Source organism: Parasteatoda tepidariorum, chromosome 11 (assembly GCF_982258835.1).
Source record: "Parasteatoda tepidariorum strain Cologne lab strain chromosome 11, Ptep-v5.0, whole genome shotgun sequence".
Taxonomy (NCBI): domain Eukaryota; kingdom Metazoa; phylum Arthropoda; class Arachnida; order Araneae; family Theridiidae; genus Parasteatoda; species Parasteatoda tepidariorum.
In genome coordinates this window covers 46,019,515-46,163,693 of record NC_141765.1, presented here as the reverse complement: position 1 = coordinate 46,163,693, position 144,179 = coordinate 46,019,515, and the positions used below count along the sequence as shown (strand labels likewise).

The window sequence follows — 144,179 nt, the reverse complement described above, 5'->3', positions numbered from 1 at the left end:
TAAACATGCAAATTTAATCCTTCGAATCATTAAAATTGCATCTTAGTATGTAAAAACCCAATCATTAGATAAAAAGTTATTAAAATGTTCTCCTTTTATTTTGCGCACTGCATTTAAAAACAAAAATTAAAGAAAGCATTAGTTCAGCTGACTCATAAACTGTACTCTCACTTACACACCTGCTCTTTCGTTGACTTAATGACATGATTTGTGATCAGAACAGGAACAGCATGAGGTCAAAAGGCTTCATTTGCAAAACCTCATCCTTTGCTCATCGATCTTTTTGGTAAAAAATGAAACCAAGTTAATTTTTGATTCTAAAAGAAATGCGATTAGCAATTTTCATATAAATTTATAAATCGACTACCGTATATTAATCAGAAAGGTCAATTAAAGAATGCATAGCATGTTCCGAGAGCAGTTGTGGCTCAGGGGACAAGACCGTAGCCAGGATATTTTTTCGGGGGGAGGGGGGATATGGTAGGAAGCAAGGACGGTTTTAGACATGCAAAGTAGGGGGAAAATATTGTAACAAATATTGTTTATTCTGTTGTTTGCAAAAGTTAAACTAGCAATTAAAAAATATTACATAATAATTATTTTTTAGTTAATATTACATAATAATTATAATCAAATTGCAAACAAAGTTTACGAAGACATGCGGCGGGGATTTGAAGAAAATTTTTCGATTACTTTTTTAAGACAAACCGGAATATCCCGAAATATGCTTAATAAAGTTAGTTAATAAAAGGTTTGATTCGACAGTTTTTGTTTTTCTTTTTACTGAGAGGCTCAAAGAAAGACTAAAAAGTTTGATTCTCAGAATTTCGGGGGGGGGGGATTGTCCCGATGGTCCCCCCCCTGGCTACGGGCCTGTCAGGGGATATATAGCGCGTTCGCCTTCCAATAATGTGAACCTGGTTCGAATCCCAGCGATAGCGGGTCGATACAAATTTTGCACCCGGCTCGCACCGACCACAGTGCTGACATAAAATATCCTCGGTGATAGACGGATCGTGAGTTAGATTCCTCTTTCCAATAAGCTAACTATGAGAGGTTTTCATGGTTTTTCTCCCCGAGTAACGCAAATGCAGGTTAGTTCCATCAAAAAGTTCGACGCGAAGGCAAATTTCTCCTATTGTTTGAGCCAGCCAAGTGTTCCCTTGTCTACTGAATTGGGTTCAAAATTATAAGGCTGCGGAGTTGAACCTTAGTAGTCGTAAACCCAAAATTGGGTCGGCTGTACAACGACGATTTTAAAATAAAATAAAATTGCAAAATTCCAAAAAAAAAAAATTGCAAGACATTATTGCGCATTGAATGCTTGCGAAACATCCGCTCATATTTCGAGTTTGAGAAAACACTTTCAAAAAATTGATTTTTTATTCATGCCCACTAAAAATATTAAAAAGACATAATTTTGGTATTTCACATATGTGCAGAGTACAGTGAGTGAAGTGACTAACTATTAAAAATATCTATTATTGTTTATTATCTATTTTAATAATGAGTTAAAAAATTTAATTGATAATTTTAAATGCCAAAATCCAATATTTAAAAGGGTTCTTAGGAAATGAAATTTTAAAATACGACTATGATCTGGAAATACACAACAGTGAAACTAACATTGAGGGGTCCAAACTTTAGACTGTTCTGCCCAAACTATAGGGACTATATTTTTCAGATTGAGGCTATTTTTAGGGTCAAGAATCAGAAACCTTCGAAAAAAAGATTTGTTCAGAGATAGTATCTTTTCTTATCTGATTGCTTAAGTTATGCATTCTCCATAGTTAATTAGCATATTTATGGTTAAGCCCTTGAACTTAGTAGGTGATATAGTCCTATATTGAGACCTAGTATGTGAAAATCTTATCATACGTCATTCTGGCTATACGCAGTGCACGTAAAACTACCAAATTATAAAGAAAAAAACTTTTTTTAAATTTACAGTGATTTACTCTAATAAATCGATTAGGAATCAGCAGGGAAATATAAAAAGGAGGAATAATTTTATTAAGCAGTTATTGTGTATTTTTTATTCGTTAAATAACATGTTGCATTTCAATTGATGTTGTTTTTTACTTCTTTATTTTCAAAGTTAATTACAGTTCATGGTGACTTTATGCCCTCCAAAATGCCTCCTTATTGTATTTCCCTCAGTACAACATCAATAAATGCAATTACTGTCCCCCCACGGATGGGAGGAGTGGGTGTATCCTTCCGGTTCGGACATCTGGCTGAGTTTCATCTGACAATTGTAATTGCATTTACCTTTGATGAATGAGAATAGTCTTATGATAAAGTCAAATACTCACCTTGAATACCTTCTTCCGAGTTTTAGCTTTTTTTCTTAAAGAGGACGCTAAACTTCCAGAAAAACCTTTCATGGCAAATTCTCTTTTCCGTACATAAATAAAATGAAATTTATAATTTAGAGAGACGGTATTTCAAATGAACCTAGTGTAAACCATGAAATTTCAAATTATGATTTATTTTTTTTCGGAAGTATCAAAATGCAAATATATTATGGTAAGGTAACTCGGCAATTTTATATTTTGAAAAAAGTTTTTCAGCATTTGAAACTTTTTGGTTTAAACTAGGTTTACCTAAACTCACTTTTCACTAAACTTTAAATTTTTAGGTTTCTTTCAATGGAGGTGAAACAGCATTTGCAATGAAAAGTTTTTCATGAGCTATAGCGTCCGCTCGATAATACGTGACTTAGCGGTTTACATATTAAGAAAATATATTATAGATAAGGTGACGTGATGTCCATGCAATTATTGCGTCGTTGTGTCCATTATTCTATGTATGTGATTTAAAACTAAGTAATCGCTATTCTTAGATAATAATAAAATTGAAAATCTACTAATTGAGTCAAATCATTTTAAGTTTGAGCAATTAGAAACTTTATTTTCTTTTTAAAAATTAAAAAAAAAAAAAAAAGAAATGTTGAAGCACAATTAACACATTTTCATATTAAACATTATTCTTTAAAAAAATATATCAAAGAAACAGAAAGACTCTTCCCAATTCTCCTGATTCTTTCCTGAAGAGTCTATATTTTTATCAACATTTTAATCCTACAATTTTCTTTAATTTTTATATTTTATAATCTGACAATAAGTTACAGATCTGAAGAAATGTCAGTCTGTAGATCACGAGTCTGTAGATTAATTATTGTTTGGAATTAGTTTCATGCTAAGGGTGTCTTAATAGCTGGTATGATTTCTTCTTTTGTGTTTAAGTTATTTACAAGTTAATAGTAATAACTAACTATAGTAACAATTAACTGAGAAATTCGAAATGCTTTAGAAAGCTACTAAAGTTTTTTGTCTTAAATCTAGTTTTACGTGACTATAAGCATCACAATAGATTTAGGAAAAGTAATGAATTTTTTTCCCTGAAAGAGAAAACAGGTTTTTTTCTTATGTATATTGATAGGATGCTATTTAAATGAGAAGAACGCATAAAAAGTAATACTCGAATTTAACTGAAATATATTATGAACTGAAAAATGAATAAATTTAAGGAAAAAGAATTTGAGAAATTAATAAGGAGTTGAAACTGTATTTTATTCTATGTTTGTTTGTAAAGAAAAGATGTATCAAATTATGAGAGTTTTAAAATGTCAGAGATTCTACTTTTTTAAGCGATATATATGTAGCAGTTTAAGTTTAAGTTTTCCCTAAGTTTAAAGCCAATCGAAGCTCAACAAAAAAAAAACTGTCTGAAACACACACAGTATAAATATAGACAAGCCACTGAATGCGATTTCTTAAAAACTAGTGCATCGTTACAATTATAATTTTGTACGCTTTTTCTAAGTAGAAATAACTAAATGTATAACGAAGGGCTTATCTTAAAAAAACTAACATAACAAAAATCCTATTTTTTATTATTTTTATTTATTTATTTATTTAGTCTCTTCATTATATATTTAGTCAATAATTTCATCCAGGTGAAGTGTGAAAAATGTCGATAACGCCAGCGTATTAGTTTTAGAAAATTCATGATCATGACAAAAATACTTTTTAGTTCAGGTTGTCCAAAAATGAGTTCTCATGAAATAAATTTTGATAATTTTTGATGAAACCTTTTTTGAATATGGTTTTAATGTCATTCTTTCAGTTACTTGAATATTGAATAAAATAATTTTCTTAATACATTAAAATAATAATAACAAACATGTTCTTTTTTTCTGCTCTTTAAAACCCACGTAAGCCTTTGAAGTTTATTACTGCTTTTATGCTATTTATTAACAATTAAAAACAAATAATATAAATTAAAAATAGTTTTGGAATTTTATTTTCCCTTCTTGTATTGGACTTTCATTTTTCCAAGCATCCTATAGTTGAATTAACCAGTTCTAATAAATTTTCAATTTTTGTGGATGAAACCTTTGATGCACCTTTGCTTTCCAGCTTCACACCAACTGCTTTATCACCATCCTCTTCTTTCATCATATTTTACAAATCAGCTAAGCACCTTTATGCGGATAAGCCCACAATACTTTGCTTATGTGTTTAATAAGTAGTTACACAGAGATGCTACTACACATGCACACAAGATGAAATTTTTAAGACAAATCACCCTAACGAATACACTAACGAATTTAGTTGTTTCATTAAGGATAACGAATCTGTTTCCTCGAATTTTCTTTAACACTAACGAATTTATTTGTTTCGTTAAATTAATAAAATTTCGTTATTTTTTTAATAAGCAAAAGCAAGAAATATCCTTAGGTTATTGCTATTGATATTATTATTTAAAAGCCATTTTGATGTAATAAAATGATATACTTGCACAATTTGCATTACTTTCTACTTCAGGGTCTTTAAAGCACAACACATAACGTAATGCAGTTTCTGATAAGAATAACAACTATTCGTGATATTCGTCAAAAGAAAGTAAATAAATACATTTACTCGTCGGATTGATATTAATTATGTATAAATTTAATAATAGTACTTTGGAAATTTAATACGGAGCTTGATTTATTTTTAAAATAATTTAGCATTTTTAGAAATATATATATAACTTGATAACTTAATTTTCTTCATGTAAGTATAATATTTATTCTTAAGTACTGCACTTACAGTAAGTATTTATTATTTCTAAGACTCAACTTTCCCAAACAAAATTTAGCAAAACTTTCTATTCTTCAATCAAATGATCTCTTTTAATATTTAAGCTAATTTTCTATATAATCTTTGCCTTTTCGGAATAGTGTAAGTTTTTAGCAGATGAAATTAAAGTTGAATAAAGTTGAAGTTTAGTTATAGCTATTACACATTTATAATAGACTCTACTTTTAATTATTACTACTTTAAATTATTATAGAATCTATTTTATAGAATGACTTTTTTATACCATTCATTCACATGATAATGGTTTACTGGCAATTCTGGCTTTCAAAATTATAGTTCTTACTACCACATATTTAGTAAAAAATACAAAAATGAAAACTAAATCTAACCGAGTAAATGATTTTTACGTCATGTTCTAAAGTATCATTACAAAATAAATTATAAATAAAGTATTATTTAAAAAATATCTTTCCGAATTTTATCACATATTGTAAAACCATATTTCACAGTTAATTTTACCAAAATCATTACATTCGGTAAAAATTTAGGAGCATTTTGTTGTTCCCATATAAAGCTATGTACACGGTAAATTTTACCATATTCTGGTCATTTCGAACATACACCTGGATTTTTTCAAAATGTATTTTTCTTCTTGCTTTGCAATAAAATGTAATAATATCTGCGAGTAACGAAACAAACACAAGCGCAACAATTCACATTTAATTTTTCAGTACCCAAATTTCACGAACTTGCTTTAAAGCAAGTTTAAACGTATTTATAATTTGTTGTACCTCTTTATGCCTATATAGAACGAAAAGTATACCTAAGGCACATTTAAAGAGTGTTCTCTCCCTTCATCTTCAACTCTGTACAAGTAGTACTCAGAATCGATTAATATTAAGAGCCTCCTTGATATTTGGATGAGCAATCTATATAAACGTGCCTCTGATCGGGAATATTAATAAAAAAAAGCCTCTTTGCTACAAAGCCTCATTTGAATGTGTATGAAGCAGTCCGGTGGGCTGGGCCTCAAAAAGACCCTCCACCAGGTGAGTGAGTATTAAGAAGGCGACAATTATGAAGGGGGGTAGTATTGTTTGGAAATGATGGATAAATCTTGTGAATTGACTTCGCGTGAATAGAGCAGCGTTGGTGAGAGTTCGAAGGGGCTCAAGTTCCCAAAGTGCCTCCATGGGCCTTAGGTGGGCGTGATTCTTTGTCAACTTCTAACCAAACAACCAATAAATGGGCCCCCATATACATTTCAACTTACAATGTTACGCTTTTATCTTTTTTTATGAAAAATTTTAGCTTCTAGAGGCGTACTTTAGATAAGAAGTACGGAATTTTAAGCATGTGCTTCTTATAGTATTTGTACATAATAGCGGATGTTCGACGTTATATAATTCTGAAGAGCTGAATATTGAGAAAGGAAGTAGGAATATATTTGCTTTATCAATATTATTATTATTATTTAATGCGACAGAAGGACAGTCACGAGGGTGAAATTCAATATTAACGTGATACTTCATTTTTCACGTAAATTTGCTTTCAATGTAAAATCTAAAACTATTGGGTGTTCAAAAAATATCATTATTTTTTTATAAAAATGAAAGATAATTGTCGTATAGTGTATAAATATTTCATTGACTTTTGTCCATTCTGGTCCAATACCTTTAGCCAACTTTCTAGCTGTCTTTGTTGGCAAAAAAAAAACTGATCCAGGTGATTTTTTCATCGCCTCATTTGAAAAAGGTTTTATCATCGAAACAATTTTGCAACGGCAATTCAAATCGAAACGATTTTGTCCTAGTGATGCTGCCTTTCAAAAATGGTTTAGTCTCCTTGATGTTTGAGAAAAAAAATCACAGACGTTAATGACACGGCAGAAATTTCGTTCGGTAAGAACATTAAGAAACCTTAAGTTAAACCTAGGGCTTACAAATGATCAGGAACTGAAGAATTACATAAATTTAATCTATGAGCGATCCCGTGAGTTGTTATTATCCGGCTTGCATCAATTAATGCCTTTATTGTGTCTTTATCAGCTTCAACCAGCTTCAACTGGCCTTCTAGAACGTGGAGCATTGTCATCAAAATTGCTGGATCGATATCATACAAACCAGTTTTGGAACTAGCGTACTGTCGATACATCTTCTCCATATATATATCAAATAATATTTTTCTTGCTTGAACGGTCTTTTTACCTTTTCAATAGTAAAAGAAAGAGTATTCCGAAATTGCTGCTTTTCACTTTTCATATTTAAAAAGGCACCAACCAAAAACTACTTCGTAGAATCAATCGAATCAAGCACGATTTGCAAAATAAGCTGTCAAATTATACACTGATTATACAGCTTAAGTGTGAAGCTGGATGTGAAACAATACAATTAAGTTTTCCATTGGGGAAAAAACGAAATTACTTTCTGAAAAACCCAATAGTTTTTAACATAATAGAGTTTTTTATAATTTAGATACTCTAAAGTCACTTAATTAAGGCACGGTCAAAAGGCAAACGTTGTTTACATTACTGAATTAAAAAATGATGCGGGATTTATTGAATCTACAATTGATCCAAAATTGATCTTTGATGAAAACATCAATCAATCATTATTAAAATTAAAAAATTATATAAAAATCATATAAAACTAAAAAATACACTCAAAATTGTATTTTTATTAAATATAATCCTTGCTTTAAGAATAAAGATTACATTTACAAAAAATTCATTGTAGGATATATAGCAAAAGGTTAGAATTTGTTCTGATCTTGAAAAGGATAAATAAAGCTGTAATTTGTCTTAAAAGATAAGGTTAAGTGAAAACTTCGAAAAAAATTTTAATAGTTTCAAAAATTTTCTTCGAAATTTTCTAAACAATCTAAATAAAAGAGTAGTATTAAAATAAACTGCAAACTCTTTTCTAAAGAATGTGCCAACAACGTCTGCATCTCACTCCCTTCATTAATTTTAGGATATGTTCATAAAGATCAATTTTACAAAAAATTCAACTTACGTTTCATATACAATACTATTGAAATACATAACCTTTTATATAAACTATAACTCCCTAATATTATAATTTATACACTTCTGTGTCTATAGTTATATCATTTATACACTTTTGTTTCTCCTGTTTCTATAACCTCTTTATAATCAATATTGCTTTTTTTCTAACAATCTTATACAACAAGGAATAAAACATGTTACCAAGAAATAGTTATATAGTATCCATCAAATTAAGAAATTAATACAAAAAATCATTTTTGTTTCTAAAAACCATGTGTAAATACATATTGTACATATTTTTTTTATTTGAAAACGGAAAAATATGCAAAACAATAAGTTATTAACAATGCATTTTTAAGTATTACACAGATTAAACTTTTAAATATTCCATTTAACTAAAAATTGAATGTAACAAATTTGTTTAAAAATAACGCCTAAATATTCAAATTCGTTCATTACTATAATGAACCATATCAAAAAAGTTCATAGCTTGATAGTTCAAGAAATATGCATTTAACCCTTTATCTACTGACGGTACTTATAAGTACCAATAACTTTAAACTAATAATTACTTTAAACTAACTAATTAAAACTGTACTTTTAAGTACCACCTTAATAAATTAGTTCTAACTAAATTAATTTCGCACCGGGGAGATTTCCTCTCTTGTATATTCTTTAGTTATCAATATGGTAGCTAAAAAAAATATATTTATGAAAAAATTTTCAGTAGTTCATAATATAATGCCGTAGATAAAGGGTTAATTGTATTTGAAATATGCATTTGTGAATGAATGCGTAAATGAATTAGAAATATGCATTTAATTTTTCTACATAGACAAAATGCATATATTATAGTGTTTTTCCATTAATTGAGAAATAAAAAATTTGCAAAAAATAGTAATAATAAGTTACATAACATTAAATTTCTATTTTATTTCACTATTGATCAAAATTATCGACTGAAACTTAACTATTCCAATAGATTACACTTTCCTAATGTAAGTTTATTTTAAATAACCCCTTTTTATTCAGACAGTAAAATCTCACATCATCATGTAGTTAGTGTCTGAATGCTTACTTGAGGGCTTTTTCGAATGTGCATGTTGCAGAAACAGATGATTACATTATAAAAACGTTTCAAATTCCTAATTGAAACTTTTTGTTTTCCTAAATGAAACTCAATTTAAAAAAATAATTTCCTTATAAACAGTTTAATAATTTATTAATGTAATAATTTAACTTGAAAAATACATAGCCAACCGTATTTTCAGGACATCTGAAAAATTTTGGTTATGGACACTTGCAACTACTGTTCACCCATAAACTAGCATGCATATAGAATCTAATGGAGATAGGCGGGAACAATATTTCACTTAGACAAAATCTACGGAACAAATATCTCACACGGAAAAAGTTCCGGTAAGTACCACAAACTGATACTGAACAAAATAGTGTAGTTTCAACTCCTTATACACCTAAATTTTATTACAAGCAATTCCGGACGATCCAGGTTCTATCTATCATTCGGATTCTACCTCCGCAATAATTCATTAACATATTTATTTTTTTGCTCGAGATCTTTCTCGATACGCCATGAAAATTTGATACGGGATATTCTGATCACACAACCACCATATGCATAGCTAATGACTTAATTTGCTTATTTTTCTCCTTTATTTTCCTTTTAATTATTAAAATTATAATTCTAATAAAAAGTAATCTTTTTTTTTATTACTGAGAACAAAATAAGTCAACTGTTTTACACAATTCACTACATTTTTATGTGTGTCGAATAAAACAATATATAAATACAATATTCAATACAGTAATACAATCCAAGTCATTTTTGCCTTTTGTCTCTGTAAACTCTATGAAAGAGGTGCGAATACCTATCACATAGGTAATACCTATTATGTATTTTCAAATAAATTTTAGCTTGAATATTTTTTTTTCACAAAATTTTTCCCAATACATGGCACGAAAGGCCGTGATAACCTGGTAGGTAAGTCACTGAGGCCATGTCGAAGAGATCGTGATTTAGCTCCTCGCCGGTCGAAGACTCCCCGTGTAGTAAATGGTGACTGATGCACGTTGAATCTGTCTGATCACAAAATCCTCCATGTTCCCGTAACAAATCAATACCTCTGGGGCTCCTGATCTATGAGCTCCCTTGTCTTCTGGATTGGGATCAAAATTACAAGGATACGGAGTTGGACATTGGTAGACGTAAGCCCAGAATTGGGTCGCCTGTTCAACTACGGTTATAAAATAAAAGCAAAATACATAGCATGGCTATATTGAAATTTGATCCCACAAAATTCTGATCGCACATTTACCATTCGCATAGTTACAAGCTTAATTTGCTTATTTTCTGTTCCTACAAATTTATTAATTTAATGCTATAAGAATGTTTTTTATTTTTATTTTTTACAAGGTGATAAAAATCAACTGTGAAACAAAATACACCGCATTTTAAAGTGCTTCGCATAAATCACCTACTCCAAATTGACATATGAAGGGGCATTACAAATACAATACAACAATAACAATCGAAGTTTATTTCCCTTTTGTCTCTGTCAACTATCTGAAAGAGGTGCGAACACCTATTATGTAGGTAAGCCAACCTTCAAACAAATTTTTGGCTTGGAGTATTCGGAAGTTGCTTTGGATAAATAAAGGCGAAGTGCTTTGAAAGTCTGAGAGGGGAGTGAGGGCATTCTGTTTACATTTCTAATGTACGCTCAACCCACCCTGTATTCGACACGGATGACACACAACAGCTGCGTCAAGAATGATTTACCCGTCTGCCGCTCCCTTTGCTCAAGTTTTGTACCTTTTAGTGCGGACAGCTGGAAAAAGATTACAATTTTCTGCCAAATTTTTCTTTTCAATGCAGTATTCTCCTGCATAGCTATTCTCTTCTACTGAATAGAATTACACGCAATATTCTGTAATGCAAAGAATGACTTGTTCATAGAGATTAATTTACAGGTCTTTTCTCTATTAGTCAAGTTTCTTGATTTCAAAACAATCTGATTTTGTTTTTGACTTTATTGTCCTACATGATTTTTTTTTCTCCAGGCATGAGGATTTTTGTAGCTGCGATCCACTTTGTTTTCTTATTGGTTTTGGTTTTGCTCAAGTTTTGTACTTTTTAGTGCGGACAGCTGGAAAAAGATTACAATTTTCTGCCAAATTTTTCTTTACAATACAGTATTCTCCTGCATAGCTATTCTCTTCTACTGAATAGAATTACACGCAATATTCTGTAATGCAAAGAATGTCTTGTTCATAGAGATTAATTTACAGGTCTTTTCTCTATTAGTCAAGTTTCTTGATTTCAAAACAATCTGATTTTGTTTTTGACTTTATTGTCCTACATGATTTTTTTTTTCTCTCCAGACATGAGGATTTTTGTAGCTGCGATCCACTTTGTTTTCTTATTGGTTTTGGTTCTGCTCAAGTTTTGTACTTTATAGTGCGGAAAGCTGGAAAAAAATTACAATTTTCTGCCAAATTTTTCTTTTCAATGCAGTATTCTCCTGCATAGCTATTCTCTTCTGCTGAATAGAATTACACGCAATATTCTGTGATGCGAAGAATGACTTGTTCATAGAGATTAATTTACAGGTCTTTTCTCTATTAGTCAAGTTTCTTAATTTCAAAGCAATCTGATTTTGTTTTTGACTTTATTGTCTTACATGATTTTTTTTTCTCTCCAGACATGAGGATTTTTGTAACTGCGATCCACTTTTTTTTCTTATTGGTTTTGGTTTATGCATTTTGGAGGGTGTCTATAAATTTTGTGTATTTTTTTCCAAGAAAAACTATTCTCTATGATTAAAAACAACTATGATTCACTCTTATTTTTAAAAAAAATTTGATTTTAAAAGATATCTTAAATAGTTTGATAATGAAAGTTGAAATGCTCTTTAATAAAAGTTTAAAAATTTTTGTAAGATTTTGTATTGTTTTTAAACATAAAATAGTGAAAACTTTATAATCTATGTATGTAATATAGATATAGATATACATAGATATAGTTATATTTATTCCCATGCATTTCTAAGAACGCTCGATTTTAAAAACTATATAGAATAGCGAAAAACTATTTAAACTTTAGGTCGGAACTTAATTTGAAAAACTTTGCTTCTGCTCCTTACGAAGTTACAGTAATGTTCGGGTATCAAAAGTCTTATTTTGAAATAAAACGATAACACACAGATAATTCCTGAACATCGAAATTTTATACAGTTTTTCTTTCTTCTGTAAAATGTTTGGATGGACCCCGTAGTTCTGTTTCGTAGCGCTTTTAATCCCCCTTCTACAAATACTGAATTTGTTCTAATCGCTTAATGATAGGTTTATTGTTACATTAAAATAAAAAATTAAAATCTATTGTGTCAATAAATTTCTTCTAGTAAATTTTTTAGGCATCAACGGCCTTTTTCAGAATGCACCGTTAAAACTTTGGAGCTAGCTTCCTTACTTTGCCAATTCTCCTTTATAAGAGTTTTCAAACGCAGGAAGCTTGGAGGAACCATAAAGTTTAAAGTTAGGAGGAGGACTCAAGGACGGCCAGGGAACCGTTAGCACGCTTGAATCGGTAAGGAAGTTTGCCACTTCACGAAGAAATCAGAGTAGTAAGGTGCATTGCCAAGGTGTAGTTTTCAATCGTCCGTGAAACCGGACCGGCTCTTTTACATTGCTTTAAGCCAGTTTCATTAAACAAATACTCAAATGATGGCCTAAGTTCAAGAGTTAAGTAACAGTCATCATATTTATTTTCCTCTATGTCGTTGATGACCTTGAACGCCCCATTTTTCATAAGGCCATCAAAAGATGCCTTTTACTTTAGGCTCCAAACGATCAGAGTAATTAAAAAAATGTCCTTTTTTGTCGCAGGAAAAGCCTTCACTGCAGAACTGCCAAATTTTACACAGAACTTGACGGCTATCCATCGAGTGTTGCTTGCTGCTTGGGAATGGTCATAAAAATGTTTGTTTTAACTCTCCAGATGTTCGAATGTGACTTAGTGACTATATTAATGTGTCTCCTTTAGTGATTCCATCAAGCCGAATATGCAGCCACATATTTTCTCTTCACAATAAAGTCTTTAAGAAAACGTAAAACTTCGAAACAAAATTTATTTAAAATTTGGTTCTCTTAATTAAATATACACTACGAAGAGCTACTTACCATGAGAGCTACTTACCATGTATTAAAACTCAGTAAAAGAATTTTTTTTTTTTTTTTTTTTTTTTAAATTTGCGGATTTGAGTAATAAATCAGAAATTGCTTAGATGATTCTTGAGTTGAATAAAAAAAATTTCATGCAACAAAAATAAATAAATAAATAAATAAAATTTTAAAAAAATTCTTAATTTATAAAGAAAAGCTTTTATTTAAATCATAAAATTAATATCTGATGCAAAGATTAATAGGAGGAAATGAAAACAAACCACAGTAATATTGATCATACACAATAATCCGTATTTGAGAGATAACATACTTAGGTTTATCCCTTCTCACTATAGTTAGGTTTATCCCTTCGCACTTTAGTCCTATAAAAAAGCCTCTCTCATCAAAGAGATAAAAGATTACTCTTCGGAAAAAAAGGCTTCTTTTTAAAAGAAGATTATAATAATAAGTGCTTTCATACAAAGGATTAGATTTAAAATTACGATTGAAAATTTGCACTCTTGAGGCTACACTAAATTTAGTTAAAAATTATATCAATAAATCCCTCAAATTAATTTGTTGAAATCAATATTTGTATTCTTTAATTTCAATACGGTAAGAAGCGAAGGTAATATTAATTAAGTCAATTATTCATTTTTTCTTTCTTTTTTTTCTTTTTTTTTCCTTCATTTTATGCACTGAAATCTTTTATTTAGACAAATCAGTTTATTCTTAAGACATTTCATTTTAACTACATTGCAGTTGTTAATATTTATTATAATAGAAATGTTTTTAGACTTTTATTTATAATCCTTTCATCAAACCTTCAAATGCAAGTACAAAAATATGGTGTAAAATTTTTTATTCTTATTTTAAATATATTTCAATAAAGTATATTATACATCTAAGAAAACTTTAGAGTAATATAATGTAAAGGTAATTGAAGAAAAACAATTAATTCGATTAATTTATAATCCTTTCATCAAACCTTCAAATGCAAGTACAAAAATATGGTGTAAAATTTTTTATTCTTATTTTAAATATATTTCAATAAAGGATATTATACATCTAAGAAAACGTTTGAGCAATATAATGTAAATGTAATTGAAGAAAAAAATTAATTCGATTAATTAAGTATTTTTAAATTTTTATTGATTTCCTCATGCTAAATAATTATAAATAAATCGATTTCATACCTGTCATAACTATAATTTTATTTTCAATGCTGCCTATTTAAACATCATTACATACAGAAGAGGAGGAAGAGTGATCCGACTGCCTGCGTTTGTTTTCCATTCATACATACCCCGATGAAACAATTCTGGTAAAATTACCTTACTGTATGCTACTGACATTTCTAGTAAAGAAAACAAACACATAATTCTGGATAATAAAAGCAAAATAATAAACCACTCATTTGGTAATTTTACCGTTCATATAGTAACTGCTTGCCGGAAATTCTTATTATCAGAATTATAGTTCTTTTTACCACACATCTAGTAAAAAATGCAAAACAGAAACGTGTGCCATACTCCAAGAAATCATGATAAAACTACTAAATTTTACATTTACCAATTTTTATCACATTTTAAAAAAAGCCTACTTCATTTTTAATTTCACTAAAATCATTATCAAAGCACTTCGGTTAAAGTTTTTCTGAAATCTTAAGTGTACCCACAGAACCAAAAACACGGAAAATTTTACCATATTCTGGTAATTTGGACCAATCCTTTTCTCTCATTACATTTAATAGCAATTAAAAAGTCAAATGTTTTATTGTAATGAAGAAATCAAATTATTTATTTGTAGTTTAGCTCCTTTAGAGAAGCTGGGCTAGAGTGGACAGTTTTTTACAAATTCGTCAAAACGCCATATTTATTATAATTAAATCATAAAGTGTTTTTTAAACAATAATTTCGACATTTACCTACACTGCGATTTATATCTGGAATTACAAAGTAGTTTGATTCGTTAATATTCATTTTTCTTTAAAAAGGGTAATTTTTGTCCACACTAGCCTTACTAAACGTGACCAGCTATAGGGCTAGATGAAATAAATTTGATAATTTGTTAAGTAGTCCTTTATTACAACTCAGAAAGATATGTCTAAAGCCAAAATGGAATTAATTTCAATCTAAGCCTTATTGGAGAATAAATATTCACATACTTTATTGAAAAAATACTATAATTCACTGTTCTGAAAATGACATTTTGAACAATACATTTTTATTCAACAATACATGAACAATACAATTCATTTCGATTCATTTAGAAGGACAGGGCAAATTTTAGGTTCAGTTACTTTCATTTACCATATTTTTAACTTGATGATGCAATGGACAACACACGGTGTTCATAGCTTAGCGATATTTCCTCACTGTAGCAATGGAAACAAATCGCAAAAGAGAGAACTGGAAGATGTACTGTGCTAGTTTAATAATGGCAAAAGAATAAATGTATGTTAAAAACTTAGTTTCTATTTTATTCTTTAATTTATCCACATTAAATAATATTCCTTTAACAAACTTGATAACACATCTCCTTTAAACTTTCTTAAAACCTTTAAGAAGTGGATTGATATAAAAGCTCCTGGTTAAAATTTTTTGCTTGAGATTGAAAGAACTAAGTGTGAAAGTATAACATTTTACAAAATCATTCTAATTTATAAAATAAAAAAGATTAAATATGTTATATTTGTAAAAAAATTTGCATTTTTTCGATTGGAAGTTGAATAGGGCCAGTTGTCCTTGCGAGCCCCACCACCACATGTCCACTCTAGCCCTACGAAGTTACATGTTTGTTTATGCTTAAAGCTGGTTAATTGAAACTACACAGAGTAAAAGTTAATATCAAAAAAAATCTAAACCGCAAGTTTTATAACTGATTATCACCTTCTGTTGAAATTTTTAAAATAGAATATGTTAATAAAAGACTGAAAAGAAAGTTTAAAGTTACTTTTGCACCTTAAAATTATTATTTTATAAACTAATACTTAAAAATTAATTGTGTTATTATGCAATTGCACGTGAAAGTGTAAATCAGAGCTGTCACTATACAATTTCTCTTGGAAAAAATTGCACCAATAAATAAAAAAGTTATTCAAGATGTCCTCTTTTGCCTCATCTCCTCAATCTAATAGTAAATTACGAGATTTGAAGTCCAAAGACAGTCCTACCGAAAAAAAATAATAATCAAAGTAAAAATGTAGTATAACGCACTCGTAACAAAAAAAATATTGAAAAAAAAATCGGACACAAAAATTATGTATATTAACTGTTAAGAAACCGAAATACCAAACACAATATACATAAAAAGAACCTTAAAAAAATTCTTTTTTATAAAAATATTCTAGACAAAAACGGAAAAATACCAATAGAATTTTTCACTGAATACCTGACAAAATGGATTCTGCTCTCAAATTTTCAGCCAACCTTTTGCCCACTTTTTAACTAGCTTTTATCTAACAGTGTGGTCGACTGAATAAAATAATAGCTTATTTAAAAGTCTGATTTAAATTTATGTATCAATTCGAAAATCCAGAACTTGCAATTAGTATTGTATTCACAGTTACAAAAGAGTAAGTATACCGAAAATCATTTAGATTCTGCCATAGTACATGTTAGTCGGATTATTAAATAAAAAGTAATTCAATATTATAAATTTTTCTTCATTTTTTATGCACTATGCATATTTTAAATTCAGGGATCATATTTAATTCATTAGTTACTTATTCCTATAGAAAACATATCAGAAGAATATGTAAAACATATCGCGAGTACCACTCAAAAATAAATAAATAAGAATAGTAAAAAATTAAAAAAAATTTAAAAATTTAAAAAAGGAACTTTTCGATTGTATGCACATACAATGAAGAACAACGGAGAATGTTTTTTAAGCGTCATTTGCTAACATACAATTTACTTATATAGTAGATATTAGGATTAAATTTCAAAATCCTGAAAGAGTTAGACTTTGAACTGCAATGTATTATTTTTAATGTAATTTATATAAAAGTTAATTGATTTAAAATAACTTTTAAGTCTTTATTAATTTCTCCTAATTCCAATACTTTTAATATTCAAAATCGAAAATTTTAAAATTTTATTTATTAAAATTCAGTTTTACCGTCAATGAAAGTCCTTATTACTATATTTACGATAATGGATTTTGAAAACAAATATATACCCATTTCTTAATATGTTACACGAAAGTTTTGAAAAATATCGTCAATTTAATCTTTTTGATTGCCGTATAGGATTGGCCATATTGAATTAGCCATATTGAATTTCGTAAATTTGATTTCATATTAATAATCAGGTGCTTTCCTGTCCCCTCTATTAAAAAGAAAATTACGAATTGCATAAAACACACATTATCAAAACGGTTCAACTTTTGACCAGCTTCTTTTTTGATTCTGATGACTGAGGCTTTCTTTAAGAGTAAGTTCAACGGTTTTTCAATATTTGTTACCTTTCAAATTTCTGCCATTTCATTTATTTAGAGAAAAGTGTTCTATAACATCTATAGGAGCCGCGATGGCTCAGGGATAGAGCTTTCGCCTTCCAATGCGATGAACCGGGTTCGAATCCCAGTCGATACGAATTCCGCATCTGGCTTGCACCGACCTCAGTGCTGAAGTGAAATATCCTCAGTGGTAGACGGATCATGGGTTAGAGTCCCCTTGCCGTCAGGCTAACCGTGGGAGGTTCTCGTGGTTTTCCTCTCCATGTATCGCAAATGCGGGTTAGTTCCATCAAAAAGTCATCCACGAAGGCAAATTTCTTCCATTACTCAATCCAAGAGTTCCCTTGTCTTTCGGATTGGGTTCAAAATTGCAAGGTTACGGTATTGAACTTTAGTAGTCGTAAACCCAAAAAATTGGGTCGGCTGTTCAACGACGGATATAAAATATATGATCTATAAGAGGCCGGGATAGCCTGGTTAGTAGGGCGCTGGGCCCATGTCCAAGAGTTCGTGGGTTTGATCCCCGCCGGCCGAAGACTCGCCGTGTAGTAAATGGTGACTGATGCACGTTAAATCTGTCGAGTAGCAAAGTCCTCCATGTTCCCATAACAAATCAATACCTATGGGGGTACTGATGCAGGAGCTTCCTTGTCTTCTGGATTGGTTCAAAATTACAAGGCTATGGAGTTGAACATTAGAAGTCGTAAAGCCAAAATTGATCGGCTGTTAAACGACGATTATAAAATAAAATAAAATATAACATCCATAAGAGCCGTGATGGCCCAGAGGATAGAGCGTTCGCCTTCCAATGAGGTGAACTGGATTCGAATCCCAGCTATGGCTGGTCGATACAAATTCCGCATCTGGCTAGCACCGACCACAGTGCTGATATAAAATATCATCAGTGGTAGACAGATCATGGGTTAGAGTCTCCTTGCCGTCAGGCTAACCGTGGGAGGTTTTCGTGGTTTTCTCTTTTTGTAACGCAAATACGGGTTATTCAAAATTTCGAACCTTCAGAATCCATCAATTTCAAAGATTCATGTGAAAGGAAAGTTTTTTTTTTTTTTTTTTTTTTTAACAATTCATATATTTCAAAGTTGCAATATATACATTAAATGTATTTTACCTCCCCAAATATTTTTACATAAGGTTATTTAAAATCATCATGTTTAATTAATTTTTATCACCTATTTATTTACATTATTTTTATTGTTGAATTAACTTTCAGTAGCCGTAGATTATTTATATTATGAATTTTTAAACAAATCTATAAATTATATCCAAGGGAAAAAAAACAAGCTTGCGAAAAATGGCTATTAAATGACCAGGACCCATCGATTTCGATCACCGACTCATTACGTTTGAGGAAAAACTGGCTACTAAATCATTAGAGTCTACAGGCCACTGACTACTATTGAAAATTTAAATTTTTAGGTCCATGGTATAGTAATAGTATGGCGCGATATATTTGTGGTAATTATATGGTATATTTATTACCTGAACTACACTAATTAACCAGATAGGGCAACAAAGAATATTTCAAACTGGATGTAGAATTTTCTCTGAATTTTCAGCTAATAATCAGACATAAAAAGAAAACAACGACTTTAATTTGGTTATTTATAATCCAAACAACTTATAATTTTTGAAGCAGATAAATCCAAAGTATAAAGTTTCGATACATAGAGAAGTTTAACTGTATTTAAATAACATATAGTTGACAACAGAACTAGTATTTGTAGCGTATACAATTTTCCTCACTTACTGTACGTAGCGTTTAGTATTCACTTGGGACCGTAATAGTAAAAAAGAAAACAACGACTTTAATTTGGTTATTTATAATCCAAACAACTTATAATTTTTGAAACAGATAAATCCAAAGTATAAAGTTTCGATGTATAGAAAAGTTTAACTGTATTTAAATAATATATAATTGACAACAAAACTTGTATTTGTAACGTATACAATTTTCCTCACTTACAGTACATAGCGTTTAGTATTCACTTGGGATCGTAATAGTAAAAAAGAAAACAAAGACTTTAATTTGGTTATTTATAATCCAAACAACTTATAATTTTTGAAACAGATAAATCCAAAGTATAAAGTTTCGATGTATAGAAAAGTTTAACTGTATTTAAATAATATATAATTGACAACAAAACTTGTATTTGTAACGTATACAATTTTCCTCACTTACAGTACATAGCGTTTAGTATTCACTTGGGATCGTAATAGTAAAAAAGAAAACAAAGACTTTAATTAGGTTATTTATAATCCAAACAACTTATAATTTTTGAAACAGATAAATCCAAAGTATAAAGTTTCGATGTATAGAAAAGTTTAACTGTATTTAAATAATATATAGTTGACAACAAAACTCGTATTTGTAACGTATACAATTTTCCTCACTTACAGTAGGTAGCGTTTAGTATTCACTTGGGATCATTTTAATACGTTTTTAGTAGCAGATTGGGCAATGAGACTATTGAAATTCAAAGTAGCCTAGGAAACTTTCAACTTCAGTGGAGCGGAACCAAATCATCCAGGTGCCATTTATGCTAATTTTATTTCCCGCAATGTAAGCCCCTGTCAATAGGGCTCATTTCTATTCAAAGCTCTTGTTAGCTGTCATATGTCTATGAGCCTCTCGTCTAAATTACACCAGCTTTTTTTACATTTCGACAAATCGTTTATGGGTTTTTAAAAGCTTTAGAAACTTTTGAGATTTATAAAATTTTGAAAGTAAAAGGAAATAATTCAAATGTCATTTATTAAGAATTGTAAAATAACGAAAAAAATAACAACTTTTGAAAATTGGAAATATCTGCTTCATTTTGCGATGTTGCAAGTTTGCTTTTTTCTTCTTTTTTTGTGGACATTTATTTATTTTTTACTTCCTTTCATTCTTTATTTTTTCCTTTAAGGCCTAAAAAACTTATTAATCTATTTTTACTATCTTTTCTGTTCTGTGGAGCTAAGCTAAGAGTTGAACTAGTAAATAAGTTAAAAGATAATGTACTAAGTAAAAAAATAGTGTAATGAATGTAAAAGTAAATAAGCTAAGACTAGTAAATAAGCCAGAAGCAGAAATAAGCTAAGATATGAGCTATTAAAAAGCAAGTAAAAAATAAGTCGTACTAATATGAAAGTGGCTGAATAGAGTCGGTCCACTGTAGAGTCTTTAAATAAACTGTTGTTGTTGGTTGTAATAAAGCCTTTAAATAAACTATTAAAATTCCATGAGATCACATTGGATTGGACAATAAATATAATTTCAAATATTTACAACCAACATTTAGGAACATTCGTCATGTAAAACTGTGAACATAAATTAATGCTATCTAGAGGATTTTGAGATTTTGCATACGAGTTAGAATTCATAATGTTTTAAGAACTTCCTATTTATGGAACCAAAGAAAATTTCACTAAAATAAAAATTGCCATCAATACAAAATAATTTATTTCATACGTGAGGGAGAAAACGCAACATAAATTTATATGCATTATGCATTTTTACGGGAGGGGGGGGGAGGATAAAAACTATATGGTATGAAAGCTTTTCTCTAAATACAGAATTTATCTTAGAGTTCATAGAATACTTAATAAAAATATTTTTTGTTGGAAGATTTATTTCATTAAGTGGGGTCTGCCTTAATCTTTTTTTTTTTTTTTTTTTAATGATCATCTCCTACATGTTCGTTTTAAATTTTCAAAAAATATTATTAAAAAAATAAGATGTAAGAATGAATCTGCATTTTCCTGAATTTTACAAATTTTAATTAGTTTACTTTAAAGTTTAAAAATTATGTGTAAAGAATTACCCGGTTATATTTGGGGCAAATTTATTTAAATTAAAATATTTCTCTGAACTAAAACACCATTTCCAAATAGGTTAGAAAATTATTTAAAATCATACAACGTTGCCTTATTAAAAATAAAATTCTAAGGGGTAGTCTAAATTTAATCTCTTTTAAATGAAAGCGAATTTGAAAATTGTTATTTCAAGACTCAACCAATTTCTCTTATCTAAACTATATAATTTTTTTCATATAGAGCCCTTTATGTTAAAAAATAAGACACCCAAGAAATCGTGTCATTGTTTTTTACGTAGTTGCTGAGTTTGTTTTAATCATTTCTTTTCTCTTCAGAAATTGCTTATTAAATGAAAGCATTGGGAGAAATATTGAAACTAGTGACGACATTACTAAAATAAATGGGTAAACATTATCCAAACGCTCATAATCTAGAGCACTTATTAAGAATTGCTCTTTGAAGATTTCCTTTTTCTGAATCTATAAGGAATAATGAATGCTAATAGAATTCCAGAGTTACGTTTATAGAAATCTATATCTTATTCTACGACATTGCTTGGATTCTGAAGCATTGAATTTCCAGGTTTTGATAGCGCACTTCATAAATTAAACTAATAATAACCAGTATAACATAAATTAAATTAATAATAAAACACTCAAGAAATTAAGCCACTTTTTTTATGTATTCAGCCGAATTTGTTTAAGAAATCTTTTTTTTTTCTCTTTGAAAATTACCTATTAAATCAATGCGTGCGGGAAAAAAAAACTATTAAAACTAGTGACGGCGTTATTGAAGTAGTTGGGTAAACATTATCGAAACGTTCATAATCTAGAGCACTTATTAAGAATAGCTCTTTGAAGATTTCCTTTTTCTGGATCTATAAAGAATAATAAATGCAAATAGAATTCCAGAGGCACGTTTATGGAAATCTATATCTTATTCTACGACATTGCTTGGAATCTGAAGCATTGAAATTCCAGGTGTTGATAACGCACTTGAGCAATTCAAGAGATGCGAAGGACCTTGGGAAAAATAAGCGCTAGGGATATATGGCATTTAGTTGATACATGGGTGTTCGATACGAAGCGATGAAAAGCAAAGAGGTGTTAGACCCCATTTATACCCCCCTTCTCCATGACTGGATCGGCAGGAGGTGTCAAACCCCCGAACTCAAACATTGGCTTTGTGACGCTTCAATAGGGAAGGCTTTGATAGCTCTTGCTTAAAGGTGGTGTCATTTTCCTATACCTTTGAAATATGCTTTAGATGGAAGCGCGATTTGTAAGTGTTTTGTTGCAAAAATTTCAATCCCAATGGATCCCGATCACAATTTGAGTGATGGCGGTGACGCCCTTCAGGACACTCTTCAGCGCAAGTGTCCAGCCACTTTCTATTAAAGGAAGCTCAAGAGAGTCTCAAAAAAACATTTAGTGGTGAAAGATATCTTGAAGATTCTTTCAGTATTCCTCACTCGAAAAGTCAACAACCGATTCCAGAAGAATCTCACAGTTCGATCTATGGAAGATGTTCTTTTATTAGTTTTAGTGTATTTAGTTCGTACTAAAAAAAAAGTTTATTTTATTACAGGAAAAAAATTTGCTAATATTTGCTGATTACAAGGAGGGAGGAGGGATTTGAGAAATGCTTACGTAAAACACTAAAATGCCCTTTTTCAAAAATTCCTTTTACAAAAAAAAAATAATAATAATAATTTAACAATAGATATGAGAAAAAATTACCAACGGAAAAAAATTTTACATTTGAAATAAAGTTACAATTGGAAAAATAAAAAGTTTGAAAAAAATTTATTTAACTATTTTCAAAATTGTATAAAATGAAATTATAAATTTTGCCTTTTCTTTTTTTTCATAAAAAGTTCTCAACTTACATTTTGTTTTATGCAAAGTAACATCTTTTACTTGAATTGAATCTTGAAATTCTTAAAATTACACTATTGCAGTAAAAGTCGAAACTAACAAGGAGGTTACTAGTTTCTTACTTTGGCAGGAGAAGGGTTTTGTAATTTGATTATTTTTTCAGACAAAAGGTGAACTGAAATCCAAAAAAGCCAAAAGCATGGTAACGTTATATTTGAACAGCCCCTTAAATTTTAGCGACCTATTACTACTGTCAGAAAAATCAGTTCAACTCAACATTGCACCATTATATCAATGTCTTGAACAATGGTAAATTTGCAAATTTAACTTTGCTGCAATCTTATAATCTATGACACTGAGTCATGTTTTCATTCTAGTTGAACCATAGTATTTTCATCAAAATTTGAACCATAGTACTTTCAAAATATTAATTTTTAAAGGCTCTTCTATTAAATTCTTCAAATGGTAATGTAATTCGTGAGAGAATTCGAAGAAACATTTTGCAACTTGTGTTTCGACCGTGCCAAAGCTATTAAGCATATTCGTGGTGTTTAATGCCAATAAGCTAAACTGAAGCAAAATTCTGGATTATATATGTTTAAATCCAGATTTGAGATTAACTACCCTGAGTTTTATATGCAATCAAATTTGAAGAACTTAGAACTTAGTAGAAGAAGGTGCCAAGTGACATTCTTAAAAAGCGCATGAAAACATGTTATCATTAGCTGTAAGTATGGCACTTAATTTTGTTTTTCTGTCTGGTTATTAAATAATACGGTTCTTTTTTTATTTATTTATCTTATTTTTTTATTTTTTGAGAGGAAAATTTATATTGTTACTCCAGATTTCTGTTTTTTCTATATTTCCAAAAACTGATTTCTCAAAATTAATGAGAAAGTCACTTTGGGCTCTTTATCAGCTGAGCACTTTAATTATGTATATCTATCCCAAGTTTGTTTGAATAAACATCTCAATTAATGTAAAACACTACAGGGTCACTACAAAACGAATGCTGCGAGGTTACTACAAATCAATGACCAGATTTTAATGAGTTATTTTTTCGAAACTGTAACACATAATGCAATAAGCGATGCACAAAATTAAAGAAAAATCTGATCTGTGACCCTTTTGTTACACAACTGATTTGTGATTAAGTTCCTTCTACAAATTCTGAATTTTTACACTGAAAATAGCTCATGGCACAAATCGGCTCTTAAGTTCTTGAATTGTTGATTTTTGCTTCGATAGCTCATAGCAAGTGTCAGTTATCTAAATCACATGGGATACTTGGAGTTCAATACGGCATGCGATTTCTTTTTATGCCATTACGCCTTAAGACACTGATCATGAATCATTGATGCTTAAAACCCAGCAGGAACTTAACGAACATATTTGTGCAGCATTAGGAACCATTTATAGGGAAATTGACGGAAGAACTTGATAGTGATATATCACTATCAAGTTATCAATATATTGATAATGTGAATATTGATAGTGAGAATTACAAAATGTGAAGAATGAACTAGATGGCAGATTATACTCTTGTTGAGTAACAATATTGTCACATATCAAACATTTGCATCTAAAATTATAGTATTTTTGTTTTCGTTCATTACTTATTGCTATAGTTTCAAAAATATAGAGCTGTTTAAAACCCGGTCATTAATTTGTGCTAACTCTATATAATGTCCCATAACTATAAAATGAAGCATTAGTTCAGCTCCATAACAGCCATTGATATCCAAAACAAGGACTTCTTTTTTATTCCCAGCTCATTGACCGCAAACGTAAAGGCATGACTTCTTGATCACACGCCCTTTCTCCCATCCCAGTTGTTCTGATTCTACTCTGTATACACAAGGTAACTATAGCCCAAGTACATGCATGGTTGAGTGATTTGGTGGACGAGGAATTGTATGGAGACTGCGTCCCCCTTCCTAAATTGCGGGGATGTGATGTTGACTTATGCCAGATTAGTGCTCCGATCATTCTAAATGATGATTCCCAAATCGTGGTGATATCCCACTTCGAGTTTTAAGTGATGTTGATAAATCGATAAAATGAAATTCACGTGTTCCATTTTTGAGACATTTCGGTAAATTAATTAATTATGAAGGATTATTATTTCTTCTTTTTTTCACTCTTAATGTTTTTTTTTTTTTTTTTTTTTTTTTTGCGACACTATTATTTCTTGTAAAGTTTTAATAGGACATTTCTTTTTGAAAAAAAAAATTAATTATGCTTGTAGAAACTGTGTTTATTATTATTACATATTTTTTGTGGATTTTTCAGAAAAATGACAAGTTAATTTGACTAGTGAAGATTATTAAGTGCTGCTTAGATAAATAAACTTAATTTTAAATTATAATTAATCATGAAATATGCATCGCACTGTTTCTGTAATAAAATATGTCTAACGAAACGAAAACTTTTAAACCTGATCTATCAAAACAGAATTGTTCTATATATATCATAAATTGAAATAAATTAAAAGCTTTTCACTATTTGCGATTGGAATTTTTATAACATTCTATTAATTTATGTAGCTTATAAAACTTTTATTCATGTGGTAAACTAAGTAGGTATGATATGATTTTTTATGAAATATTTTGTAAATATGCATCTGTTCGTGAAGCTTTTAACTTCATAACTTTATTAGTTTTCATGCACTTAAATTTTTTTTATAAAAAAAGGAAAAAAAACTCAATAAGATAACTATATATCTTTGAAAAAATTTTCCCAATCGTTTTCCCTTGTTTACCTCTGAATTCACTAATATAATTTATTTTCTGAAATACTTCTTGGATAATTTTTTAAAAAAAAATAGTTTGGAACTTGGTTATTGACTAAGATTAACACTTGTAGGAAAAATTATGGTGAATCGAAAAGAAATGAATTTCAAATAAAGTTACATTAGTTCTCAACTCTCAGCATTATTTGAGCTCCTAGATATATCCAGAATAAAGAATGGCATAGAAATTATAATCAACAATGGTAACTGATTGACTCTTCCAAATTTCATTAATATCCTACATTCATGAAAAAATAGTATGTAATAAAAGGTAATCAATTTAGTTGAGTTACTTTAAGCTAACTTTTAAAAAGAATATGAAGTAAATTGACCTCTGTAATATTCAGTGGCGTGAAGATATGTGTGGATGCCCGGGGCAAATTTCTTGATTCGATACCTATGAATTGAGGAGTGTAATCACTGGAACAACCTAAAAAATTAAAGGAAAAATTCACTAAAAAATGAAAGAAAGAAAATCGAAACATAGATAATAGAAAAAAATATGAACAAATATTTTATGTAAATGCAAATGAATTATTCCAAGAATGATTTATCTCTAGAATAAATAATGGCATAGTAATTCCAACGAAAATTGGTAACTAGTAAAAATTGATATCAATTCCAAATTTCATTTATATCCTCATTCACAAGACATAGTAAATAAATAAATAAAAAAAATTAAAAAAAACTGCAATTATGTAGTAAAATATAATAAATTTAGTTGAGTTGCTTTAACTAAATTTTAAAAATGAAATTGAAAAGAATATAACAAAGCAAATTTTCAGTGGCATGTGTGCGGTTGCCCGGGGCAAATTTGTTGATTTAATACCCGTGAAATGAGGAGTATAATTACTGAAATAACCCCTTCACTAAAAAAAAATAAGAAGAAGATATATATAATAAAAAAAACATGAACCCATATTTTATGCAAATGTAAGTAAAATTAATGTTCGGTAAAAAATAAATTATTTCCAACAATGTAATATTCCTACTTTTTTCATAAATATAAAGAATATTTAAATTTTATTAGTGGTATTTTTCTTTAGATAACCAAAATTTATAATTTCATTTGTGTTAAAATCATATATTCTACATGAAATATTTTCCATGAACAAATTATTTAGTTGTTAAAAGATTTAATTAGTTGTTAAAGATTTACAGAAACAGATTTAAAGCTTTAGCGTCCTTAGTCAATCTTTAGTTATCTAATTTCTACTGGAAATATTTGTGACATAGAATCAAACTCATGGAACAAACCATTCCATTTTTAAAATTACTGTTGAGTTATTTAAAGATAAGTTATAAAAATAAATTTAAAGAAAGAGAATTTTAACTGAACTCAAAAATATTTGAAATCTGAATAACGCTTCCCTTAACTTCATAAATACATATATCAAAATATTTTAAACGAACAAAATACTTCAGAAGTATACTTTCAAAGTATCAGTTTTCCTCTTCAACCTTGACCATTGTATTCTTCTTCAAGAATTCGATCACATCAATCTTATGCTGCCATTTGCGATCTTTCTTTTGCATTTAGTTGAAGAATGTACAAAATAGGCTAAAAAAATGTGTTTAAAGGAAAAATAAGTGCAATAAAGAGCGCATGACAAAGAAGGAGTGAAACGATAATCACCCTGAAATGCAAGAGGAATGATTTGTACTGAGAATACTGGAGAGCGTATTATTATGTAGAAAAAAGGTGCATTTGAATTTTCTCATTATCTAGAGTTAATGAATAAAAAATTTTCAAAATGAAGTGTAAAGCATTTTATTTTAAATATTTCTTATCAAGACTATTGTACGCTCTTCTATTTTTCAAAAAGAAAAGTTTATAAGATTCCACTTTCTAATCACTTTTCCTTTTTTTTTTCTCTTTTATATGAAAAACAGAAAAATGCTTTATTTACAATTTTTTCTTTTGTTTTAAATCAATCGCCTTCAACCAATATTCCCAACCAGTTTCTATATGAAGTTCTCAAAAATGGTGAGTGCGTGAACCCTAGTGCAAAAGGCAGTTAATCAAAAAGCAGTGTTACTGTGTTAATTTTAAAACAATGAGGGGCATTTTTATGGACTTCATTTTACTTTATGATACACTTAAAAAATCTTAATCGAGTGAAATTTCATACCAGAACAATGATTCTAATACAAATCAGTTTGCTTCAGAAATTTTCTTTAAGAGGCAAGTTTTTTCACAAAGGCAAGTTTTAGAGTGCATAAACTAGAACTCCTATTTTCATAAAGCGAAGCACTTGAAATCAAATTACCAATCAATATAATAAATTATTTGTTTGAAATTCAAGGGAAATTATTTAAAATAGAGTTGCCTCTAAAGATTCTGTGAAATAAGAAAAGAAATTAGGAGTTTTTGATTATTAGAAGTTCAAATTTAGATACAAAACGTATACTCATTGTCACACGTGAAGTGTTGCCTCCGTAATTTCTTAGCAATCTGTTCCATAAAAATTTTTCTCATCGGAATCCTTTTATATTTGTCCCCTTCACAGTTCAACTCTCATTCGCTATTTCCCATGTTCAAGTCACTTCCTTGCTCAACAAGATGATATCTTTAGTTTCTTAGCAGTCTGTTCCATACTTAATTAGTCTCATCGAAAAATCTCTTATATCTGTCTCATTCATATTTCATCTTGTATTCACCATCTTCTTCCATATCTGCATTTTACTCAACAACATGATCAGTATAGTTTTTAAGCAGTCTTGTATAGTTTTTAAGCAGTCTGTCCAATACTTCCTCAGTTTCATCGGAATACTTCTATATGTCATATATGTCCTAGGTCATTTTCCATATACGTCATCATATGTCATCTTCTATGTATGTCATCTTTAATATTTCATCTTAAATTCACTATCATCTTCATCCATATTTTTTTCTTACTCAACAACATGATCCCTTAGCTTCTTAGAAGTATCTTTGACACTTTCTTAGTCTTATCGGAACACTCTTATATCTGTCTCATTCATATTTTATCTTGCATTCATCCTCCTCTTCATTTATCTATGTTTCTTGCTCAACAACATGGTCCCTAGAGTGTCATAGATAGCTATTTGCTCGATAGACTTTTTCCGTATTTTCGGAATCATTTAATATCAGACTCCATCATAGTTCGTCTCGTTTTCACCTTCTTCTTCATCCAAATCTGTTTTTTGCTCAACAACATGATCCCTAGAGTATCATAGATAGCTGTCTGCTTGATAGACTTTTTTCGTCTCTTCGGAATCATTTTATATCTGACTCCGTCACAGTTCGTCTCGCTTTCACCTTCTTCTTTATCCAAATTTGTTTCTTGCTCAACAACATGATCCCTAGAGTGTCATAGATAGCTGTCTGCTCGATAGACTTTTTCCGCCTCTTCGGAATCATTTTATATCTGACTCCATCACAATTCGACTCTCTTTCACCTTCTTCTTTATCCAAATCTGTTACTTGCTCAACAACATGATCCCTAGAGTGTCATAAATAGCTGTCTGGTCGACAGACTTTTTCCGTCTTTTCGGAATCATTTTATATGTGACTCCATCACAGTTCGTCTTGCTTTCTTCTTTATCCAAATCTGTTCGCAGTCTGTTTAAAATACTTCTTCTGCCTCATGACGTGTATATTTATTTTCAAATTTCTGAAATATTTTAATGTCGCTTCAATTTATTGAATACTTTAACCTACCATCGTATTTATGTTATGATAATTTTAGATGAAGCGATTTCTATTCTTTCTACTGTGGTTAATATTCAGTTAGGCAAGGCTGGAACACTTTTTAGACAATAACATATTTTGTCACTGAATATTGGCGGTTATTCTTTCTTCACTAAGCCATAGACATACTTTTATTGCTTGTGCAAATGATGTTAAATTAGAACAAAGTAACTAATATATAAACCAAAAGCTTAGTTTTAAAACTCAGTGCAAGTCAGTACACAATTCTTCATTTTTTGTAAATTTTGTTCTTTTTAGTTTTTGATTTTGAGTGGTTTTGATTGGATATAATTAGTGCTCTGATATCAAATACGTGACTAGTTTTCCTCTATTGTTTCTACTTTTACAACCAATATTACTAATATTAGAATAAGTATAATAATAAATAGTATTAGAACAGAGATAGAATATTTAATAACATAAAAATAACGAATAATATTGGAATAGTAACAATATTATCATAATAAATAGTAATAAAATAATAAATAATATTAAAAAAATATTACTCTATGACAACTTTAAGAAAATTTTTCACTACTTAGCTACTCAAAGTAGTAAAATTCGATTTCGCAGTTTCACCCTCAATTAAGGTTGTTGCATTTTAAACTAGTTTTGATTATAATTCCGTAAAATGATTCCATTTTTCCTGTATAGATATTAAATGAAACTTAGGTATATTTATTCAGCAAGCTGATGAATCTTTCAAGTTTCTAAAGAAAAATTATTTTCATATTAAATTTTGGCATACCAGATATGGATAAAATATTATGGTTAAAATATATATGGATGAAATATTATGGATAAATATTACGGATAAAATATATATCGATAAAATATTATGGATAAATATTATGGGTAAAATATATATGGATAAAATATTATGATAAATATCATGGATAAAATATATATAGATAAAATATATATAGGTATATTAATATTAGTAATAGCGTCAGTTATAAATGTGTATTAGTTATAATATAGATTCAGAATCCCAGCCGATCGGCCTGTGTAGGGGGCAAGGAACTGTCCTTGCATCAGAAAGGTCCTGGGTTCGAATCCCGGGCAAGGCATGGATGTTTCTTTCTCTCTATCTGTTTTCTATGTCCTTTCTCCTATGTTTGTGAATGTGTGAATATGACCCGCCCTATAAAGGGGTTGTGGTAGTGTGACGTGGGCGACGCTGCTCCACCGCCGTGGCATCGCCACAGGTGCCTACTGGGTAACGAAAAGAGAGTTAGCAGTTCTGGCACTTTCTGTGGCCAATGGACAATAGTTCAAAGTGCCCGCCATTAAAAAAAAAAATATTCTGAATCTAAGAAAAGGCTAAAATATCACGAATTTTTTTTTAGCTTTAATAATGTGTTTTATTATTCTATCGGCCTTGTTTAAAAATTTATGAGCTATTTTAGGCAACAAAAAAAGTTTGGTAATTTCAACAAAAAAAAAATTATTAAAAATAATATATGCTTTTTTAAGTGGTTTTTTTTTTCTGTGTTTGTTCGAACGCAATATAAGTCTCTGAAAAAAAAAAAACTTTTCTAATAAAAATTGAATTCCAAAGTTGATTAGTTTTTTTCTTTTTTGACTTATTAACATTATTATTTTTTGCAATTAAAATGATATTAAAGCGTGCATTTTAGAATTATTAATATTTTCTTGCGTCCAAGACTTTCATTTTATTTTTATTCTATATCAAAATATTTGGATTATTTTTTTTTAAAAAAAAGTGAACAATATTACTAGCTTTTAATAATAAATTATTAAATGCCAATTAAGTAGTCCATAAATATATCAAATATTCATTTTTTTTTTTTTTTATCGAAAGGATGGTCCTAAAGGTGCCATAGAGAAATACGCATTTATTTTCGCAATATAACTGACCGAGATTTTCAAACGAGGAGCTGATGTATAGAGAAAAAGTCTTTAAATGCAAAAAATCTCTGCCTTTTATAGTCTGACTCAGATTAAAAACTTCAGATTTAAAACAAGTATGAAAAAAAAAAAAATTTCTTTTCTTGTTCAATCATGTTTGTAGTTTATATATATATATATATATATATTTTTTTTTGATGACTCCACTTGAAAAAAAAGATAGATGTTATCTATTTACTTATTTATTGTTCATAAAGCGTCAAAATGCATTTTTTTATGGTCAAAAATTTAACTTCTTTTACCCGAATTTTTAAGATATTCTCTTTCCTCTAGCAAATAAGAACTTTTGATAAAAGATTCCTTTGCCGAACTTTATAAATTATAGCTGCGTGGTTGAAGAACCTAAGAATTCTTCTCTATATGGAATCCAAGGCAATAAACCAGCACATACATATTAAATAAAATGTCCGCCTATTTCTTTTACGTTTACCTTAACAATATTTTTACTTTTTCACCGCAAGAATTTATTGCAAAAACCACTCAAAATAAAATCCATATTACAAGGGCATTTCAAGTTGTATACAAGTCATTAATATGAATATGTATTGGGAAAACATTAAATATCAAGAACAATAACAATGTTTTTGATAAGATTTTTTTTAATCTGATTCTTTGGGGGAAATATGCGGAGAATTTGATATAAAAAGGCAACAAGGACCGTGGGGTACAGGTGTTGACAAAGCACGTAAATGGGGGGTGGAGGTAACCAAGCAGAACGCAAACATGCCAGCACACCTGCAGACATCGATACGTACCCCTCTTGGATTAAGTGGGGGCTTACCTATCAGACCTCCGACCTTGCACACGTGCAGGCCACAGAGCGAATAATATTTTTGCTTTTCTTCACACCTTTACTTTCAATAGGTGAATAGTTTGGGTTGCGACACAATTAATAAACAGCGGTCATTTTTGTCCTCAATAGCCACCAAAGGAAAGGGTTTCGAAAAAAGGAAAAAAAAGAAATTCTCCTTTTCTTACCTTCTCATCTTCACAGAGCTTCATAGCGGAGATTTTTTTAGAGATATTTATGGCATACATTTACGATTTTCATTTAGTTTACATTAAAATTTTACGAGACATGTTTTAATTTCATTGTTTATTAGCTGATATATTTATTTTTATTTTTCAGTTACTTTCGATAATTTTTCATTTGAAACAACTGAGCTGATATTAAAATTAAATATATGGGTTACTCCAAAAAAATGAGAATTTTCGGCTGGCTCTTACTCTAGCTTTTTGATGTTTATTTATTATTCTTACTGTTAACTTCAGAGAATTGAGGTCAGCTGGTGAAAAAGACAGTTCGAAAAACATTCAGAATGAGACAAATCCTACAAAAATCCTTTATTTGGCTTTTGAAATTTTAAAAAAATTCGCATTTAATTAAGTAATATGAGACAAACCGAGCTTAAATTGGAGCTTTCCTTACTGAGTAATAAGATAATGAATATGTAAAAACCCATACATCAATACGTAGTTCTCGCTGCTTTTTCTCGAAATGGAATTTTTCAATGTTCACAGAACTGCAAAAAAATCCTTGCGCACCAGTTCTTATTTTATTGTTTAAATTTTTTTTTTTTTACAGATACACTTCGAAGTGCCTTGTTCAATTTTAAATGCATTTGATTAACTCAATAGAGTAATATAAATTTTAATAAATGAGCAAACATAATTAAAGCGTGTTTTTCGAAGAAAATGTTTGTTACAAAATAAAAATTTAATGCCTAGGTACGTTATGTTTTCATACGGTTACCATAGGCACTTAAATCTATTTAAGTACCTATAAAAAACTCATTTGGGAAAAATTTGATTAAAAAATATTAAAATTCGTTCTCAAAAAGCTTTTTAATTATTAACAATTAAAATCCATGTTTTTAGCTATAATTTAAAATCTATTTATTATTTTTTTTAAAAAACATTACACACAGTCTTCTATTAATGTTAACAATATTCTGCTAAAATTTGAAAATGATCGGATAAAAATTGTACTTTTTTGCTTTTAACATCGAGTGTTCCCTCAATATTAATACGTTTAATTCGAACTTTTTATTGCATGATTCAACATTGTACTTACCTTAAGGACAACAAGAACTTGTTTTACTCTAATGAATTTTATTCTTTATAAATCATTAACTCTTTCTTTGAAATAATTGCTCTTTTCATAAAAATTTACTTTATTTTAAACAATTTTATACTTCATTAATGCTGTTGGTAAACTATTGTTTAATTTTTTTTAGAAAAGCATACGTTAGATAAAGGATTTAACAAAAGAGAAATTAAATTTCGTAATTAAGAGAATTAAATTTCGAAATTAAGAGAAATTAAATTTCTGAAGAGTAGACCTAACTATAAAAAGTATCTATTAAGCTGCGTGGTTCAAGAGAAACATTCTAAAAAATTTTGAGAGCAGACAATTGAAGATTATTTTTCTCAGATAAAGTTTATACATCTAAATATTAAAACAAAATGTAAAATGTTGTGTGAAAATAATTTGATGACCACAAACAATTGAAATCAGTGATTTCACTGCTAAGCTGAATTATTTTAAGGATTGTAGCTTTCCATCTACAGTTTTACATATTTGTTAAGAATAAGCTTTTAGTTCTTGTTGACACTAATCATTTATAAGAGAGTTTGCAAATATGCATTCTCGTTGCATTTGCTTAAGCCGTTGGAGTAAAAATTACGCCGATTAATATTAAGCTGTACTTTCGAGTTTGATTAGTGCAATGTTTAGTCAAGTTTGGTTTATCAAAATATAAAGAAAATTTTAAATAAAAAAATGCCTGTTTGAGAAAAACTGTTTCTTTCAGTATTTAAACATAGGATATATTGTGGACTTTTTGCTAATTTTTGAGGGTCCCCAGAAAGTGTGGGCCCTACGCCCGTGTCTATTGGGTCTAGGCGATAATCAGGTCCTGATTACGATATGCAAAATCTCTCTACTGTTTTAAATTTTGATTGAATTCCACTGTTAAAATTTAAAGAAAATAAAACTGATATTAGTGAAGTTATGGAAATGCTTATATAAAGGTCAATAAAGGCGCAGAAAAAATCAGAATCAGAAAATAGCAACTTCGTTTTAATTAAGTTAAAAATCTTTCAATAAAATTTTAGCTTTTGTGTGTACTCCATATTTCAGCTTTACTGAAACTTATCACTAACATATTTTTAACTCTTTGACAGGCGAGAAATTAAGCTGCAGACTTTCAACTGGGCTTGTAATTGGTGTTACGGCCATCGCCTGTTCATCGGGGGGGGGGGGAGAATTTGGTATTACCACACCCATTCCTCGGAGCTAGGGGTTTTCTCAACTATTTGCTGACAAATATCTTTTCGAAAATTTTGTTCATAGCCTAATTGTTCCATCATCAGACAACTTCCCATCCTCTCAGAAGCGAAACTCTCACTTGTGACGATTCAATAATCTTTGAGCTACATATCGTTAATTATGAGAATTATTGCGTTACAAAATCACGTGGTACGTGACAAAACGGGAACTCTCAAATATATGACGAAAATGTATCCTCAACTCGAAACCTCATCGTAGTGCATTGCGGAAGATTGTTAACTTGAATAAAATTAGGAGAAGATTAGACGATCGAAAATAATGAAACAAAATAAACTGACCGATAAACTCTTAGTGGCCAAGGAGTTTACCGCATACCAGAATAAAACCCGGGATCGAATCCCGCTTCGGGCATAGGGGAAATTTATCTCACTGTTCTATTTGTCTTTCTTGTATTATTAAGGAGACTTTAACTCAGCTGTGTGTGGCCTACGATAAGTGATTAGTAGAGAAATTAGGCATCACGAGGATTTCTTTATCTTTTTGGGAAAAAATAATAGAATGACGAAATTCGTTTCCTCCAAGAAGTGACAATAGTTATTTCGTCACTTTGACAAATTATTTCCTCGAAGCATATATCAGGAAACGGTTTCGTCACAAACGAAGAAAGTTGAGTATGAAGTTTGAGTATCCTTTTTTACAGTGCAAAAGCAAATCTTATCAGTAGCTTTTTAGCATAAAAGTAGTATCATAAATTGGAACCATATGAGTATTTCCGTAAATAGTGTATATTATAGTGTATAAAAAAGTATATTTTACGAAAGTGATTACCAATGGAAAATACTTACCATTACATTTCAAATTTCGCTGTAGTTTTTAAAAACTGTGTTAATTTATACTGTTAATTTTAAATTTTTGTGTGAAAAAAACAACAACTACAAAGTGGCCTTTGTGCCTAACCAGTTCGGGTAAAGTGATCAGAACTTTTTTAATTTACCCCCAAAAAGTGTATAAACAAATTACATAACATAATAGTGACTAATAAGTCATCAAAAGTTGAAGTAACACTTTGAGATTAAATTTTATGTTTATGAACATTATTTTATGTAATCACTACGGAATGATGAAATAATTTTCTATCACTAGTATATCAATTGGTAGGGAGTTGCTTTGGATAGGAGGCGCTGGCGTTTGTCAGCTTTTGAGGCAGCCAAGGCCTGCACGGGGCTGTTGTGCTGAAAAAGAAGAAGAAGTATATCAATAAAGAATTAGAAGTTAGAGCTATTTTTGAAATTTAACTCCAGATAATCATTTTTTTATCACAACAGCTATACCTCAGATTCAAAATTCTAATTATTTTTTAATAGCAATAGGTTTACATTCGATATAGCTTTTTTGTACTATTTGTCGCTCTCACTTAAATTGAATCCTATGAATCACTTTAAAGTGTTCAAGCATAAGTCATTTTTACATACCGTACACTAACACGAACTTATTAGTACAACAGCAACTACAAGTAAGCAAGGACAAGGAATTTTCGGGGTAAGTATTGCTGTGGAATGTAGCCTCTACATTGTTACTCATCTTTTGCAGTAAATAATCCGGGAAAAAGTAATTTAATGTCAATATAGAGCCACGGTAGCTTATCAACTATGACGTCACGACCGATTTTATAAAATATTTAACACAATTTTGAAACCATCCATACTGTGTGATGGATGGTACAATGGTAAATGCATCAGCTAATTTCGAAGGTTTTCTGAGTGCGAAGTCCCACAGTAGACTAGTTGTAAAGACACGGTTCCCAGTAGAACACCGAAGTCAAGCATCACTGGCTGAGGTCAGTAAGTGGGTGGGTGACTACTTTAATCAGCCTGAATAGGGACTAAGGGTGCGCGGTATCAGTCTTTGTTAAACTGTTCTATTGTAAAGTGCTCGACTTCGCTCGCAGGTCGTCAGGCTACCAAAGCAGAGGATCAAAATTGCGATAGCATCCTCAGGGATGTTTTCCAGACCTTCGCCAATAGCCCATTGTGCAGCTCTAGTGTGACGTAAATAAAATACCTACTTATCCTGTACTCTTCCCAGTATCTCTAACCGTATATTTTTACTGTAAATATTAAACTTGCAGTAAAAAGGTGTTGGAACCTTGAATCACGATATTTTGCCTTAAGTTTTTAGATTTTTTTTTTTTTTTTTTTTTTTGAATTCAGTTATCGAAATGATTATTATTTAGTCTTAATCATTAGTTCGATTTATCTAAAACCAGACATTCGAAAAAAACATAAATTTAGTTTAAAAATATAAAAACTTAGCCTCTCGCTTTAAAATCACATGTAACGTTAAGTCACTTTTTTAAAATTCCTACTTGGCTCGATCAAAATGTGTAATGATCTTGTCAATCCATCTTTAATATGTAAACAAAAAGTTTGCCCATGTTAGAAAAGACAATTTTATCTATTTTTTTGATTTTCGTAAGGATTAGGACTTTTAAAGAAACAAAGTGGTGGCATTACAAAAACATATTCACGATCAGCTTTCAAATTAATTTTTATTCGAAATTTAAAATACGAACAAAAATGATTGAAATTAAGGACAAAAAGTTTTGTGTATCAGAGGATTTGCCTCCCAACGAGTTGACCCAGGTCCAAATCCCAGCTATGGTTGGTCGATATGAAGTCTGTTACCTACTCGCACCGACCACAGCGTTAACGCAAAATATTTTCAATGGTAGATAGATCATGGATTACAATCCCCTTGTAATGGGTTAGAAAGTAAAAAAGAGAAAAAGAAAGAAAAGAAGAAGACGGAATTGCGTGAAAATCAAATAGAAAGTAAAATAATTCAGTTTAAAAAAAAAACGAAAGTATAAAAGAGAAAAAGAAAGAAAAGAAGAAGAAGACGGAAGAGCGAGAAAATCAAATCGTGAAATGAAAATTTCCTTTATATCTAACGCCTTAACCGGGAAATGTTCATAAAAAGAGCTTATTTAAATTCTTATTTTCTCTCCAGACGATCTTCTCTTTAAACATATTATCAGATTCAGTACAATAAAAAAAGAAAGTAAAATAATTCAGTTTAATAAACAAAGAAAGTAGAAAAGAGAAAAAGAAGGAAAAGAAGAAGAAGACTGAAGAGCGTGAAAATCAAATCGTGAAATGAAAATTTAATTCATATCTAACGCCTTAGGCGGAAAATATTCATAAAAGATCTTATTTAAATTCTTATTTTCTCTCCAAATGATCTTCTTTGTATACATATTATCAGATTCAGTATAATAAAAAAGGAAAGTAAAATAATTCAGTCATTAAAAAAAAGAAAGTAAAAAAGAGAAAAAGAAGAAGACGGAAGAGCGTGAAAATCAAATCGTGAAATGAAAATTCCTTCTTATCGAACGCCTTAAGCAAAAATTATTATAGAAGAGTTTATTTAAATTATTATTTTCTCTCAAGACGATCTTCTCTGTAAACATATAATCAGATTCAGTACAATAAAAAAAAAAGTAAAATAGTTCAGTTGAATAAAAAAAGAAAGCAAAAAAGAGAAAAAGAAAGGAAAGAAGAAGACGGAAGAGTGTGAAAATCAAATTGTGAAATAAAAACTTCCTTCAAATCTTATGACTTGAGCGGGAAATATTCATAAAAGAGCTTATTTAAATTCTGATTTTCTCTCCAGAAGATCTTCTCTGTAAACATATTAGCAGATTCAGTACCTGCGTTCTAACATCACTGTCATTCCTACTTTACGGCAATTCGAATCGATAGTTTAAGAACAATGCGCCACAGTGATCCTCTAAAAGTGCACTTTACTGGCGTTGTTGCGGTACTTGTAGTACTTCCAGTTCTCGATTAAACTGATACTACCTCCTAACACAGTAATTAAAATACGAAGTAGGCCGTCACCGTTCCGATATCGCTACGTTATTGTGAGTTGAATGAAGCCACATTCTCTCCCCCTTCCTCAAGAAATCTCTTTTAACAATCCTTTCTAGATTTTAGTAACGGTTTACTATTTTTCTTTTTAGCGTCGGTGTTGTTATGATAGAATTTAGGATATAAAGTATTATTAATCTCAAGCATTAATAAAAAATAAAAAAAATGGGACAGTTCTTAATAAAAAATTTATAAAGATATTATAAAGATTCGAAATTTGAAAAGATTTGAATTCATAAAGATAAAATTTATAAAGATTTGAAATTTATTAAATTAACCATTACAAAAGTTACATTTCCGAATTGCTTTCCTAATTTTTAACAAATATTAAATTCTCATTTGTTATTGATACCTAGTTTGATTGATATCTACTAATAATGCTTTGAGAAAAGCGAGAGAATTCCTGTGACATTCACTTCAAGAAATCTCTTTGTAAAAAATTCCAGGTCAAATTAAGGAAAAAAGTACCGGCTCTCAATTTGCCGGTACTTTTCACCGGAATATGCTACTGAACAAAAAATCAGATGTACCATAATTTTTTCAGTAATATGATTCGGAATTTTTTACAATGTTGTTATAACAATCTTTTCTAGATTTTAGTAACGGCTTTACTGTTTCTTTTTCTAAGAGTTTATGTGTTTTGATAAAATAATGATATAAAACGTAGTTAAACTGGAACACTTTTTTTTTAAAAAATCATATGATACATGTAAACTTTGTAAACAATTTAAAATGTATTAAATTAACATAAGTTAACATTCCGAACTGTTTCATTAATTTTTAAAAATAATAAATCCTCATTTCTCATCGATATCTAGCTCGATTGATATGCAGCATTGTTTATTGATATCTATTAATAATACCAACAAAACAAAAATAAGCAAAAGAATAAAACAAGAAATCAATTATATATTTTTTTCTATCATTGCATGTTTCCTAAAATAATAACCACATTTTTTCTAATAATTTTATTAGTTGTTTTATAATTGTGTTAATATTTTAAGTTACATTTACAGTCTCATTTTTTCGTCACTTATAAATAAAAATTATTATTATAAAAATTAAAATTCTGAGCTGCTTCATTAATATTTATAAAATAATAAATTCTCATTTGTTATTGATACCTAGCTTGATTGATATCTACTAATAATGCTTTGAGAAAAGCAAGAGAATTCTTGTGACATTCATTTCAGGAAATCTCTTTGTAAAAAATTCCAGGTCAAATTAAGGAAAAAAGTACCGACTCTCAATTTGCAGGTACTTTTCACCGGAATATGTTACTGAACAAAAAAATCAGATGTACCATAATTTTTTCAGTTATATTCACCATAAAATCACTGAATCACTCGAATTAAATAAATATTGCTGCGAAAATTGCGATATAATATTTTGGGGTAAAAATGAATTTTAAGGGAAGATGGATTTTACGGATGATGCACCCTAAGAGGACCTTATACGGTAATATGATTCGGAATTTTTTACAATGTTATTATAACCATCTTTTCTAGATTTTATTTACTGTTTCTTTTTCTAAGCGTCTATGTGTTTTGATAAAATAATGACATAAAACATAGTTTAACTCGAACTTTTTTTAAAAAAAAATCCCATGATACATATAAACTTTGCAAACAATTCAAAATTTATTAAATTTAATAATTGCATAAGTTAACATTCCGAACTGTTTCATTAATTTTTAAAAATAATAAATCCTCATTTCACATCGATATCTAGCTCGATTGATATGCAGCATTGTTTATTGATATCTATTAATAATACAAAAAAAAATAAGCAAAAGAATGAAGCAAGAAATCAATTATATATTTTTTTTCTATCATTGCATGTTTTCTTAAATAATAACCAAATCTTTGTTTAATAATTTAATAAGTTGTTTTATAATTGTGTTAATATTTTAAGTTACATTTACAGTCTAATTTTTTCGTCACTTATAAATAAAAATAATTATTATAAAAATTAGAACGCTGAGCTGCTTCATTAATATTTATAAAATAATAAATTCTCAATTGTTATTCATATCTAGCTCAATTAATATCTAGCACTGATTATTGATATTTGAAACTAGAGAGCGATAAAAACAAAGGAATAACAGCAAGAGAACTATTGTATATTTTGTCCCACTTTTGTATGCTTTCTTAAAAGATAACGTACATTTTATTTCTGACAACTTTAATAGTTGCTTTATAATTGTGAAAGTATTCTAAGTTATATTTATACTATCTCATTGATACCTTTTTTAACCATTACTAAAAGTTAAAACACAGAACTGTTTCATTAATTGTGAAAAAGTAATTAGTTCTTATTTGCAATTGATATCTAGCTCAGTAACAAGCTTAAATTCTCGTTTGTTATTCATATTTATCAATATCATATCTCATAACCCAATTGCTGTCACTCTAACAGAAGAAGCAAAATTATATGATGGATAGTAATATAATTTCTAGTGTTAGTAACAGAAGCGTAAGTGAATGAGTACAAAGATTAAAAATGATTGTTTCTAGTGGAATTACTGTTATTCTTCATTGCTACCTTACAGTTATTTCCCAGACTCGTTATTAGTTGTTATACAATTTTATACAACTAGTTATAAATTTTTTTAGCTGTTTTAAAACTGTGTTTGTATTTTAAGTTTCATTTACGGTCTTATATCTTCCTTTTTTAACCATTACTAAAAGTTAAAACACCGATCTGTATCATTAATTTTTAAAAAGTAATTAGTTCTTATTTGCAATTGATATCTAGCTCAGTATCAAGCTTAAATTCTCATTTGTTATTCATATTTATCAGTATCATATCTCATAATCCAATTGCAGTCAGTTTTACAGAAGAGGCAAAATTATATGATGGACAGTAATATAATTTCTAGTGTTTGTAACAGAAACGTAAGTGAATGAGTACAAAGATTAAAAATGATTGTTTCTAGTGGAATTACTGTTATTCTTCATTACTACCTTACAGTTATTTCGCAGACTCGTTATTAGTTGTTATACAATTTTATACAACTAGTTATAAATTTTTTTATTTGTTTTAAAACTGTGTTTGTATTTTAAGTCTCATTTACGGTCTTATATCTTCCTTTTTTAACCATTACTAAAAGTTAAAACACCGAACTGCTTCATTAATTTTGAAAAAGTAATTAGTTCTTATTTGCAATTGATATCTTGATTTGATATCGTAAATTTGACGAATAAAATTTTGTTTTGGCGAAAGTATTTTCGAATGATTTTTTCCACTGGAAAGAAAAATATATATAAACAAATGTTAAGATTTGCATTTGGTGAAGACTTTCAAAAATTGGAGAATACTTTTGATATTTGGCTAATTTACTGGTTAATAATTTGAAATCTTTAGCGCGGCTCTAGTATTGGACCAATCAAAGCTCGAGTTAATTTGCTGCTAGGGATAAGAATCAGTAAAGTTACTCTTGCGTTATCATCTAAAGCAAGAATCATAAATTTAGGTTGCATACGTGGAATATTTATTAAAATAAGATTATTTTGTTGCTCAAACAAACACACACAGACCGAATATCAATATGAATTCGAATAAAACCGAAGTAAACAGAAGTTAAATAGTATAAAATTATTTTATCCAATTGACAGATTATGTATATCTTATGAGAACATAAATATATGCATAACAATTTATATGAGTAGTTTGTCAAATAAAGCCAACAACAAGATTGAAATTACTTGGCAAATAATAGACCACAATCAATATTCTTTATCATTCAGTTAAGAGGATTGAAACTTACTTAATTGATTAAATTGATAATTTGTCTATTGAAACCGATAAGAAGAACTCATATATCTCCAGTACACTTCATATAACTAACCGCCATCTTGGCTATATAACTAACCTCTATCTTGAAACTTCTCAATTGTTCACCTTTAAACTTTTAATAAAGGTCCAAAAGCATTTTTTATACATTTAAAACACGCCCTACCATCATTTTACACAGGAATTTAGTAAAATATTTTAAATACGCAGTAATTATTTGCCAAATTTACGAAGCTCCGAAAAACATAACCTTCTTCACCAACGAGGTGCAGATTGGTGTAGCTTATCAATTATTGGTGTTATGATTTAACTACACACTTTGAACTGGGTATGAACAATCGATTTTGGTATAAACTTGAAATAAAGTATTCCCGCACACAATTTTTAAAGTTTTTCAACTCCAAATTCGGGTAGGTATCGTACAATTGTTTTTATAGTGTAGGATTAAGATTGACAGAAGAAAATGACGTGAAATAATGCTCGTTTCTCAATTTTCCGTATTCATATCAATCATTAATAAATACGTCTTCATTTTAAACTTTTTCGTACAATTTTGTTCTTCTTAAAAAGCAGAAAAATGTATTTGCTTCGAAAACTTTTGTCACTATAGCGAAAAGTTAGTAATTTTTAATTCGTTATAAAAATACTTTTCTATTTTTATTTTTCATGTGAGCAGCTTGACTTGAAACATCGTTATTGCGGACTTCTCGTAATATGTCGTATTTGTTTATCGAGCTTTTGCTGTATATTTATTTTTTTTTCTTCCTTGTTCTTATTTATTTTATTTTATAGCACCTTAATTTTCGTTCTCAATATCTTATTTTTTTAATTAATTTTGTCTTGTTTCAGATAAAGCAAAATTCTCTAAGTTCAATTTAAAAATTATCAATTAATTATTGTCTCTTTTTAAAAAAATTATTATTAGTTTCATTTAGAACTTTGTTTTCTGCATTTTTGTTGAAAAAAATATGACACAGGTAACAGCACTAATTTTAATTCATGTGTGTTCTAAGTTCAGACCTTCTCAAATTAACAAATGAATAAATTTGATAAAAAAGTTCATTCTGCAAAAAGAGTACGATAATTATTTTTACATACTTATGAACACTTAAAGTGTTTGCTTATCTCAAATTAATAACCTTGCTTCAGTAGTGGTGCATATATTTTGTTTCTCCATCAAAAAAGGAATTCTTCGTAGTTCCTTTTAAAGTGTGATAAGTGTTGCGCAGAAAAACACAAAAACAATAAATGTAACACAAAACAGAAGTAATGCAAAAAGTTTTTTTTTTTAAACTTAATTTTTAGATTGTTCAGAAAACACAAAAGAAATGATGCAACTTTGAAATCAAAATAATATGATGCTGCCATCTAGTTTTATTTTTGCAAACAAATTATTAAAATGTAATTGAATACATTAGAGAGATAAGAAATTGGATACATTAAGGAATAAGCAAGACTCTTGCATGCAGACGAAATAAATAAATAAATAGATTACAGAAAATATTAATTAATCGTTCAATAAAATATTTAATATAAATGGCAGAAACTATCAGGGTCATACACTGCGAATACGAATTCAAGCCCTATTCCCAAACTTCAAACAAAAATGATTAGGAATAAAGCATTTCTCATCAAATAAAATAAAGATATATATTTATGATATTAGCATTCATTTTATTTCGAGAAAAAAAAAATTGAACGTAATTATATTTTAATTGATTTCAATCTTAAATGCTAATTTTTTAGTCGCGCTGTATTAGTATTTTCTACACATTCAACTGCATTCTAAAGTAATGATTCCTTAATTAAAATTTTCAGTATACTCTGACCTCCATAAGTCAAAAGTTATGGTACAATCAGCAATCTGTGTAGAATTTAAAAATGAATAAGAAAAACGTAGGTTTAGAGGGGACACAATTGGCCAACTCCCTCCCATAATTTCATAATTTTCTTAAAGTTATTTACTTTTTTAAACCTTGAAAAGACTATTTTGAATTAAAAATCAATAATTAAATTTGTAAGTGTTTTAATAAAAATCAATGAGTGTAGTAAGTCTATATATTATTTACCAAAACGATTCTACAATTACTAATTTTGTGTAAGTGATATTTTAAAAATATTTAATAATTTAAAAAAAAAAAAGGAATATTGTTGCAGTTTTAACTCTAGAATATGGATGAAACAAAATTTAAATACAAATGGGAGTTTATAATTGTAGTTAGTAGTTATATCTAGTTAGTAGTTATATCTAGTTTAAAAAAGCATTTTTGTAGAAAAATTTCTTCAAACTTAGAATGCGCATTAATCTCATGTTTTAACGAAAAGTCATTATAAATTAGAAGTTTTTCCGTAGCTTTTATAATTTTATGAATATAAAATCTTAAAATTGAGACTTTCCATGATTTCACAAAACACTCTGAATAAGTTTGAAGTATCTCTTATGTTTTGAGAAAGCTTTGTTTTTACATATTGACGATATACTGATTATTAACATTTTCGCTAAATTCAGGAAGTAATTCTTAAAGATATTACTAAAAAAAACAGTGTGCCCCTTTCCCCAAACAATGCATTCATAATAATTTTCCATGCTATCAGTTAAATAGTCATTAGTAATCCTTGGAGTCTCTAACAGAATCACTAAGTAATCCTTGTTCCATCTCATTCAATGATCCTTCAAGAAGATTGCATAGGATGATTGAAGCAATAAAGCCAAGGTAATCCCAAACAAGTCTGGAGATCTGGGAGGCCGATTCATACGGCGAATATATTCACATTCCAGAAAATCTTCGACATGACGTGCTCTATGTCGCCGTGAAATGATATTAGAATCAATCAGTGGCGTACGCAGAATTTTTTCAAGGGGGGTGTTCATAATTTTCTGAAACTACTAAAAGAAATTCGAGTGTGTAATAAAGCACTATTATTTCTCTAATTTAGACAGCTAGACAATTTTGACTTTTTATTTAGACAATATTGTTTAGTTAAATTTTAATTTGATTTTTTAAGTTTAGGAACATAATGTTATCTTCTGAAAAAAGTCCAATGTCATATGGGTGGGAAGTAGCACTTTGAGGACCACTTTCACATTCATCAGATTTTGTTACGCTAGAAACGTTTACTTCAACGGAAGTATCACATTTCTGTACAACAGAAAAGCCTACATTGGTACTAGATGCTGTCACCTCACTAATTTCAGGTCGTGATTTTTTCTCAAAATAATTAAAAATTGTGAAATTCTTGCGTTTTGACATCATAAAGATCCAAGAACAGTAAATATATATATATACATATATTGGCACAGAAATATCCGCTATGCTAGGATCTCAAAGTTTCGAGCTGGAATGAATAACTTCAACGAGCACAGTATCTCCAATGGTATTGTTACTGATTTTTTCACTAGTCGAATAAAATAGTCGACGACGGGTTCGGCGATTGAATGAACTTTTTGTTAAGACAAAACAAAACAGATTTAGCGACAAGCTCCGAAAGACAAGCGGCAGAGATTATTCTTAGTCTGACTAACTAACTCCACTGTACTCCGTTCCCCCTTTTATATAATTTTTCACCGCATCTCCAAATTTCTCGAATTGTCTCTAAGACGACAGAACGTCTAGGATTCCAGAATCATCGCGTAAAGACCTCGCGAATGACAGCTAGTCTCGAAAACTATACTGGCAGGACAGAAAGGAACCAGTCCGTAACAGTATCACATGAATTTGGTTTCAAAAGTACAACCCTATTATAGTAAATGTTTTTTCAGTATTCTGAGGAATACCGTGAGAAAAAAAAGTAGGCATAAGGCAAATAAAAATATATAGTCTTAAAATATAATAGCACGCATAATTTCTTGTAAAATTTTTATTTTTGCCATTTTATCTGGGCTCAAGGGGGGTGTTTAAACCCCTAAACCCCTCCCTTGCGTACGCCACTGGAATCAATACCAACTGAAACCCTAGAAAAGGGAATACAAGGCTTCGAAAACACTTCTATATTCTTATCAGTAACAGTGCCTTTTTCAAAGAGATGGGGGAAGGTTTACGCATTTCTCTATCATTGGAGGACAGGTCGATCGTTCCTGGTTAATACTTTCACGAGGAGAGAGTCACGTATCCTTTACCAACCCTTTATCATGTGAAAAATCAACTATTATGGAAATGAAAGTTTGATGGTCTACTAGGATACTAAAATATATGACATAAGGCATAAAATATACAATCAAAGATTAAGCTCCAAATTAAAATGTACTAAAAGTTAATCAACCTATTAACCACAATGCATCTCGCAAAATGATTCTGCTTCAGCTGCTGAAATGTACAAATAAATGGTCTTATATACTAATGAATGGGAATAGAATAATTGTAGTTTTAGTTACATTATTCCCCCACAAGAATTTTATATGTGATATAATTCGATGAACAGATACCATTAGTTGATTCATTGCTGTTTTGCGAGAGACCGGGAGAGCTGTATTAAGATCACTGGGTTTTTAGTGCTGGTTGTGAGAGCTATTTTAAGATCACAGTTGTGGGCGCGGTCATTCCTGTGTTGCAATTAGTAGTTGAGTGTGCACAGGCTCCCGTTGTGTGTGATCGAGACTGAGTATCAACAGGGAGAGAAGGACATTGTCACAGTCACAAATAGCAAGTCAATTGTACACTGTGAACCATCCATCGAACTAGGTCGTTTCAAATCGAAGTTGGCTCTTCAGTCGAGATAAGCGTGTTGGTCGAGACTGTCGTGTTCAGATCACGTCCGCGAGTCATCCATATGTTTAGCTGATTACCGACAATGTCAACCAGCATTTATCTAGAGGAACCTCATGAAGTGAATGGGAATTTAATAATTGTAGTTACTTCTTGTAGTAACGCTACAAAGTATACCCTATCCTTTTTAGATATAATCATATGGTAATAGATTACCTTAACGCATAAGGTCATTTTTTGTTTAACAATTTGAAAAAAATGATTAATAGAAATAATTGTAATTTATGAGAAAAAATTTACATATATACATACATAATATACATTGTAAATGTATTTAAACTAGGGTTTAATCTAAGAGCTTTTCGATTTTATCTTTAAATGTTCTTTCGATGCATAACTTAGCTTTAGAGAAAAATCAAGATACTCAGTTTATATTCAAATAGTTTATTTATAATGTAGCATATTTATTTTAAAAGGAAAATGCGTATAAATCTCAAAAATTAGAAGACAAGTTATATTTGACTTCTTGAAAAGATATACTAATTCTGTATTATTAAAACGGTTAATACATGCATATTTTACTGCCAAAGTATGAAACGCCGGTATTTTATAGAATTCCATGGCATTGTATATAATGCTTCAGCATTGTATTAGTACCACCTAAGCATTCTACGGAATGACTAGGCAAATTATGAAAACAGGTCCTGATCAGGTACTTATATAAATGACGTGCATTAACAAAAATACAAATGTTATTCTGAAGAAATAACGAGAGTGGCATTAAAAATATTTATTCAAAATACATTAAGAAAGCTGAAAGTTATACAAACCAAAATTTGTGCTTTTTTTATATTAAGAAAAGCAAAATTTTCATATAAAAAATAAGAAATTAAAATTAATTTACTTGTTGTGACATGGCAGACTTGTTTTTCATACTTTTTCTGTGATATATTAATCGGTTCATACATTGTCATTGGTTCATACATCGGTTTATGCACTATATACATTACTTGCATTCTGTAGAATGCCGGATTTCAAACTTTGACGATAACATTTACAATAAAAAATTTCACTTTTTCTTGTAGCAAGTCGATAAAACTCTGAGGATGTTTTTGAAAATTGAAGCTTCTTATATATTTTCTAAGTATATTTTCTAATATATTTTCGTATATGTACGATTCTCGAACGATTTAGATATTTTAATACAATTAATACAGTGTTCAACGATAAATATTAGAAGATTCAATATCACGTGAGACATTTTTAAAATTACAATTCATGGACATATAGCATGACTCATAATCGAAAACGCTAGAATTAGGCCCAATCTCAACAGAAATTTTAGCTTAAAATTCTTCTAATGCTTACTCTAAGCTGTTGTAGTTCATCTACGTCTCACTAGAGCTGCACAATGGGCTATTGGCGACGGTCTGGGAAGCATCCCTGAGGATGATCCGAAGACATGCCATCACAATTTTGATCCTCTGCAGAGGTGATGGCACCCCCACTTCGATAGCCCGACGACCTGCACGTGAAGTCGAGCACTTTACGGTAGAACAGTTTAGCGAGGACCAATGCCCCCCACCCTCAGTCCCTACGCAGACTGATCCAAGTGGTCATCCACCTGCACACTGACTGCAACCAGTGATGCTTGACTTCGGTGATCTGCTGGGAACCTTGTCTTAACGATCAGTCCACTGCGGGACCTTACTCTAAAGTAGAATTCTGCATGCAGTTTTGAGTTTCATACAAATTCCAAGCATAAAATTTTTTAATCGGTTTCCAAATCGTAACAACCACTGCCTATTACTAGGTTTAAATCGATAAGCGCCCTCTGTAGCCTTTTTTGATTGACAATTGCGTTGCAAACAGATCACTTAAAGTAACTGGTAATTAAGTTTCAGGAACAGATAATTAAGTTTCTGAAACAGCTACTTTATTATACTGCGTTACTGATATTTAGTAACAGGTTATTTCAAAAACTCCTTAAAATGAGTAACAGCTATAAAATAGCTGTTATTTAATATCCATTACAAAATCACTCTCCGTTATTTGTGGTGACAGTGACAGGTATCTGAATGGCCATTGAAGTCTGAAAGTAAATAAACCGTTTCCTCTCATTATTATTGTTTTTATTTTTTTCTCTCTGTTGAAAATTGTACAACATATTGAAAATTGTGCTGTTATTAAGTAATGGTAGGTTCATCACAATTTCCCGAAACAAGTGAGATTCGTAATTATTACAAATTTCTAAGTTAAATTAATAACGAACATTTGATTCAGGAAACGATTTGTAGTATAAACAAAATTAATAATGAACATTTTAAATTGAATAATATTAAGTGTCAAAATTTCTTAATGTATGTCATATGGTATTTAAAATATTGAAATATTTGTTTGATTCTTGCGTGATTTGTTAACGAACCAAAAATTTTGAGTAAAACTTCACTTCAAAATATCAATCCAAATATGATCTAATATACTACCATGTTTCAAATATTAAAAGTTTTTGAATGTTCAAATTTATTTTTTCTATATTTTGGTAAGGTATCGTGAATTATAGTTTCAGCCATCGCGATTGTAAACATTACTGTTGCGTAAACAGCAAGCTCCCAAATATTATTATCATTTATGTTTCTTACTGTTTTTTTTAAACTTTCATCTCCTATTTTACTAGTTGCAGTAGTTCAAATTATTTTTTAAAATCATATGTTCTTTAATATATTAGAAAATTTGAGAAATTATTTTATGTTTGAGATACCTATTAAGAGTTTTGTTAATATATTCTGCTACATTGGTAATGGCTATCATTCTATAACAATATATTTCTTTAATTGAATAAAGATATCCCTGGGTATAAATTATATCATAAATATGTTCTGTTATATTAGTATGTAATCATCATATGGAGAGATTTCCGTAACCAGATCTGTGGCAGAATAATCACCAAGTCTTGGAAACTTCTGAGCAGTGGCCCACGAGAAACTAAAAAAACATCACTGAAAGGGACCAACTCGAAGTGTATAACTCGTAGCCTCCCTGGGCAAACAGCTACATGTTTTTTTTTTAAAAAAATTTGAAAGTTTAAAATATATTTGGCACCTTGGCGATTGTAGTTGGCGGAACAGATCAGGATACGGAAAAATCCCCGTATGCGTAAGCATGAACAAGTTTTATTAAGTAATCTGATTCACATTTATTGCAAAATGATTTTAATTTCTAGTAAGGATAAATAAAAATAATACTTGAATGGAAACATTTCCAGAACAGTTTTATTTTTGTGTCACAACATACTGTGAATGATAATATAGATGTTTATAATCATGAATGTAAACAATAACAAGTTTCCTAAGACCAGAAAAAATTAAGAAAACTTTCCGTGTATCCCTCTGCATGTGTTATGCTTATGAAGCAATGTGTGAACAGGCTTCTTATTCTAGGAAGTTTTATTATTGTGATTTGTGTTTAAATTTATACATAATTTTATTATTTATAAGAGTTTTCTGTAATTTATTATTTCTAACAGTTTGTGAGGCTAAAACGCATTTTTGGAAAATTAATATCATGACATAAATGAAGTGTAAAGTTTGCCATGAGAGTTTTTTCCCTCGTTTGGCAATATTTGTGTAAATTATCGCAGTTTGTTATTTTTTGATAGGGTCATAGCATGCTTGCAGATATTGTAAATACTGCAAGTATAATAGTATTAGATGGCTCACTTTTTCTAGCTTAAACGTAAAAATCCATCAGAATTAGTAACCTGGAAGTTTTACGTTGTGTTAACCCCCCAGCGCCATCTGTGCTTACCCTTTTATGGCCAACCATCCACAAAGTAAATTTTTTTTTTAGAATATTTTATATTAAGAGTATATCACTAAGTGTATATCCCCTTGTCAGAATCATGGCGATATTGTCGCAGAACATTTCAAGGTTCTCGCAGAAAAATGTTTGTTTTATGAAATAAAAAATTATGGTTTTCTTTTCTTTATAAATTTTTGAAGCATTTTCTTTTGTTGCGGAATTATATTCAAAAGATGCTTTTCTCCCCACACATCAGAGGGGATAAGAAACTCCCATGATTTTTCTACTCTCGTTTGAGAATTAAAAAAAAGTTGATAATAACTGGCTTCAGCTAGAATTTCAAATAAATAATATAAGACGAAAAATCCAAAATTTAAAGGATAGTTCACTCTAGAAATCATGTTCTTTCTTTCATTTTTTTTTGAAAACATCATATTAATAAAATATGACTGTGAGTGTAGATTTAGTTAAAAATTCATATTTGTAGCAAAATAATTAATCAGTGCAACACATTATTATTATCATTTTTTAATTTGGATGAAATAAAATCGATTCAATATTTATATTATGTTGAAAATTCTAAATATATATGAAAATTCTAAATCATGCATTTGAAACTTTACTTTATCATCGCTCACAATTCGCACCGATTACATCATAAATATATGTAGTGTTTTGAACATTTTTTTCAACAATTATTACTAGGAATTTTTATTTATTTATTTTGGAATTTTGTTGTTTTTTTCAGGTCATTTATTGATTTTCTTTCTTTTTTAAAAAATATTGATATTTTTACGGCACATGCAGTTCGAATTGCGGATTCTAGAAATCACTATAAAACACTTGATTTGCGGCGATATCATCGTTAATCCATGCAGTGTTTCCATTGTTTTTTCAATAGTTATTGCTACGAATTTTCAAATATTTTTATTAAAAAAATTTCGATGTCTTTTTATAAAATTTTATTGCACTTATTAGTGTGATTTCCTCATATTTTTTTTTCTTTTCTTTTCGGCAGTTATTGCTAGTAAAGCCCTGGGGCTTTTAAAATTCTGGTTATTTCTCAGTTAATATATCTACACGTAAAATTTGAATAGCCCATTTAAGTAATCACTTTTTTATGCGCTCATTTTATGCAGATAGTATCGTAAATCCGCATAGCGTTTTGATTGTACTGGTATTGATTTTCACATGGTTTTTCAATGCCTCTATATATTTCAGACAATATGAGAAATTCGAATTGCGCACTTGAGTATTTACTTTTTAATGCAATGATTATCGATTTTTTTTTCTGCAGTTATATTTATAGATTTTGACATAGTTTTTGAAATACTTTTGATACGACGCTATTTATTACAGCAACCGAATCTCAAAACGAAACACACACTTGAGTAACCCCGTTGTTGATTTTTATTTCGGTAGTTAATGCTGCGGATTTCAAGTTTTTTTCAATGTGATTATTCACTATATGCGAAAAAGAAAATAATCAGTGCTTTTTTCTCCAAACAAAATGCGAGAATATCACTCATGTATTAATATCTCCCAAATAAAAAATTGCATGTTCAATTAAAAATTAAAAAGTTGTTGTTTTTTTTCACTTTTGAAACACAGTACTTCTTTTACTTTAAAATAATATCATATATATTTATTATTATTAGAAGTATCTTGAAGAGAGATGATATTAGTGCTAGAGAGTCTCAGAAATCCTGAAAAAATTCTACCACAGGGCTGTATATCACTTAGCTTTAAAAACTTTCAATAGAGCTAGGAAAACAATGAGTTATTCTTGTCTATAATTAACATCAAATATTACCTTTAGCTAATTAATACTAATCAATTCTTCTATTGAAAAACATCTTATATATAGTTTGTTATCGTGAAAGATATCAGAACCATTTATTAATATCTATTTCATTACAGTACAGTACATATTCTCATTATAGTACATTCTGAAGATGAGAATTTAATGTTCTTTTAACTGAACTTATATATCCAAATCTTAATTTTAACAATAAACTTTTAATTTATTTAAGAAATCTGTCGAAACCTGCATTTTAAAATCTTAAGTGTTTTTATTTTGCTAATTAAGTTTATTTTTTAAGGTTTTTTATAATTAAAAAAAAAATATTTAGATATATTGAATACCCGGGTAGCAAGGTGATAATTGCAATAAAATGATAAGATAGAGAAATTAATCTCTGGTTTTAGCACTTTAAAATTTTTTTCTTAGATTGCTTGAAGTAACCAGGAATTTTATTTACATATTAGTTAAAATTTTTAAAAATTAATTATTTTCAGGTATTGTTTGTTGTAATCTCATAGAACACTTTTTTTTTCTTCCAGATAATCTTGTACATACTTTAAAGTTTGAATGCGAAAAATGCCTATTGCAGATGAAAATAGTGGTCTTGGTATGTTTTTTCTTTTTAAGAAATTTGTTACGTCCTGTATAGTTATTGATATCATAAGTAGTTAATTTTCTGTTATTTAAATAACTTCAAGTAAGTCACGAACTTAAGTTGATAAAAACTGTGATGTTTGTATACATTAGGATTGCCATTTGAAAGATATCTTTAAAAATAACTACTGAGGGGTTTGAAGAATTTGTAAACATGAAGATGTACTGCTCCATAGGCAATACTACTGGTGCACTAAAAAATTTAAAAATATTTTTATCAACTTAAATGCTCCTTTACTCACATTTATGTATTTATTAAAAGATAGTTAAGCTAACTAATAAACTGTATTTTAAAAATATATATAGTTGAGTATAGCCTTTCTGTAACTAATAACGCCATAAGAACTGCTTTATCTGACATTTTTTATTAATCTATTCAGATTATTATTTCATGTAGCTAATATGTTTAGTTTTTAATAGACTATTTATGACTGTTTTCATTATTTAAAAGTGGCATATTTTAGCTTTTTATGAAGGATAAAATAACCAATTTTGTTGATCATGCAGACCACTAATAAAGTTTGATGATGCAATGGTTAAACGTCTGATTGGTTAGCCTCTTCAGGCTACTCGCACCACTTTTATGTTAGTCCATGCGCTGTTGGGCACTGGCCAATATAACAAGAAGAAAAAAAGCCCTCAATTTGTGATCAAGTGGCTGTCAAAATGATAGCAAAATTAAATTAAAGTTAATAGTATAAATTGGAAAAAAAGTTTTTATTGAAAAATAGAATCGGAAGTTCATCAATTATATAATTTAAAGTTCATATCGCAATGCCTGTTTGGTTAGCCTCTTTTGGCTACTGGCACCACTTTTATGTTAGTGGGGCACCACTTTTATGTTAGTGCATGCTCTGTAGGGCACTGGTCAATGTATCAAGAAGAAAAAAAAGCCCTTGATATGTGATCAATTTCTGTCAAAATGAGAACAAAATTTAAGTCAAAGGTAAAAATGTGAAGGAAAAAAGTTTTTATTGAAAAATAGAATCAGAGGTTTATCAGTTATGTAATTTAAAGTTCATATTGCACCGATGTTTTTTTATTAACTTGTTTAAGGTTAGTGACACTGACTGCAGGGTTGGGTTTTTGACGTCAAAAAGTGGTTTTTGACGTCAAAAAGTGGTTTTTGACATGACAAGGGTATAATACTGGTTTAAACTGTCAAAAACCCGTCAAAAATGTCAAAAACTAAAGTTTGCCAAAAAAATATATAAACTTCAAAACTACCAACAGTTGCCATGCATTATATTGAAATTTAATTATACTATAGGTAATCAGCAGGTTTTAAAATATTTTTTAATTAAAATTAAGGTAAAATAACAGATTTAAAATCTCAGAAATTTATATTCAAATGCATGTGCAGAAAAATTTTGCACAAAATTTTTTTAAATATTTATATTTTGAAAAAAAAAATTTTTTTTTTGATACTTAAGAAAATTAAAAGTTTATTACTATGCATTTTTGACATATAAGGAACATATAACTAATATTTATAAGGAACTTACAAGTTATGTTGTATAAATACAAACTTGATACAAGTGTATGAAAAAAAATTTTTTAATGTTATACCGAATATCTTTATTATCCAGTATGTTACTTTGAATTTAAAAGTAGTTATATTTGTGAATAATGATAAATATAATTCATATTGTTTATTATATTTATTTATAATTATTACACTTATCATTTTAAAACAATTTTTACCTCTTAATTTTTTTCCCCCACTTGTATTAAGAATACAAATAATGCATATCTTGAAAGCAAGAAGTAATTATTCAACAGCTGAATATTTAGATATTCAACAAAACTATGTATATAGTATTCAGCAAAATGAAATTCACAAGTATTTGGATAAACTAAATTTTCAGCATAGTAAATGAATAGGCTGAATATACTGTAAATCAACACTAATTACTCTGTGTATTTAACAGAAAGCACTTAAATTTGTATTGCCTTATGTTAAAAAGATTATTAAGAAGATTTAAAAGAATATTAAAAAGATTTTTCTTTAAAAGATGTCTAATGTGCAAAACTGCTAATGTTTATCTTTAAAAATGTCTAATTTTTAGTATAATCTATATTATCAGGGGTCTGTCTAGGTTTTTCTGAGAGGTACCTATTTTGTGAGAATTTAGACATAATTTGTGAAATATTAAAAATTCAACACAAAAATATGGATTAATCGTTTCTTAAGGGATACAAAAATAACATTTTAAGAAAAAGTATTTTGTGAAACTACCGTTTTTCCTCAAATTGAATTTGTGAAACTACCGTTTTTTCTAAAGTTGAATTTGTGAAGGTACCGCTAAACGGTAGTAAATTCGGCCTGGGCAGACCCCTGAGCAGATTTTCAATAACACATGAAAATGAATACATAATATTACAAAAGATGTGAGCTTTCAAAAGTACAAGATTTTGGTTACTATTCAAAATATAAGTGTTTCTTCAAAATTTTAAATTTATTTTTTCTAGAACATATTTAGAAACACTATCCTTTATAAAAAAATATATAAATTTTATGTATTAATTAAATTTCACACATGAATATAGGTTTTTGACATTTTCGACATTTTTGACAGTGAGGTTTTTGACGTGACGGTTTAAACCATGGTTTAAACTGTCAAAAACTGTCACATGTCAAAAACCTGCCAACCCTGACTGACTGATATACTTTATTACTAATATTCTTTTATGGTTAAGTGCCACTGCTTGACCCCTCTACTATCACTTCTCCGCCTTATATACTGTATAAAAATAACATATCTTTGAGTATAGATGGCAGCAGTACTAACAATCAGTTAAACTTTTTGAATGATAAATCTGATGCATGTGTGACTATGGGGGAAGAGAGTGACTTGTAGAGGATAATGCACTGGTGATGTGATTAATATTGGCTGTTTGATAATCCTATGGACCACTGAAAATTATTTTTTCTGATCCAAATCATGTTTTAGTCACCTCAGATCATTGAACTACCTATGATTTTATTTACTGCTTTTAAAATTTTTATGTTTTTAAATGTTTCTGATATATAATATGTGTTTGCATGTAGTTGGTATTTCCATGGGCTATAGAAGACTTTTTTTGTACTTTATGCCATGTTTTTGTCATCTGTGAGATTACTTCTGATTTTGAATGCTGCATTTAAGTTCTTACTCAAATTAATTACTAGTCAATTTTTAGGCGACTGCTTCTCTATTATCTTAATACATTTTGTGTTTTTGAAATTTTCCATAATGTTTTTTATGTCTTGTGACGAATTTTGTTCTAAACTATTTATTATTGCAGCATTTTTGAATACAAGATCATAATTCTCTTCAGGACTGCAAAAAAAAAAAAAAAAAAACTTTACCCTCTAACAATTTTTATTAATAGACTTTATTTTTTCCCCTTAAGTTCTCTTTTCCATTGTTTTTTTTTTCTTTCTGTTTTACATCTCTCTTTTCCCCTTTACACCAATAAATGTCAGTTTTCTCTACTGATTGATTTTTTTTCCTGTAAAAAAAAAAGATAAATAGGATATTTTATTAAAATCTATATAAAGTTATATTTCAGGTATAATGAAAAGGAAACTTGTTATGAATAACCGAAAAATAATTACTTATTTCCATTTTTAAGAGCTTTTTTATACTGTTTGTTAACAGTGTAAGATGTTACTATAAAAAAGTATTGGAGAGTATTATTTTAATATAGAAATATCAGTCCTTGAAGGTTCTTTTTTTTATTCTAGTTATTCAGTGCAGAATATATATATATATATATATATATATATATATATATATATATATATGTATATATATATGTATATATATATGTATATTTAGATCAAAAAACTGTGTTTTTCACAAAATCAAAATTTTTAAAACTAAATGTTTGCGAAGAACATTCAAGTCAGTTGCACTGAAAGTTCATTAGCATAATGTTTTGAAGTAAATAAGTAAAGATATTGCAAGACACCCTTTAGACAGAAAATATTTCTATCATTGTCATATTGGTCACACTAAAGCTGAAATTATATATATTTATTTTTAAACATAAATTTGTTTCATAGAGTTAGAGGAAAAATATATTTTAAAATGAGTTTTTCACTTACGTTTAAAATGTAATACTGTGCCCGCTACATATTATAATCATGATTTTATAAACTAGATTTTATTTGATTTAATAAACCAGAGTATTAACATTTAGAGAAAAAAATTTTCAAATTTAAACTTTAAAGATGCACAATGAGTTAAATTATTTTATTTTTACTGAATCAACATTTAGTACTTTAATTAAATATGAGCTGCAATTTTTACTTTATAGAAAGGTCCTAATTTTCAATATTTCTTTTTCTTTGCTTTAAAGTTCAGTATAAAATATCAAGATTTTACCTTATTTAATGAGTGATGATCATTAACATTTAATGATGATAGCCATTCCATAACTTTTATTTATTCATAAATAGTTTTCATTTGGATTCCTTTGCACTCCACCTCCATAAATTTTTTAACTCTCACCCTTCAAGTTCCACAAAAATTTCAATTTACATCTGTAACTTTGTTCTTTTTATTTGTAAAATGCAAGATGAAATTTGTTATTTATATAACTCATCTCTTAAAATTACTTGAGAAAATAGAAAATTCTAATTATTTAAACTAGAAAAAGCGGAGTTTTCCAAATTTTAAACAAATGCCTAATAAAAAATTTTATTGTGCAAACCAGTGAAATGCATTTTTTTAAAAGATAATTTTTGCATGTTTTGATATTGTTATGATTCTGTTCTTGCAGATTTAATTTTAAAAAGTGGCTTATTTTATAATCTAGTGATTTTATTTATGGCGGTCACTGTAACTACTTTGTAACTTTTGTTAGAGGAAATTGAGAACATGATACTCTGTATTTGGTATTTTAGGATAAAACAATTTTAATGATTATAAAACTATGACATTTTGCTTTTTCTTGTGTGTGTGTTTCCCCCTCCCCATCACAAAAAACTGTGTGAGATAAAATTTAAACTAAATATTTAAGCTTTGCACGATAAATATCTAAGTGTAATTTCATTTTTCTGAATTTAGTTAAATGTTTCAAATATGCATTTTATCTGAAATACTTAACTTTTTTTTAATTGAGCATTTAATACTAAAGGTTTTACTATTTCTGCTCTCCCATTTATTTTTTCCTTTTCTAATGATATCTGCAGCTTTAGACTCTTCCTAATTTTTTTGTTCCCAACTTACATTTGATACTCTAGATTTTGCTTTGTAATTAATGATGTCCAACTGTCTAAATATAGATAATTCTAAAAACATATATGATTAAAGCTTATCTTATAAGAATTTTAACATCTAAATAACTCTTACTATCACCTCCTTCACTTGAGGTAACAAATAATAAACACTTTTTTTCTTTTCAATTAAATTATATTTAAATATTCAGTACTTCATATCTCAATTCTTGATCGCTCAAACTTTATCCTACTGCTTGAAATGTCTTAAATTGATTGAACTGTGAATGGTTTTTCATTCACAATGATATGCAACACGTATTTGTAATAAGAAATGTAAAACAACATCTCATCCAGCTGAGGTCTTAAAAAATGTTCAATGTGACAGTGTTATACAATCATAAAATAAAGACTTCCTAATGTAAACAATTATTAGTTTTTCACGTTTTCCCCTTTCTTTGAAATTTAGTTCCTTTGCTGGCTTTCAGTATTTTGTCTATAAACATTTGCTTGAAAATCATTTTTATGATACTTTTCTTTTTCTAAATAATAAAAGCTTACCATATTTTGTTAAATATATTATTTGAAGCATATAATTTATTGTTAGATAGATTTTATGTCCTAAATTGGACGTAATGGTAAATTTTGAGTCCTCAGATCCCAAACTTTATTTGTTTGAGCCTTTTATGGAAGAAAATGAAAAACTTTGCAATGAAGGCAACCATTACCTAGATTTATTTCTTTTTTCGTTTCTTTACATATTATTTATTTTTGGATTCTATTGGTTCTTCAAAGTTAAAATTTTTCTCAAGGTGCAACTGTTACTATCAATGTGCGTAAGATTTTTTTACAGCTTCCCTGTTATAATTATCAAGCTAATAATAAAACCATCTGTTAGTACAGGGAGATTGTCTTCAATTGTTTAATTGAATAAAAACTATTTCCTTTTTTCTGTTTCTTGATCCAAAATTATCGTTTGTGTATTTATTATGTGTCTAACAAAATTCATTATTATAAAAATATGTAATAAATTTTGAATTTAAATAATTTTTAAGGACCTTTGGGAATTTTTTTAGAATAAATATTGAACTATCTTAGTGTCATTATCTAGGTGTTTTAAAAACACAGTAATTATGTCTATTGACATAGTGATGACAGTTTCACACTTTGAATTTGAGATATGGGTAAAACTACATCAATGGCAGCTATCTTAAAGCAAAGTATTGCAAAGCCTGCCAAGTATTAATTGCAAGTACATTAACACTGACATAGGTTGTCATCAGACACTATGTGATGGACATACTCGCTAGGCACACAAATTAATTCTAAAAGAAGTATCCTCACAATGCAATTTTTGTTGGTAGTCTCTTACAGTAAAGCATTTTTTGATTCATTCTTTTAAATTTAAAAGACGACAGTACTTTAACTGTGAATTCTATATTAATAAATTTTACTTGGAGACACACCTCATTTAAATTTAATACCCTACCTTAGAGACATAAGATTTTATAATTCCATTAAGTTCTAATTTTAACTTAGTTGATCTGATTAAAATCAGTTGATAAAGGAGTTGACCGTTTTTAACCTAAATATTTTGGATTTAGCCAAATTGCTTCAGTTTTGACCTAGTAGTTTTGATTTTAAACAAGTTACATAAATTTTAAAAAATTACTGTCAAAAACCCGAATTTTGTTGTAGAAAATGTTAAATAATTGTAAATAAAAGTGTGCCAAATTGAAATTCATCCAATCCAATAATTTGTTAAATTAAAAATAAAAATACAAAAGCAATCATCTTGTAAAAAAAATGCTTAATAAGCATCTTTTTAATTATATGTTGTCAGTGTGCAGATGGGTGACCACTTGGATTAGTCTGCGTAGGGACCAAGGGTGTGCGGTATTGGTCTTCGTTAAACTGTTCTACCGTAACGTGCTCGACTTCGCTTACAGGCCGTCGGACTAACGATGGGGGGGGGGTGCCATCCCCTCTGCAGAGGATCAAAATTGTGATGGCATGTCTTCGGATCATCCTCAGGGATGTTTCCTGGACCGTCGCCAATAGCCCATTGTGCAGCTCTATTGCGACGTAAATGAACTACAACAACATTAAATGTAAAATCAATTTTCATTTAATCCTATTTTAACTCCTCTTCTCCCCAAAGCATATGATTAAAAAAATAATGATAAATAGTTTCGAAGCTTTCTGTACTCCAAGCTCATCTTTCAGTTTTGTTTAAATAAGATCAAAATTAGAAACTATTCTTTGAATTGATACTCAGCTGTATAGACTAGAATATAGTCATACTGCAACTGTTATAACATAATAAAATTCAAATAAACAAATATTTATATTTTTTAAAAATTATAATTAGTTTATTTATCAGAGAATATATTATAGTCATGATTTATTGAAAATATTCATGTACATATAAGCAAGAATGCAGAAAATTCTCAGACCCTGATATTTACTCAGAACATTTTTTTTTTTTTTTTTTTTTTTTTGGATCGAAATTTTCCCAAAAATTTTAGTCTTTTTCTTTCTTTTTTTAGTAATATAATTTTTTTTTAGAAATATTTTTGGAAACTAAAGTTTACATAAGCAAAAAAGTTCACTTGATTTTGTACAATTCTTGTGTGAACGAGTATATGTTTTAAAAATAATACTAATCAAAATATATATTGAAATAGTAATGTAGTTTATTACATTAAAGGTCCCACTCATAAATTTAAGGAATTCACGTCATGACATTTAATGTTTTTTTTTTAACATTGAAAAATTTTGTGAAGCGACACATTTTTTTGAAAGAATTTTTTTAACCAAAAATTTCCCTGTGACTGCCTGAATTTCCTTCAAAACTTTGTCTGCATCTTGAGACATATTCTGCTTCCCCGCATATAAGTAGTAATAAATATTAAGAATTAAAAAAAAATTTATATGTTGCAATCAGACAATTATTGCCGACCACTTTAGTCTTACTTAATCAAAAAAAACTGCTTAAATTGTGTCATAAAAGAAATAAAATCAATATTTAGATTGATAATATATAGCTGATAATAATTAGCCAGTCACAGTTAGTATCTGTATTATAAACTGAATAGTTATAAAGCAAATAATATTGATCTTAAAGTTATTAAAAGTAACATGTTTTTTTTTAAAAAAAAAAAACAGTTAATGGTTTTAATAATTTTTGATATATTTTTTTATAAATTATGTATAATATGTATCATAATTATAGTAACATATTTAATTTCTAATTAGTCATGATTTAATATCTAATAAAATATCCCCAAGACAAAAAAGAAACTTGTCCCAGGTTTTTGACACTTTTCAACAGGTTTTAGACGTGTCACGTGCATGTCAAATACCCAACCCTGAATTAAAAAAATAATAGTAAATTTTAAAACATCTAAAGACAGGCAAACTTGCAAAATTAAATTACCTACTCCATATTATTACAAATCTTATAATTTTATTGCATTAAATTTCCGAAAAGATATCTACAACTGTTTTAAAAGAATGTAAGTGCTCTCCCAATTTAATAAAGTAAAGTCCTTTTTTTAAAGGTATAGTGTTGTCGAATAATACTCTATCATTAATAGTTTAAGAACAGAAATAAATTTTCTTTAGTATAATTTAAAAGAGCAAGGGAAGAGGGCTCGTAAGGATGTGCACTGTTTTGAAGCCTTGTCAAAAAGGCTTGCTCCTGTACTGAGTTTGTTTTTATGCTATTCTAGAAAAATATAAGACACTCTATCTTGAGGAAGAAATATGTCTAAGAAAAAGAGTTGCTAAGTTTCTGTCAAAGAAGTTTATCAGTAGCTAAATCCAGATAGACCAATTAATTTACTATGTAAAATACTTGGTCTATTTGGATTTTACTAATCTGGACTAAGTTTTTGAATTATCAGTAAATTAGATTATTGCTATGGAATTATTAGGTTGTAGAATTATAATTAGACATTTATTAATTGTTTGGTATTTGACTAAATTAATCATTTGATACATACTTAAATTAAATTATTAGAATAAAAATTGAATGTTTAAAGTTTTTACATGCTTCTAAAAATATTATCACTTTTTACAAGTTTCTGATTTAAGAAAAAAAAGCACAGATTATAATTATCTTATGTTAATGATAAAATACGCAGTGACCTATATACTATAGTAAGATTCTCAAGAAAAAAAATTTAGTCTTTTGTTTGGTACATTACTATAAAAGTCTCTGTGTACTTTTTTAGCTAACAATTTTTTCTCTTGTATTTAATGAGGGAAATAATTTAAATGAATTTCACGGCCAATAAATTAGGAATAATAGTCCTGGCAATAGAGAAACTATCCTGGAGAAATTGACTGGATTTTTTTTTTTTTTTTTATGTATTTTTTGGGGTGCTGAACATGAATCCGTATTTTGCGACTAAAATTTTTTCTGGAATAAACCTCGTTTTTCGAATATGGATATTTTTTTTTATTTATTTTATGATAGAGAATTTCTGATGGTATATTTAGAAACTAGAGAAAACTTCCTGCTAGATTTATACCTACATATTTACCGAAGGGTATTAAATAAAAGAATTACGAATGTAAGAAAAAGGATTATTGGGAAGATAATTAAATAGCGGTTTAAAATTTTATAAAAATTCTCTTGCCAGGTCTTGTTATTTGTGAAAAAAATATTTCCATCCCCCCTCAAGTAACTATAATTTTTTTTAACCTTCCCCAAAATCATAATTTTAGGTATTTTTTCATTTTAGATTTTTCATTCCACTTCTTAAAGTTGGAATCGCACTTTTGTGAGTATTCCGGTTAATTTACTCCCAGTCACCTGAGGTGATTTTATCCCTTTGTCCTTTGGAATAACTATTATTTTCTTAAAACCTTCCCTAAAACTAGACCTGAAAATCCACTTACCACGTCGCGAGTCAACAATAAAAAGTGGCAACTTAAATTCAATTTACAACCAGTCACTTTTTCCCATCATTTATTTATATTTTGAAAATAGTTTGATGACAAAGTTACATCATAGTAATTTTCATTAAAATGTTAATTGTCTCCATTCAAAATTTTGATCCTTTAGAATCAATCAATTTGTGATGGAAAGACAAATTGATTGACAATTCACATATTTCAAAGTTGTAATGTGTATATTAAATGTATTTCGCTTCCCCAAATATTTTTAAATAAAATTCTTTAAAGTCAGTACGTTTAACTACTTTTTGTCACATTTTTGCTGTTCAATTATTCTTTTATAGTCGTAGATTGTTTCGAATATAATTATTTTTTTTTAAAATGTAAATTAATCTATGCAAAAAAAAAAAAAAAGTTTGGAAAAAAGTGGCAATTAAGTTATTAGAGTCTACCCCTACCGGCAACTGGCAACTAACTGAAAATTTAAATTTTCATTTTTCTATAAATTTATACTTCTACTGAAGAACAATAATAGTCCCTCTCGAGTGCTTCCTTTCTTCAAATTATAATTTTTAAGGAGGCTCCATGTTTGGCCTCAATTTCATGATGTCCTTTTTTTTTTTTTTTTAAATGAAAATAAGTATATTATTATATTGCACTCTACTACTAAGCATTTACTGTAATACATGGTCTCAATTTCAGATGTCCCTTTTTTTTTTTTTTTTTTTTTTTTTAAATGAAAATAAGTATATTATTATATTGCACTCTACTACTAAGCATTTACTGTAATTCACGGTTAAATCATTACTCAGAAAAATTCTAAAAATATAAGAAACCCACCTAGTCTTTCTAGAATTCTTACATGTTTCTTGAATTCGGAATTAGAGCTGTCATTTTCTGAAGCAACTATAATTTCTGGTTCTAATCTAACATTCATTATATGAGAAATTAACGGTCAATTGAAATGTGTGATATTAATTGTATCCCTTTATGTGTGTCTCGTCTTCGTTATGAGCTTTTTACCGGAAATAGAAAAGTAGTATGAAAACAGTAAGAAAGGCTAATGATAAAAGTAATAGATAATAATTTATATAAACTTTGACATGCATTATGCAGTATTTAAGTAATTTATGTATGTATATTGTTTAAACTTTGTTTTCTCTTCTATTTTTTCCCCTTGTAAAATAATTTTTGTTTTGTGTTATCTTTTTATATGTCTCGATATACCAAGGGAAATATTCTAAAGTTTGATAGCTTAGAAATTAAAAAAAAAAAAAATTAAAATTAAGACAGTAAAGATCCTGAAAAGAAGGGATCACACGCGGGGAGGGGACTATTTTTGATCTTTAGTATATAAAATTATAAAGGCGGAAAAAAAAAACTCACTTTCCAAGCTTTATTTGCATAAAAATTGAAAGAGAAAGAGTGCTCGTAAGGATTAGAAATCGTGGTTTTAAGATAAATTTTAAGAAAATAATGGTTATTCCGAAAGGGAATAAAGAGATAAACTTCCCTGAGGGGGCTGGGAGTACAATGATGAGGGGTATAGGTAAACTGGCATAGTTTATTCTTAAGTTAAATTGAGAAACAATTTAAGAAGCAGAATGAATCAGAAATGAAAAAAGAAGATCCTAAAAATTATGATTTTGGAAAGATTTAAGAAAAATTATAGTTACTCGAGTGAGTAGAAATATTTTTATTCTAACGTAAAATGACCTGACCAGAGAATTTTTTTATAAATCTTTCTTCAAACTTCTATTAATTATCCTCCCTAATTTTACTGTTGAGGTATAGAGACATCATTCCTGTGCTACAGACTTTTTTCTCATGCTCGTAATTATTTGATTGAGAAAAAATTTAAAACCTTGCGTTCAAAATATAAGATAAATTTCCTTACGATCAAAACGTATGTATTGATTTTCTTGGAATTTTTTTTTGGTTTTCAAACCTGCCAACAGAAATTTATCTTTAACCAAAAAATGGAAGAAAAAAAATTTTTTTTTTTTGGTCGCAAAATGCAGATTTGTGTTCAGCACCCAGTGACAGGTATACAAAAAAAAAAAAAAATCTCCTGCCAATATTTCCAAATAACGCCCAATTTTGAACTCTCTTGTTTCTATGGTACAGTCTTATCTTGGCATAAGTAACACAAATCATTTTTTTTAAAAATTGATTATAAAAAAACTTAACTGATTATAGGATTTTTTTTACTGATTATAGAATTTATAATCGAAATAAAATAAGTTAGTCTTCTTCAGATATAATAAAATAATTGGATAAATCTTCTTTTCTTTAAATTGGTCTTAATGTATAAATTTAATTAATTTCCTTTTAAGCAATTTAGGTTAATATATGCTTTATTACAATTATTCATCAGAAAAGAAAAATGATTCTTTTGATAATTTTTTTAGACTGTTGACACAAGAAAAAAATTACGAAGAAATTGCTATACTATATTAGGAAAAAGTACAAATATGAAGACCACGGGGCAAGAAAGGTTTAAGCCTGTAAAAGCTCATTCGGGGGAGGGGGGAGAAAAAAACGTGCACGCGGAAAGGAAGGGGTTTTCCATTGTAAAGCCCATTTTCACTGAGTAATAACTCGAAGTATGAACCGATTTTTCACTTAATTGATTTATCAAAACTTAGTAATCCTCCATATGCAACAACAGATGGCGATCCAATCGTCATCTTAGTAAGAAATGAACATAAATCATTCTTCCCCATTTGTCTTCAGATGTCTAAAACAGTTAGGAACCGTCCTAAAAGTTCACAGGTGCCAGAAGAAAGTTGAGAGAGAAATACCTAAGTAATATTCCGGGTAGGCTTGTTCAGATATAAAAATATTTAACAGTTTGGTATAAAAACAAAGGAAAAATTTAGATTTTTCAATTGATAAAAAGATGAACGAAATAATTTGTAGAATTTCCGTATCGAGACTCAACAATTGTTAACTTTCTCCAGATTCTATAATTGTTAACAGCTTTCATTTGTTACATTGCGAAAATTAATATTGTCTGTTTACTTACGGTTTCATCTAACAAAGTTAGTTTTCACAGCTGTTTTAGAAGTAGGTCACCTGAAGCTTGAATTAAAAGGCGCAGGGATAATATAAGTAGAAAATCTAAGAAAGTTAAATTTTCTGTCTTAATCGATTACAGTTCTATTTAATATGATGTTGTTTAATTTTGGTAATTTTAATGTAAGCATACAATATATAAGATTAAAGAAAAATTTGTTAATTAAAAAAGGATAGATTGTGGTTCCTTCTCTTATAGGACAATTTTTTTTAGTTTATTTGATTATTATGTTAAAGCAATTAAACAATTTATCTAAAGTGAAATACCAATTAAAAAAAATATATATAACTGCAATCAATCTAGTCTAAACCACAATATTCTGAGAAATTTTCACTCTTAGAGAAAAATAATCGAAAAATTGACTAATTATTTAAATATTTCAAATTCGCTTTTTAAATGCATAGAAATGGAGACATGTTATTGAAAAAGGTTTAATATAATTTCAAACTTTTAATTTATGAAAAATGTAATTTTTTTTTTCTTTTTAAGAAGAAGTTTGTATAAAAAATGCTTATAACTAAAGCTAAGCACCTAAAACAAATTTCACGTATTTTCTAGTTTGTGAATTTATGCACTAATTTACATTATCTTGTGCGAGAATTGTTTTCGTTATATTTTGTGAATTTACCCTTTTGGTTGCTTTCTCTAGTTTGTGAATCAACCCTTTGGATGCTCCAATTTTTATTCTGACACTAAAGAGTAACACTCTATCTGGAAAATTTATCTGTACATTTTTTTAAATTTAATTTCTCATTCTTTTTTACAAAATAGCCTCTTAAACATAGAATTTTCTCTTATGAATTTCAACAGAGTTTGCTGATAAAACGAGGTAATTCCCAAATTTCCATTTTCAGAAAAATATTTTAAAAAAAAGTAATTGAAGATTTTAAATTACGTAAAATTATTATTTTTTTTCTCATAAAGTTGCATATTTTTTTGCTCAAAATTATCTTATAGTGATTGTTTGAGCTACCTCTTTCTTGAATTGTTACCCAAAAATATGTATTATGTTTTTTTTAAAGAGAAAAAAAAATCTCTGAAACCTACAATTCGTGAGCATTATAAGTAATTCATTAATAAAAAAAAATTCCATTGAAACATAAGATTTTTTTATTTTATTATAGTTAATTAGTATAATATTTACTATATTACTTTTGTGTTTTCATTATTTAAATTACTATTATATTTATATATTTAGTTATATATTATTATAATAAAAAATACTTTTATTTTATTTATTTATTATTATTTTTTTTTTCAATTAACACTCTTAGTTACAACTTTCTGATGTTAAATGAAGCAGATTTATTTTCGTGCATTAAATTACACTGCAAATACATGAACAGTGGAGCTACCTCCTTTTTGAGTTAAACCTTTCAATAATTAAATGATTATTTTTCTACGTTGAATTTGAATTGAGAGTGCTATTTCCCTTCCGGGGAACCAATGTTGCGTTTGTTTATTTAAAATTTTTAAAACCTAATTTCATGTTTCCTCTTCTCTTTTTCATGCAACGTGAGAAAATGATAAACCGTATTCGATTTTTTTTTTTTCATTTTTGTCCGGTTATATCAAAAAGCACTTAGGCAGTGGATCCTTTTTCAGTTTTTTACCTTTTGTTGTGACACAGCAAGTTGTGGCCAAGAGGGAAATTCCTATCGTTTTTGGCGCGTTTTATTTATATTCGTTTACTTATCGCCTTGTTGGCTACAATTGTAGTGTCAATGTAGGTCAATTGATGCGAGGAAGGACGCGGAGTAAATTTTATAAAAAAATGCAGTTTGCGTCAACATTTTCTTTGAGTCGCTCCTTTTAAAGTTGAATTTACAATGAGTGTAAATCGTAAAATGTTGGAATCTGGCCGACATTGGAATTTGTTTTAAAATTTAATTAAGTAAATACGCGTTTACTTGAGTTTACCTTATTAACCTTTTCAACCTGAGTGTATTTATTTATTTTTTAAATAAGAAATTTTTTTGATAGAGCAAAAATGGCCTTTTTTGCGTGCAAATTTTGGAATTTTACTTAGCCTGCGTGTGCAAAAGTTGTGTTTTCATGTTTGGAAAGCAAACAAAAGAAAAAAAAATATATTAGTTCCTTAAAATGAGACTATTTTCCGCCACAAGGACTTTAAAATATCGAATTATGAGCCAGAGTGTATTTATTTATTTTTTAAATAAAATAATTTTTAATAGAGCAAAATTAGCCTTTTTTGTGCAAATTTTGGAATTTTACTTAGCCTGCATGTGCAAAAGTTGTGTTTTCATGTTTGGAAAGCAAACAAAAGAAGAAAAAAATATTAGTGCTTTAAAATCATACCATTTTCCGCAGCAAGGAGTTTAAAATATCGAATTATTCAAAATTGTTTGTTTGCCTTCCATGTGATATGAAAGCACAGCTTATGCAAAGTGAACTTCCAAAATTTGCCAAAGTGCTAATTTCGTTCCGTCCTAATATCTACATACATATCTTACATTTTTTTGGGGTATCTGAAATAACATGAAATATTTTTAATTTAACTAATTTTATTTTGTAATTCCGTTTATCTAAATATAGCCCAACACAGGGTATCGGCTCTAATATAGCGGTTATTTTGTTTTAAAGACTGAAAATCAAAGTTTGCTGGCTGTTAAAAGTAAATAAAAACTTCTGGATATATATATTCATATATTCTGATTTTCAGTCGTTCAATCAGACGCAACAAAAATTAGAAAGTTGCTCTCTTCTTCATATATCACTAATATTGGTATTATTTAAAAGTTCGCCTTCAATTGTAAACTGGGATACAAAGCTATCTCTAAACTTTAAAATTGTATTTTTCTTTCTTTCTCTTCCTTTTTTTTATCGAACTTTCAAGTTGACGCTATTTTAAAGAATCATTCGGAGTCGAAGACCGAGAAAGCACGATTTTCTCAGTAGTTTGTTTGGTTTTCATTTGGCAATATCCTCCCAGCTTTTTACGAAGTTCATCCGTTTCCGACAATCACGCAATTACAACTTTCGCCTCAAGCAATTCCGTGATTTTTCTTTAAAAATAATAACGGAAATTATAAAGTTCAGCACGAAATTGGTACTGTGTAAATCCTAATAAAGGATTAGGTCAGTTAAATTCCGTTTTCAAATCTAGCAACTTCAGATTGTTTATTAGGGGATTCAAATTTGCAATGTCTTGTATCATTGCGGTCAAAGGAGCGTTTTGAATTAATATTCTTTTTTGATAACATTAAAGTTTTAAGTCGCATTTTTACAGTATTTTTATCACAGATAACGAATACAAATCAAAATTAAATATATTTTATTTTATAACCGACAGTGAACAACCAACACAATTTTGAGTTTACGACTATCTATGTTGAACTCCGTAGCCTTGTAATTTTGAACCTAATTCAGAAAACGAGAGCTCTTGGATCTAGCATTGGGACAAACTCTTTTTGATGAAACTAACCCGCATTTGCTTTTCATTAAGAAAAAAAAATGAAAACCTCTCACGGTTAGCAAGACGGCAAGGGGAATCTAACCCATAATCCGTCTACCACTGAGGATATTTTACGTTAGCTCTGTGATCAGTGTGAGATAGGAGCAAAGTTCGTATCAACCTGGGATTCGAACCTTAAGCCACCTGATTGGAAGGCATGCGCTATATAGCTAATCTGATCAATATTATATTACTATATTTACTGAGATAATATTACTATATTTAATCTAAGCCACCACGGCTCAAGTTTAATTATAGTATATATATTATGATTAGAAAGGTAGAAAAATGTATCTTGCACTTTTGAAAATTAAAATTAAATTTTTATTTGAAGATATTTTAGCCTTAGTCTCTGGCGTTTTATTTCGCAGCAAAAAATTTCTACAATAAGCTTTAGCGTTTTATTGTTAAGATGTCGTGATGATATTCAGTTTAAAAGTTATTGTAAATTCATGCTTAGTCTGTTACGTGCGTGCCAGAGAATATCCCGGATTTATATTACTAAATGACTGCAAACATTTCTGAGTTATTTTCTGAAATCCCTTTCTAGTAAAATATGCTATTGTATATTTTCAATATCTTTGCATGTTAAATCATAAATTCATTTTATTTACATTTTTATGCGGAATAAATTTAGTATTATCTAAAGTTATTGTTACGAATTGTCCACACATCGTTATTTATTTACAGTTATCTATTTCAGATCAATGAAGAGAAGGGAAGTTGGGTTCTTAATATCAGTATCAATTTTACATTTTTTTAGTTAATTATCATATTTATTTTTTTATAGAGAAATAGAAATTTTTGTTATTTAACGTTGTTATCCTTTACTTTTGAGTATAATGAATAGTTGAGTGAGTTTAACACTCTAAAAGGACTTTTTCCAATTAGGTAATTAAATCATTAGGTATTAGTTTATATTAATATTTAGGTATAATGTAAAAATTAGTTATAAGTTTTCACTCTTGGTAACAGTAGTTTTAAGGTTTATTCAATAAAAATGAATTTCATACTTATTGAGTATATTAGAATATTGAGTATATTAGAATATATTTATACTTAATAAATCATTATACTGTATGAATAATTTTTTAAAGAAGATCCATGGGTGTAAATAATTTGAAAATTAAATTGTTTATATCTCAAAATTAAATTTTGCTTTGCAGATTAAATAATTTGAACTGTTTCAATAAAGAAGGAAATTTAAGTATAACATTTCTTGCGGTTATAAAATTCTTCCTTGTGAGGTTTAGAAGTATGAAAGATTTAAGTTGCTAGTACTTTCTTTTACGGTTTTTACACTTCGTACTTTTGTTTACACCTTGTTTAGGTAAACGAAGATCTCTAACCTTTTTTTTTTTTCAGATATAGTTTAGTGCACCTCGTAATCAGCTTCCTAGATTATGTAGGTTGACACAGAAATTACTATTTCCAGCTTTTTTTTTTTGCCGTAAATTCTACTTTAATGGTCTGATATAAAATAGGACATTAGAATAGTGTTTTAGGTAGGAGTTAAACATTAAAGGTCTAATAGAAATTTCGAACATGAATGAATATGAATCGAATAGAAATAATTTTTTTTTTTGAAGCATAAAATTGGAAGTACGTCTTATTAATTTGCATTAGTTTGATTAATTAACGATTTCAAATAAGCTTAAATGATTCGTGAATTTTTAAATTCTTAATTTTAATTTTTGGTATTTACTTGTGATTTATTTCTACGTAATGATTGTTAATTTTTTTAAAAAATAATCTGAAGATATAAGATAGTTCAGTAATTCAAAAATTTCTGTATTACTGGTTCAATTAAGTTCGCACGTACTTTGATGTTTTGTAAGATTTGATATTTTTTTTAAAAATAATCTTGTTTAACGTAAGTGTCCTTTGTAAAGAATGAAATAAATAAAATAAATCAATTTCAAACTGTTTTTAACAAATTTTCTCAAGACGTTAGCTAAAGAAATTACTTATTAATGTAAAATTTTACAAAATATTTCAGGAAGTACTCAAATTAGCGACTTACGTTGCAAAACAGTCAAAATCCTCGTATAAAGATTTCTGTCCGAGTTGCTATGACAACTTAATGTGCTATTATAATTTTTGCTTCAGTATTAGGCATTTATAGCGAATTTGATATTTATTTAAATTTTATTTTAAGTTTTTTTTTTTCATTTTTAATTCCGAAATTGAATATTTCGATATATTTAAAAAAAATAATAATAATTAAGGGGTGAAGTTGTTTGTTTATATTTTACTATAAACGCAGAACATTTGTAATTCTGATCCTGGCTATTTTAAATAAAATAAAATATGTAACATTTTTGTTTTAGTTCAGTTTCATACTTTGTCAGAGTCCATTTTCTTAACTACTCATTTCGTACATATCGAAATGCGTATTTAAGAAAAAATACCTCGCAGAAATGTTTAACTTAAATTTAGCAACTAAATTAGGAATTTCATACTACCTTTTCTCTACTTTTTTAAACACTAAGCATAATCATTGCGGTTCTAAATCCCGTATTTCAAGGTCTGGTAGAGTATATTACTGATGTAACTTATCAGGCATCTCTTCTCATTCAGAATACTAAACGATTAAGTCGTTTTAAAAAATATAAATTCGTACAACGCCATATTAATACTTATATAAATTTATACGATTCGTAATAACCTGGTAAAAAAATTATTGAGTTTTAATATCTTTTCAAGAAACCTTAATTTTAAAAAAAATATAATAAATGTTTTAGGTAAATGAGTGACATCATATCACGAACTTTATTTGGATCCATCAGTTTATTTCTTTAAAAAAAGTACTATTTTCATAAGCAGAAGTTTGAAAATCGGAATCAAATGTACGTTTTCTTAAACACGAATTTTGAGCTGTGTCCAGAATAAAAAGCTCACCGATGACATGTATTCTATAATGACTTATGTTTTATCACTAGTAACACTTTTTAATCACTATTATGTTTTGTCACTATTATGTTTTATCTCTACTAACTCTTTTTTATCACTAGTATCACTAAAACATGAGATTAGAATGTCTCGCATGCAGATAAAAATGTTGTTTAGAAATCCGAGAAAGGCAATTCTTTATTTGTATTTTAGACAATAAATAATTGTTGATACAGGACATAAATATTGAACCATAACACTAGGTTTATTGCCGATTAGTTTGGAATGAAATTCTTTGTTTGTTATGGCGTACTAGAAGTTTTAAATGCCGATATATATTTATTCAACGGTCTTTCAATCGTAAAAAATTGAAGCATGTAGCTTATAAACTTATTCTGAATTAGGTTGTCTAGAAATTTACCTTACGCATTTTCTTCTTTACTTAAACTTTCTAAAAATGACTCAAGCTTATAACTCACGTAGAATCTTGAGTTAAGCTGTACTAGATTGTAATAATTACGCATCAAAAATAAAAAGAACTGTTAAAACGTCTAAAAAAAAAAGCTAGCTAACAACACGAACTTAAGTAAAATTCACCTTTTACCCGAAGTGATTCGAACTATTTATTTTAACAGCCCCTCGCATTTTGGATATGATCGTTATATTCAGAAATCTTTTTTATGGCATGCCTAAAATTTTTACATAAAAATGTCTGAGCAAAAAGTATACTGTAAATCCGATTTAAAATAACATTTAAATCAAGTGTTTCAAAGTTTTTTTTTTTTTTTTGTTTACCCGTGCCTCGTAGCTGTAATTTTTTTTTGCACTTTTTAATTATTTGTTGCATTATAATAGTAATATTTATTCTATAATAATTATTTCTAAGTTAAATTGAATAATTTGCTTAGTTGGAATATGGTAATTTATTATTATTAATGAAGAATATATAAATTCAGCAAATTGTATAAATTGAATTAGTGTAAGCATGAATAAAAATTCCTGTTTGGTTTATTTTATTACGTTTTTTGGAGTTGCATTTGTTTAACGATGATTTTTATTATTGCAAATTTATTTTATTATTTTGCAACTTTAATTTTTGTTTCGTGAAGTAAAAAGTGTAAGAAAGAACTCATGCGAGAATTTTGTCTGAGAGAAATATTACTCTTGAGCAAATTTCCCAATGAAAGGGATTGGAAAAAGATAGATTAATCGAGTTTAGATTTAATAAAATGCAATTAATAATGCAATAAATTATCTGAATGCAATTTAGTTAATAAATTGCATTTAATAATTCTTGTAGTTTAAAATTAAAGTTTAAAAGCTATAGTTTGTATTCTCATTCATGCATTCCCTCACATTTTAGAGAAATAACTGCTGCAGAATTTATAGAGAAATTCAACTTTTTATTGAAATTTAAGTCTTATTTCAAATTAATTAGCATTAGAAAAAATATTTAACTTCAATAAAGAATTTAAATTTTATTTAAGAGTAGCTATTGTGTTTTTTTAATTAACATTAAATGCTTTTATGATTACTATTAAGTATTAAGTTGTTCATTAAATGATTGATACAAGTATAAAAATGATAGGTAGTTTTATCAATTAACGTTTAAATTAAAGAATGCTTATAGGCTGTTATAGTTTCAGTATGTTGAAAAAAATCGCAATTCTTTACTTTCTTCTTACCTTAATTTTCTTTATCTTTTTTTTCTTGTATTTTTCCTTGTATTTTTACTTTTTTAATTTGTATCAATATGAATTTGAATGATCAGCAAATTTCTTCATAAGACTTCAGAACATAATTTCTAATGTTAATGCCTTTTAATTGCTTCAAAAATAGTTTTTTTTTTTGTTTTGTTATGTCCTTGACTCCCTTTCTTTGTAATTATGTTTCACAATTTATTTAAGTAATTGCTTTTAAAAAATCCTATATTTGTCTTCAATTCGTTCAAACACAAGTTGCAATATGAATTATTTGATCGAAGATTATATTTTTAAATTGCTTGAGTGAAAGTTGAAATTCTTGAAACAATGTGTGTAAATTTTATATTTAGCTTTAAATCGTACTGTCAAGTTTCATCTATATCTTAATTTAAGAAATAAGTAGTACACAATTATTAATGGTTGCCTTGTTTCTCTCTAACTAACCCATATTAAATGATCATCTATAAATCCGTTTTAGCGAGAAACTTCTTAATTGTTTTTCAAAAAAAAAATAAAAACGAATTTCTGCGATTTACTAACTTCTACAGAGAATATAGCATTTTTTTTTTTTTTCCCGAGAAATCTTAAAATTTGACTTCGAATTTCAGGAAATATTTGGACAAAAAATTAACTATAAATAAATAAAAATATTTAACGTTTTAAAATTAAAAAAAAAAAAATAAAAAGAAAGGAACAAGGAGAAACTAATTAATGTTAAAATGTTTACAACAACATTCTTTTATTTTTAATCGCTGATTGATTCTGCTGAGGAAAGTTACTTATGCAAAAGTAAAACTAGTTTTCAGAGGTTTTGACCCTGAACTATTCAGTAATTGTGTTTTACTGGTATTTTAGTTAAAAATTTAATGGGAAATTTTTTTTCGATGTTTTACTGCTCCTTTCCAAACCATGTTAAATTACTAACTCGTTTACGTTTTAAAACGTTTTTCCAAAAAAAATTATAAAATTATAATTAATAACTTTTTTTTTTGTTACAATCCTTACATTTATTGAATGGTTCGAATTTCAAAGCAGCCACTCAACACGTGGGTGTTTTGAAATGGAAAAATTTAACTTTACTTAGAAATTTGTAATTTAAGATGCTTATTTTTAAAAAATGGCCGTAAATGTTTAAAAAAAATAAATAAAATGTTAAGAATACATAACTGAAATTTTAATAAATAAGAAACTAATCTTGTTAAAATGTGTACTAAGATTTTGAATAATACAAGAGGAACAAAAAAAAAAAAAAAAAAAGGAATGTTTTTGAAAGTCGCTGCAACATATTTATTTATAAAAAAGCTACTTTCTATGTAAAAACAATTAGTGAACAAAGGTCGTGATCTATCAAAATTACATAAGTTTCATTTTAAATAGTTAAGACGCGTTTTAAGATAATAAAAGTAAACAAGTAAAAATTTCAAATTTGATTCTCTTTAATAAACACATCGGTGATTAGATTATCTTAATTATTCTAGCTGTTTTTCTAATTGATTAATTATTTGTTTCGCTTAGATGAACCTTAAATATAATGAAGCTAAAATACATCATTTCGTTTTATTCTTCACGCATTATTTATCGCCTACGCCCTACTGACTCAATAAATGTTTCTCTAACACGGTGGTTACTTCGCATTTAGTGCAATGACTGCGAACAAGTTTGCAACCATTTCTCCTGGCTTGGCGCGCGCTAACAATCCAAGGTTTGGCGATTTTATGGTGATTTATACGTTCCTGTGGTTTTTCAAAACAACCCTACCACAGCGCCGATTCCATCATCACACGAAGAATACCTTGAGTTTAATCGTTTGATAGTAAATATTTTTAAGTGACAATCGTGTTTTATTGTATAGGAAGTTTGATCGATGCCAAAAAATAGCTATTTCTATTTCCTTTCGACCAATTGATCGTATTTCTTACTGCTATGCGATTTCGCCTCTCCTTTGTTTATGTGTGATCCAGCTATGTTTGTTTGAAGTACGTTGGCGTTAACTATTAGTTATTCGTCGTCATGGTAATATGTGGAAGTAAACAAGATGATGATAGCCGTCAATTGTTGAGAAGCATGGAAAAAATTAATGAACAAAAACAAGGGAGTAAGTTTGACTTTAAGGAATTTTAAAATTTTCAATTCACAATGACAACACTTAAAAATTTGTTAAATGAAATTTCACTTTATGAAAATACTCCTAATTTATTGTCGTGTAAAGTAATGTATTTTACTTGATGTCTGTGTTTATGTTTTTGAAAAAGTCGTGTTTAAAGTTAACTATTTCGTCGGAGAAATACTTCCTTTTTTTGCATTTCGCGCCACACCCTTCGTGATATTTACTACCTCATAGGGGTATTCTCCATAGTGCGATATTGCTTGTTTTATTTTGTCTTTATTTGCTTTTTTTTCTATTCATGCTACTTTTTAAACTGTAATTTTTTTTAAATAAATTATTTTGTAATATCTAGCACTTTTTGACTTAAATTTTTAAATTGTACGTAATTTTTTTTTTTCATTTTTATATTCATTTCAGAAATTGAATTTATTAATAATCATTCATTTTGATTTCTTATGAACTTTTATTTTTACTTGACTCAATATTTTATGTTTTTTAAATACATAACTTTATGTCTGTTTTTTTAAAGCTTTTCAATATTAATGATAGTTTTTTTTTTATTCTTAATTGAAAGTGTGCTATTTTGTGTACTTGGTATTTTTAAAACCTAAAATGCCATAAAATAAATAAAGGGAAAAAATTCAATTATTTAATATGTAAAAACTAATTAAAATATTGTTTGAAAAAGAAGTCATTGATTTTTTTTAAAGCTAAGTTAATAAAAAAATTGTTCAGCTGGTTACTTACTGTATAATTTTCTGAAGAACATTATGCAAATATTCTTTGTTTGTAGATTTTTCTTTATTAAGGTAATTTTTTATCACTTTTAAAATTTAAGTTATAAATTGTTATGTATTGAAAAAGCACTTAGAAGTATGTTCTACTGTTAAAAAGTTGGCTTCTACAGGGCTGGGTTTTTGGTGTTAAAATAAACTTTGAAAATTTAGATTTTAATATTTAAATGGCCTTTTTTCATCTGTAAGATTTTTTTTCTTCAGGGATAATTTTTCATTGCATTTTTGTTTCAGACGATAATTTTATAAGAGGACAAATTTCTTTACAATGAAAAATTCTTGCCTTTTTTTTCTTAATTAGACCTAACATTTCCCCAGAATTATGTTCACATGATGGGCACATATATTGTGCCCATAGAAAGAACTAGCCTGAGGGAAATAACCTTTTAGCCCAAGTGGCAGATATTTTTTCAATAAGAAATATCAGATATGATTTTTAAATAATTCATAATTGCAGACTAGTTTAAATAATAGTATTTAATTTTCAAACTATTTAATATAAATATGTACGAAAACTAAAATCTAACAATTGGAAAGAATAATTAATTTCCTAAGGAATTAAAATATTTGCACTTCTTAAATATTTTATGTAAATGAGATCAGTAAAAACTTAATATATAATTATAAAAATCGTTATAGTATTATAATCAAATTTCATTAATACTATTTAATTAACAAATCACACATATTCTATTTGCATACTGAAAAGTATGAATACTCAAACGCCTCTTAAATATGATTTGTAGATTATAAAATTCTACATAAAACTAAAATAAATTATGGTAAAATAGTTTTTTTTTTTTTAAAAAGAGTTAATGTAAAAAAAATTTTTATATTCTGGTAAAATTTAATTCTGGTTTCTAAAAATGGTTCTGGTTCATTAAAAGAAAAGGTTTCTTCTAGAAAAAGGGCTTTGGTCAATTTGAAAATTCAGTCACTGGTCTAAAGGACCAGTAAATAAAAGATTACACTAACCATATATATTTTAACAGGTTCATTGGCATATTTTTCTTAAATTTTTTAAAAAATAAATAATACCTAAAAATATATGATATGAAATTAACTAATCATATTTAAATTGTTGTAGACTAATAAAAATTACTGTTGAGGCTTCATACATATCAAAATTTTATCATTGTATTTTAAGAATTTTTTTTTAATAAATTTTTTTATATTATTCAAATTTATATATTTACCATAAGTAGATCATTATCAGAGCTCATTCTAGGCAGAAAAAAGGGCAGGGTGCAAAAGTTTAAAAAAAAGGGCATTATTATTCTAAAAAGGCAATAATTTCTTTCTATGGGCTTTACACGTTCTATTAAAAAACATTGTCAATTTGTAAAAGAATTTTTTTCTTTACTTTACTAAAAGTAGCAAAGCAATCATATTAATTACTAATTTTTATTAATAAATTAACATATATATTGAGTGTGCGCGTGGGTGACTGCTTGGGTCAGTCTATGTCGGGACCGAGGGTCAGGGTGTGCGGTATTGGACCTTGTTAAACTGTTCTACCGTAAAGTGCTCGACTTCGCGAGCAGGTCGTCAGGCTACTAAAGCGGGGGTGCCATCCAGTGCCGTTCCTGGCGGGTATGCAGCGAATGCTCCGCACGCAGGCGCCCAATTTAAGGGGCGCCAAATTCAACTGTTCGAAAAAAATCAAATTATAGCAAATTATTAAAAATCAAATAATAGCAAAGCTGTAAACTTTGATTACAGGAAGAAACAGTAAACTAATATAAGAAGTAACTTCTACACTGGAATTTACATGCAAAAAATCTGTTGTCGGCACTTGGCTTACGGGCGGCGTATCTTTAAAGGATGCCGCTCGTCTTTGGCGACTCGCTCGACAAATAATATACATGTTATTGTTTTTTATGCATTTATCGGTCGCGGCGTGTGCCTCAGAGAAGTCGAAGGTGCAAAAAATATTATTTTCTGAAAAGTTCTCCAAAAAAAACTTTTTTTCGGATCCAGATTTTTCCACCAGATTTTAGCGGTGATATAAAACAGGAAAATGTGGCTTGTTTCAGTCAGTCAGTTCAGTCATCGAGTATTCGTCGGTGAATTTTGACGATTAATAATAATTTCATTTGAATATAATATTACGTGTTGCCGTTGTGTTGCTGATTTTAAATCTTAAGGTAAGAGAAGATGAAAGAAAACGTATGTTATTAATATTGGTATCATAAAGCTGCTTTTCAACGTAAAAGTTATATTTTAAGAACTAAGAACAATTTCTTTTTCAAAAACTTTTGAAATCTTTTGCTTAAGAAGACGTTTTAATTATGGCGCAGCAATTAAGAGGTTTTGGATTTAACTATTCTTTTTCTTCGCATTAAAGTAATTGGAAAACTGTGATGCTCAGTTTAAAAATATTCTTTCAAAAATCCGTTGAGCGCCGTTTGAGAGTTTTAACTCAATTCACTCAGTTGAGTGAATTGAGTTATATTAGATTTTTTGTTAATTTCCGAATGGACGTGTTTTATTTATGACCTATATTGTACGTTAATAGTCTATTTTATTTGATGTCGAAAATAAATTTTTTGTCATATTTTTTCGTTGTTTTATTTTATTACGCCCATTTTCATAATCAAACACTTACACTAAAGTGACTTTAGTCTATAAGGAAACTATTCAGTTTAAACCTCAAACTAAAAATGATTATGAAAAGTGGCCTTATCATCAAAATTTAAGCATAGTATATAGGGGAGCACAAAATTATTCTTGCACGCAGGCGTTCGCCACCCCAGGAACGGCACTGGTGCCATCCCCTCTGCAGAGGATCAAAATTGTGATGGCGTGTCTTCAGATCTTCCTAAGGGATGTTTTAAAGACCATTGCCAATAGCCCACTGTGCAGCTCTAGTGCAACGTAAATGAACTACAACAAATATTAATTGTTAAAAATAAAGAAAAGTGACAATTAGATGAATAATTACAGAGAATGTGTTATGTTCTCAGTTATTGTTAGGACTGCTATTTTGTAATAGAAATATAAAACAAAAATCAAACAAGCATTTTCATTCTTTTATACTCAATTGAAGATTATCAGTTGCTGAACTGGAGGACCACTTATTGCTAATACCCGGTGGTCCGAGTTGGATTTTACTAATCCCTGACCATCATTAATTTTTTGCCCTTAGGCAGTTGCAGATAATTGATTAGAAAGATCTAACTCCTGTGACTTTAAGAGAAACATGATAATTTATAAAATTAGGGAATTAGAATCGGGAATTTATGAAAATTAGCCCTAATCATTGTTTTTTCTCCTATTCTCTAAATTTACATGTTATTAGATTCTTGCTATTTTAACACACTCACAACTAAACTTGTAAATTATTTTTCTTCAGAAAAATATGATTAGTTGATAGTTTTATGAAGTTTCTAAACATTTTAAAGCTGATTTTTGCAAATAGTAAACTAAAATATTTTTTTACATGTTCTTTCATTAAGTTCTTCTCATTAATGCTCAGATTATTGCTGTTTAACAAACCCTAAATCTGAATAATAATCAAACATCCGTGTTACTCTGTAGCCTTACAGATTCGTTTAGTAGGAATTTAAACTATGTTTATTATTATTTTTTTAATTTACCTCATTTATACTTTAACTAATTAGCATAGTTTAAGGGAAAAAAACTCTTTAATTTACATTGAAATATAGAAAAGAGATGAAATTTAACTTTAACATCTATGAGATGTTAAAGTTGTTATGGTAACATCCTAACTATCAAAAGACTGAAGTCTATAATGAGCATGGGTGCAAGGTCGCTGTTTTGGAGTAGTTTCGGTGAGAGAAAGGGAATCTCTTTTTTCCGGTCTATTGTGTTAAATCCTAGAAGCTACTCTCCCTAAAATGCACCATTCTTGTTTCCATACCACCAGACAGCCTCAGACTTTGCGGCGGGATAAATTCTTAGCTTATACAAACTATATTTGACAAATGTTTAGTTACCTTGAGTGGTATCATCATAAACTACATGCATACATAAACTACATCTGTTACTGCAAATGACTGCAGTTTGAAATAAAAATATATGCTATTAATAGCATAAATTTTTTTATTTTATTTTATAAACATGTATTTTAATTTTTTTTATAATTATAATTGAATAAGAAAAATATTATATTTATATATACTTAATTATTCTAATTATCTTAATATTGTTCCTTGGAATAATACTAAAATTAAAGTTCCCAGCTATCAAAAATGTCATACTGGCACATACATGTCTCACTACACCTTTGGTTACACAATATTAATAGATGACCAGAATGTTACTTTTAGGTTTTAAAATATGACGTTTACATTTGTGGTGAACTAAAATGAAATTGATATAGATAAGAATCATGTGTTAAGTCTTCAGTTTTTTAAAATTTTTTTTTAATGCAATAATATTGAAAGAAGCGTATTTGAATGTTTGAAGAAAAACATATGAAATGCCAATTAAGTGATTTCATTTTCAAATTCAGTATCACAAAGTAATAGCATTGTTACAGAAAAGCATTATTACAGGATGGTTTTCCTAGCACTGTTCGATTCGTTATTGCAATATTTGTTTTTTTTTCCTTCTCGTTAAAAATGCATATAATTCTTTTTAGATTTATTCAAATTGTTTTACTTTTATTATTTTAGCTGCTTTCCAGCATGTCAGAGAAAATATTGAAGATCTCAATGGAAGGGTTGGGGCCAGGGATACTGATATTATATTTTTGAAAGGATTAATGGAATCTCCTGTTGTCAGTTCATTAGTAAAGGTAAATAACCGTATTTAAATTATTTTTGTTCCGGAGCCATCTATTATATTTATGTTATTAATACTCAAATGAAGAGAGAGTTAGTAAATAAAATTGTTAATAAGTAACATATTGATATCAATTTACATGAGCAATCATAATTTGTTTTTCATTAAGAAATACAGTACAGGGTTCAGAGTTGTCCTGGTATTCGTTACTTTCCTTTAAAAAAAAATTTTATCCATATTTGTTCTGATTTTTAGCTTTTTGTCCTGATTTTAGTACGAGTTCAGATCATCTTATTTGTAAAAAGTAGGTTTGAAAAACTTAGATTTTCGATCCAAAATCTTTTCATTCTAATTAATAATACTAGTACAAGTCGCAGAATTCGATAGTTCTAATTAAGGGACCGTCTACAAATTATATACAAGGCCTAGGCATATCGTCTTACCCACAGGATTGATTTTTCAAACATTTTTGGCGATTCAGTTATTCTATGAAATTGGCACTCAATAGTTTTATATAATCAAACTTTTATGGGGATAAATTAAGGGGTCATTCAATAATTTATTATTTTAAGCATGAAGTAACATCTTGTAGGATAAACTTTTGTAGCAATTATTCATTCGCATTTTTTATTTTTCTGTTTGCTTTTTTTGTCTGGTATATATATAAAGCTTTAAAAAATTTCCTGATTTTTTTTTTTTTTTTTTTGGAAATTATTGTCCTGATTTTTTTCTTAGGTCCACTACTATACCTGACATGCATGAAAACATAATATATGCAACATAAATAATATAATTCTTAACAGTAACATTAATGCATTTAAACATTATGCGCCAAAATAAATAGATGAAATAAATTAATATGAGTAAATTTATGGTTAAGTCAAATAGTTCTGTAAATATTGTACTAGTGAAATTCTTTAGTTCTTAGAATCAGAAGTCTTCTCATTTTTGTTAATTATACATTATCCTTGATACAGTAAATGTTTTAATTGTAAATTTCAGCTTTTCCCACCCTGATTCTAAAAAATATTTGAATTAAAAATATTAAAATTTTATTTAAGTAATAACTATTTTACATCGTTTCATTTCTTGCAAAAATAAATGCTTGAAAATTTTTCATTTTAATTTTCACACCTTTAAAGTCACTAATGTTAACAGATTTATATTGTTATGTATATTACCTATAGTACATTTTTATTCATTATTTTTTAATATTATCAGCAATATTTTTAATTGCATTTTTTATTTTATAACAATATATTATCACAAAAGTATTTAAAATTCATTGGAAATATCTTCAATGTTTATTTCATTAAATACTAGATAATGTTAAAGTAAATGCCAAATATATATTTTAATTCCCTATTTTTAAATAATTAGTGCTGAAACATACTTTTGTGATAAAACATACTGTTATTTAAGTATAGATTTAAACAGACAGTTTGTGATTTACTAACTCCTTTTCGTTATTTATTCATCATCCTCAGCATTTTAAAATATTTAAGTTGAAGAAGTGTTTTACCTTTACTATAGATTGTGCATTTCATGTTCCTTTATTTTTAAATTTGCATTAATTCAATAAATCAAAAAAGAAACTTTTTTTTTTGTTTTTTTTTTATTGAAATATATTGATACTGATACTATTAATTGTATATTGTTGAAGTTAAATTTTCGTATGTGCTAACAAGTGAGAGTGGCTTTTGTTTTATATATTTTATTACTACCACATTTAGACATTAAATTTTTGTTTGTATGTTAATGAAGTTGTAATGTATAAGCATATTTAAAATCTTCGGAAAGCGTGGGAAAGATCATTTATTTTTATCCATGTCTGGCTCAGGTTAACAGAGATCCTAACTTCTAAAAATCTTCTGGCATATACAGATTTTTAATTATGTTAAATGGTTATTAGAAATGTTTAAAAAAAACTTGGCAGGCTATAATTTATTTATTGTAATCATTTTATTCAATTCTCACCTTTTTTTTTAAGGTTCAGGATCAGTTAGAAGATAGCTGTGAATCAGTTCAACCTGTTAGTGTTGGAAACTATAAATTGTTAAAAGACGTTAAGAAAGTTTGTTGTAATCTAACAGGCAAAGATTCACAAGAATTAATCAAATTATTAGATAATCCTCATTTTGAAGTAAGTTCATCCTCTCATATTTGTATTTGTTTTCATGGATTTCTAATTTAAGTGGAAAAAATAGTTATATATATGTATTTTAAATTTAGATGATATTGTTAATTATATTTGATCTTATTCCAAAATTGCTCTTGTCTGGTTATTTATACTACAGTTATAAGGTCTAGTATAATTAATATAAATTTCAAATAATTTAAAAAATCTTTAAAAATTTTAAACAAATACTTTATAGATTGCTAACTTCTTGACAAAATTTAATCAAACCTTTTTTAAAAATTGTTTAGTACAGTTATTTAAAAAATAATGGAGAATAAAGATAAAAATTTTGCACTCTATTTTTATTTCAAAAGTTTTCTAGCCAAATTTTTAATTCCAACATTTTTAATTTGACATTCTTATTTTCAAGTAATTGGGAAATAATTCATAATTTTTTTATAAAATAACTTGAGTAACCAAATTTTTGAAATTCTGAGCTATAATAAGAAATATGAAACAAATAATATTTTTTAATTTTGATTATTACTATAAAGGTTATGTCGTATTGGTCATTTTTGAAGTATGCAATTTTGAATGTGCTGCACCATTGCTAAACCGTAATTTATTAACAATAGAGCAGTATTATCAATAAGCATGAAACTATATTTGGGTAAAGAAGTTTAATTATAATGTGACAGAGTTTTTCTATTCACTTTGAAAGTTTCCGAGATTTGGTAACATGCAAAATAGGAAATTATTATTATTAGGGGTCTCAAACTTTCAATTGCTCTCCTCCTGAAACTATTGTCAAATTTTTCAGATTGTGGCTACCCCCATGATTAATCGTCAGAACAAAAGTATGTTTATCCAGAAAAACTTAGCTTTTGTGACTCATTCCTTAACTTTATTAATTGTCAACATAAACTAATTACCATATTTAAGCTCAACATTTGAAATTATTAAGATAAAGCACTTAGTACATGAAAATTTCATTGATAAAACAAAAGTTAGCCATCATAGCTTTCTTTTTTTTTTTTTTTTTTTTTTTTTTTAAGCACTATTCATGTTGCACTTGCGAAGTTGCTGTTTATTATTTTTTGTTCCAAAATATTTTTTGTATCAAGTTTTTCACTGGCTCTCTGAGCCTCTACAAATAGATTGCAAATGCATAGTGTGAAAAATCACAATTGTAACATATCTGAATTTACAAATGGCTCTACAAAGTTTAATTATACTTAATTTTATTAAACATTTATTTTTCTTAAAACTTTATACTGTTTAATAACATTTAAATTTAATGTATCCAAAATTTATATTTTTTTAAAGAAAAATAAAAAAAAAAAATTTCTTGATTTTAATGGTAAAAATTTTATACTATGTTTTCTAAATTTCTTATGATTCTGTAGTTGTACCTCTTAAGAAATATTTAGTTTTTAAGGTTAGAGTTTTCCTACTTTTAGGCCATGATTGAAGCTCATGATATTGTTGCAAGTAAAAGGTATGATTCTCCCGAATCTTCACCTGTTATATCCACTTCACCTCTTCTCCGAGTGAACAATGGTCCGGCTACTGAAGCTGTTCGAATGGTTGGAATAAGAAAAACCGATGAAGAACCACTGGCAAGTGTTAATGCTTCTAAAAGTGTATAATTTAATTTCTGATTAAAAAAAAATAACATAGTTGTAACTTGTATGCCTTATTAAAGTGTTTGACTAATTTGACCCATATTTGATTTTTAAAAATTGATTTAAAATTTTTTCTACCCATATTTCAATTTGCGTTTTTTAAAATTTGTCTTACATGCATAAAAAGAAAATATTTTTTTTATTGTTGTTGTAATTGATTAAACAATAAATTTTGTTCACTAAACTTTTATTTACTGTTTTAGGGCATTACTGTTCGAAAGGAAGAAGATAATCTTGTCATAGCTAGAATTCTTGCTGGTGGAATAATTGATCGACAAGGTAAGAAAAATTTATTTACGTTTTCGATAGGATAACAATAAATTTTTTTTTAAAAATCAGTAGCTTTTACTTTTGAACTTATTGATGTAAATATTGTTGGGAATAAAGGGCTACAAATAAAGTTTCTTTGATTTTGTAACTTCAATTAAACTTTTTTTTTCTTCATCTTAGCATATAGATTTACTAAGTATTTCTAACAAATAATGAACTAATATTATTAACTAATGGTAGTTTCTTAATTATTTTTTATGAGCAGGTTTGCTAAATGTTGGAGATACCATTCTAGAAGTAAATTCTGTTGAAGTACACACCCCTATGGATTTACAACAACAACTTCAAAAATCTCTTGGAAGTGTAACATTTAAAATTCGTCCATCCAATACCGATCTCATTGCTCCAGCTCAGGTAACGTTCACAATAAAACCATTATCTGCATTATATTTTATTATGAACTAATTTACTTAAATAAAGTTTTTTGTTCCCTCTGTTGATAAAAGATTAAGCTTGAATTTATTTAAATCTTGCACTTTAGAGGCAAGTTTAGTGCTTTAAAATATTTTATTTACAATTGTTAGACATGCTTTTTTTATGCTTAATCCACATGGTTTTAAGGAGAGGATTATTTTTTGGTATTTATTAAAACGAATTTTTACTTAGTTTAAAATCTTTTTACTTTAAAATCTCAATGTTTTAATACATTCGTTCAGCTAACTTCAATTAGAGTATTGTAGAATTACTTTTCGATGCACATACATGATTTTTGTAAATTTTATTGTCCACACGATTTTCTCGGTTGCATTTTTAATATAATATTAATACAATTCGGAATCACACTTATGAATAATCATTTAGAATGGAAAATTTTTGACCACTCTGAAATTTTGTGATTTTTGGCGGTAATAATCCTTGCTTGTGAGACTTGAGGGGTAAAAATTTTTTTGGTACTGTAATTAAATGGCGAATTTTGTTTTCGTGATACCCAATTTTTTTTTCATATTGTTGCTGAAATTGAATTAAAATCGATCAAAAAAAGACCTTTCCAGTAAACAGGAATCTGGATAAGTGACTTTGTTCCAGAAAATTTCAGATTTTATGAAAATTATTGCTTTTTTTTTGTACGGTATCTTTTCAAACATATAATTCAAAAGAAAATAGTTGCTGATAGTTTTAGTTTTTATAAATTGTTGAAGTGTACTGACAGTAGCTTTGTATAGAATTTATATCAAAGTATATAGTATTCAATTGAAATATTTAGTGGTCTATTTTGAAATAAGATTAAAACAAAGTAAATGTTTTGATTATATGTTATTTTTTAAATCTGATTTGAAACACGTAAATTACAACAATAAACAGTTTTGACTTTATTGTTTAATTTATTTTTAGACATTTGTGAAAGCTTTGTATGCATATGATCCGTCCAAAGATTCTCTTCTGCCTTGCAAAGAAATTGGATTATCATTCAAGCAAGGGGATGTTTTGCAAGTTTTAAGCCAAGATGATCCTAACTGGTGGCAGGTAAATTTTAATTTGAAAAATTCCATTCATACTTTGGAGTGCACTTTTGAATCTACTTTTATTATTTTAACCTTAATTTTAAAAATAATTGTTTTATATGTAGGCTAGAAGATTAGATGCTATGGGTCCTGCTGGCTTAATTCCTTCACAAGAGCTTGAGGAACGCCGGCATGCTTTTGTCCGACCAGAATATGATCATGCAACTAAAAGCAGTAAGTAATTTGTTTAGATTTTTAGTATATTTCTCTTATATTCTATTGTAAATTTACATAGTTCCATATAGGAATTTAGATAAGGTAAAATTTTGCTAGAATGGGGTAATTAAAAAAAAGGTTAATATTCTTAAATATTTTTTTACAAATATTAACTTTTTTATCATTCATTCATTTACTGATATATTTAAAAAATATTTTAAGCTTCATTTTATCTGGAAATTTAATTGATGCAGTGGTTCTCACTATTTAGCCAGGTCTCAAGAGAAAGAAGTCTTGCCCTGCAGCTGGGAAGTAAAATCTCATAGCAGGGTTGCCACAGACGACTAAAATGCAACTATTTTCAGCATGAGGCGACTATGGCAACTTTTTTTGCCTGAAAAGGCTAAAAAAGCAACTATTTTCAGAAAAAGGAGACTATTAGGAGACTTTTCTGTACTTTAGCAATGTTTTTTAGCATAAATTTGGTTGAAAACCTGCAGCCCTAAATTTCTTTTCTTAAAAAATAAAAAATGTGAAATAAAAATAATAAAATTTAAAAAAATTAAATAATTTAAACATCAAAAAATGAAATATTTTAGATTGCAAATTTGAGTTATCACTTTCTAATGCTTTCAATTTGCACAGATTCTTGTAAATCTATTTTGTTTTTCGATCTCCTTTTCAACAGTTTTTGCAACGAAATTCTGCACGATTTTAAAACACAAAATTTTTAATACGATATTACAATGCATTAATTTATATTTAATTAATAATTAAATAATTAATTATAATTAATTAATTTAATTAATTAATAATTTATATTATCTATATATATTTGCTAAGTTAATTATTGATAAAAGGGAAAATTTCTTCGAATAAATGTGTTCTTTTTTAATGAAAAAGTATTTTTTGAATGAATTTTAGTAATTAAAAATATTTAATTTTCTGCAAATATACTAATTTTTTTATATAAAAATTTAGTACTAGAACATTAACGTTTATATAAAAATTATCATATTTGCCACCAACTTGACTAAATGGATCATGGTATATAACAATTAAGTCATTTAATAAAATTTTAGTCTTATTTTTGTTCTTATTTAGGCAACTATTTTCATAGTTTTCGGCAACTATTTTCATGCTTTAGGCTACTAAAAGCAACTATTTTGTTCATTTTTTTTCTGTGGCAACTCTGTCATAGTAATATGAAGTTAAGGGATTTTAGTAATGTGTGAAAATACAAAGTTAGGGACTGCTTTTAATTATAACATTATGTAAAAAATAATTTTCAGCAGATTATTTTTCATCAAATTTATACATCTTAATTATATTGATACATCCTGATATTCTGTCAAAAGCATTAAGTGTGGGGAATACTTAACTCTTAAAATAAAATTAAATATTTGATGTTAAAATTCATTGAAATTTCTTTTATTTCCAGCTATGTGTGGTACTAAAATTACGAAGAAAAAGAGAAAAGTCTTATATCAAAGTAGAGCAAATGCAGGTAAAAATAATTTTGTTTGTTTTTTAAAAATTTAAAACATATTTCACTTAAATACACTCTAATAAATGGCCATGCCACTCTATTTTGAAAGACCCCCATTTTCTTTCATTATATTACACTGTACCCTAAGTCCTGTTAAAACATTGACATTGAACCTTACGCTACAATATAGCGACCAATGTTTAATTTTTTTTTTTTTTATTCTCATGAAAATCACTTAAAAATAAGTATTAAGCATTTTTGTGCTTTCAAAGCAAAATGTTTCCATTAACAGTAAATCATTTGATTTAATAAAAGATTCAAAGAAATTATTTAAACCTCTTTTACTTTTGGTGTTATCACACATCATATTAAAAGCATCTTGAATTTTCTTTGAATGGAAGCAGAATGATGCAATCTCGATTCTACTCTTAGGTTGCCAAGATCTATGATAAAAAAAAGCTTAGAAGGTATGGATAACTCCACATTAAAAATCAAAGTATATATACAATTGTCATGCTGAAAATTGGGCTTGCATGCTTTTTCAATTAAACAAATTCAAAATTAAGGGTATAATAAGTCTATTAATGATACTTTCTGTGTTTGAAATTTTATTTCCTTCTTTTACAAGATGTTAGTCTCCTTGAGTGATATAATTTGGAGTCAAAACATGATATTCACTTTCTATTTTGCTGTATTTTGTTTTTGTTTAGTCTTTGCAGTTATTTGATTGCACCTGCACTTATGCTATTTATTGAAAATAACTGCCCAGAACCTGGGTATTTCTTCATATGTTATGTAATATTTGGAATTTTACTTTTTTTGTTTATATTAACATAAAAATACAAGTTGCATTTTTATAGTTTATTCTTTTACTTTATATCTTTTTTAAATGTAGCATTGTTTTGTTAAAATTATTCCAGTATTGTATAGTTGTGAATAATAATTAATGTTACTTTCTTGTACTCTCCATGTATAAACCTCACCTTACAATACCAGTTTTCGTTTAAATGTCAATGACTGTATCCTAGATCAAGAATTGTTTTTATATAAATAGATATGCAATAAATTTATTTTTTGAAATGGCCAAAAGCTGTTTCGAATTTTTTTCTTTTTTTTTTTGCGTTTTTGAAGAAAAAAAATTATTGGTAGTCCAATTTTTTTTAATTAAAAAAGTTGCATGTCACCATTTTTTTCACAGAAATAGCTGTTTTTCGGCATAAACATCTAATTAGTTGTACTGAAATATATAAAATTGTCTGTAAATGTGTAAGTTGTAAATTATATTCATAATTTTATTTTCTGATTAAATGTGACTAAAGTTTTGTGATAAATACTTCGAAAAGATTTAGCCTATTCTAAAGGTTTTTAATAAAACCACTCAGCCTTTCTGAATTTTAATGATGGTGAGGTAGCAAAGTTTTAAAACTTTATATGATTGTTTGAAAAGTTGCAAGTCAAAAAATCTCTTCTTTTAATGATAAATTAAGTATTTTTATAATAATACTGTAAAATTCTTAATGCATATAGTGAAGCATAAAAATTTATCTTGCATATTTGAAACAAAGGTAGTTATTAGCATTTCGAAATAAAATGTGTTAATGTTGGAAGTTGCGTATTTCAAATAGTTTCAGTTTTTCACTGCAAACACTATTACTATTTACTATATATATCTCATTTCCCCATTAATTTACCCATATGGGTTCAATAAAATCAGGGCTCTTTTATAGCCACTATCAAAGTAAGTTATGGATGGAAATTTTTTTTTTTGATTTCTCTTAAAAAAATGCCAGGTTCTTTTATTTATGAATATAGAGAAGAAGACAATTTCTGAAATTTTCAAACTTTAAAATGGAGCTATAGACATTTAATCAAAAACCCTTCAAGTATCCATGGTAATCCTTTACTAATAAACACTTGAATCGTAACAATAAAGTTTGATATTAAACAACTTGCTACAAAAAATTTTATGCACATCTTAAATATAATGATATGTTTACAAATTAAGTGACTTACTTACTTAACAATGCTAATTAGTTTCCTGGTTATAATTTGTGGTGAAAAACCATATCCAAAAATAAATTTACCTGTATTTTTTATTTAAAACGCTTACCTTTTTTTTTCTACAGCGTTTCACAGAGTAAAAATTAATTTCATTATATTTTTGCTTATAAATGTCAAATTAAAAACCAATTTAGTGCAAAATAAAAATAGAGTTTCGCATGTTTTTAATAAGTCAAAAATGTAGCTGCATTTTTAGCAGTATAGCATATATGATATTGGGATTTCATGTTTTGCAGTTAGTAATAAATTTAAGATGAAAAATTTCTTTAAGTATCAATGTGCTGTCATTTGAATATTAATCATTAACACATTTATTTTGTCTTAGAATTTGACAAGGCTGAATTACTTCTGTATGAAGAAGTTGCTCGAATGCCACCATTTGAAAGGAAGACTCTAATTCTGTTAGGTGCTCAGAGTGTTGGTCGAAGAACAATGAAAAATAGATTAATAAAAGAAGATCCTGATAAATTTGCTTCTCCAGTTGCCCGTATGTAATGATAGCTTTTTTAAAAAAAAACAATTATAAATTAATAATTTGATTTGTGAATAATTGCCTCGTTTTGAAGGCATTTATTAAAATTAAAACAGGAAAAAATATGATTTTAAGTTATTAGGATTCTAGAAATTTTGAAAATTGAATCATAATGGCTGTTGTGTATATGAAGAAAACAACTTTGTTTTCAGGAGTAAAATATCTCTAACTACCAAAATTTAGTAACAGTTATCACATATATTCGAGCCGCTATGGCTTAGTGCGTAAGAGAATGAACTGTCACTGTGAAGAACTGGGGTTCAATCCACAATGGCAGCTTGAAGACCACCCAACTTCAGATAGATCGATAACGGCTGCAATGCTGACCATATTGCCACAGTCATAGCATTGTTCGCAAAATTAAGGAGCCTTAATCTCCATAATCCCCCTGGCTCTCAATGAGCTGTTGCAAGAAGGCCTTACTTTTATAGCACATATTTAGAACTGTTTCTTGTCTACAAAAGTGTAAGAAGTGGTCGACGGTTTTTAGTTGAGAAAAGTAAAAGCTTTCACGTAACTATTTAGATGTCTAAAAGTTAAATGCTTTTTATACCAGTTTTTCTAGGTACATAAACAACAGCGTTATAAGAAATTTTGTTCACATTTTAATATGTTGCATATCATACTTTCAAAATTATGTTACTACAATTTCAAAACTTTTTTTGTACCTAGCTAAAACTTCAAATATTATCTAAAATTTGATCATGTAACATAGCACACTTTAACTACTTTGTGACCAATGTCATATTTTTATTTGTAACTGAAATCTGAAATTTTATGTATCATGTTAATGTTTTTCTGTGAGTTAGATATGAAATAATTTTTTACATTCCATTATTTTAATTATAATTCATGGAAAGTGTTCTTTTATTTTTCTTTTTTTTCAAGTTAATTGAATGCTTTGAGGTCTGTACCATAGTTTTAAAAATCTAAATGTTCCTTATTAAATGTGGTCAGTTTCTCTTTGTTGGTTTTTAGTTGAAAGTTAAAACAAAGCTCAACTGACTGTTTGGTTGGAATATCAATTATGGAACAATTTAATGTTGAATTCAGTTATTGTTTCTTTAATGATATTTGAAATTGCTTATATGGAGCAAAAAAAACATTTTTCTTTAATGAACGCATCTTAATAGGAAAAAAAAAGTATAACTACAATATTTTACATTTCAGAATCAGATTTACTGCTGAAAAAAATATTTACTCTGTTTTTCCTCTCTCTGGCACTTTACTATTTTAATTAATTTAATTTAAACTATTAATTATCTCAAATTCATATATTTCTTTCCAATAGCACAATTTAAAAGAAATATATTATACTAGTACCACTAAAAATATTTCAGCTAACTGTTGGTTTTCAGATACTTCACGACCAATTAGAGAGACAGAGCAAGATGGTAAAAATTATTTCTTTGTTACACGTGAAGCTATGGAAGCTGATATAGCTGAAAATAAGTATTTGGAGTATGGCGAACACAATGGGCATTTATATGGAACAAAGCTTGAATCAGTGAGAGCTATTATTCGTTCAGGAAAAATGTGCATATTAGATTGTAATCCACAGGTGAGTATTATAATGGCTTAAAATACACAATTTATTATATATTTTATTCTTATTTTCTTACTAACTTCTGGTTGTTTTATCTAATTCTTTTAGCATTTTAAATACATTATTTTTTTTATTTGTTACATAAAGATTTATCACTAATATAATACTAGTGGTTAATTAAAATCAATGTTGCATGTAATGTTCAGGATTAATTTTGATCAAATATACTGTATCCTCATTTCTACATTATTTTATGCTGTGTTGTAAAATTTATTTGCTTTTTTTTGTAATCACTAGTTAAGAAAATGAACTCTTTTCAGCATTTGTTTGTTCAAATATAAATAATACTTATTGTTTAATAAAAAATATGTTTATGAATATCTATTAAAATATTTCTTTATAATTCTATTCTCAAATGATTTTGTTGTTAGTTAATTTGTATTGATATTTAAAATGGACTATTGAAATTTCTATTTGTAAGTAAATATTAACTTTTACATAATCTTAACTTTTTGTAAGTAATGTGAAAGTAAATGTCATACAATTAATTTTAATAGTTGTGCTATTTTTTTAATGATATTGTGAATGTGGTAAGGAAAAATTATTTTGTTTACTTTCAGGCTCTGAAGATTCTCAAGACATCAGAATTCATGCCATATGTTGTTTTTATTGCTGCTCCTGCTGTGGACCAATTAAAAAATATGCATGAATTCGCTAGACCTCATAATTACAGCAGTAGAAATTTAACTGTGAGTACAAAAATGCACACAAATCATGTACACCTTGAATTCTAATTTTATTTCTGCAACAGTTCTAATTTCAGTGTTCTTTTATATATTTTGATAAATTGTCCTTAAATATAAAACTTAGGGTATACTTTTACTTCATGTCAACTTTAAGTATTACATGTTGTAAATAAATGATATATAATCTTTTAATTAATTTTTCGATTTGCTTAAAAGTTTCATTGCTTAGCATTTATGTATATTAAATACATAGGAATGTCAGGGAAAAAATCGAAAGCAAATATTTCCTTCTCACTAGTTTTACAAGCTCATACTTTCATAAATTAAAAAATAAACTAATTTATCAGAAATGTCTTATTTTTGTTTCAAGGCTTCTGTTTTTATTCAAGTTTGTTTCATTTATCTGTTTTGTATCGTAGCACAAGATCTATATAATGCAATTCTGAGAATCACAATTCTCTGTAAACCGCATTAAATTTAACAGATGTAAATAATAGAAATTTTTGTAACGAAGTAAAAACAATTAACTTTTTATATTATTTGTTAAGAGGTTACAATTTCTGAAGCAAAAACCAACGTAAATAAATTTTTTTGTTATTATTTTTAATTCTCTAAAAAATAAAATGATTTTTTTTTCTGCAAATAATTAATCAATGGCATATTTTTGCGTTTTTAAGTATTTGTATCTAAAAATTATTCTAAAGCATTTGTTCCAGATTTATATGGCTGCCATGTTTAGTAAGTTAGTTTAAAAATATGTAAAATGACCTATATTACCCAAAATTCTATAAAATGTAATAAAATGTCCTCGCTTTTCAAGATTTTCTAGTGCATTAACAAATGTACCTTGTTCTTTAAAATTATTTAAAGAACAATAATTAAGTACAGTGTGAATTTGGTTATTCAAAATATTCTTAAATTTTCATATTAACACCCTACAAATGATGAATTTTCTTCATTTGGCTACTGGTGATTAACTGTGAAATGATGAATTTCCATCATGTTCGCAGATATGACAAATAAGGAAATAATAATTTAAGATAATATATTTGATTAAAGATGTGAAATATTTTAAAAATTTTCTTTTGATTGTAGCACTTTAATAAAGTTTATAACTGAAAAGATATTGTTAAAAACTAAATAATTTGGGAGGGGGGATCTGCTTAGTTTTCAACCACATTAATAATAGGAAATTTACTGAAATATTGCAGATTTTGCTTGCAATATAGCTCTTGTCTAACTCTTTGAGCATTTTGTTGCTAAAGCACATCTGTACTAAATTTTTTTTTAGAATACTGTTTTTCTTTTTTTTAATAATACAGGGGAAACCAAGAATAAAAACACTCTTTGACATGTTTAGTAAAAAAAAACATACATTAAAAGCTAATAGAGAGTATAGGCTTGTTTACACGGTGCAAGTTCTTGAATCTGAGAAATTGGGGGAATTTCTCTTTCCAAGAAATTGGATGACTCGTCGACACTATCCAAGTTCTTGAATGTCACTGATTGGTCGGAAGAAAAACTACCACATGTGCATTGTGCAAATAAAATCAAAATACACAAATAGTCCGTAACAGATCAATATATGAAAACAGACTACAAATTGACATAATCTGATGCCTGTTTGTTGACGTCATAAAACCTACGACGCTGTTTGGTTAAGGGAGGAAAAACTTGTGGATGGAAAGTAGAACATGCTCTACTGTCATCCAAGGTTTTGGACCAAGTACTTTGATGATTGTTTACACAATCCAAACTCAAAGCAAGAAACGTTTCATCGATTTCAATCACTCTTCGTCAATGAACTTGGATTGTCTAAACAAGCCTTATCTCTGTGTTTCAAGAAGTTTTTTTCCTACTTATAACAGCTGATAGGACAACAGAAAGTTACAAGTAAATCTGTTTATTTTAATTCGCTGTTTTTCTCGCATGAAACTATATGAAACTATGCAAAAGGTTTGCTAGTTTTTTTTTCTATATTTTAATATTTTGCTAATTATCTTAAGCTAATCATTTACAGCATTAAAGTTAGAAATGTTTAACTAAATGTTAAACCTTATCTTTGCTCAACATAAATGCTGAAAGAGATAAATGTTAAAAGGGTTATTCCAAGGACTGCAAAGTGTCAAGATTTTAACTTGTAGAGAATTAAAAACTCAAATTTGGTTAGTTTCATTTTAAAAGGCTCATCTCAAAAGAATTGAAACTAAGTATTGTTTTATTTGAACTCTTGAATTGCATGTAGTGGTGAAAAAAACAGCTTTAAAATAGAAATTATTTCCTTAAACGTTAAGTTTTTTTACCTCTAAAAAAACTTTCTCACAAAGCGGAGAAAGTTGGCATCTCTTCATTAGCGTGTCATTTATGAATTTTCTTTCTGTTGATATCTTTAGATGAAAGCACTAAGCACATTTCTAACTTCTTTTGAAATTGCTCTAATTTCTTTCAGAGAAATAATAATTATGTAAGATTAATCTTACAGTTTTAAAATTTGCTTTTTTTAGTTTCAAGTATACAAAAACATTGTCTTTCTGTAATTATTTTATCTTCAAATTATGTTGTGCATTTTTCCTTAAAATAAATTGGATATTTATAAAATTTTGAAACAGTAGGCATTTATAATCAAAAGCTTCAGCAAATGTAATTCCTATGGAAGTCTTCTAATAGAATAGAAACTATAATAGAACAAAAGTTAAGTTAGACTAAATTCAACAATAAAGGCATAAGTCACTTTTCTTTGATAACCATTCTCAACCTTTTTAAAATGTGGTATTAACATGTTTCTTTTTAATTCAAATTTCAACATCTTTAAATGTTTCTTTTTAATTTATATTTCAAGAACATACCTCAATAGAAACTCTTAAGCAATGTTGAATCAATGTGTTAAATTGCTTGGGATATTATCATTTGTAAGACTTTAATGTAGTTTTGATTTTCTTACTGCTCTTATTAGTACTTATCTCTACGATATGTCAGCAAACAATTAGTATACTTCATTAAATATTTTAAAGTATTTCTCACTTTTGTATGCATATTATTAAGTTTCCATTTCAAGGGTCATTTGCAATCGAACTCTATATCAAATTTATGTACAGATGTATTTGTGAACCTAGTTATCATGTCTTTTACTTTCTTTTTTTTTTCCCCTATAGTTTGATCGGGCTATGGGTAGGCATGGTTCAAGGCGTGCTCGAACTATGGAAAGTTTAGCATCTTTGTATGAGGTGAGATATTTTTAGTTGCTTAATAATATTTTTAAGTACATTTTTTCTTTGCTTTGCCATTTTAAGTTAATAATGTACAGCTTATTTAGTTCACTGAAATTTTCTTTTTTCTAAGTAATATATATCTTATTTAAAGTTAAGTCTTGCTTTGCTAAATAAGAAATTTTCTTAATGATATTCCAAGATTATAGAAAGTATCTTCCATAGTTAAATAGCTATTCAACTGTGAAAAATAAAATATTCTCAGGTTTAGATACTTGAAAATTTTTTGAGTCTCCATATTTTGATTTTTTTTTCCCTTTAAAAGCAAGATAACAGATATTGTTAGTTTTTTTGTTCATCAAAAAATAAAATTACTTTAAAAATATGCTAAAATTCTTAATCTTGTTCTTAAAATGTAAATATTTATTTGGTATCATTCTATCAGCATATATTTTTTCTAGGAGGAAGATTTAAGAAATACAGTTGAAGAAAGTGCAAGATTGCAAAGGGCTTTTGACAAATATTTTGATTTAGTTCTAATGAACACAAACTTTGAGAAAACATATGAGCAGCTAAAAGATGCTATTGATGCATTATCAAGTGAGCCACAATGGGTTCCAATTTCATGGGTTTATTAATGTAAGAACTGTATTGCTTTAAAGCTATATTTGTTTTAAAACAAGCTTTAATATATACATTTATTTTTTATTTGAGCTTGAGAGATCTGATTTTTAAGACTTAAGTGTAATATATATGTTGAAAAGTGTTGTACCTGGCTTTGGAATCTGTGATAAGCATTCCAAGTAGTCGACAAGGAAATAATTTGCATTTCATTCTGAGTAATTTTTTCATTGATTAAATAAGGAAATTAAGATTTGCTTATTCATTCATATTGTCTTCCACTTAGTTAAACAAACCATTTATTCTTAGTCATCAATCAAACTGCCGTTTTTGCATGTTTTAAAACAGAAAATATGTTCATTCATTAAAACATTGTTCATCTGTGACTCACAATTTAATTTTAGAGTTAAATGAAAAAATATTAAGATCATTTTCTTGGGTTAGCTGATTGCTCATTTGGTTCACTGATTTGTCTTAAAAGTAAATTATGTCTTTCAGTAGCTCTAATTCTTATTTTAAATTGATGTGACTTAGCATATTTTTTTTGTTGGGATTTTTTTGTTATTCACTATTTTCCATTGGGCTATGGGAATATGCATTTACTTCTGTTAAGTTGAATCAGTATTTGTTATTTATTTTTGTTTATTGTGTTTTTTTAATATATATTTGAAAATTATAGGCATTTGGTCGATGTGAAATTTTTTTATATATTTTGTCAATAGTATTAGTAGAAATAATAATTTTATTTGACATATTACTGTGAAAAATTAAGCTTCATAAATTACAGTGTTGAAATACTGAGAATAACCATAGCAAATGCTGGTAATTCATATTATATACCTTACTTTTGAATCTCTTTCTCAAAGTAAAGTGTGGTTTTCTTCACTTTTATTAACCACATAAAAGTTTGAAAAACCAAATTTCTCACTATTGAATCTCCTATTTATTTCACATTGAATTTTTCCCATAAAGTTTAAACATGTTTTGCTATCTACATTGTTTTGGCCTGTATAAAGTATCTTACTTACGTAGTTAACTTAAGAAAAGTGGAAGAATTAAGTGAAACTTTCAGTAAGTTTTTAAAGAGATATATCAGGCAAAAATAATTTAATTTATAAGTTGTTTATTCATTATTGCTTTAGCTTACAAATGATAGCAAAGCTTTATTTTCACTTTTTCAATGAAACTATATTTGTGGTTAATTTAAAAAAGGACACCATTTTATATAATTCACATGCTTATAAATGTAAATGTGAAATTTAGATTTTATCCACAAAAATCTAGCTAGGGCAGGACACAACATAAGAAATTTGTTTTAGAAATAAATTTGTAACTTTCCTAAGTTGTGCCCTCTCCCTATAAATATTTGACTTTTATTTGCTTTCAAGAATTTGTTGCATGCAAAAAAGTGTTTATTAAACTTCAATTTTAAGAATTTTTATATTTATACTCATGCAACCTCTTTACTATAATATAGATCTATTTCTTTTACGCATTCCACAATGACTGAAATTTAAGTTATTATTTTTCTAACCTTGCATAAGATTTTAACTATTATATTTTATATTACTTTTACCATTTACTTAACCGTAAGTGTGTTTTTTAAATAGTATTGATATATTAAGATTTGAATATATAAGAAGCATAATATAATTTTTGCTAATTATTTTTATTCAGTTCGACTTTTACATTTAGAATGCGTAGTTAAATTTTGCCTTAATTGCCCACAGAGATATGTTAGAGCTGAATCCTCAATTTTCAAGTGACAGATAAAATGAATGTCCTCTGGTTTGAGAACAATCTCGAATACTCAGGGATATTGGTTGAATATGCATAGAAAATATTGCTTAGCATTAAATGCTTAACTGTTGAAGTTAAATATCAGTTTTCTTTTGAATTTAGTGTAGTTAATAAAACCACACTTGTATATTTTAATGATATGGCTAGCTTTTAAACCTAGTATCTTTTGTGAAACTACACAAATTCTCTAATTTTTTCAAAGAGTATATATACATATTTTCAAATCAGTTGGAAAATTAAAGACAATCAAATGGTATTTCTTTCTAAGTATCATTTAGATTAGTTAGTATCCATCATTAAATAGTTTCAAAACTTGTGCCACATGTGTCACTAACAAATATTTTGTATAAATAATTGAATTTCAGGTTTTTTCAGCTATGTATGAAATGTGTTTATAATGAGAGTTGATAGCATTTTGAACAAGACTAAAATTTTGTATTGCAGAAGTCTTTTTTTTTTTTTTTTAAATATACTATTGATGTATAATATATATTTAAAAGTTATTACGCTGACTGCGTAAGAAGTGCAATGCTAATTTTGGAAAGAAAACTATTAATTATAGCATGCAATTATTTTTCTGCTAAGTATTAGACATAAAACTTTACATCCTACCTAGTCTGCAATTTAACTTCAATAAATTCTGTATTTGGTTTTTCATGGGCTAGATTTCATGCTGCTTTAATTTAGCCCAAAATAATGTGAGTCTGTTTTTTATTTAGGAGAGGGGAGATTGAGACAAAGAATTTCTCTTGTCCTAAAATAATAGTTTTTCTGGTGCTTCGTTTGAAAGTATATATTTTTTATGTTAAGGTTGGTGTTTTTGAATTAGTTGAACGAATAATTTTATGTCAGACTTACAGTAAAAATAAATTTTCCATGCATGGAATGTTTTTAATCAAATAGGTTAAATTTTTTATTCAGAAAATAAAGTGTGTAATGTGTGGACTTCATTTATAGAAAGATTAATTCTTGATTCAAGCTCTTTTTGTAAAATATGTTCATATGTTCCTCATTAAATCTCCCATAAAAATTTAATTATTAGTCATCAAAACTTGATTTAGCCTGTTATATATTTATCTTAATTTTTAAAAAAAATGGGAATTTTTATTGTAACAATGTTTCTTAAACGTCGAACCTCTGATCAAACATTTTCCACTTATCTTAGAAATCATATGCACACATGTTTTATGACAAATTGAATGATGCCTCTGTTTTAATCTGCTTTAGTAAAGTTATTTTATTTAAATGTTTATTTTTGAATGTAATTTTTTATGTAATTAATACTTTTTTTTACTATTTTATGCATTTGGTGATAGTTCATGTTTACCTCTTTTATAAGTCATGCATTGATGTATTCATTTTTCAAGCTTTAATAAAATAAAAACTTAAGTGCTAATTATATGCTTACATATACCTGTAAAAAATACATTATCTTTTTGTGGCATTATATTATGCATAATTTAAACTTCTTAAATTTTAAAGGAATTTCTTTTTAAACTGCACTAGTCATAATGTCAAAATAAAAACTGAGCTAATCCCAGTGGAATAATTTAAGTTTTCAGAGTATTCATTATATTTTTAGTTTAATATATAATGAACCTTATTTTATTTGTTTACTAGTTTTACTTTTCCATTGATGTAGTTTATTTGATGTTTGCTTAGAATAATATTTATTTAATGTATGTTTTATTTTATTTATATAAATTATTGGTTGTGAAGAACATTTTTGTTTTGATCTAATATAATAGTCATATGAAGAGTTTCTGAATGCTAACTTTCTTATTCAAATAAATCTTTGATACTATTTTGATTGCATTTTTAAGGCTATATTACCTTTTTTTAAAATTTTTTAGCTTTATTGATCTAGTTTGCTTAAGATTTAAAAGAGCATCTTTTTTTACGTAAATTAAAACATTAAAAATAAAATAAGATAAACTTTTAAGACATGGACATATCCTCCAGTTGTACAAGCATTACTCTCAGATTTTTTCTATTGTATTTTTGTAGTGAAAAAGAAAATTATTTATAATTCCTATTAGACAAGGTGCTAAAATGGTTAAAAAAATTTCTATGTTTAGTGCTTGTAATTGTTCTGACTGTAGTTAAAAAGTAAATGAGTATAGTCCAGTAGAACATTTTGACAGATTAGAAATTTTGTAATTTATACACATTCAAAGTTTAAATCACTTAAAAATGTTATGAAAAGAGTTATGTTTATTCTTTTCCTCTTTATCGAAGCAACTTAATTTTTCTTTGTTTATATTAGAAACATTTTAAGTCTTTATTAAGTTTCAAAATTTGAGAATGTGGTATTCTTTCTTCAAAAAAAAAAACACTTGTATTTTATAAATAAAAAAAATTGCTTTAATACTTTATTTTTCCATAGAAAAACTTGTGTAGCTTAAAATATATAATTTTCATGCTGGTTGCTATTTATTGTTTTTGTATTGTTCTCTCTGTGTTAAGTTAAGTAATAATAATAAATGCAAAAAATTAATCTAATGTTCTACTTGCATGGAATTAAAATTTTTCTTTCCATTTAAGGTTATTTGTAAAATATCTATGTTGTCTATTTCAGCACTATATGTGTATTTATATATGTGTACTTACATATGTATGTATAATATATATCTATTCAGGGTGACAATAATTAAAATAGAGATGTTTGAAGTTAAATAAAGAGTAGACTGTTGAACAAAACTGAACTTATTTTGCAGTAGATGCTATTTAGTCAATTTGAATTTTATAAGAAAAAATCAGTTCAATATTTTTGCCACTGTGTACCTAGGTTAATTTTTTTTACTTGCTATAATTTACCGCTAAAATGGGTCGTATTTTACCATTTCGTTGCCAGGTGGCAAACAAAATACTTTATTTTTTAAAATAAAATTTCCATGGTCCTACTCAGAGGTCCCCAAATTTTCTTGTCTTTAGCACTGCTTGCTATATTTTTAGGCTCTTGGTTGACTGCTTGCCTGTCCAATATTGAATTTTTTCAAATTCATCCTCTTAAAACCTGTTTTTAACAACTGGAAAAGTGGTATTAAGTTTGAAAGATTTCTGACAGTGCAAACACAAAAGTAAAAAAAAAAAACTAATTTTACGTTTTATATATTTTTCTAATTGAAGTGTAATTAAAACAAACCAAATTAAAATTTACTACCTCTTACATAAAATAACTAAGCAAAATATTATTGCTTTTAGTAGGAGGAATGAACATTTTGTGTAAATTTAAATCAGATATAATCTCTATTCTTCTCATTCCTTGGTTTTCTGTCTGTTTCTTGTTTCTGTCAGGAAATTGACAATCTCTCTGAAGCCCCTTTACTCCAGATATGAAGATGGAAACCAATTAAAAACTTTCTCCCAATCTTTTATAATATTGTGTAAGTGAAAGATATCTTTTTGATTTTTGCTGCTATTAATTTCTAAATTGTACAATAAATTCTCCTATAGTTCTCCTGATCAATTTGTCTTGAAAAACAATGACATCCATTTTTTCCAGCTAACGAGTTGCCACATACTACAATTAAAAGTGGAAAAATATTTTTTATTGTTTTAAATTTTGAATACGTGTTCCAAATTAAATTGTTTTATTGCGATCTATTATTGTAGACCCTCAGCTTTCCTTTTGCTGTATCAAGCTTTAAACACCTCTAATTTAATTATGACCACCCTTTATATGTATACATAAAAGCACCACTTATTATTTTTTTATTATTTTAAACATCAACTAACTAGCAAAAGAACTTGACACACAGAACTGTTCCTATGAGGTTGCAACATTATATTTAAAGAAGTGATATATATGTTTAAAAAATATAATTTGCCTGAAAAATGATAAAAATAGGTAAATTAGTATATATCAGAAAAGCTTGTTTTCTATAACTTTTGTGGTGTTAAATCAGATTTATTAAATCTTGTTATAACAGTCGCATTCCAATTTACAAACTCAAACATTCCAAACTTGACTGGTAATGAGTATGACTTTTTTATGATCTTGTTTATACTTTTATTTTGATATGAATGTATATTAATACTTTGAATTACAGTTTATTGTTATTCAAAGTAAGATTTTACTATTTAAAGCTATTAAGTGTTTATCAGAATTCATTATTGTTTTATTGTACTTAATAGTATAAAAAAGTGTTTATAAGTATTTCTTTGCAAAATGTATTTTAATGTATTTTTTCAAGGTCGCTTTGATCTGGATTTGATAAGTTTGTTTTTATTATTTTGACATTTTACATTTTCATATTACATATTTGGAGTTGGATCAAATATTAAAAACATCCTTAAACAGATTTTCAAAAGTTGTAAAACTGTATATAATTTTGTAAAGCTATGCATGTTATGTAACATGTGAATCATATATTTTTAATGCATAGTTTTGTAAAAAAAAATATTTAATAAAGTGTTAAGAGGAAAATTTTCGTCTTTTGATTCATCTTCATAAAACTTTATTGTATTTACTTCATATATATAAGACATTGAATCACAGCTTATAATTATTTTAATAAAGATAATTAGAATCTAGTGTAACAGCATTTCCAGTTACATTATTACACCCTTCATGAAGGAAAAGTAAAATTTCAGAGCTATTTGAAAGCCATTTCATATAAAATATAGGCTTCTCTCTAAAAATATTTTGCAAATTAGGTTAAATTGGAAAAAAAATATTTACATACAAATTTCTTCAAAGATTTTCAAATGAATGAATAAAAGTAAAAACAAGCAAGAAATTCAGAATCGATATAATGAATTTTTTTTTACTACATAGTTATATTTTACAAAATGTGTGTATTTTTGCAATAATTTTAATAGTAAAAATGGAATATTAAACAGTTAAGGAAAAAAATCCCCATAACTTTAAATACTTCATTTTTCTATAACTTATATGGTTCTTAAAATATTTAAAAGGCTATCTGCTAATCAAATCAAAAGTTTGAATATGTGTAGCAAAAAAATTTCTGTTTCACCATTTTGCCCAAAATCAATAGTGTAATAAATATTCAATTCTAATGTCATCACAGCGTTCATAACTTGGATGCACCATACTTTGTTTCTGATGATTTTATGCCCTATAAAAGTGGAATGAGATCTGCTGTGAGTAACAAATTGTTAACAAAACTCATAAGAACAAAAAATTTTAAACGATACTATTTGTGATTAATACACGTTCTATGAGATAGAATGCATTTGCCACACACATAACATTTTGATTGTGCATTTCAGTTAGTTTAATGCATTTTCTGTTTAAGTGATGTAATTTATGGTGCTGCTTGAAAAATTTAATAGGAAAATTTTTAAGTGTAAAACAAAAATTATTATTAATTTAAAAGTCAATTAATATAATTTATTGTTAATTTTAATATTTAAAACTAATATCTTCTGTAAGTTATTGACTTTCTAGAAAGCTCTTAACTTTCCACCTCGAACTGTACATCATTTTTTTTACTTTTATTATGAATTAAGTTTGGTTTCAATTTAGTCCTTTCAGCATTTTTGCTATTAAACTCATCATTAAATTTTTTGATCATGTCACAAATCAAACCTACTTTTAAATTACTAAATGAAATACAATCTTGTATGATGCACGGAAAAATTTAAAATGCACAAGTTCACACAAACACAGAGTGAGTAAAATAAGATTATTTTTAAAGGTTAAAACTTAAATAAATATCTTATTTACATAAAGTTTAAAATAAAAATGCAGTTTGCTAGTAGTTTAATTCTTTATTCAGAAGAAAATTAAAATGCTTCGTAGCACATAATTTGTATGAAACAAACCTTTGCAAATAATGATTGAATAATAAAATATGATGTTTGGAGCAATACGCTTAAGAACATTCCATGAAGGTAGTAAAAGCGATTTTGAAAGTATGAAAACATTTAAAATTCAAAACTTTTATAGAGAAAGGCATGTTTCTGATTGTCACTTTTCTTTGCAAATGAAAGCGTCTTTCCCATTTAATCAGTTAATATAAATTACAATTTGTACAATGCAATACAACATAGTATGAATCGCTTGTTTTGAGCCTCAAGCACTTGTTGGTTTGTCGCTATCTTTTTCATCTTCCAAAGAGCCTGGTATATCTGAATTCCAGGCCATTCTTGAATGAGGATTGATCGTGGTCCATATTTTCACAGCTTCTGAGTTAGAACAACAAGGTGGCACACTTGTGCCTTCCGGAAGTTCGGCCATGCTGGTGTGAAATGCTATGCATTTAATAATACTTTGTTCTCTGTTTCGTATGATGTCGCGGCTCCTCGAATAAGCGCATCCCACAGCTCCAAGTAGAATGATGAAGAAAGCTGACCCAACTATGAGCAAGGAGACTTCCCAAACTCTGTCTTCTAGTTTGTCTGTTGTGTGCAAACCAATAACTATCATTGTGACACCTACAGTACCCAGAAGCATACCACCAATGAGGCAAATAGTGGACGATGCATACCAGGCCCATTGTTCTCTCTGTTCGCTCATCAGATCTTACCTAAAATTTACAAATGTTATTAGTTAATATAGCTCTATAACATACAAACGTATTTGTACTAATTTTGAAGGGAAAAAAGTTTGGGAACGTTGTTGTAGTTCATTTACGTCGCACTGGAGCTGCGCATTGTGCTATTGGCGACTGCCTGGGAAACTTCCCGGAGGATGATCCGAAGACATGCCATCACAATTCGATCCTCTGCTGAGGGGATGGCACACCCGCTTCAGTAGTCCGACGACTTGCACGCGAAGTCGAGCACTTTACTGTAGAACAGTTTAACGAGGACCAATACCGCACACCCTCGGTCCCTACACAGACAAAACTTTAATCTTGAACTAATAATAGAATACTCGGGAGATATCACTTTTGTCTGCAGCGGATGTTATTTTAATCTTCCCTTACTATATATGTAACTTCGTGTGCATCTTCTATCATAACGTAATACTGAGTTTTTTTGTATACCTATTTCGACAAAAAAATATCTGGACACCAGTTAAGAAATTCTTTATGGTGTTAAAAGACCACATGATTGAAATAGGTTGCTATAAGATATGCACATTTTTACATTCTGTATGAGCTGATGGAGAATGTAATTACTGGTTTAATTTAGTAACTATTGTACGAAAAGTCAAAAAATAGTTGAGATGAAATAATTTATTAAAATTTGAAAAGTATTTTTTGACACCACCTAGTTGAAATAGTGTTAAAAGAAATCTGCGACAAGTTCGAAATATTGAAGGTTTTTACATCGATCGACGACTACGATCAACATCTAAAACTTATTCCCTCCTAAAAATATAGCTTGAAATGTATAAAAGTGGCATTATATGCAGCGCTTATTCCATTGACGTTCTCATGTGTCTGGACCAGAAATTTTAAAAGCATTATTTTCTGAACAATATCTTGTAATCAGTTCTAATGACTTCTTTGCTAATATAAATTGGGTTAAAATTATTTAAATCTGATTATTCTACTTAAAATTTCGCTTAAGTTCATCGTAAGATTTCTTTTTCGGCGAACTATTAATGAATTATTTTCCTGAAATAAGATACACGCATTTTAAAAAATCCATGCTCGCTTTTGACCATAAAAAAACTTACAAAAAATTTTCACCAAATGATTATATTTTAGGTATGGTAAATGTTTGCTCTTTACTATTTACCATTGCTTATGAAGGCATTTGGAAGCATGAAGATCAAAAATATTAGTTGTAAAAAATCGAATTTTTTGATTGAAAGTTGTTCTGCTATTACTTTGGTAGAAATTATGTTTAATGCATTAAATATTTTTTCTATCAAGCAATTATATCGAGACCCAACACTTAATTAAATGTTGAAGTTAATATCCATGAAATTTTTGTAATTGAATGGCGCTGGGGAAGAAAGAATTCTTCACGTGTCTACCTAAGGTTTAAGAAGAATGCAATATCAAAAAGGTAAAACGCAGCAAATGTACTAGGTGCGACTATTAATTTCTAAGACCGATATAATTACTTCGATTTTCCTATCTATCTTTAATTTCCAACCAATTTAATATGCTTAGAAGTAGTCTTCTTCTGCCACAATGTACTATTCTGTACTTGGAAGTTTTAGAAACAATTTTTAAAGCCCTCGTTTGGAATGTTCTTTAACTTTGATATTAGGTTTTTTTTATTTAACCTTTTGACTAAGAATTTTATACACAATTTTCATACTTTTTTCATTATTTCATATTAAATTAATTCAAGATACGTGAAAAACATTATATTTAGCATTTTAATAATTTATGGTTATAAAATGAAAGGCTGTTGTCCTTTTTCTGCGTTAAAGGCAAAATCTTTCAAACACTGCTCACTTCCAAACAATAATTTTTCAAATGTACATTCATTTGCAGTTATTTATATCTAACAAAAACATTTATTTATCATTGAAATTTTCTTTAATATACGAAATTGATAAATCTTTGAATGTGAATGAAAAAAAAAACAATTCAAACTACTTTTTTCGTATTTTATATTTTAGCACAAATTTAATTCCGATAATCTAACAATTTAGTTTAGTAATTAGACTGTTTTTTCATAATTTAAAATATCAAAATGTATTTTTACTTGTAATTAGAGCTTCAGAAATAATATATAAAAGGAACACATGTGTTCCATCTGCATCAAAAGGTTAATGACTTCATCGTCTTCAAACCTTTTATTATTGGGTTTCGGAGTTGCGAAGATCAATTATTTATCCATCTCTTACAGACTCTTTGTTTTTTAAACTGATAAATTTGCTAAACGATCAAGGTTTAAGGGTGTCGAAGACATTAAGTACGTTAGAATTGAGGAGCATTAAAAAAAAAAAAAAATCTTTCTTTACAATCGAGTAATCCTGTGACATCACATCCCCGATTCATTACATCAAGTGAAGATTTCTTCGCAACATATCAAATGTGTTTGTGATTCGCGTGATATTATCATGAGTTAATAGATCTGAAAATTGATGGCCTAACTTTGTTTGAAAATCATATTGTTAGGTGCGGGAAGCGGTTATCAATAGAATAAATTCGAAAGAAAAGTTTAAGAATATAAAGTTTGAAGCATAATTTTCTGTGGTAAAGAAAAACAGTAAGTAATTCTTTCAATTGTTATTGCATATTTTCCGTATATTATTGCATTTTTGGAGGTTTATTTTTCTTGTTTTTTATGAATTGTCTTCATTTCTAAAGCGAATTAAAATATTAATATAAGATTAATTCTTTCTTAAATTGAATGTTTGCTATTGGAGACTATAAACAAATAGCGTGAGTAAAAATGCATGAAAACATTAGAGTCCCGAAAAAATTACGGATTTAAATAAGACGTAAGCAGTTTACATAAATGGAAAAAACACATGCCAATGAGAAAATTTTGGCTTGAAACAACAAAACAAAATGGAGATAAGATCTTTGAAAAAGATTTTCTTAAGACTCAAAATTTTAATTTTTCTCCCATGGTGATATTTTTAAGTAATTTATTACTACAGTATTAAAATAATTATATTAGTTCAAAACAATTTACAATCAATTTATGTTACTAAACAATATTTGGTAAAAACAAATAAAACACTTGAAGAATTTCTTAGAGTTCGCTAACCTTTATAAGTTAGCAAATATACCTAAGATATCGATTTTCTTTGTGCGTCGTTATCAGAATTTAAATTGATACTCGTTGGTTTTCAAGCATCCAAAGCATTCGTTATACTTTGGTGTGAACGAAGTGAGCAGTGTTTCAAGGGGTAGTAAAAGGGAATTCGCGGGCTGTTTTTACGCGAAAATTGCGTGATCTTAATCACGGAAACGTTGGAAAGATAAGGCCACTGACCCATTATGTGTAAGAGGGTGTTACGTAAAATAATACTCATCGTTACCAATCGTAAATTCGAGCGAATAGAACAAAAGGGGCACTATTACTGAATATAAAAATGAGTATTTTTATTTAGGAAATATCGAATAATTTAATAACCAGTGATCGTTTTTCATTACACTCCTGTAGTTTGTTGATGTACACGTAAAAAAACAAGGTCTGGCACTCATGAAATTGTAGCATTTCGCGTCGAAAATGTAGCGCGCGTTTCTGCATCAATGACGTAAAAAAATATTGTTTACACCACTACACAAAATTAAAGTTAAAATGGCAAATGATTTATTTAAGTGTTTAGATAATTAATTTGAATTCAATTTAAAAATCGTACTTAAATCAGTGATTCTTAATCTATTATGACCCATTTAACCCTCTTGCATTATTTCTAGACGCTCGTTACCCCCCTTCAAAAACTGAAAACATTTCTACATCAACATGAAAGACCGAAATCTGGAGAAAGTCAATAACCATATAGTCACTTTAGTGAAAGCTCGAAAAAGTTGTTATGTCCGATTTGATATTAATTTATTCATTGATATTTTAATAAATATTTATTCGATATTTTAATATTTATTCGATATTTTAATATCTGATTAGGATATATTCGGAAAAACATTAGTTTGGGGAATGCTTTGTAAATGTATACCGGGCAGTGGCACTTAATTTTTTTTTTTGAATATCAGTGTAGAGAATACCGAGCAAAGATTTTTAATCTTAAAAGAACATTAGGGTAGAGAATACCGGTAATTATCCCCATACCTGGATGGTATTCTTAACGCTGAAGTATTTCCTAATATATCTTAATCGGATATTAAAATATCGAATAAATATCAGATAAGAACTAGCATATATTTCTGACATTTACCAAGGTGACTATATGATTGTTGACATTCACTGGTGAATGACGACAGTTACCGATTTCGGTGTTTCACAGTAACATATATACTGAATTTAATGAGATTGTGATGATTTCTTATCATGTTTTAAAAATTAAACTACCAAAGCTTAGAAATTTTTAATATACCAATGTTTTCATAGTTTTTTTTTGTTTCGTTTTCAAAATAATTATTTAAGCAAAATAAATTAGTAATGTTTCAGTTTTCAATTATTGGAGAAAAAAAATTGTCCTAACCTAGAAAGTCAGTGTATTATTTTTCACTGTATGTTTAATAATAGATCTAAGATTGTTTTTTCTTCGATAATTCTTAGGTACACAAAGTAGCGCATGAAAAAAAAAAGAATACGCACTCACTTTCAACTTTTTTGTCTATTTTGTTATTTTTATTTGTAGCGTAATTGAGAATCCTGATTTACAAAGATTAATCGACTCAAATGAAAACAATGTGCTAATAATTCTTTCAGCAACGTATGGTTGGTTGGGTGACTTCATTATCATCACCCAACCAATGAGAGGTTATGACCCAGCACTTAGTCCCAATTCTAGGACTCTATCTTTTAATGGCCATTGTAGGAATAACATGTAATTTTGACTCTGTTCAGAAGACGTGGACAGCGCCTGAGATGGTAACCCTCTCTCCAAAATTTCACGCCACAGCCAAAGAGAGGACTTTCAGAGTCACGACAGATGTAACGTGCTCCCTGCTACGCATACTTGCCGGTTGCTTTGTCGGCCACCAGGATCGAACTCTATACCTACAGTTCGGTGTGAGCGATGCCTTAAACGACTGTGACAACGAAACTTCTATGAATAAGGCGTGCACCTTAAAGGCCAAAGTACTGTGACTGCTTTTTCTTCAAATATCTTTTTTCTTTCTCCCCCCCCCCCAGGAATTAATTTCAATCTATGAAATATATTCATATATGAAATGAATATAATAGGAATATGAATTCAATTAAATATGAAATATATTCTCTTGCATATCATCGAAAACTTTTTCAACAGACAAACTAAATGGGTTTCGGACTAAATTTAACTTCTCATCAGGGAGTATAACCTAAACCAATCAGGAAAGAATAACCTTAATTCATTATTTCCTGATGATACAAAGGGGTCTACAGTAGATATTAAGTGTAAACAGATGACCTCATTTCACCTGTAACCTTTCATTGGGAACTACTATTCTAGATTGCTTAGGTCTGGCGATCTGGCTGGCCAACCCATTCCATGAATAATTTCACATTTCATTAAATCATTGACATGATAGCCGAGTGCTGTTGTCCATTGTAATGCAATTAGAATCCACGAAAATTCTAACATAGAGTTCCAAAAACACATCTTTATGCTCACACCGGTAGGAGTAAAATGGTAAAAAAGTTGTACCTTTTGCAATATTATAAATTTGATTTAATAAATCTGATTTATAATGATATCGACCACCATTATATGGAATCAATTTAAACAAACATATAAGAACTGAAATTCAGGCAGATGAAAACATGAAAAGATGTAACATGGGGATATGTAAGTCAATTTCATGTTGATAAACGCTAATAACTAGAATATGAGAGTCCACAAATATGACCTCGTGGAATTTTTCTAAATGATTTATATTACAAGCCTAGTACAGTTATACTACGACAGTATTCCCTTATTCCTTATTCCTGATTTTTAAATTCATTCGACTTTTTGATAATAATCATTTTTATTGCTTTATAAAGGAGAAAAAAATTCTGGTGAAATTACCGTACTGTATTGTAATGCCCTTTCTGGTAAAAAAAAGAAGAAGAAAAATTTGAATCTGTTAATAAAATCAAAATATACGGTATTTAAACCCTTCATTTCATAATTTTTTCGTTCTTACGGTAACAGGTTTACCGAAAATTCTGATTTTCAAAATTATTATTTTTATTACCACACATCTAGGAAAAGTAAATTTAACCGAATAAATGGTTTTTATGCTATGCTCTTAAGTATCATGACAAAATTATCAAATTTTACTCAAATTATCAAATTTTATCACATATTATAAAACCCTATTTTATTTGCCAAAACCATTATCAAAGATCTTCGGTGAAAATTACCGAGATTTTTGGCGTTCCCATATAGCCAGAAACATAAAAATTTTATCATATTCTGGCAGTTTTGACCATGTTTTTTTTCTCAGTGTACATTTACAAAACCTTATGTTACACTCTTAGAAATGTTTAACCATAATATCGATACTTTAAATTAGAATAGGGTAGCGGACAAATTTGCTATAACCATGAAAAAGTGTGAAATTGAACTATGTATCCGTTTAAATTGAGTCATAGTATCGTGCAACTAAGTTTAAGAAGTTCTAAATTATGACTTAACTTAGCTCCATAATATGGTCGAAGAAAATTTGAATATTATCATTGCTTTAAATGTTCCGAAATTTTTGACTCTTCATTGCTAACTGTTCGACTGTTACTGATGAAAATATTATGATAACAAATTTATAAAATGATTAGATAAAAAATTATTGCATTTAAGAATTGCATATTAATGAAACCAGCATTACGTAAACTTCGTTCAACTCCGATTTATGACAAGCCATAAAATAAAATGAGCTTTTGAAATGACGTACTTCCCAAAACACTATTTTTAACTCCAACGAAACTAAAATTGTACTTTAATTTTCTGGTAAGCTGATTATAACTATTAACTGCAAGTCACGTAAATAGTAGTTATGGTAATCTTCTAAGAAGATAGTTTCTAAATGAAGGAAAAACTATGTTTAAGAAATGAATAAATAAATAATTAAATGAATATTAACCATTCACTTATTTTCCTGATATGAGTTCAAGCTATACTTACTAGACTGTGACGAAGTACAATGAGTTAATAAAAATATAAGTGAACTCGCAATTCATCAATAATATTTTGTATTTCAAAATTAGATGTCATAAAATCAAATGAAAAATTATTTAAAAAAAACTAACTTAAACTGTTTATTCAATTTTAAATATATATATATATATATATATATATATATATATATATATATATATATATATATATATATATATATATATATATATATATATATATATATATACATATATATATATACATATATATATATATATATATATATATATATATATATATATATATATATATATATATATATATATATATATATATATATATATATATATATATATATATACATATATATATATATATATATATATATATATATATATATATATATATACATATATATACATATATATATATATATATATATATATATATATATATATATATATATATATATATATATATATATATATATATATATATATATATATATATATATATATATATATATATATATATATACCCTGGACGCGCAACTTTGTGATTTCCTTTTCTAAGTGTCGCTGTCTGATTTTCAGCTTGACAAGGGTATATAAGCCGTCTATGAAAATGAACATACAAGCCTGCATGTGTATGTGTAACAATAAAAATAAATTAAAGAAAAGATAAAGGGCAGGTAAAGTGGCCATTTGAGATTTTTCCTTTTACAGCTTAACTATAGCTTAGCAATATAGTGGCCTAGGCTGCAGTCAGTGTTATCTGTGACAAAGTATATGTAGGTGGCTAAACTTTCTGTTTTATAAAACCTATATTATTTTCTTCCCGCGTACCTGATTTTATGTAAGTGGATATGATTTTATGTAATTGGATTTAATATCTTTAAATAGAAACTTTTTCATTAAATGTATTCACATATCCCATATCATAATTAATCTTTCGTCATTAACAACCAGGTTATCTTAGTTTTAAGGCAAATTAAAGTTTAAATTTTTTTTTAAATTACAAAGAAAACTAATTACTGAATTCAAACTTATGATCAGAGCACTTATTTTGCCTTTAATAATTTCCTTTATGGCCAATTGTTAAGCAAAGTCTAATTTTAAGCAAAAAAGTTTTATTTGATTGGCATTTTTGGAATAAGTTAAATAGAGTGAAAATGTGTAAAATGAATTTCTATAGGATCAATCGCATCCGTTATCATGTTCTAAGCAAAAAAATTGGCGTTTTTAGCTTGAACTGTGAAAAAGGCATGAAAGGAATTCTGTAAGATCATTTGCACCATAAACCACTTTTTTAACAAAAAAAAGTTTGATTTGCCAGACAGTTTTGCACAAAAAGTTATAAATTGAGTGAAATAAATTTCTATATGATAAATTCCACCCTATGTCACGTTTTAAGCAGAAAAAAGAACAATTTTTGCTAAAAATTTTAAAAAGTGGGCGAAATAAATTCTAATAGGTTGGTTGTATCATTTTTAAACAAAAAAGTTTTATTCGATAGATTTAAAAGAAAAATTTTTTTTTAATAAAAAAGTTTTAAATCGAATTAAAAGGCGTATAAGTTTAGCATAAAATAAAGGATATTACCACCATTATTTATTTTTGATCTGTTTCAAAATTGTTCTATGTCTTTTCAAAATATCATAGCAGTGGATAGGCTTGCAACAATTATTAAAAAAGAATTTATTTTTCTCAATGATTGTTGTCACATTAATCTAATCAAAAATAACAAAAGAATAATCTTCGGTCTAAGATCAATAATACTTTTCCTAGTAGTATTCAAGGACAAGTACTCTAAAAGAATTTAAAGAAAGAAAAAGAAAAAAACAGCTGGTTTTCACACGCAGAATACCAAAACAGTGCACATATTCTTGACCGAGTTTCTGGAATTCTTTTTACTTGACTTAGAGTCTAAAAATGTCTTTTTCTTTTCTTAGTTTATCCTTGGTTGTGTTGGTAACGTCTTTTATACAGGACGGAATACTTTTTTTTGCTGCAAAAAAAAATAAAATATTTCGAATTGTTCTAGTGTCATATAATAGTTGTAATTGCTTTTGCAGAAGAACGACTTAGGTATAACAAGATTTTAGCGAAAATGATAATGTTAGAAAATGGCTTTTTACTATTTGCTCTTAGTTTAATATCTCATTAGAAAACTGAAACTCCATGTGAAAATAAAAATACACTGTTGGAATTTCCATTCTAAATTTACAGTATAATAACCAGCAGCAGTTTGTCCATCTACCGTATAACTTTTGCTGACCTTAAAGTTTAAGGTAAAGAACATTTTTGACCTTTACGGTTTAGAAACCGTTTACAACTAGTATAGATATAAAACCATAAATATAAACTATGCGTTTTTCTTTCTTTTTTTCTTTTTTGCCCATTTAGAACTAGCATAGTTTCAAAACTATAAAAAAGAAATTTAACTGGACTTGAGAACTAGGCTTTTCGTTGGGTAATGGGATGGGAAAATGGAAGAGACAAATTGGGGATTGCAAGACACTGGAAACTCTTCATGTGTTAAAGGGAATGGAGGAAAAATTGCGGAGTCAACTCAGGAACTCGATCTCCAGTTCTGTCGATCATGAGACTGACAGATTAGCCCTCTCGGCCATAATACGTACGCATTTACAAGGAACTAAGCGACTACATTAGGTGAGCTTAGTTAGTGCGATAAAATTCTAGTTATTATACCGAATTAGGTGAAAGCAGTTAATAAACGGTTTTTCTCACAGTTAGCAGTTTGATTATCATCTTATTTATGATTATTTGACTGTTTTGTTTGAATATGGTAAAATAATAATGAAATAAATTGTTATTTAACCATTTTTTTCGATAAATTTCTAACAGTGTAAGTGAAATATGAAAAAACTTTGAATTGAGGAACTTGAAAGGTAATTTAATTTTTGCAGTATTGGGAATCATCATTTTCTGTATGTTGCAAATAAAAGAATACCAAACTTTATGCAAGTCTTAAAGAAATAATTATTTCCCAACTTCGCTTTGTAATAAAAAACTCTAATCGCTATTTTTTGATATAATTCATAGAACATTTTTAGTCGTTCGAGTTTTAAAGTGGTATGTTTTTCATTTGTTTTTTAAAAAAAACTCCATTGTAGAAAAAGATTTAAATACTACTTTTTATTATTTTATACTCGTAACACACGAAGAAAAAAACATCAATTGATATTAATATATTTACATAAGTGTTTATTAATACTAATAAATCGTTTATTTTAGAAAATTAGAGGTTGATAAGTATATATATATTTTTTTGATTTTTTTTTTTAAACACGGCATAAAAAGGGTTAATTTTCCATAAGTTGTGATATTTGAGATAATTATCATTTATTGAAATAATGTTTTAAGACTGATCTACAAGGAGAAAAAATGTTTGGAAAAATTACCATACTGTATGGCTGTGATATTTCTGATTAAAAAAAATTCTGGTTAATAAAACCAAAATATGAGGTATTTAAATCATTCATTTAGTAATTTTTCTGTTCATACGGTAACTGTCAACCGGAAATTTTGGTTTTTATAATAATAATTCATATTACCACACATTTAGCAAAATTAAAAAATTGAAAAGTATATTTTACTAAATAAATGGTTTTTATACTATGCTTTTAGATATCATGATAAAATTACCAAATTATACTACATTTACGAAATTTTATTACATATTATAAAACCATATTTTATTGTTAATTTTACCAAAATCACTTCCAAAGCACTTCGGTAAAAATTACCGAGCTTTATGGTGTTCCTTTTGAGCCAAAAATATGGTAAAGTTAACCATATTCTGGTAATTTTGTCCATCCATTTTAGATTAAAATTTTTCTTTTAGAATGCAATTTATTTTTTTATAGAATAATATTTAATGAAGTAAGTGAAAAGGTGGCAGGAACTCAGAATAGCATTTTAAAAATGCCCTGACATATTGGATCTCAACACTAACCTACAGACAATTGAAGGAATGAATGGATAAAAGAGGTATTTACAATAAAAAGAAAATTTTAGTAAGATTGACCTTAATGTGCTTCATATTTATTAAAGTCTGCTTTATGACAAGTAAGTATATTTGCTAATCAAATTTCTCTGGTTTTTATAAGACCACTGAACTAACAAAACATAACTAATTGAATAATAATTTTTTCTCTTTTTTTATGTTAAGTCAACTTTTTTAAACGGAACAATATATTTCGATTATTCTATAGCCAAGCAATAAGTATCTTTGCCACGTTTCTCGCATCATCTCCTTTCACGTCAAGTATATTAAAAACTATCTTTAAAACTTTTTGTATGACAAAACATTTGTGGAATCTCATATTGGGACGAAGCTTCAGTCGATACATTCATTCAAAAATTTTGACATTTTTTAGCTAGAGAACAAATTCAAAAGATCTCTGACTAATGTTTACATCTCATGCAGTTTAAGAATAACTGCAATTCAAAATTACGATAAATCAAATTTTTTTAAACGGAAGAACATAGTTTGATTACTCTATAACCAAGTAATAAGTGCGCTTGCCACGTTTTCCGCATCATCTCCTTCAACGTTAAGTATAAATCGACACTATCTTCGAAATTTTTTGAATGATGAAACAATTGAGGAATCTCAATTTGAACCCATATGCAATGGAACCTCAGACTATACACATATTCAAGAGTTTTGCCATTTGGTAGCTAGAGAACAAATTCAAAAGATTTCTAACTAATATTTAAATCTAATGCATTTTAAAAATAACTATAATTCAAAATGACGAATCGAAGCCTGAAATTTTAGAAGAGTAATAAATTCTAATTTAAAGAAAATTCTTACTTTAGAAGTAATTTGTGTTCATCTAACAAATTTTAAAAATTTAGTGGTTTTTTTAAACGTCGTAATGTTTTTCTTCTTTTTTTACAAAATTGAAAACTCTCAAGACGTCTATTAAATATGAAGCACGTGCACAACTTTTAAGCGTTAATGTTTTTCAATTATGCAATTTTCGTTATTTTTCCGATCCATTCTAAATTACCCTTTTCATCAATTAGAGATATTACAGAGCAGTCTTTGTGGTCAGCATTATCTCAGCAACAACCAGTGCAAATCAATACTAGAAAAAATAAATGTTTAACCGTGATAAAATCACTTACAAAATAATTTTATTTTCTCTTCAGAGCCAAGAGAAAAGTTCGCAGATTAGCAAATAATATGATCGATCAAAACCGCTTATTTCATTCAGTGACTGAAAATGGAGTTGACAACTAACAAAAAAGTACTTCGTTTCTTTTGACTGATATGCTTACAAACTAAGGACCAACAATCTGTGTGATACTGTATTTATTTCTGGCAACCCTATAAAAAAGAATAGAGCACGCGATGCTGACATTTTTCGATGCAACTTGTAGATACATCGCTTTAGTTGAACGATGGAGCAAGTTTCTTACAATAATATCAACAACAAAAAAGGAATAAAAACATAGAAGTACACGCAGGTCCCAAAACCGATTTTATCGACCCTTTCTTTTTATTCGTTTTTTTTTTCAATATTTCTTACTGTTAACGGAGTCATTCAAACTCATTGAAAATGATAATGAAAAATAGGGAAATAACCTTGACGAAGAGTTCTTAGAGTTAGCTTTAGATTTTTGCTACTTTTAGATTTTTACCGCTTCAGATTTTTGTTGCTTTGGATGTATGCTTCTTTTTTGCGATGCATTTCGCATCAAATAATATTTGATATTACGAATCGTAATAATAAGAGCAAAAATATGTAGAATAGCTATGGTGTACGGTTGAATAGGTACTATTACTTATACCCTTTCTTTTAATTTTTTTTTTTTAATATTTCTTAAGGTAAACGGAGTCATTCAAACTCATTGAAAATGATAATAAAAAACTGGAAAATAACCTTGACGAGGAGTTCGCAGAGTTAGCTTTAGATTTCTGCTACTTTTAGATTTTTACTGCTTTAGATTTTTGTTGCTTTGGATGTATGCCTCTTTTTTGCGATGCATTTCGCATCAAGTAATATTTGATTTCACGAATCGTAATAAGAGCAAAAATATGTAGAATAGCTATGGTGTACGGTTGAATACTATTACTTATACCCTTTCTTTTCATTCGTTTTTTTTTTTTCAATATTTCTTACGGTAAACGGAGTCATTCAAACTCATTGAAAATGATAATGAAAAATAGGTAAATAACCTTGACGAGGAGTTCGTAGAGTTAGCTTTAGATTTTTGCTACTTTTAGATTTTTACTGCTTTAGATTTTTACTGCTTTAGATTTTTGTTGCTTTTGATGTATGCTTCTTTTTTTGCAATGCATTTCGCATCAAGTAATATTTGATTTCACGAATCGTAATAATAAGAGCAAAAATACGCAGAATAGCTATGGTGTACCGTTGAATACTATTATAAAACAAGGAGTACTGGTCTGTAAAAAAATTAAAAACCAATAGAAAATATTCATTAAGAATTTTTCTTACTTAATTCCCCCTTTTATCGCTTTTTCAATTCATCAAGCTGGAGAATTTGTAAAATTTTCAAAAGCAATGCAAGCTGCAGAAATAAAAAAATAAAAGAAGTAAAAAAAAATTTTTTTAGATTCTTAGAAGAAAAGTATTCGCACAAATACTTTAATTAACATAAGTAGAATGCTTCTCTTATGTGTTTTACATGTTTTGTTTTTGGTTCTTCGTTGTTCAATTGTTTGTTTTTGTTATGTTGCTATTTCATTATAACTCACTCTACCATTGAAAGCTGAAAAAATAAAAGTTGAATGTAGATTAATTAATATTTAAATAAATTATAATTTTTTCTTCTCTATGCAGAGAAAAATTGTTCGAAATTTAAAAAAGCTGCACTTTGGTGATCAAACATTTTATACGTACTACTATTGATAAATATTAAAAGAAAGAATATTAAAAAAATATTTTTGCCAAATAAAATTTAATATCCCAAAAATAATCCCTGATAGCTTGTATGCATGTCATATGTATTATGTTTGTATCAAATAAAGGAATTTGGGCAATAATGGGTCAATAGGAGAAACGTTTAAACAAGTATTAGCCAAATATTGCTAACACTTGCTTAAACAAATTAAACCTTATTTAAATAATTAAAATAGGAACCAAAAAATTTGAGTTTAATAAAAGTGGTTTTACAATTCACACAAATTGATCATATAAAATGCCTTGAAAGTAAAAAACTATGGTAATTTAAAATTTATTAATGCGAATTTATAAAATTTTTCTCCTCAAAAGGTGTTTTTCTTTTAAATGGCATATCAGTTGTTCAATATCTTCTTTTTCTACACACCGGACCATATAGTTCTATTGAGATACGATATTCTTAAATCCCATAAGTGGTATTTTTGAAGAGGTATCGATGTTCAGTCTGTTTGTTGGCAGGGTCACAGGAACTCTGTCAAATATCTATGGGATGTAGGATGTTGTGTGAAGAGCAATTGCATATCGGCAATCTTTTAGCATTAAGGCCTATGTCTTTAGGGGAGTGAGAGTTGTTGCTTCAAAATGCTGATCAACAGCCTCATAAACCATAATTTTGATCCGTTTTGCTCTTATTTGAGCATTGCTTATGTTCCAATTACCTTATCTTAAAAGTATGAAATACATAGACTACGGTTTTTATCATTAAGCCTATTATCTTTGAAGAAATCTCACTTTCTTGCCTATAACTTTAGTTTTAATCATATATACTATCAATTTATAATAGGATCTAACTTAGTTTTGAAGTAATATGAAGAGGAAAAAGGAATTTTTTTTAGGAATGTCTTTAATGAAGTATTTTTACAATGAAGTGAATGAAAAACACTTTCATAAAAGATTTATTATAATTTGTTCTACAATAGAATTTAAAATTTTTTTATGATTTAAAAATGTTGGATTTATGTTTTATTTCTTAGTATTCGTTTCACGAGTTCATCGGTTACGATAACTTCATAAATTATTTGACCACAACTATGGAAGCAAACTATAAATAATTTTTCTTTAATGAAAGCTATGATGCTGAATATTATTGTGAAACTCTCCAGAATAAATTATTCAGAAACAATATAGAAATAGATAAACAAACTCCGTTAAAATTAACAATTACTAAATTAAAATTGTTGAATACAGGTTTAATCTTTTAGCACTGGATTTACGAATTCATTGCTTATAACTTTATAAATTATTTTACCACAACTATAAGAGCAAGCAAGAAATATTTTTTTTCTTTATTAAAGCTATGATGTCGGATGTCATTGTGAAACTCTTCAGCATAAATTATTCAGAAACAATATCGAGATAGATGAATAAACTCTATTAAAATTAATAATTACTGAATAAAAATTGTTGAATTCATGTTTTATCTTTTAATATTCAGTTCACGAATTCATTAGTTACAATAACTTTATAAATCATTTTATCACATCTATGAGAGAAAACAAGAAATATTTTCTTTCTTTCTGAAAGCTACGATGTCTGAAACTGTAGTAAAACTCTTTTGCATAAATTATTCAGAAACAATGTAAAGATAGATGAATAAATAATTGAAAAATTTGAATCAAAATACAGAAATTACATCGCTTTTTCATTAAAAGTAAATTTTTGTAAAAATTCCGAATTACAAAACTTGTACGGACTCTATTGAAATGTTATTGTTGTACAAAATGCTTTTTTAATATACCATGATAAAATTGGTTAAATATGGGGAAATATTTTTGAAAATAATTATAAAAAAAGTATGTTTCAGATTTGGTTAAGTAAGAGATGAACATCAGTTTACATTTAGGTATGTTAAGTTTAAAAAAAAAGATGATAGCATATATTTTATAAATATAAAATGGAATTTAATGTGGGTAATTGTTTAAAATAAAATATATTAACAGTACAAAAAAAATTTCTGGAAGGAAATTATCAAATACAGGGTACAGAAATAAAGCATAAAAGTTCTGTAGTAAAATTAATAGATTTAAACAATGGTTATTGATTCTAAAAATATTTGATAGAAAAAAATAAAAGGTCTTTATAAAAAATATCTTAAAACAAAACTAAGTATTTGAGCCTTCTAGCAAACCTTATTCAGTCATTTAGTTAGTCAAAAAAGTCATCTAAAATTTCGTTTTTTTTCTTTAGTTTCCATAGTTTTTGAACCAATAAAGTGTCTAGCCTACTGCTAATGGTTGTAACGGATGTTATTTTTGCAAGAAATGCGTAATCGATAAATGCTGCCAAACTTTTAAATTTCTCATTGAAATAAGTATGAGTTTACGAATCTAGTAATTCGAGTCGAAACTCACTCACAGAGACAATTATTAATATTTTCAATAAAAATCAAAGTTACCATGGGTACCTAAATATGATTTTCAATTTACCTTTTTATTGCTTGCACGATATATTTTGTTACCAAAGTGTGGTCATTAAACGATAGCAACATCGCACGAGTTTCACATATTGATCCATCTGTTGATTCAATTTCTATTAATAAAGTATACATAAAAATGAAATACAAGTTTTTGACTGCCTTGTATGTTAAGAAAGCTCTAATTTCCAAATTAATTTATTAACTTGGAGATGAACTGTATGTCATTAAATATTTTTAATGTTATTGGTTTTTATATTTTACGAATAATTCACTTTTTCTAGTATTTTACTGTTGCATTTGTTGCCTTAGCTTTTCGTTATAGCTGTTTTTTTGAAATAATTTACTTTAATTCACAATTTATAAATATATTTGGCACGAGAAATGTAAAATACAGTTTTCATTGCCCCTATTATCGTTAGCTAATCGTGACCAACATGAAATTAAATTCATACATATTATTTGTGTTTTGTTTGTGGATTTGTACATAATTATCTATCTTCGTTATGTTAATACATGCTCAAATATGCTCGCTTTAATTTATGCAACTGCTATCAATTTATTATGAGAGTAGAGTGAGACATTTGGTTTTAAAGCCAGTTCGACCCTTTCTTTTGAAAAAATTTTTTTCTATTTTTTAGCAGTCCTATACTTATTTTATAATTGGGAAAACCACAGTGAAATTTTAAAAACTGGTTTCATATGTTTGCATAATTTAAAACTATGCGCATTTTTTTAAAAGTATGAATTGAAATAAGAAAAATGCACAGCTTTTTGCATTGACATGAGTATGCAGGAAAGTTTTGTATACTAAAGAAAAGCATGGTCAAAAATACTGGAATACGGTAAAATTTACCGTGTTTCTAGTTTTATGTCAGCTCCAAAAAGCCCAGTTATTTTTACTGAGGTGCTTCGGTAATGATTTTGGCATGATTAACAATAAAATATTATTTTATGATTTGTGCTAAAATTTGTTAAATGTGGTAAAATTAGGTAATTTTATCATGATTTATTAGAGCAGTGTTTCCCAAAGTGTGGTACGCGTATCCCCAGGGGTACGGGAATAGTTTAGCGGGGGTACGTTTCTTATGCGAAATATCTTACAACAAATGAAAATTTTTCTTTTTTTAAAAACAAAGCTAGCCATGAAAATTTATGACTACGTATTTTTCTATTGGCTATTTTTAGCATAGTTAACAGTTAATAATTAGTAGTGTCAACAGCCAGTTGTGATTTTTAACTTTTGTGCAATTTTTTATAGTAAAAAATACATTCATGTTTTAATTAGTGGTACACAGCGTTACGAAAAATTTAGAAAGGGTACACAAAAGTCATAAGTTTGGGAAACACTGCATAGCAAAGCATAAAACCATTTACTCGGTTAAATTTACTTTTCAGTTTTCTATTCGTTGTTAAATGTGTGTTAATAAGGTCTACAATTTTGAAAATTAGAATTTCCGGTAAACCGTTACCATAGAAATAGAAAAATTACCAAATGAATTTTTTAAATATCGTTTATTACAGGAATTGTGGGTCTGCTTTTTTCTACCGGAATAGTTTTTACTATACAGTACGGTAATTTTATCAGAATTTTTTCCTCTGTGTGAACATTAAATCGCGTTTTCTCTTACTTATAGAAACAATGGTTTATTTAATTTGGGTGCCATTACAAGTAGGATTTTTATAATTGCTTTATAGTTTTTCTAATTGATAAATACAAACTTTAAAAAAAAATCTCAATTTAATTCCTTGAGAATTTCAAACGGAATTAAACAAATGTTAATTAAACAGATATTACATGAACACTGTTTTGAGAAAATGCTTTTAAAATTAACGATATTTCTTTACCTGTGTCAATGTAAAATATGTGTAAAAACTTGACACAACGAATTTTTAGACTTCACCTTAAGTTTCGCTGAAAACGGCTATTTAGAATATCACAGAGAAAAAGTATGGTCGAAATTACCAGAATATGGTAAAATTTACCATGTTTATAACTCTATTGGAACACCAAAAAGTTCGGTATTTCTTACCAAAGCATTTTGGTTATGATTTGGGTAAATTTAACAATAAAATAAGGTTTCTTAATATAAGATACAATTTGGTAAGTCAGATAAACTAATACAAAATTGTCCTAATGTTAATTTTTCAGTAAGAAAAAAAAGTAGTTTTCTTTTCGTTTCTACAGTTTGATATTGTTATACATCTCCTATATTTTAGTGAATCAGTTTTTCTTGATTATGGTTATGAGGGTAGTTTTATTCATTGATCAAAGCATGCAAGACTTTTTTTTTAATTGCTAGTTTATGTTCATGCTATCTGAACAATATATTATAGCAATTTAATTAATATGGGGTAAAGTAGTATTAGTGCTTAAGGGAATTTCATAACCATTTAAGTTTGATTTTCATTTGTGATATGACTTCAATATCAATTTATGTTAACTTACCACTACATTTAACTAAATATGCACCATCGTTAAGCAAATGAAAACAAGTAAAAAAGAGTAGAAATGTATAATAATGTAAATAGAGTTAATATAAATAAAGTTCAATACAAATAAAGTTCAATTTAAATATTGATAATAATAAATAGATCCATAAATAGAGCTTAATTTAAATATTGAATTAAAAATTGTAACCGAAATTAACTCAGTTAAAAGTATCAAAAAGCTCTACTAGAAAAATAGGTCAAAATCTTTTGATGATAAGCTTTATTCTTTTCTTTTTTAAAATTTTTTAATCTAGAACTGAAGACCGTATTTTGTTAAGTCATGTAGAATTTAAAAGTTAAGTTGTACCCGTCTCCTCTTAGAAAGAATGATAACACTGGGGAACAAATGTTTTGCTGCATTTATACAAATACTTGATCTTGCCTGATTTGGGTGTGGTTATTTCAAACCTGAAATTAGTTTTTCTCATAAAAGAGCAGATTTTTAATTACATTTTTAGTCTATTTTTTGTCGAAATGTGCAAGTTTAGCAGCAGGTGGGCTCATAAATGTTGTGACAAGCTACAATGGGAGTTAAGGCACATCTTCAGGATGAATAATAGGAAATAATTTCCACAAATGTCGTCATGCGCGGTTAAGAACACTTCCTTATGATGACCAGATCAAAAGCACACGAAGAAACAATTCATAATTGGGAAGCACCCAGGGTGGCGTGTGACGACATTTCTGGTCATGAATTCCTATGCAATTTTATTCCTGATGATGTGTCCTAACTCCCTTTGAAGTTTGTCGCAGCATTTATGCAACTTTCTGTTTTATATAATGCTTTTAACACTTTTATTGCAGCAATGACACGCCTTTGTCTCACCCTGTGTGCTTAGAATTCCCCGCAGCACTAAAATTGAAACAAAACTCAAATTTCTTTAAAACTTGCTAATTTTACTTTAAAAAATAAAAATCAATAGCAATCAATAACTATATTCACTAAGACAACAATCGAGCACAGCGAATATTCCTGAAAGACGAGTTATCTCGTCCATCTCGATGAAAGAGTAAAACTTGTACATTTCGACAAAACATAAACTAAAAATGTCATTTAATATAACTGAAGATAACCAGCTATACAAAAGTGTTTAAGATCTGTTAAAAAATCTCATGCAATGGAAAACAAAAAATATTTTATTCCTAGTGTAATTTACATATAAAATTAAAGAATTAAACTTATGAATTGTTTTATAAATTCAAAGTAAGATTAGCTTGCGCTGCATTGTTGTTGAACAATTATTTTTTAAAATCATAAATTTCCTAACTAATAAACCGATTTCTTTAATTACTGACAAGTGAACTTTAAATAAATTGAATAATATTCGTAGATTTTCATTATGTATAAAAGCAAATTACATCTAAGTTATTTCTTTAGGAAAAAATATTTTTTGACCGTCATTAAAACATAATATATCATATGAATATGAGGTGAGAAAGAAAAGGAGTGACATATGCGTCACGCTTCTTGTTACTTTCGAACGATCGATTAATATTGTCAGAATTGATAGATGTTGTTTTATGAAAGTGAATGAAATTTACTTATTTTTAGATATTTTTCGAAACATAAACAGTGATTTCGAACACGTGTTGTCCTGAAAAATATTCTTCAGAAAAGAATTGAATTACTTTCTATAGATAACTTAAAACATATCAAATATTCTCAAGAAAATATTTAAACATAATTATTATCGATACTCAATAATGTCGTCATTATACAATAACATCAATTTTTTGCTATCAATGTAAGAGAAGCAGATTTTATGAAAACTTTTCAGAGTTAAATAATAAATAAATATGCTATTCTACGCTGAGAAAATAATTCTGGTAAAATTACTGTAGTATATTGACATTTCTGGGGGGAAAAAGCCATAATTCTGGTTAAACAAACCAAAATATACAGTATTTAAATCATTCATTTGGTAATTTTTCCGTTTCTGTTGTAACAATTTTACCAGAAATTCTGGTTTACAAAATTATAGTTCCTATTTCCATGCAAGTCTTAAAAAATACAAAATTGAAAAGTAAATTTAATAATATAAATGGTTTTTATGCCATGCTGTAACGTATCATGATAAAAATTACCATATTTTACCACATTTACCAAATTTTATCGCAAATTATAATTTTTTTTACCAATTTGTTACTTAAGCATTTTTATCAATTTTTTATTGTTAATTTTACCAAAATCATTACTAAAGCGCATTGATAAAATGTACTGAACTTTTTGGCGTTCCCATAGAACCAGAACTATTGTAAATTTTACCACATTCTGGTAGTTCTGAGCATACTTTTTTTTTATCAATGTATAACTACAACTTTGAAATTGACATGTTTATTTTTTGGTAAATAAGGATTGTTAACTGTTATATCTTCCTGCTCAGCTGGGTATCTCCCGTTATCTTATTAGTTAAGTATTTCATATAAGGCACGTTTTTTAAAAGATTTCTCATAAGTGCCTTTAGCTTGTTAAACTATTTGTTTCGAAACGTCCTGCGTTTTTAAAAACTACGGAGAACTATGGTAGTGGATAATTCCCGATGGAAGAAACTTTTGGAGACAGTCTTCCCAAAGTCAAAATTCTTGATGATCCCATCAAAAAACTTTGATGGTTTATGTTGGTTTCAGTGTGATTCATGATGGTCCAACATCATTTTATGATCACCATCATCCAGCATTTTCCATTATGTGTTCATGGGTTTTGATATGCCACCAAACTTCCCTCATTCCACGATGGAAAATACTATGATGGTTAACCATCAAGAGAAGTTTGACTCTTATGGACCAACAATCCATGATGGTTCCAACTATACATTTCCATGATGGTTCAAGGGGAATTGTTGATTCTCAGGAATAAACCATCAAAACAATTTTTTTTAATTTTTATGTTGGATCATCATATTTCAGTCCGAATTTCTACATTGTAGAGATGGGGTCTCATGATCATTCTAACATTTGATTTCTAATATACTATGAGGGAAATTCATGATGGCTCATAATGGTGCAACAATGCATTTCCACGATGGCTTAATAATAATTATTGTTGGTTCTGCAGGAATATACCATCAAAACAATTTAGCTTTTTTTTATGTTGGCCTATCGCAAATCAGTCAGAATTCCTACAATGGAGTAATGGTGGCTCATAATCGTTCCGACATTTGATTTCTAAGAAACTATGAGGAAATTTCCGATGGTTCAACAGGAACAAACCATCAAAACAAGTTGCTATTCCTATGATGGACCATCATAAATCAGCCCGAATTCCTACATTGAGGTTATGGTTACTTGTGTTGGTCACAATCAAAAATATAATGCTTCATGATGGAATTATTGATGGCTGCCATCAAGATTATGTTGGTCCATCAATGGAAAACCATCAAAAATTTTGGTTTGGGTTGACGTGCAACAGTCTATAGAGCTACAGAGGAAGAAAAATTGACAATTTTCCAAGTCCCCATCAAAATGCTAGCATTAAAAATACAAAGTTTGTATGTTTATAGCGAATTAAAAATAACTCGTTATATATTATATATAACATATTTATTATATAAATATATTATATATGATATATTTATGCCGTATAAGTTAGAAATACTATGCGGAAAAGGGTTAAATGATAGGCATTTTTATTTTTTTTCTGGTATTAATGTAGAAAAGTGCAAAACATATATCATTTAACTTAATTCCTGGTGGGTGATCATGAGTTAAATTATCTTCCTCCTCCCAAAAGGAAACTTTTGAAATGTTTTTGAAAAACATTCCGCGCGCTTCACAACATTACGCATTTTTATTGATCAAATATCTACCATACCCTCTTTTTTCCGCTTTTTGACCACTTGACAGTTTACTATTGAATTCAACATTTAGCGCTTCCAATAGCGTCATAAGCTATTGTACTTACTGTTTTTTTAGTTATTTATTCTACTATTTTAAAATTAAATATGTGTATTTGCTTATAAAGACAAGCTATCTATAAAGGCAATTTCATTGATTATTGTGTATTGTCCTTTTAGCGAACTCTTACTGCACATCTTTTAACTTAGAAATGCTCTGTTTCAGGTCACAGTTGCTAATGAAAATGTTCGTATACATGAAAGGGTCAAAGAGAGATTTTTAAATTATACAAACTGTGTATAAAATTAAAAACTGATTAAAATTTTAAAAATATTAAGATTAAAAAACTAAACAATTAAACTTATTGCAAGCTCTTTTGCTTAAAATATAAGGTTAACTTTTTTTTCCTTATTTACTTCTAAAGGAGATGAACCTTGGCAAATTATTTCGTTTTGGCTCCTACCAAATTAAATTTGCAATTGACTTTCTAAATTATATCAAATATGTTTTTCCGCTAGTGAAGGCTCCCTTCCTCTCAATATGTAAACTAGGTTTTTAATTTTGCGTAATTTACGCCTCTATAAGCACATTTTTGATTCGGAAGAAACTTTTTCATCAATCAAAAATGAATTATTATTAAGTTTTATATAAATTTTAGTAGTAAATATGAACAGATTCCGAAATTAAGTTGTAGCAAATATTAGTACTTTCTTATTCTTTCCATTTATCTCTTAGCGAATATAATAGTTACTAATTGTACTTTTCTTCGTTTAATTTTCAGTAAAAAACTGATGATTACTGTTTACTGACAATATTTTTCAAAACAAATGAAAAATAATATCGAAATAGTCGATATATTATTTAAACAATTAATTTATTCTAATATGCATGAGCAGTGAAAAAGGTGAAACATTTCCCTTAAAAGCATATACTCGTGCTTAGTAATCCGTGAAAGATTCTTTTGTGTTTTATGTACTGAAACAGAACAGTTTGAATACAGAAGGGAAATATAATGTTGATCAAATTTTAGAACTTTTCGGCCCTGGGGGAAAAAAAAGCATTTGCCAAAAAATGCCAGAATATGGTCAAATTTATCGTGTTGTGGCTCTATGGGAAGACCAGAAAGCACGGTATATTTTACCGAGGCACTTGGATAATGATTTTGGTAAAATTAACAATGAAATATGATTTTATAATTTGTGATAAAATTTGGTAAATGTGGTTACTTTATCATGATACCTAAGAGCATGGCAGAAAAACATCGTTTCGGTTAAATTTACTTTTCAGTTTTGTATTTGTTACTAAACGTGGGGTTATAAGATTTATAATTCCTTCCTGTAAGCTGTTTCCACGTGAACAGAAAAATTATCAGAATGAATTAAATGAATGGTTTCAATATCGTACATTTTGGTTTTATTAACCAAAATTAGGAGTTTTCTTTTACCAGATATGTAATTATCATACAGTACTATAATTTTACCAGAAATTTTTTCTCCATGTAGCCTTAACTGTAATTTGTCCGACTGAGACTTCGTTTTTGTTTTTTTCTCGATTAAATAATAATTTACGACCCGCAAAGGAATGAGTCATCAAATGAAGTCGTTATAAATCTACATAAAGCAAGACATGACATTCTTGACGAAGAAAATTTCCATGAAAAATATTAAGAAATCGAATTCTTAGTATTAGTGTTTGAAGGAACTGGTCTAATAAACCTCATATTTAAGGAAAGTCTTATCTTAACTTTATCGTGACTTAACTTTATAGTAACTTAACTTTAACTTTATTTAACTTTATTTAACTTTATCGTTAACTTAAACTTTAAAAACATTCTCACAAATAAATAAGTTCCATGATATCGTGCAAATTCGTTAACTTAATAATGAGTTAAATTAAACCCTACTTCTCTTTAGCACGCCATAATATCGGGCAATTCTCATTTTTAAGATGATATGGATATAATATATCTATAATAAAGATTCAACTAAACACTTTACTGAGGTTCTACAAATTTGTACCAAATTATACACAAGGCACTCCGAAATTTTGAATAGAACACGAAGAAAAAAATCTGGTAAAATTACCCTACTCTGTGGTAATGGCATTTCTGTTTTTCATTTATTTTTAAAAAAAACAAGAACTTAATTTTGGTTAATAAAACCATAATATACGGTATTTAAACCATTCATTTGGTATATTTTCTATTCATATGGCAAAGGTTTTCCAAAAATTCTGGTTTCCGAAATTATAACTCGCATTACCACCACACATTCAGTAAAAAATAAAAAACTGAAAAGTAAATAAAATGCACAAATGGTATTATGCCTTGCTCTAAGGTATCATGATTAAATTCCCAAATTTCACCATATTTGCCAAACTTTATCGCATATTATAAAACCATATTTTGTTTTAACGAAATCATCACTAAAGCACTTCGGTAAAAATTATCAGCCTTTTTGGCGTTCTCATAGAGCCAGAAACACGGTTAATACTACCGTATTCTGGTAGTTTTGACCGTTCTTTTTTTCTCAGTTTAGCTGCAAAAAACATTCATTTATATATCTTTTTAAACATTTTGGTGAAATCTACAGAAATTAAATTTTAATAAAATATGATCAGAGGACCTTAAATGTGAGTTTTCTTGGAAAACATATAAAAACAAAATCCATACTTTTTAAAAGATTTTTTGTATTTTTGAAAATGACTTTTGTATGACTTTTGAAATTTTTAAAAGGATTTTAAAGAAGTTGATTTCCACAAAATTTTTTTAGATAAATAAACTTTAAAGTTTCCACCGTGTTTTCCAAGAAAAAAAAACACAAAGTTAAAAAGGTAGATCTGAATTTAATTTTTTCGACATGGAAGAGTGTATTGTGTACTTAAAATGAATATTCTTCAGGAATAATTTCGGTATCAGTGTTCTGTATTCAGTTAAAGCAGTGGTTTCTGAACTTTTCCAATCAGTGCTACTCTCTATAAATATCATCCTCTTCCTTAAAGTGTTGAATATGCAATAAGAATTAAAGCTTTATGGAGCTTTTATGAAGAAGTCGCGACCCCAAGGGCATAACTAGTTCGGAAACCTCTGAATAAAATAAAATTACATAACCCTGCACTGTAAAAATTTCCGGATCTAATTACTGCATTAAGTACCGGCACTTCGATTGCATCATCTGTGAAAAACATTTTACCGTAAAATCCATTTTTACAGTAAAATATTATGCCTTAATTTTTATACTATTATTTTTTAGAATGATTTTACCGTAATTATTGCTGTAAAAATTACGATATATCAGAATTTTTTATTCTGTTACATTTTCTGGTAAAAATGGATTTTACGGTAAAGAATACTGGGCACCTAAGTGCCGGTACTTTTTACCGGAATTTGATCCGGAATTTTTGCAATGTGTAAAAAAGAACTTGCGTTTAATAGGTTATGTAAATAAACAGTTGTGATTAATCTTTTTGATGATAAGTGATTATTTTTACCTAATGAACATGAAAAAAAAATCCGTTCAAGTCTTGTACTTTTTTGTAATGAATTTTTTTAGGCGATATATATAATATAAAGAATATTGAAGCTAAAAAAAAGTTCATAAAAAATATATTACGCTTTTCAATTTACCGAAAATATTATATTTTTTTAAAAATGAGGGAAATTTCAATGGATATATCAAATTATAAAAACACAAAAATTTGCTCTGAGATGATTCTAAAAATAGTTAAATAATTAACTATTTAAAATTAAAAAAATTAATGATACTACATTTCATAACATAATTAATTTTATGTTCCAATGTTTTTTAAATAAATAATTTTTTACAACTCATTAATTTATATTGATAAAAACAATCACGGTATCATAAAGAAAAATAAAATAAAACATCATTTCATTTACTTACCGGTAATAATGGTCAGTAAAACATTATAATCCAACTTTATCAAACAGATTAAGTAATTCACTTTTCTTTTCCATTAAACACGAACATCCCATATTCTATCACCAATTCATTACCTTTCAATACATCAACGCGCTTTGCTTCAGTGAAAATTCAAGAGTCTCTCAGTTTCGCGCCACAGAGAAGAGCAAAAAAATATTTTGTGACGATCAATTTCTCTATTACTTGATTTTCATCGTTGTTGTCACTCTCTCCGGAACTCTTGTCGCCAAAACTTACGCCAAATTTTCCCGCTTTTGGGATTCACAACAACAAGATAAATGAAGTTCCACTTTGTAAAGAGTACTTTCATTTCAGATTTATAGCTCTATTAAATAGAGAACGGCGCACGAATATGCTTAGATCGTTGTAGCGAGGTGAGATAAAAAGGATTAATTGGAAAGCTGTTATTTTTAAATAGGGAATAAATAAAGTTATCCTTTATATTAGCTTTAAAGTTCTCCTGTGTGTTCCAATGGGTATTACGATTAAAAAATGTTAGTAGACTGCAAGAATATTTAATAGCTAACTAAACCATTTCTGAATATTTTCGTGTTAAAAACTATAACAAAAAGAGATTGCAGATCTTTTCAAATAATGGAAAAGAGGCAAAGGAGAAAATAGATAATTGGAAATTAAAATTAGCTTTGATTGTAATGGCCTGTTGTTAATCAATTTGTAAAATGGCACGAGTTAAAATAAAGAAGTTCAAAAGAACAAAATCCTTATTAACAATTTTTTTTAGTCGTATTAAGAATTTAGTTACATTGATTCCTTATAGGAAAATAACAACAGCAAACAGAAGCTAATAATTGCTTACAAAATAATTGCTTACAAAATTGTTGCTTACAAAACATACGTAATCCCAGAATAAAAGAAATATTTGTAACTCTTGCAAAATATACAAACACTAAGAAAAAAAGTTGGTTCAAAACTAACAGCATGTGGTAAAATTTACGGTGCTACTGGCTCTTTGGGGACACCAAATGATCTTAATCTGAAATATAGTTACCTGATCAATAGTTGTTTACAAAACATGCGCAATCACAGAATAAAAAAAATTATTTATAACACTTGCAATAAATACAAACACTAAGAAAAAATGTCGGGTCAAAACTACCAGCATATGGTAAAATTTACCGTGCTACTGACTCTATGGGAACACCAAATGACTCTGTAATTTTTATCTAACCGCTTTGTAATTGTTTTGGATAAATTTCCCACAAAATATAATGTAATAAAATAAAATTTAATAAATGTGGCAAAATATGGTAAGTTTATCATAATTTCTTAGAGCATGGCATAAAAACCATTTTTTCGGTTACATTTAATTTCAGTTTTGTATTCTTTAATAAATAAGTGGTAGCAAACACTGTAACTTTGAAAACAGGAATTTCCGGTAAATTATTAGCATATGAACGGTAAAATTACCAAATGAATGGTTTAAATACCATATATTTTAATTTTAATAACCAGAATTATGTTTTGTTGTTTTTTTTTTTACCAAAAATGTCATTACCATACAGTACGGTAATTTTAACCAGACTTTTTTCCTCCGTGATTATAACGTAGAGAGGTCAACTTCCGATAGTTTTCCTAACTATGTGACTATGACTGTATTTTGTAAATTTAAAAGGATAACTATCTCATCGTGTATATAAACTTGGTTATAAATAATACGAATAACAGAAGGTTCTATTTATAAATGGGGCAATTAACCTACTACAGACTTAGCAAAATAAACTTAAAATATCATGATTATTTATAAATACGAAACTTCATATTATATTTTAAAAATAAATTGATTTCTTTAAATCGCATTTCCCGAACTACTTACTTTGTTTCTTGTGGTAAACAAAAGACATTCAATTGGCAGTAAAATAATTGTCAAAGCAAGTGTAATTTTTTTGATTTACCAACTCCTTAAATTTAAATAATTATCGCCTAGATTTCAGAGTTGGAATTCAGTTTCTAAATTATTGTTGTGATCAGAAACTTTCCCTAATAAATTTTTAAAAGTAATTAACACATTTTTTATACGAAATTCGCTATCATTTTAATTATTTTGGCAGTTCACTGGGAGAACCCCGGATTTAGATTTTTCGAGCTCCTCTTCTTATTGCTATCTATAACGCATTAAAATAGCTTTCTGATTATTATCTTTTATGACAAAGATATGTTTTTGATTATCTTTGAGTCATTTAATCTAACTAAAAAACATCGGAATATGAAAAGAGGAAGGGGCTAGTGTGAATAATTTTGATAAATTTATCAAATATCTGACGTAAGTTTTAGTTTTGAACGTCCATTTTAATTTTGAATCCTTTAGTCTTGAAGAATGTAATACTTCCTATTAATTAAAACAGTGAATAAAAATAGTCTAAAGTATAATTTCCACCTCAAGCAAATTAAGAAATTTCTTTTCCTCTATAAAAACCTTGCCTTATAATTTACTACATAACAACTGAGTGCGTTTTCATACAATTGCATATGAAAAAGTTAAAGAGCTTTGTGAATTTGCCAAAATATTAGAGATGCAGAATTGATTAATAAATAACAGAGTTATTCCAACTGTCTACTTTACTACTATACACTGTTAGAGTTTTTATTCTAAAATTACGGTAAAATAACCTGCAGCAGCTTGTCCATCCAATTAACCGTTAAGTTTAAGGTAAAACTTTAAACTTTAAAACTTTAGCGGCAGTCAAGCCTTATTAGCTCCCATTATTCGAAATGAACTTCAGCTTTTATTTGCCTTGACGTAGGGGACATAAGCATTCTGTACTCAGCAGTGCACTACAGATGCACTTGATATCTTGCACCACGTGGCGATGCATCGAATTTCTTTCCCCATTTCTTAACTAAATGTAATTTTATATATCGATTATGTCAATATTAAATAATTTCTTTTAAATGTTAATTGGTGTTAATTATTTATTTTCATTAATTGTTAAAATTATAATTAATTCCAAACCGTTTACAACTAGTAGGGTTAAAAAACCATGAATACAAAACTATACGGTTTTTTAACCAATTACAACTAGCATAGTTTTAAAACCGTAAATAAATGTAACTGGATACTGGAGCTAAGCTTTTTGTCAGGTAATAGGCATTGGAGTTAGGTTGTGGTTGAGTTGTGTTTTATCAAATGACCCATAGAATGTGGTTTAAGTAGTTTATCTGGTTGTTTCACCTATCGTAATATATGGGAAATACTATAATTATTTGTGTCAAGCAAACTTTATGGTGCTGCCATCTATGCGTGAATAAGAATATCGTATTCCAATAGTCTAGGGTCACCGATTGAAGAGTGCAGGGTACTAGAAACTCTTCATGTATTGAAGGAATGGAAGAAATATTGTGGTGTCAGCGCTGGGATTCAAACTAGGGTCATCAGATTGACCGATTAGCCTTCTCAGATATACCAAAACATGCACTGAACAAAATGTCTTCATAAAGTGGCCCTAGTTGGTGCGGATAGAATTCTGGTTGATAAACCGTATTAAGTAAAAACAATCAATGGACGTTTTTTCTCACTAACTTTATGGTTGTTGACTGCTATTTGATTGATTGGGTTGAATATGGTAAAACAACAATGAAATAAATTGCTATTTAACCATTTTTACCGCGAAATGTTTAACAGTGCATTAGCGAAGGATATTTTAATTTTAATTGTCTTCATATGTTTTTATTTGGAATAGAAAGTTGTCATGTTCTTAAGTTAAGTAAGTATAAATTATGTACCGAATAAGTATAATTTTTTTATACTTTTTCATCCATAATATTAAAATAAGAATGCTTAGTGCAATTTCAATTATATAGCTCTAAAGTTTAAGTTCAGTACCTTTTTGAAAGTAATTGAAAAGTAGAGTCTTTGAAAACTTAATTATCGAAATTCCATAAATTTATATTGCAAAATATAATTCAATCAGTCATATCAGTTTATCAATATTAGATTATTATTTTCTTAATGATTTGAAATTTTGCAGAATTCTATGCATCAATAATTCCAGGAAGAGCTTTAACTTTTTTGTCATAAAATGGATTTGATTTCCATAGTAATAGCTGAAACAAACAAATTTATTTATTCTATTTCAGTTTTAGTAACAAACCTGAGTTCAAAATTGATTTTCACTTAACTGAGTTGTCACGTAAAGTTGACTGAGAGCAAAAAATTTAAAGCTCCAAAGGTTGAACTCAACGGATAATATTAGATACACGCAATATTACATAACTGTCAAGATAGAAAATATCAGTCTGCCAGATATTTACTATAAAAGAGAGAAAGCGATCTTTAAAGTTTAATTTTTTTAAACTTTAAATAAATAATGTTGTATAAATAACTGGGTTAAATTCATATATACATACGAGGGTAATTCTTTAAGTAAGAATCGTTTTGTAATGGAGTAAGTGAAATTTATACATCAGCGTAAATTGTATCACAAACTAAATTATAAACATTTATTCGCTTTTCAACATAGTCACCATTAGCATTGAAACATTTGTAAAGTCGTGGCACTAGCTTTTTGAGCTCATCATCAAAGAGCTCTGCCGCCTGACCTTTAAACCAGTTAAAAATAGTTTCTTCGAACATGCCCAAGCGCTTTTCCACGAAGAAATTCCTTAAGTTTTTAAAACAGATGAAAGTCTATTGGTGCTAAGTCAGGGCAGTATGGTGCATGATCCAGTACTTCTCGTTCGTGACAATAGGCCATCCAGATCGTTCACAATCAGTGGTATTACTGATTGTCATGGTGACAATTTTACAACTAATACCGGCAGAGACGAGAAACGAAATGGTAGCGTATTGAGAGACTTGACAAGAGTTACGGACCTTGAACTGACGTCATTTGACAGGATGCGCAAACAAGATGCCAATCGGTTCTTACTTTAAAAATGACCTTCGTACATACATTCAAACAAACTCTAACCGACTTACATGTTTACTATTATTAATAACTGGTGATTAATAATATTTATCGATTTATTACAATGAATGTAACATCTAAGCAATATGATTTCAAAACACGTTAAAATAAGTTCAAGAATTTGATAAAATCACCTATTTTCTTCTGAAAAATGACCCCACATTTCTCCAGAAAAATGAAATTAAGTAAAAATTGACCATTTTAACATCTTGGGTAAATTAATCATCTAACTTAGGAATATGATCAAATCTCCGATTTCATCATCTCTCTGCGATACAGAAAAGTAAAACTTCAGAAAGGGCTTGGGAAGAAATTACATATTTAGATAAAATTTCTTTTGCTGTTACATCATAAAATTAGGTATCTAAATTTTATTTTATGATGTCTTGCGTAATTAAATTCCAAATGACTGAAACTAACAAAACTCTGTAAATCTTTGTGACCTCTAACATAAAAAAATTTTTAAAACAATTTTTATTAAATTTAGAACTAAGTTAGCAAAACACAATATATTAACAACATAGCTGTTTTATTTTAATTTTTAATCAAAATTATATGAATATATTATGTCTAATTATACCATTAAACAATTTAGAAAGCAATTATATCATAAGAAAAGAATAAAATGGAATGGTTCCGCTAAAATAATGTAAATTAACTTTTAACTTTTTCATAATTTAATAGTGCTTCAGAATAAGGTCCTCACACTTTAAAGGGTAGGAAATAAGACGAACCCTTTTCGAACATGTGGGAACAAATACATTTTGTTTTAGAACATGATGTTCTTAGTAATGCATGGGAGTCGATATCTAAGAAAATTTTGCAGTTGTGGAAGACGTAAAAATTTGGTCGACTTTAAATTCATTCAGTTAAAAGTTAATACACTGTAAAAAATTTCAGATCAAATCATAGAAGAAAAAATTTGACATACCGTAATTTTTACAGAAACATCGCAATGTCACTGTCACTCATAAATAAAACTACCATAAAATTACTGAATCACTCACATTAAATAAATAATACTGTAAAAATTACGGTATAGTATTTTAATATAAGAAAGAATTTAACGGTAAAATGGATTTTACGGATGAGTTACCCAAAGTGCCGGTACTTTATATTGTAATTTGATACTGGATTTTTTACAGTGTGAGTTAAAAGATTGAAATAAATCTATCTTTCGGAAATTATTTAGACAAATATTTATAATTCTACGAACAAAACTTCTACTCAAATAAATATGATAATTAATTAAATTATGACTAATTACAAACGTATTATATGACAACTGAGCGTTTTTAACTATAAGTTAACTGTGGAAAATTGGGAGTAAAAAATTATTGAAATTACTTAAAAATTAATATCAATGAACTAATTATTAAGACGTCATTTTTTGATTCATGAGTTCCGATAACAAATTTGTTTGGAAAGTTAATTAGAAAAATATGCAAATGAATTTGATGTATTATTTGTAATAGTTCATGAATATTCACTAAAGTCTCTTTATGTTATAAGATGTTTTAGCTGTGAGTGTGCGTGTGAGATATCGATAACTAGCTCTTTTCTTATAATGAATTTTAACTAATTTTGCTCAGGTCCATTTTTTACAGTTTATTTCTTCAATTGTTGCGTTATGGGCCGGGATAGCCTGTTCGGTAGGGAGCTGGGCCCATATCCAAGAGGTCGTGGGTTCGATCCTCGCTGGCCAAAGACTCCCCGTGTAGTAAATGGTGACTGATGCACGTTAAATCTGCCGAGTCTCAAAGTCCTCCATGTTCCCACAACAAATCAACACCTCTGGGGGTACTGATCCAGGAGTTTCCTTGTCTTCTGGATTGGTTCAAAATTACAAGGCTACGGAGTTGAACGTAAGTAGTCGTAAACCCATGAAATTGGGTCGGCTGTTCAACGACGGTTATAAAATAAAAATAAAATAAAATTGTTGCGTTATAATGTAAAATGTAATTTTAAACAAACTCTATTAAACTAAAATAAAAAATAAAAAAAGTGAATAGAGCACAAATATGTCCAAAAGCATTAGCGAAGGATTAGCATTGATCGATCTTCTTTCGCTCTACGCAGATGGAATTTAAATTACAGGTCTGAGTTTCCTTCTGCTAAAATCTTTGAGCACTGCTCTTCATCTTCCGAACTTGATTTTTGGGAGTCATTCTATATTTTGAAAAATTTTAATAATTTATTTAATGATCTTTCTTGTATCATACCATTTCCAAATACATTGGAAGTCTATCTTAATTTTGTCTGTTGCACCCTGAAGTTCCCACCAAATCCCCTCATGCTTGTTTCTTATTCCCCTTTTTATTTCCTTGTTCATCTATTCTTATTGTTTAAACCCTTTACACGTGTTTGTCTCTTTACTTCTCTACCATCATTTGACTTTAAGAAACCGAGGAAGGTTCTTGTTTATAGAACTGAAACTATAGTATGTTCAATTATGTACTTTTTGTGCTTTGTTCCAGCTGTTTTTTGCTTTAGTCTACATTGTACAATGTATGCCCTATTCTTTGTTGGAAGCTCTAATATTCTAATCGTACATAAGAAAAGAAATTTCGAATTAGAAATTAACATTTAATTAGCAACAAGAAATTAAGATTTGCTATGAAAATTTTTAAAAGATTATAAGTTGAAGTGGGAGTCAAGCTATCAGAAAATCCACAGCTATCATCACAAGAGCAAAAGGCAACTGCAACAGGGAAGTAAGCCAAATAAAAGAAAATGGTAAAAAATTAAGCGTACGCAAACACAAAAAAGAATTTTTTTTTAAATATGTATATCGGTGTGATTTTTATGCTAAAATACAGATTTTGAATGAATTCACTGAAACGTTTTCGACATAGAGAAAGTTAAAATTCTGCTATTTTTATATAATCACCACTTTCCTTTAATATTTCTTTAATACGTTATCCCTCGGAAGTAGATCAACCAATTTGCTTCAGCTTTTATAATTTTGAATAAAAATCAATTTGATGTAAGAAAAATATGAGAGGTTTGACCCTACACTGTAAGACATTCCGGACCAAATTACGGTATTAAGTACCGGCATTTTGGGTGCATTATCCGTAAAATCCAATTTTACCATAAAATTCATTTTTACCATTAAATATTATACCGCAAATTTTACAGTAATATTTAATTAAAGTGATTCGGTGATCTTACGGTAATTATTACTGTAAAAATTGCGGTATATCAGATATTTTTGCTACGATGAAACTGTAAAAAGTGCCCTGAATGCCGGTACTTTTTACCGTATATTGATCTGCAATTTTTTGCAGTGTGGGAGAGGTTTGACCAAGACTATAATTTTTATATTTAAGCATTTTTTTTAGCCGATTTGAACCAAATTGCTGTACGGTATCCAACTGAATCACGTGTTTTTTATGTCTACCAGCCATGTATAAATAAAATATAAAGAAAGACCAAGTATGACCCTTATTTGAATAGAACTGTTTTCACATAGTTCAGCTTACTGATTAAAAGTAAATTCATTAAACAGTTTAAGCTCTGATTTGTCATTTGCTATCATTAAATAAACATTTGATATTTCTTTAGACATGTAATTATTAATGCATTGATTAATAGCCTCTTAATTTCCCTAGGATTACATCTTCCTTATAGTGAATAAAACCACTCTCAAGTAATGACGGATAACCCAGTTTGTACATTCTTGAAAAATCATAGATAAAAAATATAGATAGTTAGTATAAGACAGTAAATAATTTAAGTTAAACTATATTCACCTTAACTTACAAAAATTATAAGCTATCAAATAATGCCAACTCAGACATTTCATTTAGTAAAAAAAATATAGAAAATATTTTTGTATTAGCAGGTTGAACTTTCCATGTTTCCCTAACAACTTCGAAAAAAATTTATTATTTGTACACTTCATTTTTTATCATTTTCTCCAATTTGATTAGGTCACAAATGATCCTCTATAGCAGTTGCCTTTTTTTTATTTCACAATTCCTTGTTCTACAATAAAAATTGATTGTATTATGATCTTCAATTACCCTTAAAGATTGTCATCTTGGCATTAAAACACTCAGTATACTTTTCGACAATGTTACTACAATCATTTGATCCTAGAACAATAAAATAAATATTGTAAAGGAAAATAATTATAAGAAGAAGCTCCCATTCTTTAGTTGTCCCCGCAGGAGCGAGTTTAGTTAACTTTATTATTTGCTATGGAAACTGATGGTATTTTGCAAATCTCGTGATTCTCAAGATGAAAATGTCTTCCTTTTTTCGTTTGATTGTAATTTATGAGATTGTGCAAACAAAAAATAAAATCATGTTACAATTTACAACGATTCCAAACAATGTTTTATTTCATGCGAAATTTTAATTTTTTGATGTTGCACAGTTGATAGTAAAATACAAAATTTTCCTGTTGAGCATTGCTTATTGCTGTCCACTCCAGAGCTTTCACTTTTTCGTTTACAATGAAAAATGAGGGTATTTTAAAAATCTGATGAATCTCGAAATGAAAAAATGCTACGCTTCCTCGTCTGATTGTAATTTATGAAATGCTAGCAAAGAATAGAGATTTGTTGTAATTCTTAACAATTCCAACAAAAGTTTTACCAATAGAAATTTAAATTTCTCGCGATATTTTATTTTTATGTTGTTACTTGCTTTATTGACTGTAAAATATAACATTTTACTATTTGGTAGTTCGTATGAACTGCCATTAAATAGTTTTGTGTTACTTTACCGTAATAAATGCATTTGCTTTATTTATTTATTTTTCATTTTTTTAAATTTTTTTTAATTGAAATTTGTTTATTATTTTCTAAAAAATATTATTTTCATTATTTCATAATTTTTTTTTTTTGCATTTTTTAGTTTATTACATTCTAAAATTGAGTTTTGATTTAGTATTTACAAATTTTCAATATAATATGCTTTGATCACATTCATATACCAAAGCAGCTAAATTCACAACAAGTTTCTTGAGAATTTTATTACCTAAAATATAGGTATTTATTTATCTCTATTTCGCTGATAAAACCTATGAATTTAAATAATTATTTAATTAAAACTCACAAATAATTTAGTATAAAATACCAGGCAAAATCTAATTATCATTCTGTGTATTGCGATACTTGATTTATATAATGGCAAATTTTGTCAACTTATGATACTAAGGCAAGGGGCACGATTATTCTTGTTTTCCAGTGGCGCCATCTTTGGCCAAGAATTCGACTTCTGACTCACCCATACGTCACACCAGTTCATAGGGGGGTCCCATTCATACATTCATTCATCCACAGATTGAAATTTTGACCTGAATCAGAGACCGATCAATCTCAAATTCGGTACCCCAGAGGTATAATTTGCTATGGCAACATGGAGGACCTTGTGACCCGACAGATTTACCATGCACCAGTCACCATTTACTGCACTGGGAGTCTTCAGCCGGCTGGATTCGAACTCCCGTTCT

The 144,179-nt window shown here is 28.1% G+C and overlaps 2 protein-coding genes across 5 annotated transcripts; one reads left to right on the top strand and one right to left on the bottom strand.

Moving 5' to 3' along the window:
• The first annotated feature begins 49,563 nt into the window (after positions 1–49,563).
• On the top strand, positions 49,564–100,063 carry vari (MAGUK p55 subfamily member vari). Of its 4 annotated transcripts, none has more exons than XM_043051875.3 (15): positions 49,564–49,690; positions 53,737–53,804; positions 82,653–82,774; positions 84,752–84,904; positions 86,341–86,499; positions 86,769–86,844; positions 87,101–87,249; positions 88,228–88,359; positions 88,463–88,571; positions 89,995–90,060; positions 92,429–92,590; positions 93,994–94,196; positions 94,802–94,930; positions 98,080–98,151; positions 98,595–100,063. In XM_043051875.3, exons 2-15 carry the CDS (start codon positions 53,765–53,767, stop codon positions 98,769–98,771), a joined length of 1,749 nt encoding a protein of 582 aa, XP_042907809.1. In that variant the 5' UTR covers positions 49,564–49,690; positions 53,737–53,764; the 3' UTR covers positions 98,772–100,063. The 4 variants fall into 4 exon arrangements, with proteins under 4 accessions (XP_042907809.1, XP_042907805.1, XP_042907813.1 ...); XM_043051871.3 differs by having other exon boundaries at positions 49,662–49,816; XM_043051879.3 differs by having other exon boundaries at positions 49,673–49,788.
• Positions 100,064–106,275: 6,212 nt separating this feature from the next.
• LOC107445713 (uncharacterized) lies at positions 106,276–133,955 on the bottom strand. Its single transcript, XM_087155206.1, has 2 exons — positions 133,752–133,955; positions 106,276–107,048 (listed from the first exon to the last, which is right to left on the bottom strand). The coding sequence occupies exon 2, from the start codon at positions 107,036–107,038 to the stop codon at positions 106,595–106,597; it is 444 nt and encodes a 147-aa protein (XP_087011332.1). The 5' UTR covers positions 107,039–107,048; positions 133,752–133,955; the 3' UTR covers positions 106,276–106,594.
• Positions 133,956–144,179: the final 10,224 nt, after the last annotated feature.

What these genes read in the sequence shown, in the direction of transcription:
- vari (XM_016060187.4), top strand. Translation starts at nt 77,122, where the DNA reads ATGGTAATATGTGGAAGTAAACAAGATGATGATAGCCGTCAATTGTTG. An exon ending in TAATGAACAAAAACAAGGGA is followed by an intron (nt 77,207 to 82,652) that starts GTAAGTTTGACT and finishes TTATTATTTTAG; the next exon opens with CTGCTTTCCAGCATGTCAGA. An exon ending in TATTAGATTGTAATCCACAG is followed by an intron (nt 94,197 to 94,801) that starts GTGAGTATTATA and finishes GTTTACTTTCAG; the next exon opens with GCTCTGAAGATTCTCAAGAC.
- LOC107445713 (XM_087155206.1), bottom strand. Translation starts at nt 107,038, where the DNA reads ATGAGCGAACAGAGAGAACAATGGGCCTGGTATGCATCGTCCACTATT.